The sequence below is a fragment of the Mastigoproctus giganteus genome, chromosome 9 (genome assembly GCF_048544385.1).
Source record: "Mastigoproctus giganteus isolate SK-2022 chromosome 9, ASM4854438v1, whole genome shotgun sequence".
Classification (NCBI taxonomy): Eukaryota; Metazoa; Arthropoda; class Arachnida; order Uropygi; family Thelyphonidae; genus Mastigoproctus; species Mastigoproctus giganteus.
The window spans coordinates 117709185-117821835 of NC_143583.1; the positions used below are offsets into that span (position 1 = coordinate 117709185).

Below are 112651 nucleotides of genomic sequence, written 5' to 3' on the forward strand. Positions count from 1 at the left end.
CCCTAGAGAGGAAAAACAAGAGTATATAGAAAACCTGTGCCTGGGACAATATATGCATTATAATATATAGCACACACACACACCAACAATCATAAGAACAGTATTATTAGGGACTTTCTGGATAGGGCTGAGTCCCACTAGTCCTATCCAAAAAGTCCCTAAAGTCCTGAGGATAGAAGGGGAAGAGATCTCCAAAAATTAGGAATAAACATTCAGGAAGTGGAACATGGACGAAGAAGGGCATTCTCCCCCATTGCCATCACATACATTCCCTATTATCCTAGCTTAACAGCAGATCTGAATATCACATACCTGTCAGATATGCGGTGTGCAACTGCCAGAGCAAAGATTGCCAGAGCAAAGGTGAAAGATCCTATACCTATTGAGGGTACAAGTGGGGTCATATGAAATCAAATGCTCAGACTGTGGGAGTGCTATGTTGATAAGACAAAATGCAGGTTCAAATATCGTATGGGGGAGCACACATACAATAAAGACTGCAGACTATGGAAAAGCTGCTGTCTGAATATTTTTGGGAGAACTACCAAATTTCTCCAGGCAGTGCCATCATACTTGATCGCACAGATATTGGATCCGCAAATGGCTTGAGCGCTTGCCAATTTGTTCTGCAGAACAATACCATTAATAGAGATGGGAGTCCATATTCATCTCTTTGAAAAAACAGTAATTCTTGGACGGGATGCTTCCACCTGGCATCCTCCCTAACCGTTTCTGTGCACGTGGAGGATAATGCCCATGCTTCTATGATAACACTTGCTGCAAGCTGTGCTCCTGCTGTTATTTAAGGATGTACTGTGAGTTAAGTCTTGCTGTTGATAAAGGATGCAGTTGCCTCTGAAAGCTACAGTTGTTTTTATCACTTTCAATTCCATATAGTGTAATTACACATTTTATTTTATTTTTATCTGGCATTTTATCACTTTTAATTATACAGTCAGTGTTTTTTATTTGTATGTATTTTTATCTTATATTTTTACAAAATTTGATCTGATAATATTTTAATAAAGTTTCAGTTATAGACGTTGTGTTGCATTGCAGTCATTATGCGTTAGATTGACAAAAGATAGATGCGAGCTTGGTGATGATGTGGACACAGGCTGCCATTTGGATGTAGATGGAATAAACTTGATGTCTTTGTTATGATAGTGTGTGCTGCCATGATCAGTTTGTTGTTGATGAATCACTTTTCTTTCTAGTATATTGGGCAATTTATGTTGTGGATGGAATGGGCATGTTCTATCTTGGCCTTGCAGTTATCCAGACTGGGTTCTGCCTTCTGGCATTCATTAAAGGAATGGTCTTGCCCAGCACTAGCCACAAGTGGACATGGTTTTGGAGCATTTTTGGATTGTTATGCCCAAAGTTAAGGCAGTAGAAACATTTTAGAATAGGAAAATGTTCCCCGAGTCTGTGAAGTCTAACCAATGTAAAGCCTGGCTTGGGTTGAGATGATTTTCCAGACAGGTGGGAAGAGTTCAATTCAGTTCACGTTATTTGAAATAATAGGTGTTGAATGTTCAGGTGTAAATCCTAGGGTTCCATTCCAGGAGAGTTTTGCTGAGATTACACTCATGGACTCCATCAATGAGTTAGTCTTTTGGCACATTAAGGATAATAATCGATGTACTTTTGACTTTTAGAGTTTCCATTCATTGGCCAAGATTTGAACAGCAGAATTTTGGAGTGCTTGGTCATCTGCTTTGGGGGTTTCCATGATTTATTCCAATGTTTCTGGTTTTTTGTATGAAGTTGACCCTAATGTTTTTCATATTTACTTGAATGTGTTTTGTCATGGTTTCTTTGATAGCCTCACTAGTGGTTTCAGGTGAGGCATCTGCTGGTTTAAAGGCCCAAAGTTTTTGAAGGTAACTTTGTTTTGGGAAGTTGCTGGAACTGCTGATGCTCTAAGGGGAGGGAGAAATATCTGTTTTATCCATTGCTACTAAAAATATAAATAGTAATCTTTAAAAATTTATTTAAAAACAAAAATATAAATTTTGCAATGAAACTTGAATGTTTCTTACTAAAGTACAGTGTGTTAGATAAAGAGATCCAACAAATTAGATTAATGCGTGCAAATGCTGCATTTTGATTCACCATGAGCTGTATGCTAGAACTGGTTCTATGAACCGTGAGTCTGAAGTCTGATTCAGTTCTGTACAGTCGATGTGGCATTATCATATAGTCTTCTGGAGAACGAGCGTTCCAGTACTATTATTTTTTAGCAATACACTTCTGAGCACAGGAGCAAGAGTGCTGTGGCATTTGTTTTTTTTGTTTTGTAGTTTGTGCTTCCAGCCTGGCATTGATTATTTTGGATGTGGAGATCAAGAGGATTCTTTCTATGGTCATCCAAATTTATATTGTGACATCAGAAATGCTGTTAGATTGGAGGGCCAGGAATTTAGTTGGTGATAGTGGTGGCAACCATTGGTGACAATGGTATTGAGGGTTTTGTTGTAGGTGATTTCCCCTCAGAGTCATTTTCCCGGTCACTTTGTGGTGGCTGATAACAGAAGTGGGAGACTGCCAGAGCAAGCAAATATGCTGCTCTTTTTTTTCTGAAGCTAGGAGGCACAACAGTCAGTAATTTCCTCATCCGTCACTGTAGATTGGATCTACAGTGACGGACAAAAAAATTGCATCACCTCAAAAAAAAATTAACATTTATAGTGAAATGTATAAATATTGTTTGATCATGGTCATTTTGTTGCAAAGCAAAGGTGTCAGATAACGCTTCTATTGCATCAGACAGTAATTGCAAGGTATTGTATCAGCCATTTTTATAAATACGGCATTGGAAGGGTACGCACACTCATTATTATCCTGTTTTGCGGGAGGTAAAGTGTTTGTTGTCTAATGGCCCCCAGGGGTTTCCCCATCTCTGTTTTGTGTACTCTGTGAAACAACACTGAAGGCCAGAGATTTTAAAAAGTGCAAGGTACATGTTCATGTTGTGTAGTGTCATGCGTTGTTCCTCTGACCTTTTAGCTGTTGGGCCCCTAGTGGGACCCCCCGTTGCCCACACTTAGCTCCGAGGAGGCAGGTCAGGCATAGAGGGATCACATTAGAAGTAAGTACTCTGCCAGGCACTACCACCTAATTTCCTAAGATTTCAGTGGCAAGGGCTTAAAAAAAAAAAAAAAACATGTTCAGTTAGAGTGGGATAAAGACTGAAGAAGGGGGGGGGACAGATAGAAATATGGGGATGAGAGGGAAGGCAACCCCAGAAAGGTCAGTTGGGACCCCACCACCAGAAGAAAAAGGAGGTGGGAGGGAGAGGAGACAAACCCATCCCCTACCAGGGGAGGGGGTTTAAAGTGAACCGAGTTAGGGTACCCAGTTCAGAATGCCAGTTGGCCAAGAAAAGCAGTTGACATCTAGTGGCACACCGGTGGCGTCAGCCTTCATCTAGGAGATTGTCTTATTGGTCACATCCACAAGAGTCAAGTTAGCAGTAGTAGTATACAAACGTTTTGTCTTTCTTAGATTGTCTTAATTTGTTGGTTGTCTCTATTCAAAGGTTCTTCACTTGGTAGTTATCTTTGGTGGGTGACATCTTTGGAGAATGTATGGTAATTCACACCAATGATGGTAATGCTGGTCAAGTTTTGCTGCCTTGTTCCAGTACCATCAAGGTTCTTGGGTTCATTTAGTAGAGGGTTATGTTGGTTCGATTTGTCTTCTCCTCAAGAAAAGCTGCTGTGCGTAGTTGGTGAGAGCTTGATACTTTCCCTTAGTATCCAGTAGGTGGTTTTCTTTGCCTTTTGTATACAAGTCAACTTTGTGATAAGCTGGCAACGGAGGTCATTGTAGAGGGAGCACTCGTGCACGAGGTGATCCCAGCCCTCATTTCCTCCACAGGAGCATGTTGGGTCCTCTTTTAGGCCAAAGGTTAGTTTTGCCTTTATTGCACCATGGATAAACTGCTAATATCTGGGATGAATCTCCTGGTGATTTCCCCCATGGTTGAATTTGTCCAGCAGTCCTGCCACACCTGCTGCATGTGTGATTGAAGTCTCCTCTATTTTTTGATTGTTGGTAAGATTCAGTTCAAATCCCAAGCAGGTCTGAGACGCCCTTAGAAAGATGATACAACATTCCAGTTCTCACCACCTCTAGGTCGAAGGGGGGCCCCTTCGACCTGGAGGGCATGAGTACTCACAGTGCAGCAGGCACAAGAGATGGAGAGCAGGACCGTGCATTGAGTGGAATCCAGGATTCGTCTGTTTACTGCTGTCGTAGCCTTGCCAAACCAAACTCCGGCTGCATACATAATCACAGGAATGAAGATAGCCTTGTAATACAATGAGAGGGTTTGCTTGTTGAGACCCCAGTACCGACGGGAGATCCTAGCAACCATGGCAGTATTGTTTCTTACTTTGGTTCTGATGTATTTGAGATGAGCTTGGAAGGAGAGTTTTCTGTCTAGTACTATGCCAAGATATGTCAGTTGTTCCGACAACTTTATGGTCTTGTTTTCAGTTTTAATCTGTTGCAGTCTTGTAATACAGAGAGTTCCTTTAAGAAGCAGAGAGTTTGTTTTTGATGGTGATATGGTCAGGCAGTGTGTTTTTGCCCAGTCCTGGAGGATTTGGAGTGCGTGGTTTGCCAAGGTCTCAAGTTGGGCCCTGGAATTTGCAGCCACTGTCAGGATGAGGTCATCAGCGAAGGCTTGTGAAGGAACCTCCCTGAGGTCAAGATATAGAAATTGCAGAGGTGTAAGCATGGCTTCATATGTTCAGTTGACACCAAGGAAAAAAAAGTAGCTGTTTTCTCCCAGGAAGAGCTTTCTACTCGTGCTATCACTGATAAAATAGGCTGTCAACAGTATGCCATGCGCTGAAATTAAAGCGTGAAACCAGTGATGTGATGTGAAGAGAGAGAAGAGTGAATGCAGAAATCACTGCTATCTGGAGGGAGTGCCTGAAACCCGTTATTAGAGATCACACGGGTCCAAAAACACATTTTTCAACAGGTCTCAGCACCTGTTGGTAAGTTTTATGCTATTTAGATTTAATAATTTCATCTTGTCTCACAAGGCTTAAAACATACACCAATGTTTTCCCTTGTTTTTCTCCCTCAAAGGCAGGCATACCTCAGAAATGCTGGCAGGCATTACAGTGTTGGATTGGTCTAGCAACAGTACAGAATTGAAGCCTATTGAAAATTGCTGGTGTATATAATGTCTAAAATTGCTCAGAAGCCAACAAGTAAGATTCAGCTGCAGGAGAGCATTGTTAAGGGTGTGGTACCCCGAAATTGGGCAACCGTATATCCAGAAGTTGATGAATTCTATGCCAGATCGTTGCAAGGCTGTAATTGTAGTTGAGGATATTTTGCTGATTTACAGTACATAATACTATTACATTAACTTTTCATTTCAGTTTGTACACATAAATGCAGTAAAATGTATGTTTGGTTGTCATAATTGCCATTTGCATGATTACCTAATTGCCATATTTATGGCAGTTAGGTATATCAGGTGGAATTTTTTTATTGGATTTCATTCACAGAGATACATATCCCATCTAACAAATGCATTTCGAACATTTCTGCAACCCACAATGCAGCACAAAACACATTATTTGCAAAATTCACAAGTGATGCAGTTTTTTTGTCCGCCACTGTACACTGCTTTACAAAATTAACAGAACTTAGAAAACGTGGTGTTACTCATGCAGCTTGCAATGAAATGGGGCAAAATTTGGTATGGTGATATACCATAGAATAATGATGAAATAGGAGCGAGAAACCAGACAGGTAGGACATATAATTTACCAAAAAAATACCATTACGGAAGTCAATACAAGATGCTTGAAAATATGGGTACATGACTGACATTAGTCAGTTGCAGGATGTATGAGGGGTTTCTGAAAAGTAAGGTAATATAGACGTATCTTCTGTACAGAGGCTCCAGGAACATAAGTTCATCTCCACCATGTTACTCTATGATGATAGAAAATTCTGTAGAGTGGCCAGAAACGTGTAGTGTTATGTTTGTGTATATTATGTGTTGTTTAGATTTTTCTGGCCTCTTTGCCACTGTGCAGGCGATCTGGAAAGCGTGCATGATGCCCGTCTACACCATGAGGAGGTGGGCCACAACTAGATATGTCCTTAGCCAAGTGGAGATAGACCATTACGATCTTTGTCTGCCCTGAAGAGGGAAAAGTCCCACACCCACTGGAGATAGTGCTATACCGGTGGGTGCCAGCAAATACCGTACCCACAGCTACTGAAACTAACTGTACCAGCATACAGAAAAAATAAATAAAATCATAATTAAAAAAATAATAAATTAAAAAAAAGGAAAATAAAATAAACTAAGATAAAAATTTAAAAAAATAAAACAGTATTGAAAAAAATAAAAAGTAAAATAAAAAAATATATATTTTATTTACATACATCGCCAAGGAGCCTGGAGTGTTCGATGACAAATGCCAATGATGTCACCTGGCCGGAGAAACGATCCAACACATCACCATGAGATGCAAAGTGATCACTCAGACTGAGTACACTCATAGACACGACCAGGCAGCCAGGATAATACATTGGAAGCCACCAAGGAAATACCAGTTGATCGAAGAAAGTGTACCCTACTACAAGTACGAACCCCAGGCAGTACGAGTGACCCCAACCCACAAGCTGTACTGGGAACACGCCATAATGATGGATAGAACAATCCCGCACATAATCCTTGTGGACAAGAAGGAAAAGGCTACCTATCTATTGATATATCGATTGATATAGCAGTACCCAACACTGGCAACCTGCAAAAAACACATGGGAAAAATCAGGAAGTACAAGAACCTAAGACAGGAGATCAAAGAGATGTGGCATATGTAACGAGTAATGACATCCCGATCATTGTGTCAACCACGGGTATGGTGCCAAAGACCCTACATAACAGCCTAGCAGCAATAGGTTTCCCAGCGAATACTTACAAGGATGTCCAGAAAGTCGCAACCCCGAACACCTATAGGATAGTCAGAGAGTTCCTCGACCAACAGTAACACCAGACATAACAACAACCACCCTGCGTACTTGGTAGCAATACCCGTCACGTGGTGGAAACCAATCAGGGAGAATTAATATAAGAGCAATAATAATAACAATAATATGGAGTAGTATGGCCGAAGTTGCAGATAAGCCTAAAACCATACAACAATAATTCATTTCCCTCAGCAATATCTGTAAGTAGATGTTACATTAGTTGGATTACCATATTAATTTAGGATTGCCGTTGCCCCCCTACACAGGCAGAAAAGACCTGATTTCGAATGCCTTCGATGAAGTGTGGAATTTTTATGGGTTCGTTTGACAATGTGGCTGAGTTCGTTGGTCTCAGGCGAGTGTAGCATGGTTTTCTGTCAGAAACGCGCGGTTGTCATGCAGCAAACAGAATATTGACCTCAGAACACGCAATTTGCAAAAAATATACACGGAGCAACATGGCGGCTTTAGTTGCCGATGCTTCTAAAACCCAACGACAACAACAACCATATTAACTTCTTATACTTTTAATTTTTGTTCTGTTTGTAATTAATCTTCCTTTTATAGGTGCGACATAGACCCTATTGCTCTATACACACTGAGTGATTACTCAGGCATGACCACTATCTGCTTCTGTGTAAGGCCACCGTTCACACGGATAGAACCAAGAATTTTGTGGCTGATAGTGTGAATCTGGGTATTTTTTAGCTCCTAGAATTCCTTTTCAAACTTCGGATTTTCGAGATATATTTCTGAAAATCAGATATAATGAAAGAGGGTCTGTGTGGGTAGCAGTGGTATCGTCACCGTCCTCCCACACCGGGTGGAAAAGGCCCGGGTTCGAATCCCGTCGATGACGTGAGGAACTTTAATGGGCTTTTTCCCCTCCGTGGCTGAGTTAGTCGGTCTCAGGCGTAGATAGCAAGGTTTTCCCCAAGAAACAGATTTTTTCGTCCAGTAAAACAGGCAAATCGACCAGAGAGCACACACAATTTACAGACAAAATACATATGTGGGTATATAATAATTAATTAATAATTAATTAATACACCATAGTTATCCCATAAATTTGAACTACATAAGTAATATAGAAGGCATCCTTTTAATTGTATCTCATATTGTGGTTGCCTTTACAACGAGATAGCAGTATTTCACTACTTCAAATAAATATTTCTCTAGTAGAGAAGACTACTGTTATTTATTTTCAGAGGATACCACCACTCACACGATCGTTTTGAAGCTATTGGGCTTCATCATCAGTGAGTGGGCAGGTACCCTGGTAATGCAACATGCCATCACAGTTGCAAAGTTATATCCACAATATGAGAGACCAAAGGGTGTTGGTAAAAATGTAATTTGAAAATGAAATGCACATGGCATAATTCTTATGGGTTTTGGTATTTAACTACATAATATTGGTGTAAATACACCATAGTTAACCCATAAATTTGAACTACATAAGTAGTATAGAAGGCATCGTTTTAATTGTATCTCATATTGTGGTTGCCTTCACAATGAGATAGCTGTATTGCACCACTTCAAATAAATAACGCTTCTATAGTAGAGAAGACTACTGTTATTTATTTTCAAATTACATTTTTACCAATACTCTTTGGCATCTCTCATATTGTGGATATAACTTTGCAACTGTGATGGCATGTTGCATTACCAGGGTACCTGCCCGCCCACTGGTCATTAAGCCCAATAGCTTCGAAACGGTCGTCTGGGTGGTGGTATCCTCTGAAAATAAATAACAGTAGTCTTCTCTATTAGAGAAGTGTAATTTATTTGAAGTAGTGCAATACCGCTATCTCGTGAAAGCAATCACAATATGAGATACAATTAAAACGATACCTTCTATACTACTTATGTAGTTCAAATTTATGGGTTAACTATGGTGTATTTATAAGAATTATTATGCCTTGTGCATTTCATTTTCAAATTAGAAATAATGGATGACCCTAATATAATAATTTGATTTTCTTTGTATAATCAAAGACATGCACTATAATCAGTGCATGTCTTTGAGCACCAATGATATGTTTTGTCTTTATCGATTAAGGGATTAAAGAGTACAGTAGACTCTCGATTTTCCGGGATAGGTGGTAAAAAGAAATTCCCGGATAATCCATTTCCTGGTTAATCCAAAAATACAGCAAGTCCCCGATATACGTAAGAGATACGTTCCAGGAGTTATTACGTAAGTGGAATTTTAACTCGGGAATGACTAATAAAATATTGCTCTTTATCCCTGATATGTGTTCGCCGCCTCAAAACTAGCGCCACCTATTTCTTAAATTATTATACCGAACTTCATTGCGTTAGTAATTCTTTTTATATATATCTTATTTTGATTTGAATTGTGTTAAGTAATCTTTTCTGGTTACCAATATCAGTTAGCAGAAGAATAACCAATATTAGAACTCATGGGAATATAACTTTAAAATGTTGTTATCAGAGAAAGCTAAGAATGAGATGAAGTTTCATTTTGAAACTCGTATTGCACCTGATGATTCTATCATTGCTCTTATAAAATAGAGTTAAAAAGGAATATTATATAAAGAAAGTTACATAAGAGGAATTACATTATTTCTTCTGCTTTTGTGCAGTATTTTCGTGTGGGCAACTGCCCTTGAAACAATCGTGACGCGACTTTAATAAATAAAAACAAACTACGTTGTAAAGATATTAGGTAATTATCTGTAATTACGACCACATTGACAATTATAGTATTGCATCATAATTTCGAAAACTTAAACAATACAAGGTTATCAAATAATTATTCTTTATAATTACTCTTCTTTATGAAATTATTCGTCTTCGAAGCAAACCCGGATGCTGAATTAACATAAAAAGCACATAAACAAGTGCTGTCAATAAGAAACAGCGCAGCCTATTGCCAGCCGTTGTTGTGCAGGTGTGAAAAAATATTTTCATTTTTCAGCTCTTTCGCTTACTTTCAAGAAGTATTTTCGCCTCATAGTGCCGAATATTTTTTTTTGTGACCTGTACAACTAAATTATATAACGATAGCGTCACTTGAGTTTAAGCTTTTACTTTCGAATTCAAACACCCCAGGAGTGCGGTCGCCGTAATGCTACACTCGTGACGTCACCTGTTCTTTGGTGTAACTCCGTGCATGGTACAGTATCCATTTAATTCTTTCCCCCCCCATAGTTGACTCGTGAGAATAACACATTCTTAGGGAACGCAGTTGAGGGGAAGCGGAGGATATATTTTGAAAGGGGACACAGACACACACAGTTAACTTTGAGCAAGACATGACGGAAGGAAAGAGTAGTGATAGTTTTGGCCGATTTTTTGTCATTATGTGAAGAAGAGGTAAATTAATAATTACTATGGAAAAGATAAGAAAAGAATCGTATTGATGTCTGATACAGATTTCCCCCCCCCCACCGAGGCGGTGCAGAATATTTTTCGGGTAAGTCAACTCTTATTGTTTAATAACAAACTGTATTAGATCACCCAAATGTCGAACCTATTACCTGCATACGTTGTAATGCATTTATAAGACATCTTTCCTCATATATATATATAAATATACCCTGACAATTGTATCATTTTTCTTAGAACTCAGTTTTAATAGATAATGCAACTTATTAATTTAATTGTCAAATATTAATTACACTATTAAGTAATATAATTCCCTGTTCTAGTGTTTGAACAAGGGTATGTTATGACAAACCCAAAGAATTTTGTACTTGATAGAGAATTAGTGTGTAAAAGTCACATGAAGAACATTACAAAATTATAATATTGCTAAAGCAAGATACTGCTTGTATCCAGTTAGTTTACTTAACAATTACATAAAAATTAATCTAACTTATGTACCAATTACATTGTACTCATTATATACATATATGTTAAATAAACCTTTTTTTGTTTGTTAATATTTTTGTCAAGACCATTTTTTTCTAGATACACACAATTCACTTAACAATCTTTTTTTAAAAAAGAATCATTAATTGCGGTCATTTAGGGGGCCCCTTATCTAAGAGGGACCTCTGGATGAAAATCACAACGCGTCTAGATGTTGCCATTTGCTCTTTACTTCTCAGAGTAAATGTAGAACACTAGATATATTTGTCCTAACTTAAACTGCTAGAGAGATCACTTAAAACCAGGACTTCTGGAATCACATAATATTGTGCGGTCTTGCTGTAGCGAGTGGTTCACGAGTACATTGATAGGCAAGCGCATAATATAACGGAAAAGCCTGTGGAACACTGGTTGCTAATCGTGACCAGGATGAAATGTGCTTTTGCGGGATGAAAAACCTCTTTTTTTTATATGAAAGCTTGTGACTTATGAGGATTACTGTAAACTGAAGAGCAAAGCAAAACAAGAGTAACTAGTGAATAGAAGACAAATAAAGGGATTAATGTGGTAATAGAATAAAAGGGAAACGTCTAACACTAGTGATTTTGTGTGTATACAGAGAATGGTTAGAGACATTTTATTAATTTTTTTTCTTTTTCAGCAATACAAATAACATAGTCCTCAAGTACATACATAGTAGTAACACATAACAACTAGAAGCATCTAGGAGTAGTTAATTGATTAGTCAAAACAAATAATGATAATAAATTAAAAAAAAAAAAACTCTAGTTGCTATATGTGTTAGAAACTCATTTTGTTTTTTTTAGCATTGCTCAGTACTAACAGTTCTATTTCAGCTACGTAAAGGTAAGTACACTGTTTTGGAGGGACCTTCCCACCCCAAATTTTACTCAAATATTAATAGTCATCTAATTTAACTTAAACACTTATAAATCCAATATGGAAGAACAAATTCCACAAACTTCAACCGACCTTTCTGCTGCATTGTTTGATATGCAACAAACACAATCCCCTCCTGAATCAGGCAGGCCGCATGTGGCTAATATCGCAGGTTACCTAAGTTTGGTGCCTACCTTTTTTGGTACGGATGAAGGCCCATCTGTCCAATATTTTTTTGAAACTTTAGAAAGTGTAGGGAAATTAGCGGCTTGGCAGAGCTCAGAAATGATCGCCATTTCAAGATCTAAATTTCGTTCTTTAGCAGCTGAATTTCTAGCACAATCCACTGAATTGCGTAAGGAAGAAAATTATAATGTGTTCAAAAATGCTTTCTTAGCTCACTTTGAAAAAACGGAACCCATAGTCACTTGTTTAAGTGAATTCGCTAATACTGTGCAAAAACCTGATGAAAATGTCGCCAGCTTTGGAGCCCGAATTCAAAACCTGGCAAGAAAGGCGTTTAAGATACAAAATGAAACCCCCGAAGCAAATTCGGTTTTAGATCAGGCAATGTTAGCCCAGTTTCTTAGGGGTGTTTCCAATAAAATTAAAAGGATAGTCTTGTCACAAAACCCCCTCACTTTCCATCAAGCAATTGTTATTTCGAAACGAGAGGAGACAAATGAACTTCTTACAGAAACAAAACACAGACCAATTAATGCCATGTATTGTCAATCTAATAATGAAGCAGTCGGTAGCCAGCAGGAAAATTATTTCGAAAAACTTATTAAACCTTTACAAGATGAAATACTGGACTTAAAATAATCACTTAAAGCATTAGCTGTAAGTAACGCAACTTGTAATAATTTACAAACGCCAGTTAACGAAATGAAACAACGTCAAAATTATGATACTGCAGCTTATCCATTTTTTCCTTCCTACAATAACAGAGTGCGCAGTTTTACGTATTCACGGTCTGACGAACGAAGAGACGCTATGCCCTCAGGCGTCAGTAGCAATGAACTCGCCCGAAGCGAGAGACGCGATTTTACTCCGTGCTATGCTGGGAAGCGTGTATACTGTAACCCTACGTACGAAGCAAGACAGTCAGGAGGATGCTATGTGCTTGGCGGTCGCTATGCCAGCTCCCGACCGACGCCAAATTATCCTAACCGCCCGTGCACGAGTCGCGGAGCGCGCGAGTACACTGCCTTACCAAAATATTGGACGCCTTATGTTAATACACAAAGTGGTAATTTTAATGGAAATGGAGTTAGAAATGCAAACAAAATGTATTATAATAATCGAAATAGGACAGATATGAACTCTTACACAGGGGCAACAAAAGAAATACCTAGAAATAAGTTTAATCAGGTACAAACTCACCCTAAAGCGATTTTTGGTAGGCAAATTAACCAGGTAGATGATGTAAGTTACAGACAAGGTAGAGATAGGTATTTCTGACATAAACGGATGTCTGAAGGAAATAGAAGGGACTATTAGCGTCATAGAAATGTGTTACCAGGTCAAAATTATTATAGAGGAGCTAAATCGTATGCCAACCACAAAAATGTGCAACATGGAGTTTATATTTTAGATAACGATTCTCAATTGCCGTTGATCATGGGATCAGTTCAAAATGTGGAGGCTAAATTTTTGGTAGATTCAGGCGCTAGCGTAACTTTAATTAATACAGACTTATTTAATAAAATTAAACATGATAAATCTCTAAATCCAAGAACTCCAAACTTGACGGTAACGGGTGTTTCAGGTTATGTAGTACCCATCCATACTGAAATTACAGTAAACATTAAACTGGACAATGCATGTTTTCAAGATAATGTTTTGGTAGCTAATGGAAATTTCACCGGACAATATAACGTTATATTAGGATTGAATGTTTTGAGACGTTTTTCGTTCATAATTGACTTAAGTAAAAAAATGGTTCGCTCAATCCCATTGAATATTTGTTTAAGAGAAGTAGGTGTTAGGGAACAAGTCATGAGTTCTAAACCTGTGGTAGCTAAGCTCACATGCAAACATGTGCTACCAGGATATTCCGAAAGGGTAGTGACAGCATATTGTAACCAGCTTGCTGTTTCCACAGAACAACTTGTGTTAACAGAGCCTAATTATAACCTTGGTCATGAAGACAGCTGGCCGTTGTTCAGTGGACAAAGTACAGGCCGATGGATTAGTGTCAGTCCTGGTGGCAAATTTGTCAACTGAGCCTTTATATCTTTCAAAGGGGATGGGTATTTCTAGTTTGGAAAGGGTTGAAATTAATCCAGTTACTTTTGCAGGTAAGGAAGTAGAAGAAAATAAGACATCTCCTGTGACTTTAAAAGATTTTAATCTTGATCATTTGACTGGTGATCAGAAACGTAAACTATCAGACTTGTTGTATGAATATAGAGACATTTTTGCCAAGTCTCCAGCTCAGCTAGGAAATTCAAAGGTATATAAACATAGAATTAAATTGACGGACAGTATACCGGTTAAGCAGTCAGTTTATAGAGTTCCTTTCTTGTTGAAAGATGAAGTTCGGAGGCAGGTGAATGAACTTTTGGAATCCAACATCATACAACCAAGCCATTCCCCATATGCAGCGCCAATTGTTTTAGTCAAGAAACGAGATGCTAGTTATAAACTCTGTGTGGATTTTCGAAAATTAAATTCTAAAACTCTCTCTGATAATTATTCTCTCCCTAATGTGAGTGAGGTACTTCAAAATCTGGCACAAGCACGTTATTTTACTTCACTTGATTTGCGAAGCGGATTCCATCAAATTCAGGTGCACCCAGCTGATTGTCACAAAACCGCCTTCACTACTGGAGAAGCCTTATTTGAGTTTTCTCGAATGCCACATGGATTAAAAAATGGATTTTCGTCACTCTTGAAAGCCTTATCATTGGTGCTTCATGGACTAGGGGAAGAATCGATTTTCGCTTACCTTGAATATATAATTATTGCATCGCCCAACCTTGATTTACATCTCTTGAGGTTGCGTAAGGTTTTCCAGCGTCTGAGAGAATACGACCTTAAGCTAAAACCTAAGAAATGTGAGTTCCTGAAAGAACAGTTAAAATATGTTGGGCATTTAGCCAGTTCTGAAGGCATTCGTCCTGATCCCGAAAACTTAGTCGCCGTTCGAGACGCACGCCCGCCCGGAACGTAAGACAATTACGATCTTTCCTAGGAATGGCGGGATTCTACAGAAAATTCATTCCAAATTTTGCTGAGATAGCAAGACCCCTTACTTTGCTAACAAAAAAAGAAACACCTTTTGTTTGGGACTGTTCCACGCAGCAAGCTTTCGGTCAACTGAAAACTGCCTTGACAACTGAACCTCTGTTGGTTTTTCCTGACTTCACAAGATCATTTGTCTTATCAACGGATGCCTTAGCGTACTGCGTAGGGGCCTGTCTCGAGCTTCAGGTAGATGAAGATACAAGACAGCCAGTTGCCTATGCTTCTAGGCTATTAAAGAAGTCAGAATTGAATTATAGTACGACAGAGAAAGAAGCTTTGGCTATTGTTTTCGCAGTCACAAAGTTCAGACCTTTTTTAGTGTCCAATCATTTCACCCTGATAACGGATCACCAACCCTTGAGTTATTTGCTCAATCTGAAGAATCCTTCCCCCCGCTTAGCAAGATTGAGCATACTTTTACAAGAATACGACTTCCAAATTCAGTACCGTCCTGGTAAAGTACATTCAAATGCAGATTTTCTTTCAAGGCCAGTGTTAGAAGAGGATGAAAAGAAAAAAAGGCCAAGGAAGCCTAAAACAACTGAGTTAGTAGCTCCCATATCAGCTGATTTAACCATCGAATCATTGGTGATGCCCCAGCAACAAACCAGAAATTTAATTAAAACCCTGCAAAGAGAAGATCCAATTTTGCAAAACTTAATTGAACAATTGGAAGGAATACCCCAGGCATCAGCAAAAATCCCAGATTCCTTCTATTTATCTAAAGAGGGAATACTATATCACTACACTTTATCTGATCCTGGAGCGACAAGAGAAGAGCCAACAGAACAATTAGTGGTCCCCGTGGGCTTGAAGACAGAGGTATTGAAGGCATGCCACGACAACGGAGGCCATTGGTCTCTACAGAAGACATTAGAGAATGTAAAAAAGAATTTTTTCTGGATTGGGATGTTTTCAGAAGTAAAGAATTATATTGAGTCATGTCCATCATGTATGGAACGTAGAGGTTACAATCCTAAAGCTAAAGCAGCTCTGATGAGAGTTCCCAGTGAAAATTCACCTTGGGTGCGAGTATCATTAGATATCCTAGGACCTCTTCCTATGTCCTTGAGAGGACACAAATATTTATTGTTAGCAGTAGATAATTTCACTCGTTATGTTGAAGCAATTCCACTTCACACTCAGAAGGCAGACGAAGTAGCCACAGCATTTATAAACAACATGATAGCGAGACATGGAATTCCTAAATACATACTCACCGATCAGGGTACAAATTTCATGTCCTCATTGTTGCGACAAGTGTGTGAGAAGTTGAACATTCATAAACTTCATACATCTAGCTTTCACGCCCAGTGCAATGCAAAAGTCGAACGTATAAATCGTACCTTAGCGAACATATTATCTCATGTCGTAAATCAGACCCAGTGAGATTGGGATGAGATGGTTCCACTGGCTGTGGCTGTATATCATGCTGCAACTCACAGTTCTACTCAAGAAACACCCAACTTTTTAATCTATGGCAGAGATTTAGTGTTACCTTCAGATTTATGGCATGCAAAATTAAGGCCAAGTTACGCATCCTTAGAGAACTATTCAGAAGAAATGTGTGCACGACTCCGTAGAGCTTATGAAATGGTTTCTGAACATTTGGAGGAAGCAGTGCAGAAGCAAGAACAACGTAGAGCAGCAGTGGCTGTGGATAAGAATATTCGAGTAGGAAGTCTTGTTTACCTTTTCACTCCTAAGGTGAAAGCCGGTACCACGAGGAAACTGGCTCGATTGAGTACAGGACCTTACAGGGTGATCAATCAGACCTCTCCAGTCAATTTTGAAATACAGAATTTATACGTCCCAAAGGACAGACAGTTAGTGCATGTTGACAGATTGACAAAGGTAGTAAATAGAAAAGTGTTTCCTGAACTTAGAGTAGAAGAGTCAGAAGAATCAGAAGATGGTGAAATACAAGACCAATCTGGTACAGAGACAGTGCCAAAAGAAACATGGATCTTTTATGACCCCATAATAGAAGAATGTGATTTAATCCCACCCATAGACCCCCAACCTGTGTATTTGCAGCCAACCAGAATGGCACCTATTCTAGAACCTTTGACGACATCTTCAAATGAGAACCAAAATAGGCCGTCAGTGATAAAACAGTCCGAAGAGACAATTGAATCTACCCATAGGCCAGCACAGACACATGACTATAATTTGCGCAGTCGTAGTCGTGTAACTCACACACCACATGTGGTAACCCTCAATCCACCGTCACAAAATGAAGTGAGAATTCCCGAATCAGTTTCTGACAGTAGAAGGGGAACAGAACATGGAAGCTCCTCTCATGAAACAGAGATGCAGAGAGGCGAACCTTCAGATCAAAATACAGAAGAACATGGAAGTGCTGATCACGCTGATCAACCCAGTGGATTAGATAGGACTATTCAGTGGATGTTGGGAGGTCCACTTACCGCAAGGTTAAATACATCAAATAATGACAAAGGCCTTGATTTGGCAGGTCTTATCAGAGATGCATGGAGAGATTAAAAGTAAAAAAAATGGTAAAGTTGGAATTTTGAGGAAGAGAAAACAGTATGAGGACAGTTTTGTTATTGTGTTTCCCCCATCTTTAAAGAAAAGAAGTCAGTTCTGGGAAAGGGAAAGTTATACAAGAATGATGATTCCAGTATCATGCTAAATTGATGCATAGTGTCATGAGATGAATATTGCGTTCGGTTGAAGATGATTTGATTATAAGCTAAGAGATACATTGAAAGAAGCTTCTGATTAATTAGAGTATCAGACCCATGAAATTTTACTTATAAAGGGAACAGAAGGTTAGTTTTCATCAAACTCTATCATTGTGTTTATCAGCAGTTTTGTTATGGGTGATGCAGTGAGCACAGAGGATTAAAGGATGAAGGTGAAAACATGGAAAGAGAATCTTGATTTCAAATAAAAACAAGAGTTATTTTCAGGAGAGTTGTTTTAAAAAAAAAAGTAAAAGAAGATAAGTACTAGAACTCTTATTCAAATTTGACCATGGAAGAAATATTTTCTTATGGAACCTATATTATCATCCTCTTTCCACAAAAACATGTTGCAATTGTATAGGCCAATTTTGAGAGGAAGGTTGCAGTGGATACTAGGGCCTTATGGGCGCGCCCCCTAGTTTCTTTTGTTTTCTCTCTCTCTCATTGCATGACTGAAATTTCACTACAAGAGAAAAGATTCTGGAAAAAAATATAAATATGTCTATATATATATTTAGGCTTTTCTTTTGAAGATCGGATGAAATAAGTGGACTGAGGACGGCTGGTTCCGCCCAGTCACTGCTTGTTTTGTCGTTCCTCCGAAGAGAAGAGTAGAGTGTATTAAATAGTAACACCTGTGTTTCTAGCTGAAAATAAGAGGATCTTTCCTTGTACCATTTTAAAAGAATACTCAGCCTCATCCTGAGTTAAAGTTGAAACAATATAAATCAGAGTAGTAGTTCCATAAATAATTATTTTTTGAAAAGGAGTATATCCACTAATTACAGTTGTATCACATATGACATTAGAAGGGTAAGTGATATGGTATTAAAGTAAAAAGGGTTTAGACAGTACCCATATTGATGTATATCAACTGCAATAATGAAAAGAAAACAGAAAGCAAACCGTTGAAATATCACTCTTGTGCTCTTGCCTTTGATAATCCAAATAGCTGATAATTAAAATAGTGCACTGATTGAGAAGATCAGAGCTCATTTTCAAGTTGAGATTGGTTACCAATTCCTTTTATGGGAATCTTGTTAATCTGTCATGAGTAACTTGTGTGTTTCTGTTTTGAAAATAAAGAGAAAAATCCATTTTTGAAAAGAAATGAAAGGAAATAAGGAGGTGACAGTTTTGGAATGTGATCAAGTACAAGAAAAGTGAGTGGCAAGTGTATAGATGAAGGGTAAATGGCATGAGACCTCACCCCTCTCGATGAATAAAGATTGTGAACATGACATTTGAACATGTTGAACAAAAAAAAAAGGGAAAGAAAGAAAGAGAAATGAGATCCACTTAACATTTTACCCTCTTCTTGCTCAGTTGCTTCGAGGAGATTTTTCAGGATGTCTTAGTTCTTTATGTGCACAACAGATGACTTTCCTCTGAAGGCATGCAAAAAGTTCTATTATTCAGAACTGTAGTGAACATTTAGTCTTTCTCATGCTCTGACATGGTGTTCCAGTTAATAGTGAAGGACTATCTCTATGAAATCACTCAAGGAATATTAGGCTGTCTTCACAGCCGACAAGTGTACTTAGTGGCCTTAAACTTTAAGGATTTGTGGACCCAAGAACTCTCTCTATGTCTGGAGAGTTAATGAGATATTCCCCACAGATGATGGTTGCACCATCAGAAGGTGCTGAACAGTTAAACTATGTAATTGGTCAGTTGATAACTGCCTAAATTTTTACAGTTCAATTTGTAGTCTTATAACATTGCAAGTATAAGTTGGTACTTGCAGCCATATTTATTCAATGTATTCTTTGATTTTTTGTTCTTTTTGCAAATAGTATATAGAATTTGCAATTATATTTGAGAACTTATATTATTATGTAGTTATTAATGTTTAATGCTTACTATGTTTTCCTTTTTTAAAAAAAATAAATAAATAAGATAGAATAAGAAAAAAAATGTTCACCTGTTAGAAGAATATTTTTTTTTTTGCTGTTTGCTTGATATATTTTTAAATACATTCATTATAAAAGGATGTCATATGTATTGAATATTTGTGTTGTCTCAGTTGTTAATTGTCATAATGAATAGTGTATCTAGTGTCATATTATACAAATTATGTTAAAAGGAATAGATACTGATTCTTTGATTTTTTTTTTGCATGTAATACTATTGTGTTGAGCAATGGTGATATAAGGGAAATGTGACCAAAGAATTCTTTGAGAAGAAGTTCCAGTATTTTTTTCCTGACCAATAATGAACAATCCTATCAGTATTCCAGTGCTTCAATTGTCTAGTTCCAGAGAACATCCAGTACAACGATATTTAAACAATATGTTAAAAAGAAAAAAAAGAAAAAAAAAAGAGAAATAATTGAATAAAATAAACATTGCTGCAATATAGACATTGCATATATGATAAACACCTCTTAACTCTTGTGAAAATAGACTTTCTTGTATGTGATTTGTTTAAGGTCTGTGGAGACCAAGTTGTGGCTCAACCAAGGTAGGATTGTTGGATGTGAAAATTTACATGAAATTATCGTTGTTTGTTATTAGAGGACTCAGAAGATTTTGAAAATTGTATGTAGACACATTATTTCTTTTGTTTGGGGTACCATTTATCATAGTGGAGAACAATCCGAATTCTGTAAGAGGAAAGATGTCTGTCACTTCATTTTTTTTTTTCACACTGGTAGATTTCATGTTACACGTTTTTTTTTAAAAAAAAGAAACTTGAGAAATTTTGAGCTTGTGAAATTCCCAGCGCTCAAGAATTTCTTGTCCGTAGGGGGAAGGTGTGTGAAAAATATTTTCATTTTTCAGCTCTTTCGCTTACTTTCAAGAAGTATTTTCGCCTCATAGTGCCGAATATTTTTTTTTGTGACCTGTACAACTAAATTATATAATGATAGCGTCACTTGAGCTAAGCTTTTACTTTCGAATTCAAACACCCCAGGAGTGCGGTCGCCGTAATGCTACACTCGTGACGTCACCTGTTCTTTGGTGTAACTCCGTGCATGGTACAGTATCCATTTAATTCTTCCCCCCCCATAGTTGACTCGTGAGAATAACACATTCTTAGGGAGCGCAGTTGAAGGGAAGCAGAGGATATATTTTGAAAGGGGACACAGACACACACACACAGTTAACTTTGAGCAAGACATGACGGAAGGAAAGAGTAGTGATAGTTTTCGCCGATTTTTTGTCATTATGTGAAGAAGAGGTAAATTAATAATTACTATGGAAAAGATAAGAAAAGAATCGTATTGATGTCTGATACAGATTTCCCCCCCCCCACCGAGGCGGTGCAGAATATTTTTCGGGTAAGTCAACTCTTATTGTTTAATAACAAACTGTATTAGATCACCCAAATGTCGAACCTATTACCTGCATACGTTGTAATGCATTTATAAGACATCTTTCCTCATATATATATATAAATATACCCTGACAATTGTATCATTTTTCTTAGAACTCAGTTTTAATAGATAATGCAACTTATTAATTTAATTGTCAAATATTAATTACACTATTAAGTAATATAATTCCCTGTTCTAGTGTTTGAACAAGGGTATGTTATGACAAACCCAAAGAATTTTGTACTTGATAGAGAATTAGTGTGTAAAAGTCACATGAAGAACATTACAAAATTATAATATTGATAAAGCAAGATACTGCTTGTATTCAGTTAGTTTACTGAACAATTACATACAAATTAATCTAACTTATGTACCAATTACATTGTACTCATTGTATACATATATGTTAAATAAACCTTTTTTTGTTTGTTAATATTTTTGTCAAGACCATTTTTTTCTAGATACACACAATTCACTTAACAATCTTTTTTAAAAAAGAATCATTAATTGCGGTCATTTAGGGGGCCCCTTATCTAAGAGTGACCTCTGGATGAAAATCACAACACGTCTAGATGTTGCCATTTGCTCTTTACTTCTCAGAGTAAATGTAGAACACTAGATATATTTGTCCTAACTTAAACTGCTAGAGAGATCACTTAAAACCAGGACTTCTGGAATCACATAATATTGTGCGGTCTTGCTGTAGCGAGTGGTTCACGAGTACATTGATAGGCAAGCGCATAATATAACGGAAAAGCCTGTGGAACACAGGTGTTTCAGTAAGGAGTAGAGAAGGAAATAGTTTTTTATAAACACACTGATTCTAGAGATGCGTAGAACGATGTGGGAGACTCATAAAGATTTTAGAAGCAGAACACTTATATAGACCAGACATAGCTCCGCCTACCACTAGCTGTTATTGCGCAGGTGTTCAGTAAGGAGGGGAGAGAGAACTAGTTTCTTGGATACACATTTATTCAAAAAATGCATGGGACGATGTGGGAGAGTCATAACAGAATGTTGAAAGCAAAGCAAAAGTAGTGTCTATGGATTAGAATCAGCTCCACCTATCAGTGACCATTTGGGAGCAGATGTTCTATCAAGGAGTGAAGAGAGAATGCGTAGGATGATGTGGAGAAATAAGACCATCGGACGATAAGCAGTGTCTACAGTCTCGAATCAGCTCCACCTACCGGTTTATTTTAATTGCCACAAGAAAAGCATAAATGTTTGAGCAAGCTCTTTTGTTAGTGAGTTTTTACGAGAGGAGTCAGTCAGTCGTTTTTCTTGAAGAGGAGAAGCAGAGGAAGTTGCAGCGGAGGTAAGAAGCCTCGGGCTGAATTCCCCCTTTTTCTAAAATACGGTATGCTATCGCAAAAGAGTGTTTGATAACTTTAACATGGTAAAAGTAAATCTCTGAATATGCGTTTAGTAGGCGCTTAAGTTTTTCTAAGCTATTACCGAACCCTGAACACCAGAAGAGAGCATAACGACTTCAGACCGACATTTCGTCTATTTGGGTAAGTTTCTCTACTAAGTGTTTAGTTATGTTTCACTATTGACTCTAGCCTATATACCGGACCCCTTTTCTTTCGGCCTGTGGTTATACCAAAGTATCTTGAACATTCTAATAATCTTAAGGAACGAGACTTAAAAGAAGAATTTATAAAACTGACTAAAGGAACTTGAAAGACGAAAATCGATAATTAAAAGTATCTTATGAAGTGTAATAAGCAAAACTTAGAATATGAAGCGTTAACATAAGGAATGAGATTTAAAAGAAGTTATAAAGCTGACTAAAGCAACTTAAAAGACGAAATTCTATATTTGAAAGTATATTATGAATTGTAACAAATGGAACTTAGACCACGAAACGTTAATATTGAAAGCGTATTGTAAAATTGCATGAATGGAACTTTAAGGGGTAAGAGTCTAGCTAGAGCCCTCAGAAACCTTAATGAATGAAATTTAAAACGAAAACTATATTTATCTGATCACTGACGCCATTCTTGAGTTCTCAGCATTTTTGATTAGGTTATCCTCATTTTGAAAACAATTTAATGTTTGAATTCATAAGAGTAAGGATAGGGACCTAATTACCTTATCACGTGTAGTAGAAAAGGGAAATTAGCGACCCTCATTGATTCAGTGGACTAAAACAAGCCAAATGAATGTAAATGGAACTAATTCTATACTAGTTGTCTAGAGGTCCACATTGATAAAATCATTTGCTAGAATGTTACTTTTAATGATATATTTGTATCAATTATGAGCCATTGCCTTGTCATTTTGTATTTATTTTCTTGATCTATTAAATATGTTACATTTATAGTTACAATATTGTTTCTTTCTCTCATTTAACTACCTATGTGAGTTTTACTTTAAATGAAACCAGGAAGGTCTATGTTTCTAGACCTTAGAATTATCTGGATTAATTGCGGGCTTTATTCCCACATTAGGTCAACTTTTGAAGGAATAAAGTAATAAACACAGCGCACCTATAGGTCTGTCTTTGCAAGGACCGGGTGCCCCCGATCTGATAGAAAGCGGATCTGTTCTAAACTCATTACGAGTTATAATCACTATCCCCCATTGTCACAGGTTCATTTTCCCTCGTTTAATAACACCACCTTACCATAATAGGAAAACAATAAATAAATAAGAATCCTGATCTCCCAAACCTGCAGGACAATATATGCCGAAATTACAAAAACCACATAATATCATCAGAAGAATGAAGAAAGTTATATATTTTTAATTAGCTCAATTAAAAACTTTATATGGGTACAGTGGTGAAGTAGCCAGAGTAGCACATAAGAAAAGAAAACAAAAGGAAGAAAAAACGCATGTTATTGTACTGTAAAAATGTATACGTATTTTGTAGCCTTGGTTATTATAGTTGACTTGATTGGTGCCGATTGCTACACTGCTTTTCATATTCTTCATTCTCCTTTATTGTATTCAGTGTTGCCACTGACAAATCTGAATTCCGTGCGATATTTGTTGATGTTTGGCCATTTTCATACATCCTTATTTTAATTTTCTGATCCAACTCGATCGCTTTCCTTTTATTGATAGATTTACTAGTACCGCTGTCACTTATTCTCTTAGTTGGCACCATGATAAAAATGTAAAATAACATTTTCTGGAAAGAACTTCACAGGGTTAAGGCGAAAACTCACTGTTATCACTCCACACAAACTCATATTTTACTAAAGCTCATTTCCGGAGGGCACTGCCATAAAACAATAAAAACAGTTTGCACTTTCCGGATTATTGGGCTTTCTTGTTAGTGCATTTCATTAAAAAACTTATCACGCACTACTTTCTGGTAAGTTTCTGGTTTTTTTTTTTTTTTTAATTTGGAGTCTTGAAGTGTCCGGTTAATCCGATTCCAACAAATCGAGAGTCTGCTGTAATTTTGAGTTATTTTTGTAAATTTATGGCATACAACTGTATTGTGCCCATAGACTTTGCATAAGCATAGCAGTCTATATATTTTTAGGCTTGTATCGCAAATTGCTTCCCCTTCATTGAGTAGGGAGAATTCCTTGCGTATGTGTCGTTTGATGAGCTCTCCACTGATGTAGTAATAATAGTAGTAGTAGTGGAGGCATGTGATGAAAGCGTACGAGCTTATATAGCATCAGTAAAAAAAAAAAAAAAAAAAACAATTTCACACATCCATTCCCTCTAAAAGTTTGGCCAGTTCCTTCTTGAATTTATTTAAGCTATCAACTTCCACAACGACAGATGGAAGTTTGTTCCAACAATTAACCAACCGCTGGCTAAAACAAATTTCCGCACATCTATTCTACAACTGGCTTTCCTCAATTTGAATTTTCCCTCCCTTAGATTCGTAATCTGAGCAATCAGAAGAATCCCATCAGAATTCAGTGTGCTCAACCCATTCAAGGCCTTGTACACCTCAATCAGATCATTTTGTAGGTGCCTAGTCTCCCGCCATGCAATTTGCAGAACTTGTCTTTCTTGACAAGTGGACCCCTTCGTTCCCCTCACCAATCTTGTTGCCCTTCTCTATACACGCTCAAGCAACTCTACATCCTTCCTAAAATGAGGCCTCCAGATCTGTACGCAATACTCAAGGAGTGGCCTGACCATTGCCTTATACAAATGGACAATCACCTCCTTTTCTCTACTAGCAAAATTCCTGTATATCATTGATAATATCCCGTGACCTGCTCTGGCAGCCTCTCTGCATTGCTCAGAAAACTTCATATCTGACTGCACAATTACCTCCAGAACTTTTTTATTTTCTTCTACCCTTAGTGTAGTACCACACAGTTGGTACGTTTCTCTGGGGCTATTTCAACCCATATGCAGTACTTTGCATCTCTCAATTTTAAACTTCAGTTGCCACTTCTCAGCCCATCTGCCTAAATTTTCTAAATCCTGTTGCAGTAGCACGTTACCATTACTGTCATTAACAATTCTGCCAACCTTTTTTTTTATCACCTGCAAACTTTCGACATTAAGCCTGATATACCTTCATCAATATCATTGATAACTATACAAAACAACAGTGGGCCCAACATCGAACCCTGCGGGACTCCACTAATAACATTAATCCACGAAGAGCAGCGTCCATTGATTACCACTCTGTGTCTTCTGCCATTCAAACTCCCTTTTATCTATCGTAGCAACTTACCCTTAATGCCGTACTGCTTCAGTTTGTATAGTAGGCTTCCATGTGCAACAACGTCAAAAGCTTTCCTGAAATCCAAGTGTCTTCTTCTTTGTCTTGGCCATTTCCCACGTTCTATGGGGTCGGCATTCAATGTTCCCAATTCACACTTTACATCCTCTTCTTTTCCTCTGGTTGGATTAACTTCTTAACTGGAATACATCTATTGGTTTGTCATAGTTTTTACGACCGGATGCCCTTCCTGACGTCAACCCTCACCATTTATCCGGGCTTGGAATTTAAGCTGCCGATCTACTAAACGTGCCGCAGCCATATAAATGGAGTAGCTCTTATTTAGAGATGAAGCTTCCTCGTGATGTCACAATTTAATAATTTTACGCAATTTTTGTCGAATTTCTGGTCACCACTGAACAAGCAGGTGGCACTGCTGTTCTTTTATCTCCTGGAAACATCCAAATGGCTGACACGGTAGAAAAGTCCCAGTGGTCTTCTGCGTTCTGTGCCAGCACGTCTTAAAACTCTTCTTCAGGTGGTTCTCTTCTAGTTGCTGAAGACTTCTAATTATTCTTTTTCCCGAGAGTCCTAACTTGTGTATGATTTGGAATTCCAATGACAGTCCATAGGTAACAAAATGTAGTTCATATCTATATGGTCACAGATCTAGATGTCACTTAAGACCACACAAGGTATAAGTCCAAAAGTTTCAGAAGAAGTTATGCTCGTAAACTATGTTTCCATCTAGTTCCTTAGTTTTTAATTTCATGTATCATGCCCCAGAATCAATCAACATTCTTATGAGAATCCTGTTAACACCCGAGGGTCCCTGTATGTCCTCCCATTAGAGTTCTATCGAAGCATCCGATCTGCGACTTCCAACCAGCTGAGAACCGGGGAAGACTACTGGAACTGACTTCTTTCTTGAATGAAATCAAGCTGGACAGTTGAACTTGTGACTTCGTTTAAAAATAAGAAAAGGTACTGAGAATAATTGAGCTGTGGTGAAAAAGACTAAGACTAGGAAATCATGTATATATATATGTTAATATAATTGTTACAATTGTTTTGCCAAAATTAGTTTTCTCCTAAGAACAGGAGTGTTTGATCGAAAAAATATTCAGACCATAAAGTATATAACTACTAGTTTTTTTTTTTTTTTTTTGCTGGCTCTCCGGTAAGGGAAATCTGGGAGCGGGATTGCAGACACTCGTCATTGCACTCCCTCTGGCGGGTGCGATTATTTCGGTGGTAATAACACCGGTACAGGAAGACTGTTGACCCAGGCCCAGTGCTAGGGATGGGCACAAGGCAGCAGCTGCCCATACGTTGGCTGCACCCTGGTGGCATAATAGCCTGACACACACAAAACAACACATACACTGGCACTTTTCAGGCCCATTATGCAGAGTTTCTGTACCATAACAGAGTACAAAGCTGGAGATGGGCTAAGGCCTAGGAGCCACCCCGATATAAGAACACACATGCAAACACACACACAGTACCTTGATTACCATTATATAGAATGGATATATATATTTATATATATATATGATAATGTCTATAAAACTGGATATAATCTTGTATATAAATTGTTTATATCATGAGAATGTACATAAAATTGCGTGTTAATAAATTGAAAAAAAAAATGGAAATGGTCTGCAAAAGTAGCCTGTCGGGACTGCAGATGGGCTACTCTTGTAATGAACTTAAGTATTAAATATTTAATTTTTAATTGCGTTAGATTGATTTTTAATTGTGTTCAATTGATTTTTAATTGTGTTCAATTGATTTTTAATTATTTGTTACTGTAATGTAAGATTTTCGAATTTTTCGTTTTAATTGGTAGACAGTATCATACGGAAGTATTCTATGTATTATATTGAGCTAAATTTCTCTTTTAGTTGTTTCTAATATATTCAATGTACTGCCTGTTAATGGAGATGAATTTTGTGTTTATGAGATTGCTAGTTATTATATTTAATTTGGTTTCCATTATTTTGCTAGATGTTTTGTTGTAGCTGTTCCTGCATGTGGTGACGAAGCTTTTCCCTGTTGTTGGGTCTTTGGAATTTGGGAATCCAGTAAATGTATGGGTATTGGGTGTTATCCATTTTAAATTTAATTTTCTTGTGTAATGCTATTAGTTTTTTAGTAATTGCATTAGGAGTGGAGTTGATAAACCTATAAGTGTCACTATGGTCCAATTCCTGTTTAAGGTTATCTATATAGAATCTCTTACAAATGATGCTGAAGTTGTTATTAGCTTTGTCTGACTGTATTGGTGATAACGAAGTTATTGTGTAGGTTTTGATTTTTTCTTTAATACTTTTTAAATTGTATATCTTGTGATCATATTCCTGTATCTTGATGTCTCTGAATCTAGTTAAGATAAGATTTGTGGTAATATTAATCCATCTTTGAAACGCTTCCACTAGGGTGTTGTATTTGTATGCTATTTTGTAAGCGAATTGCAATAGATTCATATTAGTGGAGTTGTGTATGCTTTTTAAGCAAATTTTAGAGTTGGGTCTGAATTTTGTTCCCATGCTCATCACTTCTTGTAGGGTATTGTCTTCAGTAATTTTAAGATCGCCTGTAAATATTTACATAATTTTTGTATTTTTCTTCATGACAGAAACAGGGTTGATCTTCAGTGCCCATATTGGCTACTGTGTTTTTATAGTTATAGATAGTCATCCCTATGGGTTTGTCATAGGTATGTCTGATTTCTATACTGATATTATTTATTCGAAGTTATGTTTTAGTTTTATACATGATATTTCTGAGATTAACGTAGTCGTAGACCGATTTAGAAATTTTATTATGCAATACCCTTTGGTTGTATTTTCAGAGTATGCTGATCCTATTCTGAATTTAATGATATCTCCTAAAGTGTGTTTAAGATGTATATTTTTACTGGAAATTTTATGGTATAACTTGTTTAGGGCTTTTAACTTACTATGTTTTAGTATGCTTTTTACGTTAATGGGATCTGTATCCCATTCCGTGAGAGTTTTCAAAATTGTTAATATCTTGGGATCTTTTCCTATTGTAGCTATTGTATTCTTGATTAATTTTATAATTTCTCAATCCGTTACTGTGTATGTTTTTTGTTAATTGAAAAATTTCATATGTGCATTGTTTATAACTGGAGTAGCTGAAGTTTGTATTGTACTGAAGAATAAAAAGATCTTCTAGTACTTCCCTTTTGTTGGTGTTTTCAGTGATGGCTAATGTGGCTATGGAGATATTAGTAAAATTGTGCATTTGGAAGTGTCTTAGCTTTATTTTATTGGCGTATTTGTCTGTATCTGTTGTTACATCTGTCTTTGGGGGAATTTTCCCCGTATTTATTTATTTGTGATCGGTGCAGATTTAGTCTTATGTGTAGTGCAGTACTGGTTTGTCCTATTTATTGGATGCCACATTATTTACATGTGATAAGGTATATTATTATTATTAGCATTTGGTGCAAGGAAGCCTGAGGCTTATGCTGCACCAGCCAAAAAAAAAAAAAAAAAAAAAAATTCTGAATTACCCTGTGTGTGTGTGTGTGTGTGTGTGTGTGTGTGTGTGTGTGTGTGTGTGTGTGTGTGTGTGTGTGTGAGAGAGAGAGAGAGTCAAGTAGAAAGGAATCACCAAAAAGAGAAGAATGATGATATCCAGCTCAGGACTCTGGGTGTGCCAAGCCCGTACTCACCAGATGTGAGCCCTTGTATTACTCCTTTTGTGTGGCAAAATATCGGTGAATTTTCTGTTATGGCAGTGCTGACTATGCATGTATGGACACGTTTTACATAATTTACTGTTACATTTATTAAACGTTAGTAGACTTTGTAGGTGTAGACTGTCCATATAGTCTTAAATATATGGAATGTGTTTATGTCATTGTTTCCTTGGTGTTTCAATGTATTCACATGAGATGTCGCGGAATTGCATGCTATGCGACCGTGTTCAGAAAAATTCGGGTCCTGCGTGGTTATGTCTAAGCCCGGGGTGCAATTTATGCTGTGATACCTGTACAGCATTTTCCTGTTTCGTTGTAGTATTCATAGTGCTGACTTAATTATAAGAAATATAAGCTATGGTCCGTGCTGATGCTTAATACTTCTGTAATTTTTAATTTATACTGTAGTATGATGTAATTTTTAATTTATACTGTAGTCCCTGTAGCTGATAAGCAATCCAGTGTACCATCAGTGGCAATAATATTGGAATTATGTCTGATGTCAATTAGATTTAAATATTAAATTTTTAAATAGCGTAAATGAGGGTATAATACACTCTTCTAGTGTGACTGTATGTCTGCTCAAAGCCCCTGAGGAAGTAGCAGATGTATGGCCATGAGGTAGAATGTTAATTTTTGCCAACTTTCGCTATTTTTCTCCAATTTCTCCAGTATTCTTAGATTTTCTACAATTTTCTCTAAATGTCTCTAATCTGTAAATTTTACATTAGTTTTGTTGTTTTTATATTTATGCAGGGTGTTTCAAAAGTGATGGTCATTAATTTAAAGATGAACTGTACAGACTACAATATGCAAAAAAATTTTAGTAGACATGGGTCCTTAAGTGAATCGTTTTCGAGATATTGCACATTTCTAGTTGGCATCCACCACTGACAAGATGAACTGTAGAGTTGGGATTCACCACTGACTTGTTTGTTTAAGTCAGATTATGCTCATTCTCTCTCTTTCTCCTTTCTCAATGCTCTGAGACGTAGCAGACATACTAGTACTTGTCAAAGAGTAGTCAATATGGAAAGAGGTTACAGCAACGAAGAGTATGCGGACATGGACTCCATGTATGGAAAGCCAACGGCAGTTCACTCGAGGCTGCACGTTTGTACCAAGAAGCATTTCCCCGCTGAAGGCAGCCCAACAGGCGCACATTCATCAGGGTACATCAACGCCTTACAGAACATGGGCGCTTCGCACATGGAATACAATGATGTAGGCCCAGAAGCATAACACCTGATGTTGAGGAAAGGGTGTTAGAAAGAACAGAACAAAATCCAGGAATTTAGACAAGGAGGGTTGCTCTGCAAGAGCGTGTACTGAGTTATAGCAGTGTGTGACGAATTTTACATCACCAATTACTGTACCCTTACCATATCCAGCGTGTACAAGATCTCAGCAATACAGACTACCCTCCCAGTGTGCCCCCATAGTCAGTGGCGGATCTTAATAGAAAATGTGCATTATCTCGAAAACTGTTAATTTGCGGCCCAATGTTCACAGGGACTTTTTTGCTTATTTAATTTGTACTTTTCACCTTTAAATTATTGACCATAATTTTTGAAATATCCAGTATGTATCTACGATATATATGTATCTATGGTATATTAGGCTATCCATACACTGCTAGATTTATATATAACTAGCGGTTTGGTTGGGGTCGCTACAAACCTGATGCTCCCAAGTAGTACCAAAATTAATTATAAAAAGTAATAATATATAAATAAGTAAAGTACATATATAACCCATGCACGTATAATGTCTAATTGTCACTGTAACGTATATATATTTATTTTTTTATATACAGCTTTCTCCCACACAGAGAACACAGTACCTACCAATACAAAACAGTAACAATCAATTTAAAACTAGAATTAAAATATATACAAAATTTAGATTAAGAAAACGGAGTAAGGAGCAAATTCTTATATATACGAGTAGATGGATTAAGTGTAAAATCAATGTTGTAATTATTCAATGGATATCACCATTCTTCTCTTTCTTGGTGATTCCCTTCTCTCTCTCTCTCTCTCTCTCTCTCTCTCTCTCTCTCTCTCTCTCTCTCTCTCAGGGTAACTTGGGAATTTTTTTGTGGCTGGTGTAGCATAAGCCTCAGGCTTCCTTGCACTATAGGGCTAATAATAATAATAATAATAATAATAATAATAATAATAATAATACAATACAATACAATTTTATTTTATCAAGAGAATTTGTTTACAATAAAATAACTTGTTAAGAAAAGTGAATCTCTTGACAACAAGTTGTAATTCAACATTAACAACAGTTTTTGCATACAGATTTGTTAACTAACAGAAAAGACAATGAAGTCATTACACATAGTACATTCCACACTGCAAACAGAGAAAGTAATTGATCCGCATATCAGGTTTAATCTACTGTATCATTGAGTCTCAAAAATCTTCTTATTAAGAATTTTAATTTTGAGATAGAATAACTTCTCCTGAGCCTGAAATCAACACTAGCCAACAAGTCATTTATTATGTTCATTGTGTGCCTATCTCCAAATCTATTTAGTACTCTAGGGTGAGGCAAAACAATTGCTTTTGGATTCATAAAGTTATGTGATACATTCCTTTGAAGATTCGACTCTCATAAATAGTGTTAAGATTCTTCAAGAATAAATTTAATTTCAGTTTTTGAATTGGATAAAGTATTTTATATTTCAACAAAAATTGCCATCTCTTCTTCAGATCCTTCCAAGAGTTTGTCCCCATTAAAAGTTTCAGAATCCTGTTAAGTAAGTTGTTTATTACCCTTATTTCAGTTATATTTTCTCGTGCTTTTACTAAATTTATTAAGTTTTAAACTAAATAAATTTTCGTAAATTTTATTTTTCGTATATTTTTCGTAAATTTTTCGTATATTTAATTAGTCAATCTATAACCCAAGGTAACAGTGATTTGAAACTTCTTCCACTGTTAGACATTTGCAATTCTGAAAATCCTGAACGTGTAGGCATTTATGTTGATTTAATTTAATAGAGGGATGAATATCCATGGTTTGATGAGGATGTCTAATTACCAAAAATTTTATTTTTTTCAAAGCTGAGTGCTAATTTATTGTCATGCAACCAATTTTGTAAATTTATTACATCCTGCTGTAAATCTTTTGCCATTTTTGTCAGGTTCTTTCCAAATGTATATAAGATTATATCATCTGCATAAATTTTTAAAAAGGAGTTCTTTATTTCTTCGAATATGTCGTTTATATAGATAATAATAATAATAATAATAATAATAATAATAATAATAATAATAATAATAATAAAATTAATAATAATACACTACAATACAATTTTATTTTATCAAGAGAATTTGTTTACAATAAAAGAACTTGTTAAGAAAAGTGAATTTCTTGACAACAAGTTGTAATTCACCATTAAAAACAGTTTTTGCATACAGATTTGTTAACTAACAGAAAAGACAATGAAGTCATTACACATAGTACATTCCACACTGCAAACAGAGAAAGTAATTGATCTGCATATCAGGTCTAATCTACAAAGGGTACTAGGAAAGTTTTGCAATACAGCTTTGTTTATTTAATTTTTTCAAAGTAATTTCCTCTACATTCAATACACCTCTCCATCCTCCGAAACCAATCTTTAAACCAGTTTTGCCAAGTTTCACTAGGGAGTAAAGCACACTCGTTGTCCCAAGCCCGTAGAAGGTCCTCATCACTGGCAAACCGCCTCCCTTTTAGCTTCATTTTCACATGCGGGAACAGTGCAAAGTCGCAGGGAGCAAGGTCTGGACTGTAGGGAGGGTGCTCGAGAAGTTTCAGTCCTGTCGTGGTCAAATATTCGGTGCAGGCTTTGGCGCGGTGAGCTGGAGCATTATCGTGATGGAGGTACCAGGTGTCCATTCTTGACTTTGGCCGCAGGTTCTTCATAGATCCAATGACTTTAGGCAGGCATTGTTCAGTATACCACTTAGCTGTGACTGTCTTCTGCGTGTCCAAAACGACACGTTCCACAATTCCACTCGATTTGAAAAATACAGCTATCATTTTCTTCTTTACAGATCGGGGTTTTCTGACAATTACGGGTGTGTCGTCATCATCAAAGACCCAAACTTTGTTTTGAGCCTTGGTCGGCAGATCGTAATAGTACAGCCAAGTCTCGTCACCTGTCACGATGTTGTTCACATACCGAGATTGTCCCTTATCAAACTTTTTTAACATCTCCCGGCACCAAGTCACACGTCGTGTCATCCGCTCTTCAGTCAGTTGATGCGGCACCCAGAGAGAACAAAGTTTCTTCACGTGCAAATGATCTTGCAGAATCGAACGAATTGCTGGTGCATTTAGGCCCAAAGTATCCTCTATCTGTTGGTAGGTCACTCGCCTGTTTTCGTCAAGCATTTTCCTCACAGCAGTAACGTCTTCCTCCGTAACTGACGTTCGTGGTCTTCCCGGCCTCTCAGAATCCTCCAGAGTGAAATTTCCCCTTTGGAATTCTCTATACCACCTGAATATCGTTGTACGATGTGGACAATCATCATTTAGTGCAAGAGTCATTTCTTCTAAGCACTGGTCTATGGTTAAACCACGCACGAAATTATACCGCAAAACTGTCCTTATCTCATTTCGTGACCACGATGCCATCGCAAGCACTTTACACTCTCACTACTAATGAATAACTGAGCCCATCGACTTGGCGCGGCGGCTACTATGCACGTATGAACATAGTCTCAACATGCAGCAACAAGCAGCTTCCTGTGATTCATTGTTGCGTCATATTGCAAAACTTTCCTAGTACCCTTTGTATAAAAGCGGACCCAATGGTGAGCCTTGAGGAACACCTTGCGAAACACCCAGAAATCGATTTAACGAAGTCCAGTCTATGTGCCTAAAGCTAAAAAAGTATCTGTCAAAGGAAGCTTCAAAAATAAAAGAAAGGAAATCGACGACAATAGGGAAGTGATCGTAACGGATGAAATTATCACCTTTAGAAATTAAGAAGAGAGTTGATTCATGGGTAAAAACTAAATCGAGGTAGGAGGAGTTCCTATGTTTAATCTAAAATAAAATATGTATGCATATATATATTTATTATAAAATATGTATATATATACAACCCCAGGGGCTCATCTGAGTGAAGATAATGTGAATATCGAGTATGGGTTTGGCAAACTTAGGGTCCTGAGCTGGATATCATCATTCTTCTCTTTCTTGGTGATTCTTTTCTACTTCTCTCTCTCTCTCTCTCTCTCTCTCTCTCTCTCTCTCAGGGTAACTCGGGAATTTTTTTTTTGGCTGGTGCAACATAAGTCTCAGAGTTCCTTGCACCATATGGCTAATAATAATAATAATAATAATAATAATAATAATAATATATATATATTAAGAAAATATTAAATCGTGAAGTAATAAATCATTCGAAATTAATTTATTTGCTGTGATTGGTATTTTCAAATATAGGCGGCAGGAGTCGAATTATTTGTAAGGTGATGCCCAAAATAATAAGATATCTTTACTATTCTGTGATATGAAGGTAATCACGGTGTATTGGTCGGTATCTTACTACTGGTAATGATGTTGTAATGAGTAATTTAAAAATGAAACAACCTGTGTTTTAAATCTTGACGAAGAAAAGTGTTGCAGGATTTATCTAAATATGGCTGTACAGATGTTTGTGTTGACTCCGAGGTGAGTGTATGTATGTGTTGATTTTATTAATTTGCGGAGATGGGGGAAACGCCTGGTGCCGATGATTCACAAATTAATAAAGTGTAAACACACTTTACACTTTATTAATTTGTGAATCATCGCATTGTAGTGTTAATATTCCCGGTTCAACTAGTCACGCGTCCCACTTTGTTTTCGCAATGGCACTTTTTTGACTACATTTTTTATTTTCTCCATTCTGCTGTCCAATTCACTGGACAGCAGAATGGAGAAAATAAATGGATCCAATTCATTGGACAGCAGAGTCCTGACCGACGAAATAGTCGTCCTCGTTCAGAAGCTTTATTTATTTATTCATGTTTAAATACTGTGAGCTACATGTGTCGTAACGCTATTTATAAGCAGCAGAAAGTACAGGCTTCGCCCCTTTAAAAGCTCGGTAAACCGAAGGCGGAAGGTTAATTGAAATGCAATAAAATTAAACAAGTGCTTAACTATTTGGTAAAAATGCAGTTACTAGAGCGTTTCGGACGACTAAACGTGAAACTACGTGACTTACATTTGGCAAAGGCGAGGAGGAGTGGCACAAGCATTGATTGGCAGAAACAGGCAACATCCCACACACAGATACAGCATGAGTTTGTTAAGGGAAAGTCTTGTCTGACAAATTTGATTGGATATTATGATGTGGTTACAAAGGAACTGGATGCAAAAAATAATTTTGATAACATATACTTGGATTTCAGGAAAGCTTTTGACACTGTTGCGCATGGAAGACTACTGTACAAATTGGAGCACAATGGTATTAAGGGTAAGTTGCTACAATGGATGAAAAGATGGTTGAGTGGGAGAAGACAGAGGGTAGTAATCAATGGGTGCTGCTCTTCATGAACTAATGTTATTAGTGGAGTCCCACAGGGTTCGGTTTTGGGATCACTGTTGTTTTGTATATTTATCAATGATATTAATGAAGGTATATCAGGCTTAGTGTTGAAGTTTGCAGGTGATACAAAGGTTGGCAGGGTTGTTAATGACAGTAATGGCAGTGTGCTACTGCAACAGGATCTAGAAAATTTGGGCAGATGGGCTGAAAAGTGGCAACTGAAGTTTAACATTGACAAATGCAAAACTGTATATGGGTAGAAGTAACCCCAGAGAAACGTACCAACTGTGCGGTACTACACTTAAGGTGGTAGAAAATAAAAAAGACCTGGGAGTAATTGTGCAGTCAGATATGAAGTTTTCTGAGCAATGCAGACAGGCTGCCAGGGCAGGTCATGGGGTTTTGTCAATGATATACAGGAATTTTGCTAGCAGGGAAAAGGTGATTGTCCCTCTGTATAAGTCAGTGGTCAGGCCATGCCTTGAGTACTGCATAGAGGTCTAGAGGCCTCATTTTAGGAAGGTTGTAGATTTGCTTGAGTGTGTACAGAGAAGGGCAACAAGATTGGTGAGGGGAATGAAGGGATCTTCTTACGAAGAGAGGCTTAAGTTCTGCAAATTGCAGTGGCTGGAGACTAGGCACCTGTGAGGTGATCTGATTGAGGTGTATAAGGCCTTGAACACTGAATTCTGATTGGATTCTTCCACTTGTTCAGATTACGAACCTAAGGGGGCATAAATTCAAATTGAGGAAAGACAGATGTGCGGAAATTTGCCTTTAGCCAGCAGGTGGTTAATTGCTGGAACAAACTTCCATCAGTCATTGTGGAAGTTGATAGGTTAAATAAATTTAAGGAGGAACTGGACAAACATTTAGAGGGAATTGTTTGTAACTTTTTTTATTTATTTTTTTTAAATTTATTTTATTATTTATTTATTTTTTTTGGCTGATGCTGCATAAGCTCGTACACTTGCTTTCTTGCATCACATGCCACTACTACTATGCCGCTTTCCTCTTCTCCAAGCTGAAGTCGATCTGGTAAAACTCCAGATCGTCGGTATTAGTCCATATTTCAACAAACGAACAGGAACAAAGCAATGATTTGCAGGTTCCGCTCACTACTTTCCCCGCCCACTGCCCTCCTAGGTTGATATGCCTAGGCTGTTCCCTCCCCCCACTTGCTGCTGCGTTTAAATCAGGAACTCAATTTCTGATTTTAAAACAATGGGATGGGGAGATAAACACGGTAATTCTGCACTTTAGTGTCATGAGTCATGGTCAGCCCACAAGTCAATGCCAGCTCCAACCTGTCGTGAATCGTATTCTGACAGGCAGTTTCGACTTGACAGCATGTGGACACTATGTACTACTATTTTTTTTTTTTTTTTTTTTTGTTTTCAGAAAGAATAAAAAACAATTTCCTGATTACATAAGAACTGGATTATAAAAATAAAAGTAGGTAGTTATAAAAACGATAATAGAAATAGGTAATTATTATTTTCAGGTAATGTATTTTGTTGTTTGGTTTTTAGGAGCATTAGCAACTAAGACCATATTGCTCCGGTGATATGCGGTGGTCATTCCCTGACCTTTCCGCATCCTCCGTATTTGGTGGTCACAGGCTCAAACCCCGGTCTAATCAAGAAGTGTGTGCTACACACTGCTGCTCCTTCCCACCTGGCTACGGAGGCGCCAATATATTTTGTATTGCCTGAAAATAATAATGTGAATATACGGAATAATATACGGTATTTTGTGATTATTTGTAATAATTTGTGAATTAATGTATTACATTTGTGAAAAGGTGAATTAAGTAAAAATACATATACTACTTAATGCTATAGATCCAATGATTTTAACTTTCTATCTATCTATATACATGTATTTTCCCCAATTGATTTAGGAGTATTGTGTTATCAAAACTTATCCAAACACAGAAATAGGTTACGAATTTTTCTTACCCTGCGTGTATTAGTAGCTTCTTGTTGAAAGGTCCTCAAGTAAACTCAAATTGATTAAAACTCACCTTAGATCAACAACTGGACAAGAACGACTAACCAATATGTGAATTGTATCCATCAAAACTCAAGTTGCACAAAACATAAATTAGGATAAATTTATTGATGATTTTGTGTCGGCAAAAGGGAGAAAAATTCAATTAAAATAATACATCTTCATTGCACATGTTCAGTTTATTTTTACTTGAAATGGCTTTTAACGAATGTACTACCATACTTTTTGGAAAGTTTAATTCTATATGTGCGCGCGCGCGTGTGTGTGTGTGTGTGTGTGTGTGTGTGTATATATATATATATATAGATAGATAGAAAGTTAAAATCATTGGATCTATAGCATTAAGTACTATATGAATTTTTATTTAATTCACCTTTTCACAAGTGTAATAATTCACAAATTATTACAAATATATATGAATAATCACAAAATATTATTTTCAGGCAATACAAAATATACAGGAGACTCTCGATTAACCGGGATCGGATTAAGACTCTAAATTAAAAAAAAAAAAAAAAAAAAATTCAAGTAATAACTAGAAGAGGTATAAACAGATATTTTGCAAGTCGTAAATAAACGATAAACGGAATTATAACTCGTCATTGGGAGATTAGTGTACCTATTATCTTGCAATCCCCGTTGTTTTCACATCCGCCGCTCAAAAAAAAAAAAAAAAAAAAGAGAGAGAGAGACCAATTGTGTAGTTTGATTTGGTGCGTCACGTTGATTGTTGTATTCCGTTGCGGTGCAAAAGGACAAATCATGTTTCGTTATTTATATTAAGGATGTCGGAATTTTTTTTTCATAGTAAATTTTTTTTTGTTTAGAAATTGCGAAAATGATGGGTAAATGCAAAAGAGTTGCGTTTTCAGTTAAACAAAAACTTGAAATTATTCAAAAGTTTGTAAACGGTGCATCTGTTAAATCTCTAAGGAATCATTATAATAAGGATGTATCAAAATGGCCAAACAGTAACAAGTATCATGCTGGATTCAGATTTGTCAATAATAATATAGTAGCAATATGTTTTAGTCATTCCCGAGTTATGTAAAACTCGATGAAGTAAGAAGTCCTGGAGCGTATCTCTTACGTATGTCGGGGACTTTTGTATTTTTGGATTAACCAGGAAATCGATTATTCAGGATTTGTCTTTTACCACTATCCGGAAAATCGAGAGGCTACTGTATTACCTGAAAATAATAATTGCCTATTTCCATTATCGTTTTTATAACTATCTACTTTTATTTTTATTATCAAATTCTTATGTAGTCAGGAAATCGTTTTTCTTTCTGAAAACGAAAAAAAAAAAAAAAAAATTACTGCGAGTATGTAGTAAATTGTCAGTATAGATATTGGCAGATACAGAGTGTCGTGCATGCTCCGTGACAATTCCCAACACGGAGACCAGCAGATATAGTGAGTGTCGTGCATGCTCAGTCAAGTCGGAAATGCTCCGTTAGAATATGTGGACCCACAGATATGGAGAGGATCGCACATGATCCGTGACAATTCCCAGCACATAGACTGGCAGATCCAGCAGCAACTGGCAGATAGAGTGAGTGTCGCGCATGCTCAGCAAGTCAGAACTGCCTGTCAGGATATGATTCATGACTTGTTGGAGCTGGTGGTGACTTACTGGCTGACCGTGACTTATGACACTAAATTGCAGTTATCATAAACACCCTATCTAAGCTAAACACCCCCACCTTGACGACAAAACAATCAGAAAGAAAATGCTTTCCAAATAATCGTACGATCACTCCCTTCTATGACCACACCCCTGACGGAGACAAGTGGTACCCAAATAATGGAGTTTAGTGCCCTCCTAGGTTGACATGCATAGGGTGTTTTTCCCCACTTGCCTGTTTTTAAATCGAGAACTCATTTTCTGATTTTAAAACAATGGGATGGGCGGATAAACACTCTATTTAAGCTAAGCACCCCACCCTCAATGACACAAAACAATCAGAAAGAAAATGCCTTCACAATCATCTCAATAGTGTACACCTCCCAGAATGGGGCACTTCAATGAAAGTGAGGAAGGTGGCGGTGATTGACAGGTGGATGTCACATGGTTGTTTGAGATTGTAGCGGTAAATGAGAAATTATAATTTTCTTGATTTTGGCATTGTTGTTTGTGACTGTTTGGTTTGCTGCTAGATTTATCTAACAATGGAATTCTTGAATGCAATTCGGAAAGTATACCCACCTTGAAGCCAGAACTGAAGAAGTGAGTTTTCTTTGTTTTCATTTAGTTTTTGAGAAAAAAGGGGTTAGGTTTCATTTAGTTTTTAGTGAAAAAAGATTAGGTTTTTACGTGACTTTGGGAGGGATTCAAGCAAAAAACTAGTTGTTGCCTGTGGCTAGGACTCACGAGGTGATTTTTGTTTGTGTGGCCAAATTCAGGGCAGATTCAAGCAAAAGAAGTGTGTTTTTTGTTTTTTTTTTCGGGTTAGTTTAGTTAGGTTGAAAGGGAACGGATTGAAGCAGGAGAAGCGATTTTATCGCCAAAGTAAGGAGGGGTCATCAGATTCTGGAGTTTCATCAAAAAGCATTTTTTTTGGACATTTTGTGCATGTACAAAGAGTAATTTCATTGTAAATGAACGTGCCATCATCTGGTAATGGTTCGTTGCAAAAATGGAGGTTTGGGGGCAGCAGTCCTGAATATTTTACTTCACAAGGTATTTATTTAGACATTTTGTGGATTGAGAAAGAGCTATTTCGTTGGTAGTGCATATGGAATCGTTTTGTTTTTTTTGTTTGTTTTTGTGAATTTTCAGTTCCGACATAACGATATGTCATGTGACATCCGCATGTAATGTGAAGGAGAAGGGGAACTCAGTGAGTGGGCAGAGTCACAACTTGTCAGTCACTGCTTTCCCACTCTTCTGCTTGCCTCCATTTTGGAGGGTGCACACTGTTCTGGAGTATTACTGTTAATTGCTCATGTACGTCAAAAGAAATTACTTTTTTTTTTTTTTTTTTTCTGGGGCTGCTGCCCCATGGCCCAGCTGCTAAAAAGAAAAAAAATCAAATCATCAAGAAACAGCTTAAACAACAAGAAACAACAAAATGCATGTTCTAGAGATCAGCCTTTTTGTTCATCACTTGACCTTTCCCTGTAACATACGGTGAGGAAAAAAAGGGGAAAGCAGTGAATGGGAGGAGTCTCCACCAGTCAATCACTGCCTTCTTCCTTTACTTCTTGCTGATAGTCTGGAATACACAAACAGCAAATCACGTAGTTTCGTGTTTAGTCGTCTGAACGCCCCAGCATTTTAGCCAAACCATTTTTGGCCAAATATGACCTTGCATACACAAGAACGTGATATGGCATGTCTGATTTAATTTAAACCTCAAGCTCTGTAATTTGAATTTGCCCTTAGTTCTGTAATTCTTTAGAACAGTGAGAATTCCCCCTTCATTCATTTTACTAATCCCTCTCGGAGCCTTATAATCTCTATCGGGTCACCTATGAGGTGCCTGGTTTCTAAACTTTGTAGCCCATATAATCAGAATCTTTCCTCATACAGTCATCCTACTTACTGCCGATCTCTTTTTTTTAAGTTGCGCATCTTTGGATCCTTTCAAGAAGCTCACTGGCTTTTTTTTATGAGATCTCCATACCTGAACATGGCATTCCAAGTGTGCTCTTGAAATTGCCTTATATGGTGTTATGACCTCCCTGTCTCTACAGGATAGTGTTCGATAAATCATTGATAGGACACCATGGGCTTTCCTGGCCGTCTGTTTATACTGTTCAGAAAACTTCCAACATCAGTACGTTGTGATCACTGTCACCCAGTGGTTCCTTTATCTGCAAATTCTTAATGCATGAATAATCACTGCTGATAATCTGATCAAGAGTATTACTCCCTCTGGTTGCCTCTCGAACATGTTGCTGTAGAAAACAGTCATCCAATAAATCCACAAAAGTTTTGCTAGTGTGCAAGTGACCAATCCCCAAGTTCCAGTCAATATCTCTAAAGTTAAAATCCCCCATTATAAGACATTCTGGTTTACTGGCCCACTCTATTTCTCTGCACAATTGCTCATTATACTCATTAGATTCATTAGGCCTATAACCCACATCTATTCTCATTTTTCCTTTCCCAGTGCTTATGTCAAACCAAACAGACTCAACATTGCATTGTCTACCAACATCAATTGGATGCACTTCCTTAGATTTTGTTTCTTAACTAGCAGCATAATACCTTCTCCCTTCCTGTCCTGTCTATCCTTTCTGTACACATTGTACACCCCAAATTCCAGTTCTGCATTCCTTATATCTGTGTGACATCATGTCTCTGATATCCCAACAGTATCTGTCTTTGATGTTTTGAGCAATACCTCAAATTCATCAAATTTATTTACCAAACTCCTAGCATTAGTGTATACGCAAGTTTACATGCACCTGTTCCTATTCTTAGCTACTCTGACACAACCCATGTGTTTACTTGTACCGCAATGACTCCCAGCAGTCTCTGAAATCCCCTGCATGCTGTTTTCCAGGCTGCTGTTCATTTCAGTAGAAGCAGTGCAAGAATCACTTTCACCTCTGCCAGTGGCTACTGTTAATCTATTAGTTCTTGTATCCCCCCAAGCTAGCAGTTTTCCAACCCACCTAACACTGCCTCGATTTCATTATTCCCTAAATCCAGCCTTTGAGTAACTGTGTCAAAATAGCCTACTAAGTTAGTTAAGCCTGATTTACCCATAACGAAGCCATATTGTGTGTCCTTCAGAATGCTATTTATCTATCTAAATGTCCCTGGATTACACTTTTAATCACTGCCTTAAAGATTTTTCCTAATACTGAAGTCAGTAGTTATCTGAGGCGCCTCCGTAGCCAGGTGGGAAGCAGCAGTGCGTAGTACACGCTTCTTGATTAGACCGGGGTTCGAGCCCGTCACCACCAAATACGGAGGATGCAGAAAGGTCAGGGAATGACCACCGCATATCCCCGGAGCAATATGGCCTTAGTTGCTAATGCTCCTAAAAACCAAATAAATAAAAAATAAAATAAAGTAGTTATCTGCTTACCTGGTCTGTAGTTATCAACTTCATGCTTATAACCGGTTTTATGTATTGACAATACATTGATGCTTCTACAATCCATAGGAATCTCCACTGAGTTGAAAAATGCCCTCATTATTAACCTCAGTGGTTCAATACACTCCTTGCACTCTCCCTCAAAACATGGTATATCCCTCTCTAACGATACTGATATCACCAGTGGAGTGGAGTAATTTTTCATATACCCAGCAGGGTCTGTAATGTGGACTGCATTGGCGAGCCAATCCCTTGTCTCGATCATTGAAAGAAGACCATTGCAGTGTAATTTCGAATGCTGATTTCTCCCAATCAGCAGTACAATTATTGGCAAGAAGGAAATATGCCAAGTGTTGCCTGCATAATAGATTATGCTTGCAGCATTAAGATCCACTGCTGGTTAGCATCTGCATACATCAGTACCACTCAAGCTTCAATTAATAGGGACTGTGGTACTTGCATGCATCCTATTTTTTAACCTTTGACATTACATGAGGTAAGCAGATTCCACCCCCCCCCCCATCATTTTCCATTCCTTGATTTCCTCTTCTCTCCTACCACCAATCTTAATTCTAGTACAGTCTATTACTTCTCTCTTCCCTTCCCATCCTCCATGCTTGCTCGTACCTTATATTTAAATCAATGTTGGCTGCTCATATTTTAATTGATAAAGGCTGTCTACAGTAGCCACAAGCCACTGTGAGCAGTAATATATATATATATATATATATATATATATATATATATGTGTGTGTGTGTGTGTGTGTGTGTGTGTATATATATATATATGTATATATATATACTGCCTATTGTATTCAATAGGTATATTCAATAGGTATATTGTATTTTTAGTTTCTTTACGTATATTGTTAATTCCTTTAACCAGTGTATTTTAATTGCTTTTATTCAACATAGTCTATTTAATTTTGAGTTTTAATTGGATATTTTATAATCTTTTATTTTATAATAAACTTTATTTTGAATTGGTTGAATAGAGAGAGACAAAAGAAAAAATTACATTTATTCAAACTGTGAAAATTACATAGTGCTGACATTTCTAGAACAATAAGGATACTGACCATTTGACATATTCCAGATGTGTAAAATAGGTAACTTCATTTGGGCAAAGAATTAAAAAAAAAAAAAAAAAAAAATTGGAGAAAGGGCTGTTGTTATTTGGTTTTTTAGGAGCATCAGCAACTAAGGCCATATTGCTCCGGGGATATGCGGTGGTCATTCCCTGACCTTTCCGCATCCTCCGTATTTGGTGGTGACGGGCTCGAACCCCGGTCTAATCAAAACGCGTGTGCTACGCACTACTGCTCCTTCCCACCTGGCTGTGAAGGCGCCTGGAGGAGAAAAGGCAGTTTTTACTAATGACTGCTTGTTTTCTGTATAGTAAGCATTTTTTTGTTTGCCTGTGGAGCTATAGTATAGTGACATTTAAATTTACTACAGTACATTTGCATACAGTAGATCATAGTGTGCTTCATTGTTTTATTTAAAATGCTTCTTGATTTTAAGTTAAGTTTTGTGTTCTGAGATTACACTTTAAAGTTAAAAATAAATGACTTTACTAAATGCTTAGAATTTTTTACAGTATCCTACCAGTATTGTAATTCAAATAAAATTAAATAAATTCCCTTTACTGTGATTTTTGATTATTTAATGCCTTTTCATTCAATATCATGGATTATATACATTTCATGATACTGTACATAGATAGTGCTATATTTTATGTGCTAGTAACTGCTTAAATAGGGTGATAACAAAATATGGCCAGATTTTGATGTTTGGGAATGAATTACGTATTTATAAGAAATTTGTTTATAGAAAAATAACCTTTGAGTTGTCCAGCCCCCATGGAACCAATTAAGGACATAAATTGAGGGATGCTTTTATATGTTATACGACTGGTCTTTGATTTGTATGTTATATGCTATTCCTTCTAGGCTTGAAGAAGCAGTTAGTCAGATTAACCAGATAGATGATTCAAAGTTTGCACTCTTGTTATCCCACATCCTACAGAAACTTCACGATAAGGTAATTTTTGTAACTTATTTTTATGTTATGAAATATTAGGATGTACAAGATAAATTTTTTTATTGGTCACTTGATTTATAATAGTTATTTCTTAAGGGTATATTATTAACGTCAGTCACCAACCATAGAATCATATGCTTTCAACTGTGCATTTTTACTTTGTGCAGTTATTTGTAGTCTCATATTCTTGATGCAGGCAGTTATTTATTAGGTGACTTAACAGTTGTATTTAAAAGATGTATTACATTTTTTCTATAACTGATGTTGCTCTAATCTTTTCCTTGTACAACATATTAGTAAACACCAAGACAGTTCTTTAACATATGGGATATTAATATTGTTTTTTGTATAAGTATAGTGCGAAAGCATCAATAATACATAGCCAAATCTGAATGAACAGAATATTAGCAAAGCGGCATCGTTTTAAGTTATATCTCATTGTGAATACTTTCACAATGAGTTGCCATGATATTACACTACTTCGAATAAGTAACGCTTCACCTGAGGAGAAGTACTTCAGCTAGGATAGGCTATGAGATGTGTATGAATAAAAATAAATAATTAATTGATGGATTTCAATTTATTCAATTTTAATAAAATGTGGGGTGGCTTTCTTTCTCAAAGACCTTGTGAAAATCTGTTCTCTTCCAGTGGATGGATGGATGTGGTAAAGACAGAGGTGTTTAGGAATATCATATGTAAACATACCTTAAAAAATGCATGGATCATAAAATTTCAAGTTTTGGTTGTGAGGTAAATAATATCAGAACAAAGAGAAAAACAAAAGCTTATTGTACAGCTTCAACTGTGGTGCAGGAGCCGCTATTACTTGTAGCACATAATTTTATTTAATAATGACCAATAAAGTATGAATATCTTGCAAAGAAAAATGTAAGGAAAGAAATAAATGGGATGGTTTCTTAACTAGCAGTATAGGTGAATAAATTAAGTATGCCCCCAAATGCCTAGAGGTAAAAAGAAAAAGCCTACAAGAAAAAATAATGGTCTGTTTAGCTAAATTGAAATCTCTAAGTTTGAAATGATCTTTTTGTGAAATTCAGGAGTCTGTGTATATTTTTCTTAACTGTACATGTTATACAAGACAGTTTCTGAATGAAATTGAAAAAAATGATTTATTGTAGATTATGATAGATGTAGGTAAGTTTGAACCATTTTTCTGAACTGGTGAATAAAATAATTTTAAGGAAAAGGTAAAATGAATAAGAATGGGTTGTTAGTGAAGATGTACCTGCTTTTAGTGCTAGTAGGCAGTAATTGCAAAATGTAACAGGTTAAATGGCCAACAGTTCCTTTTAGAATTTTGTAGTAAAGTATTAATTTGTTGATTTTAGGCTTGCAGTCTCCCTTGCAGCCAACAAAAAAAAGTATTGCTTTCCTCAAATACCCAGTGAAGATTTAAATGTTTGATGGTTTGCAACTTCTGCTAGGAAAGTTTTCAAGGTATAATTGTCTTGCTTCAATTATACAAAGAGATGCGAGCGTGCTTCTACAGGGATGGGATGCACTTAAATAGAAAGGGTGCAAGAATATTTGCTGATGCTATCGAGGCAGTGTTAGGTGGGTTGAAAAACTGCTAGCTTGGGGGGGGATACACAGACTAAAAGGTAAACAGTAGCCGCAGGCAGAAGCAAGAGTGATTCTTGCACTGCTTCTATTAGAATGAACGGCAGCCTGGAAAGCAAGGCAATGGAGATTTCCAGGACTGCTGAGAGTCATAGTGGGACAAATAAATACATAGGTTGTGTTAGGGTAAAGAGTAGAAACAGGTGCATGTATACTTGCATGTACACCAATGCTAGGAGTATAGTTAATAAATTTGATGAGCTTGAAGTGCTAGACATCAAGACATCAAAGGCAGATATTGTTGGGATATCAGAGACGTGGTGACACACAGACATAAGCAGTGCAGAATTGGAATTTGGGGAATACAATGTATACAGAAAGGATAAACAGGACAGCAAGGGAGAAGGGGTTATGCTGTTAGTTAAGAAACACAAAATCTAAGGAAGTGCACCCAATCGATGTTGGTGGACAATGCAATGTTGAGTCTGTTTGGTGCAACACAAGCACTGGGAAAGGAAAAATGAGAGTAGATGTGTGTTAATGAATCTGATGAGTATAATGAGCAATTGTGCAGAGAAATAGTGGGCCAGTAAATCAGAATGTCTTATAATGGGGGATTTTAACTTTAGAGATATTGACTGAAACTTGGGGATTGGTCACTTGCACACTAGCAAAACTTTTGTGGATTTATTGGATGACATGTTTTCTACAGCAACATGTTCGAGAGGCAGTAATATTCTTGATCTGATTATCAGCAGTGATTATTCGTGCATTAAGAATTTGCAGATAAAGGAACCACTGGGTGACAGTGATCACAATGTACTGATGTGGGAATTACTTTAAAAAAAACTACCATCAAGGTTAAAAGGAAGGGCTGTTGGTTTCGTAAAGGTGACTACAGGGATCCCAGACAGTTTTTAAATTCTATACAGTGGGATCTACTGATGACGCTACCAATGTTGAATTCTCTAGATTTTTCATTCCAACTAAGAAATACTGTTCAAAGTTTAGACCTAAATGGATGTCAGATGAATTAATAAGGCTTGTGGCAGAGAAGAAAAATGTATGGGATGCATATAAAGTATGTGACACAGAAGCCTGTGGCAGCTATAAACTAGTCTGTAATCAAGTCACAAAGGAGGTTAGGCAGGCGATGGCAGATTACGAGAAATCCGTGGCAAAGGATGCAAAGAAAAATAGCAGAGTTCTTTACTTATGTAAACTCTAGAAGGAAAGGGATGAATCTGATTGGACCACTTAACATAGGTGGGTTGACTATTGATGATCATGCTCAGGAAGCTGATAAACTGAAAGTGTATTTTGCATCAACATCACATGAGGAGTTATTCAATGATGGGAGTGCCAGAAGTTTATCAAACTGTAACAGGGAGCTAAGTGATTTTATAATAACTGAGAGCAAAGTGGTGGAGAAATTGTTGAAGTTAAACATAAAAAAGTCACCTGGGGTGGACAGGATCAATCCAGTTATATTAAAGGAGGTAGCAAAGGAAGTAAGCAAACCCTTAGCCATAATTATGGGAGCTTTTTTGGACTCAGGGGAGGTCACCATGGACTGGATATGTGCAAATGTATCACCAATTCACAAAGAGGGTTCAAAAGGTGACACAGGTAACTATAGACCTGTTAGTTTAACTTATGTTCCATGGAAAATAATGGAATTGCCGGTTAAAGAAGCATTGCAGGATCATCTAGACAAATCTGCAGTAATAGTTAAGACAGAATGGGTTTGTTAGAAGGAGGTCTTGTGTGACCAATTTGATTGGATACTATGATGTGATCACAAAGTAACTGAATGCCAAAAATAATTTTGATATCATATACTTGGATTTCAGGAAAGCTTTTGATACTGTTGTACATGGGAGACTGCTGTACAAATTGGAGAGGTATGGCATTAAGGGTAAATTGCTACAATGGATAAAGGGATGGTTGAGTGGGAGATGACAGAGTGGCAATCAATGGACACTGCTCTTCGTGGACAAATGTTATTAGTGGAGTTTCCCAGGGTTTGGTGTTGAGCCCATTGTTGTTTTGTATATTTATCAATGATGTTGATCAGGTTTAATGTCAGTTGGCAGATGATACAAAGGTTGGTAGGGTTGTTAACGACAGTAAAGACAGTATGCTACTCCAACTGGATCTAGATAAGTTGGGTAAATGGGCTGAAAAGTCGCAACTGAAGTTTAACAGTGACAAATGCAAAGTACTGCATATGGGTAGTAATAACTGAAGAGAAACATACCAACTGTGTGGTGCTACACTCAGGGAAGTGGAAAGTGAAAAAGACCTGGGGGTAATTGTGCAGTCAAATATTAAGTCTGCTGAGCAGTGCAGAGGGGCTGCCAGAGCAGGTCATGGAGTCTTTTTAATGATATATAGGAATTTTGCTAGCAGGGACAGGGAGATAATTATCCTGTTATACAAGGCAATGGTTAGTCTACACCTAGCATACTGTGTACAGGTCTGAAGGCCTCATTTTAGGAATGATGTTGAGTTGCTAGAACAAGTTCAAAGAAGGGCAACAAGATTGGTGAGGGGTACAAATGGGTGCTCTTACCAAGAAAGTCTTTTTTTAAGTTCTGCAAATTGCAGCACTTGTGAGGTGATCTGATTGAAGTGTATAAGGCCAGTAAGGCCACTGGCTTTTTTTAAAAGCCAGTGGTTTTATGGACTGGGAAGCTACATTGGCCAGTCGACAGTCCATGTTTATTGTGTGCACCACATGCTTTAAATTCTTAAAGTAAATTTTGATAGGTTCCCTCCCATCATTTAAGAAATGAAAATGCCTTACTTTGCATAGCTTTGTTTTAACTAAATTTAATTTGCATGTTTTAATTATAAATAAAATAGCATATTTTGAAATACTTTTTACCTATCCATTGCAAAATGGGTAGGTAAAAAGCATTTGCTGTGTTCTGACTATATTCAACTTCCAGTATGTTTTAGTTAAACAGTTAAATATATTATCTAATAGGATGCAGAAATATTTACTGAAGAAGAAGAAGAAAGACTTCAGACTTCTCTTTCACTTGAGAGTCATCAACTTAAATCTGTAATTGACACTTTAGCATTTTTCTTTGAACAGGTAAGGAATTTTGTTACTATTATTTAAAATTTTACCATTATGTGATATATCCTAATGTATACTAGTTTAAGATTTTTATTTTTTGTTTTAGCATTAGCAAGGGCACATGATGAAAGAAAGCAAGCTTATATAGCATCAGCCAAACCCTCCCCCACTTCTCATTTCACCCATCCACTCGCTCCAAATGTTTGTCTAGTTCTGCCTTGAATCTGTTTAAGCTGTCAACTTCTACAATGACAGATGGAAGTTTGTTACAGCAATCATCCACCTGCTGGCTAAAGGCAAACTTCCACACATCTATCCTACAACTGTCTTTCCTCAATTTGAATTTATGCCATCTCAGGCGATTATTCTGAGCAAGAATCCCATCAGCATTGAGTATGCTCAAACCATTCAAGGTTTTATACACCTCAATCAGATCACCTTGCAGGTGCCTAGTCTCTAGACACTTTTTTTTTTTTTTTTTTTTTATGAAAACCCCAAACACAAAAGGTATCAAAATCTATAGTACTTAGTACCGTGCATGGGTTGAAGGAGTAGTATGGGGGGAGGGGAATGCAGGAAACTTTGCTCTAAAGACTAAACATGGGTTTCACCACTTCAAGCCTCCAATAAGCAAAGTGGTGCTATAATTTGCAAAACTTAAGCCTTTCTTCGTAAGAGCAACCCTTTGTTCCGTTCACTAATCTTGTTACCCTACTCTGTACTCGTTCCAACAGCTCAACATCCTTCTTAAAATGAGGCTTCCAGACTTGTATACAGTACCAAGGTATACACTGTATACTTGTATACAGTGTATGCATTGCCTTATGCAAGGGGATAATCACCTCCTTATTCCTGCTAGAAAAAGTCCTGTATATCATTGACAAGACACCATGAGCTACTCTTGCAGACTGTCTGCACTGCTCAGAAAACTTCATATCTGTTTGCACAATTACCCTCAGGTCCTTTTCACTCTCTACCACTGTCAGTGTAGTACCACACAGTTGATACGTTAATCTGGAGTTACTGCTTCCCATATGCAGTACTTTGCATTTGTCAATGTTAAACTTCAATTGCCACCTCTCAGCCCATCTGCTGAACTTTTCTAGATCCTGTTGCAGCAGCGTACTGTCATTAGTGTCATTAACAACCCTGCCAACTTTCGTATCGTCTGCAAACTTGGACATTAAGCCTAATATACCATCACCAATATCATTAATGAATACAGAAAACAACAATGGACCCAACATTGAACCCTGGGGGACTCCACCAATAACATTAGTCCATGAAGAGTCCATTGATCACCACTCTGTCTTCTTCCACTCAACTATTCCTTTATCCATAGCAGCAGCTTGCCTCCAATACCACACTGCTTCATTTTGTGTAGCAGTCTTCCAAGTGCAACAGTATCAAAAGCCTTTCTAAGATCCAAATATATGATATTAAAATTATTCTTTGCATCCAGTTCCTGCACGACTACATCATAGTATCCAATCAAATTGGTTAGACAAGACTTCCCCTTAACAAACCCATGCTGTGTCCGAGCTATAACTGAAGTCTTGTCTAGATGATCCTGCTATGCTTCTTTAACTAGTGTCTCCATTAATTTCCTGGAACAGAAGTTAAACTAACAGGTCTGTAATTACCTGTGTCTTTCTGTGATCCTCCTTTGTGGATAGGGGTCGCATTTGCACATCTCCAGTCCATGGATACCTCCTCTGAGTTCAAAGAAGCTCTCATAATTATGGCTAAGGGTTTGCTTACTTCCTTTTCTGTCTCCTTTAATGTAACTGGATAGATTCCATCCACACCAGGTACCTTTCTTATGTTTATCTACAGTTTCTCCTCCACTTTACTCTCAGTTATTACAAGATTATCTAGCTTAATGCCAGAGTTTAATACACCTCTGGCATTCCCCTCCCTGAGTAACTCCTCGTGTGAATGTAGATGCAGAATATTCATTTAGTTTGTTAGCTACCTGAGCAGGATCATCAAGAGTTGAACCATCAATATCAAGTGGACCAATCTGATTCATCCCTTTCCTTCTAGAGTTTACATAAGTAAAGAGCTCTGCTGTTTTTCTTTGCATCCTTTGCCAAAGATTTCTCTTAATCGGCCTTTGCCTGCCCAACCTCCTTTGTGACTTGGTTACACACCAGCTTATATCTATCATAGGCTTCTGTGTCACATGTTAATTTATATGTATCCCATGCATTTTTCTACTCTGCCACATGCCTAATTAGTTCATCTGACATCCATTTAGGCCTGAATCTTGAACAATATTTTTTAGTTGGTATGAAAAGCCTAGTAGCTTCCAACATTATTTCTTTGAATGCTTCCCATTTTGAATTTGCTGTTGGTAACATCAGCAGTTGGTCCCACCGTATAGAATTTAAATACTCTGTTAGACCACCATAGTAACGTTTATGAAAGCAAAAACCCTTCCCTTTACACCTGACGGTAGTTACCTCTTTGAGTAAATCCCACTTCAGCGCACTGTGATCACTGCCACCTAGTGGTTCCTTTATCTACAGAGTCTTAATGTATGTAGAATCACACTGATAATCAGATCAAGGGTATTACTTCCTCTAGTTGCCTCACGAACATGCTGCTGCTGTAGAAAACAATCATCAAATAAATACACAAAAGCCTTGCTAGTGTGCGAGTGACCAACCCATAAATTCCAGTCAATCTCTGGGAAATTAAAATCCCCCATTATAAGACTCTGATTTACTGGCCCACTCTATTTCTCTGTAAAATTGCTAATTATACTAATCAGATTCATTAGGCATATTACAACACACCTACTCATTTTTCCTTTCCCAGTGCTTATGTCACACCAAACAAATTCAACATTGCATTGTCCATTAACATCAATTGGATGCACTTCTTTAGATTTTGTGTTTCTTAACTAACAGCATAACCCCTCCTTCCTTTCCTGTGCTGTGTATCCTTTCTGTACACATTGTACTCCCCAAATTCCAAATTTGCACTGCTTATGTCTGTGTGACACCATGTCTCTGATATCCTAATAATATCTGCCTTTGATTTCTTGACTAGCACTTCAAGCTCATCAAATATATTAACTATACTCCTGGCATTGGTGTACATGCAAGTATACATGCACCCGTTTCTATTCTTAGTTACCCTAACACAGCCCATGTATTTACTACCCATTGTTCCAGTATGACTCCCTGCAGTCCTGGAAATCCCATTGCCTTGATTTCCAGGCTGCTGCTCAATTGCATTTCAGTAGAAGCAGTGCAAGAATCACTTTCACCTCTGCCAGCGGCTACTGTTAATCTATTATTCCATGTATTTCCCCCGGGCTAGCAGTTTTCTGACCCACCTAACTCTGTCTCAATAGCATCAGCAAATATTTTTGTACCCTTTGTATTTAAGTGTATCCCATCCTTGTAGAAGCAGTCTCTCCTGTTAACAAGCACAGACAAGGCTGTGAAAAATTCTACCCCTTGAACCTTGCACAATCTCTCCAGGGCTGAATTGATCGACAAGGCTCTCGTTATATACACGCTCCTATCATATCTGGACAGAATTGCAGACACTTTCAAATTCAACCCTAACTCACGGCTTTTTTTTCAACATTGACCTGTACTTGTTAAGTAATTCTGCCGGTCTCCTCCTCTTAATATCATTAGTGCCAACGTGTACAACAATATCACCCTTTGTGTCCTTAAAAGGTGATATCTGCTCTACAACGTCATCAACCTTTGCCCCTGGCAGACGTACCCTGGTTCTGTTCCACCTATCCTTTTTGCACAATATGTTCTCCGTTTCCCTGACAAATAGTCACCTACAACAACAACTAGTTCCTTTGGGACCAGCGCATTCTGCCTTGGGGTTTGCCATTGCATTGCATGATGTTCAAGTGCAAGCTCTGGCATTGATATGGGCAGCTGAGAGCTTGATGGGCCCCTCAATTTATATCCTTCGAGGGGATCCACCCTGTCCTTAAAGCTCTCGTATAGGCCCATAGCGACGCTGAGTTGACGACTGATTTCCTCACACTCCTTACATCGCGCGCATGCACACACACACACACAAAGACATTCCCCTTGGCAATGTCCTGTTCCTAATTGCTCCACAAACATTAAACAAGCAGTGCATTTCAAAAGGCTTGTATTCAGAGGACAACCGCCCCTTCAGTTCTCCCCTGAGCCACAGCACTCCCATTAGTTTGAGCCTTTTGCTTTGCTGCTCTGTTCTGAGTCATGATTTCTATTCAGTTTCAAATAAAATTCCAATACAAAATATAACCCTAAACTTATATCCCTATGGAGTTATAACACTATATATATCTATTTCAGTATCAAATGTTATCTCCGAGTTACGTTATATGACTTTCTTATCATCTGTCAAGTTATGTATTAATTTATAATGTTACGTTTCTAAAAACTAGGTTGCTATATGTATTTAGTTAAAAAAAAAGTACAATTTAATTGACAATGAAATTTAACAAGATTAGTAAATTTTACTGATTAATTGATACTACTATACTCGCTATCTAGTTTTCCATTAAACCTTACGCTATCTAGTTCAGAGTACACGTTGTATGGTATAACAATGGCAGCAAGTTACGAACGGTAAATCTACAGACACAAGGTATTAATTACTTTCAAAATCACACTATCTAAATTCACAATAAACCACGGAGCTTGACTAGGTCTATAAGCTAATTATAGAAACTAATTTAATTTAGGTATCAAAAGTCAATAAACCAGCTAAATATAATTAAAAACTTAGAATTTGCGGGAGCTGCAAAACTTGTCCAACACGTTGATTAGATACCCTTTCTGATACTAAATAATAACCTACAAAATCCCTATCTAAGTTCGAATTAAGCTGAAGTTTTATTACTAGGAATGTAAAGCAACTCTAGAAAATAAATTAATATGCCAGTTTAAGTCAATAAAAAAGCAAAAATTTAAGAAAACTTCTCTACTAGCTGGAGTTGTAAAAACTTCACCTGTTCACGTGTACTCTCGTACCCCTTTTTCTTGAATCTTAAAGTTTATGTAAACTATTTCTTGCATAAATTGCAATAAATGAATGAGTTGATGTGTGAATCCCTCAGAAATGGATGTTAGTATTATTTGGTGCTGTCACAGAATGGGAGAGCATCTTATTTTGAAGCCTTGTATGCCATGTTAGTTAGCTTCAGCTGGTAATTAATGCTAAAAGGTTTACAGGTTGCTTCATTACCTTAGAGTTACCGAATATCAGAATAAGCAATTCTGAAGAAATTTTTTTAAGAAAAACTCTTTCTACTTTTGTTTAATGTGTCATGTGAAATAAGCACTTTGATTTTATAACCAGTCTTTGATTTAATAACACATGCCTACATTAGTTTAGGGAACTGGCTAATTATATGTGTCCTTTAATAATTTGCATTTGCTGAATAAAAAAAGTAACATCTGTACTTCTCTATCATATACATTTTATGCAAAACAGCATACTCTTATTTAATAGTTTTGAATAAAATATGCAGAAATGATCTTGCATTTTTTTATTATTATAAAAATAAAGTATTGTTTTATTATTATCCTTATAATAATACAAAAATGGCATTAATTTTTCAGGTGAAATTCAGAATTCAGACACTTTCACATTGAAGTCAGACTCATTACTTTTTTCTCAACATCACCTATTAATGCTGAACTACGAGGGGGGAGGGGTATCAAAAAGTTCATACCCTAGATAAAACATCAGTAGGAAGATGCTGTTTTTAATATAAGTTGTCTTTAATGTAAGTAGTCAATAACTAACACGTGAAATTTCATTCCCGTAGGTCTGGCGTGTCAAACTGGCAGCCCGCAACAAAATTTTTGTGGCCCGCGATGCCCAAAAATAAAATTTAAAGTAAACAATTAAAAAGTACCTATTTATAATTCTAGAATATAAGGATTAAAAAACCTCTGTAATAAATAAAAAAATAACATTTTAATTGATAATAATTAAAAAAAAAAAAAGACTGGATCGATGGAGCCTTGATTAGAAAGAACTAAAAATATAAATAGTAATTTCAAATGAATGAAAATCAAAATTATTATCTTTATATAACATTGTAACTTTTTAGTTTATTTCTTTAAAAATAAAAGTTACATTTTATATTTCTAAATATTTTTTAAATGGAGAAATCGTAATCTAAATTTCTTTTACATTTAAACTAATATTGCAAATGCAGTGTTTTTTATAATTTTATCGAAAAGATACTTCATTCGTACTAGTTTCTTTGTCGGGATCTGTTCTGTGCGTTGTGTTTGCTAACTATAATTTAACAAATACCTAAGTAATCGTTTTTTTAATTTTATAATTTTAATTTCAACTATAGAATTTATATAGAAAATGTCGCTTTCAACACCAGTCAAGAAAAGAAAAATTGATAACGAGGGAAGAAAATTCCAAGAAAAGTGGAGCTGAACTATTTTTGCATGGAAGTGAACAGTAAAATTACATGCTTAATTTGTAAGGAAAATATTAGTGTTGCTAAAGAATACAACATTAAGCGGCATTATAACTCTAATCGTAAGGAACAATATTTGGGCTTTGAAGGAAAAATAAGAGAAGAAAAATTAAAAACAATGAAGAAAACACTTCATAGTCAACAAGTATTCACAAAATTCATGAAAACTAATGAATCAGTAGTAAAAGCAAGTTACGAAATAAGCTCTTTGTTAGCAAAACGTTCAAAATCGTTCACGGATGGTTCGTTAATTAAAAAAGTATGATAAGAGCAGCTGAAATCGTATGTCCTGAAAAAGTGCAATCATTTCGCGATATTTCATTATCGAGAAATACAGTGGTAGAGAGAATTAGCGAAATGGCAGATAACATTAGTTCACAGCTACAGGATATATCTACAGAAGTCTTGTTCTTTTCAATTGCAATTGATGAAAGTACAGAGATATTGCTCAAGTTGCTGTATTTTTCCATGGTTGCGATAATAACATGAGGATCACCGAAGAATTGTTGGAAGTTATCCCTCTTCTTGAAATTACGACTGGCGAAGATATTTTTGCTGCTGTGTGGAGCATTTTAGAAAAGTGTAAGCTTCCACTTTACAGACTTGTGTCTGTAACAACTGATGGTGCTAAATTAATGACAGGTGAAAATTGAGGATTTGTGTCAAAATTGATTAGAAAATTACAAGCTGCGTACCCAGATAAACCGAAAACCACGGCAGTCCACTGCCTTATTCATCAACAAGTTCTGTGTTTAAAAATATTAAAAATGGACGATGTATTTAAAACAGTAACAAAAACAATCAACTTTATTCGAGCGAGAGCACTCAACCATCGGCAGTTTACTTCTCTTCTTAAAGATTTAGAATCCGAGTTCAACGATCTTCCTTATTATACAGAAGTTCAATGGTTATCATGCCACAAAGTTTTAAACAGATTTTATATGCTTTTGGAGGAAATAATAGTTTTTTTTTAAATGAAAAACGAAAATGTATCAGTTATAAAAAATCCTTTGTGGATTAAGGATTTGGCATTTTTAATTGATATTACAAGCCACCTCAATAATCTTAACATTTCATTGCAAGTGGATTAAGGATTTGGCATTTTTAATTGATATTACAAGCCACCTCAATAATCTTAACATTTCATTGCAAGGTAAAAATAAGTTAATAACGAACATGTACAACGCAATAGCAAGTTTTGTACAAAAACTAACGTTGTTTAAAAATCATTTAAAAAAAGATGTTTTGAACCATTTTCCCTACTTGTGAGCAGTTAAAAACACAAAATCAAAATTGCTCTTTCTCACAATATTGTGACAAAATTGAGGAAATCAAAAACAAATTCGATAAGCATTTTAATGATTTTAAAGAGTTAGAAGATATGTTTTCTCTTTTTGTTGGACCTTTTTCATTTGAAATCGAAAAAGCTCCCACTTTGATTCAACTGGAATTAATTGGTTTCCAAAATGATTTATTTTTGAAAGACAAATGTCAAGAAGTAGGAATTCCAAAAATATATTCTTACTTAGGTGAAAAATACCCGGAAATTAAAAAATTTGCTGCGCAAATTATGTGCTACTTGGGAGTATATACTTATGTGAGCAATTATTTTCATGTATAGATCATGTATAGATAAAATGGCGTATAGATCGAGATTGACAAATAAACATCTTTCCGACATAATGAAAATTGTATGTTCCCAGTCTTTGACTCCTGATGTTGAAAAACTAGTAGGGGTAAACGCTGGCAGGTTTCCAGGAAAACAAATTAATTATTTTCATAAATATATTGAATATTTAATTTTTAAATAAAATTAATAATATAACAATTATATCTACTAAAACCAAAGGAGCACAAGGCAGCCAAAGTAACACACCTCTATTAGTTACAATTTATTAGGAAACGTTTCGGAAATTGTTATTGTTACAAAATCCATCTTCAGTCTTTGTAGCAATTTCCGAAACGGTTCCTAATAAATTGTAACTAATAGAAGTGTGTTACTTTGGCTGACTTGCGCTCCTTTGGTTACCAGTTCATCAACAGCCATTTTACTCCCATTTCTTCACTATACATACTAAATTCTAAATTACTTGTATTCTGTAGATCTGAATAAAAATTTAAATGTTAATTACATATGTGTTTTCATTATGCTACTGAATCCTGAATCAACATATAATATTTAAGAAAATTTTATGCTTCCTGCAAAAATCATACCATCACACAAAATGGCCGGCGACAGAAATGAGTTTGACGCACCTGCCGTAGGTGATCGTATACCAGAGGTGCAACCTGGAATCTAAGGAAGGATGCTATGGTTGACAAAGTGGAGTATCGAGCATTGATCAAGTTCTTGAATTTGTAGGGCAAGAAAGCTTAGGAAATTGATGAAGAAATGTGAAGGCTGTTTATGGGCAGAATTGTCCATCCTATGACACCGTAAAAAAATGGAAACTGGAGTTCCAGTGCGGTCGTACAAGTGTCTTTGAGCCAAGAGAAGAAAGGACATCCACAGACAGTGAGATGGTTGCACAGGTTGAGCAGCTGGTGCTGAGTGACAGACGTGTGACAATTAATTTCATCACAAATGCAGTGGGAATTAGTTATGGCCCACACCATTTTACGTGACCATCTGCACATGTCAAAGTCTCCGCACAATGGGTTCCAAGATTGCTGATGCCTTTGCAAAAGCAATGTCTATTGCAGTGTTTTCGCCAACTGTTGGATTTGTTGAGAACATTTTTGATCGGTTGGTGACAAATAATGAATCCTGGGTGTACCAGTGTGATCTGGAGATTAAAGACATTAGTCTTTATGATTAGTCAGTATGATCCGAAGACTAAAGACATCTTAAGTCATCACATTTGTTTGTTGTGCTCCCTGCATTGATGTATGAGCAAGTATGTTTGTGAGCTGTGCAGTGGTTTGGGGTTAATGCAATACAAACCACTGACTTCTTTGGGTAGAGGCCACTTGAGTTGAGCCTTCTTAACACAGTCCGTTTGTAAATATTTTCACTTGTGGCCACAGCAACCTCAAGAGACAGTTGATGATAGGACATCATAGGGTTCTGTTTTGCTGTTAGAGCCAGATAGTGGTCTGTTCTGGTTGATTTATCCCTCAGACTACCTTGGGCAGCTCTACTTGTAAAGAGTTCTGTCTCCTGAAACTGCTTCCATACTGCTGAGATGACACTGCACGACACATTAAGCCACTGTGCCACCTTTGCCTTTAGCCACTAGGTGGTTGATTGGTGGAACAGACTTCCATCTTTTGTTGTCTAAGTTGATAGCCTAAATAAATTTATGGCTGAGCTGGACAGGCATTTGGAATGAATGGAGGGGTGAAATGGGGGGATTTTTTTTTTTTTTTTTTGGCTGATGCTGCATAAGCTTGATTTCTTGCATTGTATGCCTCTACTAATGCTAATGCTAACATGTCAAAGCAGTGGAAGCACACCTCCTCACCACCTCCCCAAAAAGTCAAAGACCACTCCATCTGTGAAGTAGGTGATGTTGTCCATGTTTTGGGTTATCCTGATAGAACCTACCTCGTCTGTCCACACGTACCGTAGAATACTACAGAAATCTTTTGAAAGAGTTACGTGATGCTTTGAAGGTGAAAAGGCGTGGAATGTTAACCAAAGGCTTCCTTCCGTCTTCTGTCAGACAATGCACTGGCTCACACAGCCGTTGCCACCACCTACTTTGTTGCCCAGTGTGGCTTCGAACTACTGATGCACCAACCCTATTCTCCTGACCTAGCACTGTCAGACTTCTTGTTTTGAGAACTGAAGAAACCATTGTGTGGACACCGCTTTGATTCATTTCAGGACGTCATCAATGAAGTGGAATCATGGTTTCAGGCAAAAAGTGCAGACTTCTATGATCAAGGCATTAAACAACTGAACAAATATGCATGGAGAGTACATAGAAAAGGATTAAAATTCCTGTGAAGTTTCACTTTTCTAGGGCTATTATTTCTAGGTAAGGGTATGAACTTTTTGATACCCTCTCTATAAGATCACAGATTTCCCATGTTTAATACTACACTAACAAATTTAAACTTAATTTTTTTTCATTATAAAATAGATCTGAATACTGATATGACACTAATTTTGCTATCATGTCTAGTTTTGAGAAAATTAACATTTCTGTTTTACTAGTTTATTAAGCAGCAGCAGTAGTAGTAGTGGCAAATGATGCAAGAAAGCAAGCTTATATAGAATCAGCCAAAAAAAAAAAAAAAATGACACCTCCCTCCTTTACCCATCCTTACCTTTCAGGAATTTGTCTAGTTCTTCCATTAATTTATTCAAACCATCAACTTCCACAACAACAGATGGAAGCCTGTTCGTACAATCAATCACTTGCTGGCTGAAGGCAAACTTCTTCACAAACTGCCTTGCAGCCATCCTTCCTCAACTTAAATTTATGCCCCCTCATGTGTCTAGTCTCAGCAAGAGGAAGAATGCCATTCACACCCAGCGTACTCAATCCATTCAAGGCCTTAAACACCTCAAACAAATCACCTCGTGGGTGCCTAACTTTCAGATGCTGCAGTTTGCAGAACTGAATCCTTTCTAGGTAAGAGCACCCTTTTGTTCCCTTCACCAATCTGGTTGCTCTTCTCTGCACTCTTTCTAGCAGGTCTACATCCTTCCTAAATTCAGGCCTCCAGACCTTTATACAATACTCTAGATGAGGCCTAAGGCCTTGTACAAAGGGATAATCACGTCCTTATCCCTAGAAGCAAAGAAGCAATTCTGTATATCACTGACAAAAGCCAACGAGCTGTCCTGACAGCACGTCTGCACTGCTCAGAGAATTTCATATCTGACTGCACAATTACCACAAAGTCTTTTTGATTTTCTACTACCATGAGTGTAGTTCCATACAGTTGATAAGTTACTCTAGGGTCTACTGCTACCCATATGCAGTACTTTGCATTTGTTGAACTTCAGTTGCCACTTCTCAGACCATCTGCCCAACTTTTCTAGATCTGTTGCAGTAGTGTACTGTCATTACTGTTGTTAACAACCCTGCCAACCTTTGTATCATCTGCAAACTTTGACATTAAGCCTGGTATACCTTCACCAATATCATTAATAATTATTGGAAACAACAATGGGCCCAGCACTTAACCCAGGAGAACTCCACTGATAACATTAGTCCATCAAGAGCAATGCCCATTGATAACCACTCTCTATCTTCCTTCACTTAACCATCTCTTTATCCATAGCAGTAGCTTGCCCTTAATGTCACATTGCTCCAGTTTATACAGTAGTCTTTTATGTGCAACAGTATCAAACATATTCCTGAAATTCAAGTATATGATATCAAAATTATTTTTTACATCAAGTTCCTTGGTTACTGCTTCATAGTAACCTATCAGATTTGTTAGATAAGACTGCCTCTTAACAAATCCATGCTGTGACTGCAGTATAATTACATTCCTTTTTAGATGGTCCTGCATTATTTCTTTAACCAGTGACTCATTATTTTCCCTGGAACAGGTTTAAACTGACAGGTCTGTTAGTACTCATGTCATCTTTATTGTATCCTCAATTCATAATGGTCCCCCTTTATGAATTGGGGATACATTCACACATCTCAGTCCATAGGGACCTCCCCTGAATCCAAGGATGCTCTCATAATTATGGCTGAGTGTGCTCACCTCCTGTGATGTCTCTCTTAATATGTCATTGCATCTCAACTTTCATTTAAATCAGACCTATAGAAAGCTAACAATTATTATTTCTTTGTCTGCCCATTCACATATAATAACTCGATTTCCAGTGAGTGGTTTTTTATGAAATTTTTTATTTGGCTGTTTCAGAATGATATGTTGAACATTCCAAATTTCATTAATACTGCTTACAGGCTTGGATGCCCCATTTTAGGAAGGATGTAGTTCTATTAGAACAGATATAGAGAAGAGCAACAAGATTAGTCAGAAACACAAATGGATACTTTTACTAAGAAAGACTTTAGTTCTGCAAATTGCAGCACTTGGAAATCAGGCATCTGTGGGAGACCTGATTGAAGTGTTTAAGGCTTTAAGCAGAACGAGTAAGCTAAATGCTGATGGTATCCTCAATCTTTATCAGACAGTGCACATAATGGAACAACTTTCAGTTCAGAAGAATGCTTGGAGGATTGGTGCAAAAATATTTGCTTTCATCAAGTTGGAACTTGACTGTTGGAACAAACTACCATATAGCATTGTGGAAGTGGGTAAGGTGGTTTGAATAAATTTAAGGACGAATTAATCAAATTATTGGAGCTGATGTATACAAGAGGTGGATAGTTTTTTTTTTTTTGGCTGATTCTGTATAAGCTTAATTCCTTGCATCATTTACCACTACTAGTATCAATAAATATGTAGGCCAGAGGTCGCATGGCACTGGTGTGCTATGTGTGCAGGAAAGTACTCTAAAGCAGGGGTCCCCAACTCACGGCCCGCCGGGTGATTTCATCCGGCCCGAAAGACTATTTCATCCACCTCGTGAAATTTATTCTATAAAAATTTTTTTTTGTGGTTGCTACATATCGTATATAAGGATATTTTTAATCAAAATATAATGTAAATGCGTCCAAATATAATTTTGTAATATTGTTGCAACTCTGTGCACTTCTACTTGGCAGCAGTGTTTCTTGCGATGTCGGAAATCCCAACAGTGCGAGTGCCCAAGACTATAAGTTTATAGCCTCGAGTATTTCTGGCGAACACGAGTTGTCAAAGTGAAATAGTAAAGTTAAAATAAGCGACTATTAAAACAATTGCTAAACACTAATCTAAATATTAATCAAGTAAGTATTAGTGAAAGAATTGTATGCAATGCGTTCTTTGCAGTTTGCAACGTAAAGATGAGTACGTGTACTAATCTTTCTCCTGGTCACCTATTCTCATTCAGACCGTAGTCGTCGGGCCACTGCACCGATTATCATGCGCAACAATTTATTAGTGCTGTTTGTATAAATGCATATTATTTTTAATTTTATTTAACTTTGAATTTTTAATTTTAATTTTAGGAAATCAAGATGTCAAGGAAACAAGAAATTGATTCCGAATGTCGTGTCTTCAATGAACTTTGGTCGATTAATTATTTTTTTATAAGGGACAATAACTGATGTACCTGCCTTATATGTAAGGAAGCAGTTTCTGTGTTGAAAGAATATAATTTGAAACGGCATTATACGACAAAACATGCCTCAACTTACGATAAACTTCAAGGAGAGTTGCGAAACAAGAAATTACAAGAGCTGAGCTTTGATTTCAAGAGGCAACAACAACAGATGACATGTTTCACTAATCAGAATTTAAATTTAATTAGAGCTAGTTTGCGAAAATCTCAAATCATTGCTGAAGAAGGTAGGGCTTTTACTGATGGCAGGTTTGTGAAAAGGGTGTGCCTATCAATTGCAGAAGAAATATGTCCTGATCAAGTTAAGCACTTTGCTGCTATAAGTTTATCAGCGGCAACTTTAGCAAGAAGAATCAAAGACTTGTCTGCTAATGTTAAAGATCAGCTGAAACGAAAAGTTACAGATTTTATAAATTTTTCGATTGCAATTGATGAAAGTGACTTCAAAATCAAAATTCAAAATCTGTGACTTCAAAATCAAAATTTTGAAGTCACAGAAGAACTAGCTGCACTTGAAAGCTTGAAGAATAGAACCTCTGGTGAAAACCTATTTTATAGTGTATCAAAAATGTTTGAAGACCTGCAGCTTGTTTGGGAATTGTTGACAGCAATTACGACTGACGGTGCAAAGAATATGGTTGGAAAAAATATTGGTTTCATCGACCATGTTAATAAATATTTTGATTCCAAAAACATCTAAAGACCTGTGCAATTTCATTGTGTTATTCACCAGCAATCGTTGTGCTTTAAATTTTTGTCTTCGAACTCAATCATGTCGACTATAATTACATTTGTGAATTTTATACGCAGAAATGGCCTGAACCATCGTCAGTTTAAAATTTTCTTGGAGGAAATCGAAAGCGAATATGGTGATTTGTTGTATCATACGGAGGTGCAATGGTTGAGTTGCAGTAATGTGTTAAAAAGATTTTTTCAACTCAGAACCGAAATAGACATACAGTCTGTCCTCGTATAGCACGATAGTTGCGTTCCTAGAAACCCTCGTGCAATGCAAAATCGTGCAATATAAACAACAGCCCCTATGGGAAAAGTAGGGTTAGGTGCCGACCACCCAAGATTGAACACACATTTGGAACCAAAACATTACCAAACACAATAAATAATCGGGTAATTTTAATCGTTATAAAATACTTACGTATTTTATAACGATTAAAATACTTAATAAAAATAATATTATATTATAATAAAGTATTTTTAGTATTTTTTAATACTAAAAAGTATTTTCTACGGTTAAAATACATATTTTATTCGTAAAAAATTTATTATATTAAATAAAATAGTCGTAATAAAATACTTACGTATTTTATAATACGTAAGTATAAATTATAATATGTAAGTCGTAATAAAATATTGCTAATGATTTTGCTTCTATCGTAAGCAAACTTGCTTTTTGTTTGATTTTCTATCCAAAGAGATGACAGCCGTTCCATCTCTTCCAATTCTTTGTGTCTTAATCTAATGGATTTTAATTACACTTTGAGTTGTTCCCGCTATGAAAGTTGTTTTTATTTTCTCTGCATTCTTTGTAATTCTCCGCGTTGCCTCATTTAGGTCTGTAGCACGTGCAATATCACATGGTCTTTCATTTCGCTCAAAGCGTTTCACAATTTCATATTTTTTCTCTATCGACAGAAGCAGACTGGCCATAAGCCTTAGGGGGGAAACCACGGTGGGCCGGAGGCCGGAGGCCGGTGTGATTTTGGCCATAAACCGTAGTATGAGGCCACTACAAATTTTCCCGGGTAAGAATTTTTGACCCAGTCCGCCTCTGTTTATCGATATTGCTTCTTTTTTTTTTTCTCTCTGAATCTGCAGTGTCTTAGCCAGGACGCTTCCTTTTCACACCTTTTAAGTATTTTACTCATTTTTAGGGAATAAAGCACAATTACAAAACGAGGAGGCACGCTTGATACACATAAACAAAGCTGCGCGCGTGTAGCAACTGAATAAACAACACCGTAAAGGCCGAGATACACTATTAACACCTCACATTTTACTAAAGCACATTTCTGGGGGTTACTACCATAAAACAATAAAAACAATTTCCAGTTGCGTGTCTGCTAGTGGAATCTGTTATAAACTGGTAGTAAACTCCATCTAATTGCATTTGCGATTATATCGATAGCTGGAATTGTGTTGGTTTTTACGTTATTATGATGAAATGTGTTTCCCCTTCACTGATATAAAACACATAAATACATTTTCAGAATCTTCTTCGTTCCTATCGTGTTGCGTTCAGTTGGGGTCATTCCGCATTCGACTGCCATTTCTTGTAAACACAAAGGCGAATCGTGTATAAGCGAATTCGGTTCGTGTTATATAAGATAACGTTCCCCTATTTATAAATCGTGTATGATCGAATTCGTGTAATGCAAACACGTGTTATACGAGGACCGACTGTATTCATGAACGAAAAATTAAAACCAATCCCAGAATTAACAGACTCTAAATGATTATGGGAACTTGGGTTATTTACATTATTTCAGAATCCATTTGATGTAAATGTTTCACAAATAGATAAAGATCTACAATTAGAAATCATAGATCTTCAAAGTAACGATAACCTGAAAACATTATTGAAAAATGAAACATTAATTAACTTTTATAAAACTTTGACAGAAAATGAATTTCCAGAATTAAAAAAATTAGCAAGAAGAATAATTTCTATTTTTGGTACCACTTGCCTATGTGAACAAACATTCAAAAATGAAATATATAAAATCCAAACATCGATCAAGAATGACAGATGAACATTTGCAAGACTTTTTAAGATTGGGAACTTCTACTATTAAACCTAACATTTCAATTATTGCTAAATCAAAACAACTACAAACATCTCATTGATTTATTATTTCTGTAATATCAAATGTGATTATAATAATAAAAAATTGTGATTTTTAATATGACTACGTCTTTATTTACAATAAATATCCTTTGTTTATAACTTTTTTATAGTTTTTCTATCTTGTACACCCCATTTGACCCGGTGAAGTCGCTAAAATTGCGTTTTTTTGATTTACAGTGTTTTTAGTCGTCAAAATTGCACCAACTCCAGCCCGCCATTTGTTATGAATTTTCTATGTGGCCCTCCGATGAAAAAGGTTGGGGACCCCTGCTCTAAAGCCATGTAACTTGACTAGTGCCTAAATCAGTTCACCGGCAATGGCAAATGGATTGGATATCACACCTTCCAAAGAAGTATGATTGTTAGTGTGTTTAGCAGGTGCTACATTAGTGAGGGTAGTTTGCTTGTTGAGTGTTCATAAGCATTGTTTTTGAACACTCAACATTTGAAGTTTAAAAAGCAGAAAACACCCAAAAAACATCATCTGCGGAAAAAAAGAAACACATTGCATTGCACTGTACATACATAATTTAACTAGTTTAATAAAAATTACCTTAAACCATACATTTCAGAAGTCTCTGCCTTCTTCTGTGTTTAAAAAATTGCAACAGATTAATAATGTAATATTGGCATGCCATTACATTTTTGTCCTAGATGGCACAAAGAATTGGAAACAGAGTGGGATATGGAATCCTGGGAAGCCAGGTCACTTAGTAGAATTGGAGTTTATTTCTATTTTAATGGCTACTGCTTAATGTTGTATGGTTTGTAGTCTACGTCTAGCTGCCATCTGTTCCAACTGTCTGCATGGGCAAGGAGAAGACCCTGGGAGACCTCTTCCACTCTTCTGCATTTGCTTGGTGAGTGATCTTGCTTGTCATTACTTACCAGTGTCATTCTCTGCTATGCCTCTTTGTGCATTTCTGTTAGTGTTGAGTAAGGGCTAGCCTTTATGATATATGGTGGAGCTGGTTGATTTTTTTTTTTTTTTTTTCAGAATAGGGTGAACCTAGTTGGGGTGGGAGAATGGTCACCCTTCTGATGTTCAAGTTGGCTATATTTTTAAAGTTTTCCTGAATGTGAGAAGGCTCCATAAAGTCAGTTTTTTGTGGTGGGTTATGTTTGAGAACTCTGGTTTTGTAATTGAAGCCATTCTCTGTTACTTTGTTGCATGCTTTCTCTTTTGGTGTGGTGGATGTGATTCTGTTCCCTTTTGTAGTTTGCACAGCATCTAGCCTATATAGTACAAAAGGAAATAGAATTACATCCACTACACTGAAAGAGAAAGGATTATTGAGAGTAATCATTGCCAAACAATAGAACAGTTAATCTATGCATTTAATGTGGGAGCATCACAAGGTATCATGCCTATACTATGCAAGGAACTTGCTTATACTATGAAAAGAAAACACTATAGGAGCTTTAAACTTTCATCCATGAAAGTTACTGATCTTGGACACCAACTGGAAAGTTGGCTGTTTTGTAGCTTGGAATGCAATGGATTTGTGTAGAAGGACTGAAGGCAATTCGTGTTCTTTTTGGCACCAGTGTGAAGAGTGCATGTATGTAGAAACTGCACGAGGTACTAGAGCCATCCTGTTGTCTGCTGTGGTACAGGCTGATGGAGGAAGTGTAATGGTGTGGGGCATGTTTTTGCGACAAAACCAGAGCTTAACTGAACATTGTCATGGATCAGGTATCCCCCTCTTCCCAGCAGTGTTGCGTGTTTAATCTGTGGACAAGAATACTTTTAAGATGACATATAAACCATTCATTGTACCAAGTGTGTGTAAGAGTGGTTTAGAACACAAAGAAAATTTAAAGCATCTGTCCTGACCAACCTAATACCCATATTTCAATCCCAGTGACGTCTGTGGCTTGATTTGGAAAGGCATGTTTACTAACACATTATCAGCTCGCATCATGTTAGGAATTGAGAAGTTTTATTATGTGAATGGTTCAATATTCCTTGACACTGTGCAGAATCCATGCCATGTCATGCCAGAGGAACAGTTCAAGCTAAAGGTGGTCCAGCATTAGCTTGTGGTCCCATTAAAGTATACAGGATATATAGTTTTTGGTTACTTATTTTTATAAATTTTGTATATAATATCTTAGCTTTATAAAAAAAGATTTAATTTCTTGCATGAATATCTTTTTGTAATTTGTATACTTTGTTATATTCAAAAAGTGAATTTACTAAATTGACACTATATTTGTAATTTAATTTAGGCAAGTTATCATATTGCAAAGCCCGAAATGCTGAATCAGCAGTTGATGCAATTGAAACTAACCGAAGAAAAGGTATTTTGAATATATATATATATATATATATATACACACACACACACACACACACACACACACACACACACACACACACACACACAAACATACTCAGTGGAATCTCTGTAAGTCGAACTTTGAGGGAAATGTAAAAATATTTGAGTTATAGAAAATTTTAATTATGGAAATACAGTCAAACTTGGTTATAACAAGCATCAAGGGACCGACAAGATTTCCTCGTTATAACCATTACTCATATCAGTGATGAGTTAAATCTCCCTCATATTTTTTTTAATTCTCAATAACTGGATAAAAAGATAGATAAAAAAAAATATTTGAGAGAAAAAAAAAAAAATCAGTATACACAGATGAGCCAAAACATGACCAGCAAGTCGTTATGTAAATAGAAGCAACTGCAGGTGAACTACGGCATGGACACAGTATGGAATGCTGGACACAGTATAAAAAACACTTGATACTGAGCTCCGTTAATCAGTGTTACTCTTGTTCTTCGTATGGGAAATGCAGCGGACTTGAGCAAGTTTGACAAAGGCCAAATTGTAATGGCCAAATGACCCGGTCAGAGCATATCCGAAACAGCATGGATGGTGGGATGCTCACGGTCAGCCGTGGTTAGTACCTACCGAAAGTGGTCCGAGGAGTGGAAACCCACGAACCGCAGGCAAGGTGTTGAACAACCATGGCTCATCAATGCTCTCCCGGATGGTACGTGGCAACAGAAGGGTGACTGTGGTGCAACTCGCTGGTAATTGGAATGCTGGTGATGGGAGTAATGTGTCACAACACAGTACATCAAACCCTGCTGAAAATGGGGCTGCATAGCTGCAGGCTGCTCTGAGTGCCCATGCTAACCACAGTTCACTGGTGGCAGCACCTACAATGGGCATGCGAGCATCTAAACTGGACCTTGAGTGATTGGAAGGAAGTAGTCTGGTTGGTCTGATGAATCACGTTTCCGGTTGCACCATGTGGATGGCTGGGTACGTGTACATCATTTACTTGGGGAAGTGATGGCACCTAGATGCACCATGGGATGAAAACAAGCCGGTGGCGGCGGTGTCATGCTTTGGGTGGTGTTCTGTTGGGATACCCTGGGTCCAATCATCCGTGTGGATAGGTGGTCATAATGTTTTGGCTCATCGGTGTATACCTACATATTATTTGTATTAATATGCTTGTATAAACTACAATACACTTAATATTAAACACAATATTAATTAATACTAATTTATGAATCTTAAAATTGATGTTTGTTTTAAAGATTTCACTGTGATATTTCTCAAGTTTCTCCTTAAAACACTCAATGCATTAAGTCTAATTATTTGCCTCAGTTCCTTCAAAAAAAAATTGACTAATGTGTTCACTGCACCTTAAGCTTGGAAGATTGTTGGCACTGATATCAATTCACTTTCACTTGTCATATCATCATCACAATCATTGTCTTTGTTGAGCATCCATGTTTGTAACCTTGCACTTTCTAATCCCCCCCACCCCCCCCGGTTATATTCTTTTCCATTGCCGACATGTAAACATGTTTATACTTCTGCAATGTCGATACTGTTGAAGAGGACAAAGAAAACGTTTTACACACTTCAACGTTTTTTGCACCACATTCTAACTTGCGAATAATTTTGACTTTTTTGCGAATCAAGAGACACCTTCATTTGTTAGTAGACATTTTTCCGAGGGAAGGGTTTGTTTCTAACTGATTTTACTTTAAAATGACAGTCAAGTGATCTGCATACAAACAATTATCATTTACAAAATTCTTAGAAGTCGTGAAATAAATTTATCATTCAGTGAATACAAGACAATCTGTAAACATAATGCGACCATAGAAATTACAAGCGGAATGCCAATGCACTACGCTCCTCCGTAGCCAGGTGGGAAGGAGCAGCAGTGCGTAGCACACGCTTCTTGGTTAGACCGGGGTTCGAGCCCGTCACCACCAAATACGGAGGATGCGGAAAGGTCAGGGAATGACCACCGCATATTCCTGGAGCAATATGGCCTTAGTTGCTAATGCTCCTAAAAACCAAATAACAACAACAGCCAATGCACTACAAAGGACAAAGTTAGTCATAAACTGGCTTCTAATCCAATGTGGGTGGTCATAAAAGCTAAGTTGCCCCCTTTCATTTTTGTCTATTCCAAGAATTGGGTAATTTTGACTACCTGAGCAATTAAGAACGTTTGCATAGTTACCAAAATTTGTATATATCCATGTAGTACACTCGTTATAACAGTGAGTGAATGTATAGGGATACACGTAAATTAAAATCATAATGGCTTTTTTTCTCATTACAGCCATGATCTCGTTATTTCTGTTCTGTTTATAACCAAGTTTGACTGTACATATTTGATTTTCTTTTAGTTGAATTTATATCAGATTTGTGTTCTTTAGCAAAAAAAATTCGTTTATTCAAGTATATACTATAACAGTAATAAAATCAAGAACAGTATTTTTATGAATTATTTCACGTGTTTATAATGAGCTGGTAATTATATGGTTAAGTTTAAGGCAAAAGCCTCAAGCTGGTAATTACATTAATTAATTTTACAGGTCACTTTAAATTACTCAAAAGAGTAATGCCATTGTACATGAAGGGCATAGCCTCATTCTCTGTGTAGTGTTGAGCAAACTAAGTTTGCTTTGCTACTTAGCACATTGATCTCATAGGCGCCTCCATAGCCAGGTGGGAAGGAGTAGCAGTGCGTAGCACACGTTTCTTGATTAGACCGGAGTTCGAGCCAGTCACCACCAAATATGGAGGATGCGGAAAGGTCAGGGAATGACCACCGCATATCCCGGAGCAATATGCCCTTAGTTGCTAATGCTCCTAAAAAAAAAAAAACAAATAACAGCATCGATCTCATGTTGCAGAGGCACTCCACCAAGAGTTGACTGTATTGTACTATTCTAAATAAAACCCATTGCTGTAGTGGAGAAGTATAATGCTATTTTATTTAAAGTGTGTACCACTACTTAGTCCCAGGTTTCAAATCATTTTGAGATCTCATTGGTGGACAGGTAGGCACAGTGAATCACTTGAATAACCCAGTGATGAGAAATATCCAAAATATGTGCAATGCAAAAAAGTAAATATAATGAAGAAATTGAGTTTATAGCCTTATGTATAAGAGCTGTATAATGTCATTGTGTGTGAAGAGCATAGTCTCATTCTGTATTTAGGGTTGAGCAAACTAAGGTTGGTACTTAGTGCATAAATCATGTAATATTTTAGAGTAATGAAATATCATGAGTTGCCTTAGTATTTACACTACTTTAAAGTAGTGTAAATACCTTTTAAAGTTTTTAAAAACTGGATTTTTAACAGCAATATACTTATTTACTGGAGCAGTGCATTTTTATTTATAGTGCAGTACCAAGGCAACATGTGGAGTTCCTCCATAATGTATGGGTTGATGCATTGAGTTTGCTACTTAATGCATTAGTTTTTGTAACATAAGGCTTTTGCCATAAACCCTGCAAACTACTGAAGTATAAAGGTGCCTCTTATGCAGACTTTAGTTTATAATTAGTCAGATTAATTTCTGTTTTTTTTTTTTTTTTTTTTTCAAATTTAAACCATGAAATTTATATTTCCAAATATTTTCTTAAACAAATTAGGTAATGTTTGCAATGCATTAAATTTAGGCAATTTCGTTTTTTTTTTCCCTCTGATTAATAGCATACTTTTACATAAATTTTTTTACATAACTAATTATCTTGTTACCAGTTAATTATAATTAATTAGCTAATATGTAAAAAATAATTGTTTTCACTTCAGTGCACATACCTTGCTGTAATATTCACTCAGTATTTTGTAATGCTTGTATCCTCCTGGATTTTTAATAAAAATTGAAATGCAGTGCATATTTCACAGATCTTCTGTGATTCAATAAAATAAATAGCAAGACTTACCTCAGACCATAGTTTACACCCAATGTTTTTGTAATATAGAAATCTTTATTGCAGTAATAATAATAATACAATGGTTACATGGCAGTGTGTAATGTATCCATTGCCAGGGGTTAACAGTAATATTACAATATGTAAGAAAAAGAAATTAATAAATTAAATATAAAAAAATGCATATGTGAACGAATAAAAGTACAGTAAACCCACGCTATTTGCGGTATCTGTATTCGCGGTTTCACATATTCGCGGTCGCTGAGTTAATATAAAATGAAAAAATGTGAATTTTAAAGCGCTGTGAACATTTTCTGCCATAAAAAAACATGGGCGTGGCTAAAATTATCTTTCCCAGTCAAAACAGCGCCCAGTGGGTGGGGGGAGGGGTTGTGACAAAATCACGAGCGTGGATGTTTCTTGCTTTTTTTTTTTTTTTTTTTTGGTAGTTGTTGGCGCATCGGCTTCTGTGGCCATAGTGCACCTCCCAAGGTTTTTGCAGTACTTTGATCCAAGCCCGAGGCGGGATTCGAACCCGCGACCTTTGGGTTGCCAGGGAGGCACTTTACCCACCTGGCTAGCCCGGTCGGCTGTTGTTTCTTGCTAATCCTTGTTCAGTATGTGTTATGCGCTTGTCATGGAAGGTTTCTTCGTTTGCTTTTAATTTATATGCTTATAGATTGAATAAATTTATCAATTTATATATCAATTTATAAATTTATATGCTTACAAAAGTGATAAATCTACCGTTTTGCAGTGTAAAACAAACTTTCGAGGGTGTTAACGGAACAAAGTGACTTTATTGTGGACAAGTTCTTTCTAACCTGTACAAAAATATGGCTACGAATAACAAGGGAAATGTGAAAAGATCAAAGAAGGTGATGACATTAGCGAATAAAATTGAGTTATTAGACAAAATTTCTAATGGTGAAAGTGTCTCCTCAGTGGCAAAACATTATAAAATCAATGAGTCAACGGTACGTTCAATCAAGAAATCGGAAGGAAAAATCCGCCGTAGTGTCCGTGAAAATGCACTAATTGCTTCAAAAATTCTCTGTCACTCGTGATGTTAAATTAGAAAAAATGGAAAAAGCTTTAAATCTGTGGATAGAAGACCGAACTCAAAATAAAATTCCATTAAGTTCACTCATCATTCGTAAAAAGGCAAAACTTTATCAACACTTTAGTGAAACTGGTGATAGCACTGGGTTGATAAGTTTTTTAGCTAGCAAAGACGCTGGTTTGAAAGATTTGTTTGAAATTTCTAATAAATATTACATTTAATATTAAATTGTTTCTTATTTTCATTTTAGCATTAGCATTAGTAGAGGCATTTGATGCAAGAAAGCAAGCTTATGCAGCATCAGCCAGAAAAAAAAAAAAAAAAAAAAAAAAAACAAACCACTTCCACTTCACCCCTCTGTTCGTTCGAAATACTTGTCCAGCTGAGCCTTAAACTTATTTAGGCTATCAACTTCCATGACGACAAGGGATGGAAGTCTGTTCCACCAACCAACCACCCGCTGGTCAAAGGCAAATTTCCGCACGTCTATCCTACATCTGTCTTTCCTCAATTTGAATTTATGCCCTCTCAGGTGATTATTCTGAGCGAGAGGAAGAATCCCATCAGCACTGAGCATGCTCAAACCATTCAAGGCTTTATACACCTCTATCAGATCACCTCGCTGGTGCCTAGTCTCCAGACACTGTAATTTGCAAAACTTAAGCCTTTCTTCGTAAGAGCACCCGTTTGTTCCATTCACTAATCTTGTTGCCTTTCTCTGTACTCGTTCCAGCAGCTCTACATCCTTCTTGAAATGAGGCCTCCAGACCTGTATACAGTACTCCAGGTGTGGCCTGACCATTGCCTTATACAAGGGAATAATCACCTCCTTATCCCTGCTAGAAAAATTCCTATATATCATTGACAATACACCATGAGCTACTCTTGCAGCCCATCTGCAGTGCTCAGAGAACTTCATATCTGCCTGCACAACCAACCCCAGGTCCCTTTCATTCTCTACCACTGTCAGTGTAGTACCACAGAGTTGATACATTGCTCTGGGGTTGCTGTTTCCCATGTGTAGTACTTTACATTTGTCAATGTTAAACTTCATTTGCCACCTCTCAGCCCATCTGCTCAACCTTTCCAGATCCTGTTGCAGCAGCATAGTGTCAGTAGTGTCCTTGACAACCCTGCCTACCTTTGTATCGTCTGCAAACTTCGACATTAAGCTTGATATACCATCATCAATATCATTTATAAATACAGAAAACAATAATGGACCCAACACTGAGCCCTGAGGGACTCCACTAATAACATTAGTCCATGACGAGCAGTGTCCATTGATTACTACTATCTGTCTTCTCCCCCTCAGCCACCCCTTTATCCACAGCAGCAATTTGCCTCCAGTGTCACACTGCTCCAATTTGTGCAGCAGTCTTCCATGTGCAACAGTATCAAAAGCCTTTCTAAGATCCAAGTATATAATATCAAAGTTATTCCCTGCATCCAGTTCCTTTGTGACTGCATCATAGTATCCAATCAGATTGGTCAGGCAAGACTTCCCCTTAACAAAACCATGCTGTGTCCGAGCTATAACTGAAGTCTTGTCTAGATGATCCTGCAGTGCTTCTTTAACCATTGCCTCCATTAATTTACCTGGAACAGAAGTTAAACTAACAGGTCTATAATTACTTGTGTCAGCCTTTGATCCTCCTTTGTGAATTGGGGTTACATTTGCACATCTCCAGTCTATGGGTACCTCCCCTGAGTCCAAAGAAGCTCTCATAATTATGGCTAGGGGTTTTCTTACTTCCTCTGCTGCCTCCTTTAATATAATTGGATAGATCCCATCCACCCCGGGTGCCTTTCTTGTGTTTATCTTCAACAGTTTCTCCTCCACTTTACTCCCAGTTATTTCAAGATTCTGTAGCTTACTGCTAGAGTTGAATACACCTCTGGCATTCCCCTCGCTGAATAACTCCTCATGTGTGAATGTCGATGCAAAATATTCATTTAGTTTGTTAGCTACCTGAGCAGGATCATCAACAGTTGACCCATCGATATCAAGTGGACCAATCTGATTCATCCCCTTCCTTCTAGAGTTTACATAAGTAAAGAACTCTTTGCTGTTTTTCTTTGCATCCCTTGCCAAAGATTTCTCATAATCTGTCTAACCTCCTTTGTAACTTGGTTACAGATCAACTTGTATCTATCATAGGCTTCTGTGTCATGTGTTAATTTGTATGTATCCCATGCATGTTTCTTCTCTGCCATATGCCTCATTAGTTCATCTGACATCCATTTAGGCCTAAAACTTGAACAATATTTCTTAGTTGGTATGTAAAGCCCAGTAGCTTCCAAGATAAGTTATTTGAATGCTTCCCATTTTTCATTTGCTGTTGGTAACATCATCAGTTGGTCCCACTGTATAGAATTTAAATACTGTCTCAGTCCATCGTTGTCGCCTTTACGAAAGCAATAACCCTTCCCTTTACCCCTAATGGTAGTTACCTCTTTGAGTAAATCCCACTTCAGCACACTGTGATCACTGCCACCTAGTGATTCATTTATCTGCCGATTCTTAATGCATGAAGAATTACTGCTGATAATCAATTCAAGAGTATTCCTCCCTCTAGTTGCCTCCCGAACATGCTGATGTAGAAAACAATCATCCAATAAATCCACAAAAGCCTTGCTAGTGTTTGAGTGACCAGCCCCCAAATTCCAGTCAATATCTGGGAAATTAAAATCTCCCATTATAAGACTCTCTGATTTACTGGCCCACTCTATTTCCCTGTACAGTTTCTTATTATACTCATCAGAGTCATTAGGCCTATAGCACACTCCTACTCTCAATTTTGATCTCCCAATGCTTATGTTACACCAAACTGACTCGACACTGCACTGTCCAGCGATGTCCACTGGCTTCACTTCCTTGGATTTTATGTATTTCTTAACTAATAGCATAACCCCTCCTCCCTTCCTATCCAGTCTGTCCTTTCTGTAGATGTTGGACTCTCCAAATTCCAGTTCTGCATTCCTTATATCTGTGTGACACTACGTCTCTGATATCCCAACAATATCTGCCTTTGATGTTTTGGGCAATACCTCAAATTCATCAAATTTATTTACTAAACTCCTAGCATTGGTGTACACGCAAGTATACATGCACCCATTTCTATTCTTAGCTACCCTAACACAACCCATGTGTTTACTTGTACCGCAATGACTCCCAGCAGTCTCTGAAATATCCTTCATCTTGTTTTTCAGGCTTCTGCTCATTTCAATAGAAGCAGTGCAAGAATTTCTTTCACCTCTGCCAGTGGCTACTGTTAATCTATTAGTCTTTGTCTCCCCCCAAGCTAGCAGTTTTCCGACCCACCTAACACTGCCTCGATAGCATCAGCAAATATTCTTGCACCCTTTCTATTTAAGTGTATCCCATCCCTGTAGAAGCAATCTCTCCTGTTAACAAGTACAGTCCAGGCTGAAAAAAATTCGACCCCTTGAGCCTTGCACAATCTTTCCAGGGCCGAATTGATCGACAAGGCTCTCATCATATAATCGCTCCTATCGTGTCTGGGCAGAATTGCAGACACTTTCAAATTCAACCCTATTTCACGGCTTTTTTTCAACAGTGACCTGTACTTGTTAAGCAATTCTTCCGGTCTCCTGCTCTTGATATCATTAGTGCCAAATTTCGATGCCTTATGCTTGCATTTCACTATGTATTGTCTGTGTACATATAATACATACATAGACAAAATTTTAGACTAGTTTTTCTTATATATTTCATACTTTGGAACGGAACCCCTTTATTACTATGGGAGCCATAACTCGGTTATTCGCGGCATTTCTCAGGAACGTAACTCCCGCGAATAGCGGGATTTACTGTATATACAGCTCAACACTCAAAGTATAATACAATTATAAACATCACAATGTACAAAGAATTTATAGGTGTAAAACTGCAAGGTTGGTTAGTAAACCATCTTCATGTCATATTTCTGGCTTGCAGCTTCGAGGTGAGTTTCAAGGAGAAGGATCGAATAAAAGTAAAACAACTCAACACTCAAAGTAATAATACAATTATAAACATCACAATGTACAAAGAATATATAGGTGGAAAACTGCAAGGTTGTTTGGTAAGCCATCTTCATGTCATATTGCTGGCTTGCGGCATTAAAGTGAGCCTCAAGGAGAAGGATCAGGGACAGCAAAGTACAATTTAAGGATGCGGCGTCTGTACTCCCGATCACAAGTAAACTTATTTAGGTCAGCATCCAAAGACTGGGCACATGAAATTAGCTGATATGGCAGAAACCTATCGGATAGGTGGAGACGGCTGAGATGTGGGCACAGAGTTGGAGTCTCTCTGAGGGACTCTCCGAGAGCACAGGTCCCAGAATGATGGTGCCGAAATCTTACCAGTGATCATTTTTACATTTGTGGTAAGGCATTTCACTCTAATCAGTGTGGAAAGCCTGTGAATTTTTATCAAACTGGCCATTTCAGTTGTCCTTAACTGTGGAGGAAGTTTGTTTGTTTATGGCCCATTTTAAGAGCCAAAACTCAGTAGAAAAGAGTGGTAGAATTTTGCTAGGGGCAGCAGCAGATGTCCATACTTCTGCAGCATATAGAAGCGGAGAGTATACTGTGCTTTTTATATATCTTTTGGTGGTCGTTACTTCATTAATATAATGCAAATGCTGTTTGGCCATCCATCAGAGTCGAGCTGCCTAGGTAAGCAGCTTTTCCATGTGGTTACCAAAGCAGAGCTTAGGATCAAATATACTTTATTTTTTCTTCCTGGATTTTAATGATTGAAATATAACACATTATTTCACATTTATGCTTGATTAATATAATAAGAAAATAGTAATAATTCATTATTTATATATTTAGTAAAATGAGAACAAAAAACAAGTGCCTCAAATTTCAAATACATGACCTGAGAACATTTCATTTTTATGCATCCACCATATTCTCATTCATTCCTCCACTTTGTGCATGATAACAAATACAGTATCCAGTCATTCAGAGGTAACTTATATACTGGTATAAAGTTTATTATAAACTTTAATTAAAAGCATGTGCATATTGTTTCAGAGACATGAATTAATATCAGTATGGGGAGGGTCCTCGGTTTATGCTGGGATTTGGTTCCTGGAAATGCTGGTGTATATTGAATCAGCATAAATGAAACCTGAATTATGTGTTTCAGTGGGATGCTTTCCAGGTATACAAAAATTTACTCTCTTTCATAAAATATTACAAAAATTTTAATATTCAATTTAACATAAACATTGAAATTGACATACATTCATTTAAATCACATTTATTCTATAATAAAATATAAATAAGTAGACTTTACTGATGAGAGGAAGGCCCTGGTTGTGGATCATCAGGGTTCACTGAATCTTCTGCTGTCTTTAGATCAGTTGGAGGCTCTTCAAATTTCTTTTTCAAATAAGAAAGGAGGGTTGTTGCATTGCTTGATGCCTTCTCTCCTGCAGAACATGGTACTAAAGCTGCAACACTGCATTGATTCCTCTTCTAATAGAACGTTTCTGTTCCTAGTCAGGATCATATTGTTTAACCTCTGCAGGTACCTATCAATCCCAGCCAGAATTTCCTGCAAGTCATGGGTTTTTATAGACCTTAAAATGGGCTCTTTGGGCTCTTCTTGTTCTTGCTGCTGCTATTCCTGAGTCAACTGTACAGCCAAAACTTCCAGTTCTTCATTTGTAAGAAGCTTGAGAATGGCTCTCCAACAACTCAGTCACATATCAGTCTCAACATTGTCAAGCACTACCTCTTGAGTAATTGCAGTGATTTCATTTGCAATTTGTGGCACTTCCTCAAATCCCCCTGAAATCACATAGTACACACTCAGGTCACACTTTTTGCAATGCTCCATTCATACAAGTTGATGTGACTGCTTTCCAAGTAACATAGATGTTAATGCTCTTTAGGATTCAATTCAACCTTTATATCTTGAGTCATCCTTATCTCTCCAGTGTTTGGTGGATGTCCTGGGGCATTACCCAACAACAGCAGTGCCCTCCTTGGATAATTATTTTCATTAGAGTAGCGATGTACTGTTGGGCAAAGATTATCTGTATACCACTCTGTGAAGACATCAGATGAAAGTCCTTGAAGGCATCTTCCAAATAAAGGCCAGTCTTATCCACACTCAGGTAGATATTCACCTTCCTATACAAGTGACTTGAAGCGCTCAGGATATGCCCTTCCTGTTTCATCAGCATTGGCAGACTCACCTGTTAATTTGAGTGTGCTGCTTGAAATTAGTGAACTGGCCTTTGCTTGCTATGAAAGTTTCATTGCCGCCTTCCTTTTCTTTCATCTCATTAAACAAACCCTTTGCTTTATCACAAATAACACTGTGTGAGTGAAATGTTTCTTTGATTTTAATTATCAGCTCACAATGAGAGTAACTGTTCCACTTCCATTTTTCCAATTACAGGAACATGTGAATATCTGAGTAGTAGCAGTTTTCTTTTTTGTAGTTTCTATTATCTTTTTAATATCTATGTAATATCGGTGTAGATACACCATAGATAACTCTTAAACTAGGATGGTAGTGTGGTAGGCATCATTTGCTATATCTCATATTGTGCCCTTCCTTCACAATGAGTTGCCATGGTATTGCCTACCTCAAATAAGTAACGCTTCACTAATAGAGAAGACTATTGTTACTTATTCTCAGTGATTACCACCACCCAGACGGCACAGTTTCAAAGTTATTGGCCTATTGTTGGTAGATGGGCAGGTACCCTGGTATTGCAGACATGACAACCCAGTTGTGAAGATAAACATACAATATGACAGATGCCAAAAGGTTTATATGATAATCATCATCCATTTTCAGTCCATTGCAGGATGAAGGCCTCTCCAGCAACTTTCCAGTTCCTTCTGTTTTGTGCAGTGACCATCCATTTACTACCCACAAACTCATGAATTTCATCTATCCATCTCCGCTGTTGTCTATCCAGGTTTTCTTCTAGCTCCTCTTGGGTACCATTCTGTTATTTTCTTAGTCCATCTGTCATCATGTCTTCGAGCTATGTGTCCTGTCCAAGACCATTTTAGTTTTGATAAGAATGTCTTTACTTAAGTTTGCTCCCTAATCCATGTGTTTCTCTTCTTATCCAACAGTCTGATTCCCAATATAATTCGTTCCATTCTTCGCTGTGTAGTTCTCAGCTTCTCTTCCATTCTTTTGGTGAGTGCCCAAGTTTCACTTCCATAAGTCATGGTGGGGAGTATACATTGGTTCATTATTTTTCGTTTCAGACAAACTGGGATATTGCTCTTCAATATGTGACTATATTTCCTGAATGCTGTCCATTCAAAATTTATTCTTCTCTTGACTTCCAGCCATTTATCATTATTACAGCTAATAAATTGTCCCAGATAAGTATATGACTCCACCTTTTCAATTACTGCTCCTTCAATTGTTACTTGTTCTTCATTACTTGTTCATCATTACTTTTGTTTTAGCCATATTCATCTTTAATCCAAAATCCTTACTAAACTCTGCATAACTGATTAAGATTTTCCTGTAATTCCTTGGGATCGTGGCTTATGACCACAATGTCATCTGCAAATCGTAAATGGTTTAGGTACTCTCCATTCACACTGACTCCTTTCTGCGACCAGTCTAATCTTCTGAAAGCTTCTTCAAGGGTAGCAGTAAACAGTTTAGGAGATATTGTCTCCTTGTCGAACTCCTTTCTCGATTTTAAATTTGCTACTGTCTTTATATAGTCTAATAAAGGAGGTAGCATTCTCATATATTTTCTTCAAAATCATAATATATGGGGTACCTTATCTTTCCAGTTGTTGTTTGGTTTTTAGGAGCATTAGCAACTAAGGCCATATTGCACCAGGAATATGTGGTGGTCATTCCCTCACCTTTCCACATCCTCCGTATTTGATGGTGACAGGCTCGAACCCCAGTCAAATCAAGAAGCGTGTGCTACACGCTCTGCTGCTCCTTCCCACCTGGCTACGGAGGTGCCGTCTTTCCAGTTCCCAAAACATTGCCTTATGCTGTATGGAGTCAAATGCCTTTTCATAATCCACAAATGCCAGGCATAATGGTGTTTTAAATTCACTTGCTTTATCCATTAGCTGTGATATTACGTGAAGGTGATCCATAGTTGAGAATCCTGTCCTAAAGCTAGCTTGCTCTTTTGGTTGATTCTCATCAAGTATTCTTTCTAATCTGTTAGTAATGACCCTTGTGAACAACTTCAACTTGTAGATGTGGGATAACAAGCTAATTGGTCTATAATGGGGAGCTAGACATGTTCAAAGCTGCTAAGTGGATTTTCTTATTTATTGATTTGAAATTATTGTTTTTCTAAAACTTTTTGATTTAAATTTAGTAGTATAGCATTATTTTGTGATTTTCTGATTAATCTGGTGTATTTATTCTTTACTCGGACTTGTAATTGCATAAAAGTATCCGTAAGGGTATCAAATCCATGTGTTACAAGTTGCAGCTCCACTGAACGAGAAGTTTTTTAGCCATATTTAGCCGCTTTATTGACCAACTGTTATGTCAAATTATTTTCTATAAGTAGCGTATAGACCTAGTCAGGATCGTTAGTTTATTCTGAATTGAGACAGCAAGATTTGGAAGTTTATTAATATTTAAGTGTCCGTAGATTTACCGTTCGTAACTTGCCTCCATTGTTATATGATACAATGTTATATCCCGAACTAGATAGCGTTAGTATAGTATATAATATAATATTGACAATTAATCAGTAAAATCTATTAATTTTGTTAAACTTTGTTGTCAATTAAATTGTACTTTTAACTAAATACAGTCAGTCCTCGCATAGCACGATAGTTGTGTTCCTAGAAACCCTTGTGCAATATAAACAAATGGGAAAAATAGGGTTAGGTGCCGACCACCCAAGATTGAACACACATTTGTAACCAAAACATTACCAAACACAATAAATAATCGTAAAAAAAAATACGTATTTTATTACGACTATTACGTAATAAAATATTGCTAATGCTTTTGCTTCTATCGTAAGCAAACTTGTTTTTTGTTTGATTTTCTATCCAAAGAGATGATAGCCGTTCCATCTCTTCCAATTCTTTGTGTCTTAATCTAATGGATTTTAATTACACTTTGAGTTGTTCCTGCTATGAAAGTTGTTTTTATTTTCTCTGCATTCTTTGTAATTCTCGGCGTTGCCTCATTTAGGTCTGTAGCATGTGCAATATCACATGGTCTTTCATTTCGCTCAAAGCGTTTCACAATTTCATATTTTTTCTCTATTGGCAGAGGCGGACTGGCCATAAGCCTTACCGGGGAAACCCCGGTGGGCCGGAGGCCGGTGTGATTTTGGCCATAAACCATAGTATGAGGCCACTATAAATTTTCCCTGGTAAGAATTTTTGTCCCAGTCTGCCTCTGTTTATCGATATTGCTTTTCTTTTTCTCTCTGAATCTGCAGTGTCTTCACCAGGACGCTTCCTTTTCACACCTTTTAAGTATTTTACTCATTTTTAGGGAATAAAGCACAATTCCGAGGAGGCACGTTTGATACACATAAACAAAGCTGCGTGCATGTAGCAACTGAATAAACAACACCATAAAGGCAGAGATACACTATTAACACCTCACATTTTACTAAAGCACATTTCTAGGGGTTACTGCCATAAAACAATAAAAACAATTTCCAATTACGTTTCTGCTAGTGGAATCTGTTGTAAACTGGTAGTAAACTCGATCTAATTGCATTTGCGATAATACCGATAGCTGGAATTGTGTGGGTTTTTACCTCATTATGGTGAAATGTGTTTCCCCTTCACTGATATAAAAAACATAAATACATTTTCAGAATCTTCTTTTCATTCCTATCGTGTTCCATTCGACTGCCATTTCTTGTAAACACAAAGGCGAATCGTGCATAAGCGAATTCTGTTTGTGTTATATAAGATATTGTTCCCCTATTTATAAATTGTGTATGATCGAATTCGTGTAATGTAAACACGTGTTATACGAGGACTGACTGTACATATAACGACTTAGATTACAAACGTAACATAATTAATTAATACACAACTTGATATGGAAGTTATATAAACGGAACTCGTAGATAATACTTGATACTATTTGAGCAGGCTCAATTTGCTGAGGTGGATTCTTCCTCCTGCTCAGATTACAAACCTGAGAGAGCATAAATTCTAATCGGGGGAAGACAATTGTAGAATAGATGTGTGGAAGTTTACCTTTGGCCACCGGGTGGTTGATTCTGGAACAGACTTCCATCTGTTGTTGTGGAGGTTGATAGCTTAAATAAATTCAAGGAAGAACGACAAACTTTTGGAGTGAATGGATGGGTGAAATGGAATTATTTATTTATTTATTTTTTTTGGAATAATTTTATTCATTATTTCTAAAGTATTCTTTTTCTTTGCTGTATTATGCATATGCCTCAACTAATGCTAATATCAAAGGTATGTGAAAGCAATTAGAATTGTTTGTCAAAGGACATCTAAGAAAAAAAAAAAAAGTTTGAGACCAGCAAGAAAATGGCAATTTCCATATTGCCTGGTCATTTAGAAGTCCATTATCATTTATTTATTTTTTATACTGTGCAACCAAAAAGACCACACTGAAATGGCCAGCTTACTGGTACAGAGTTCCACAGGTTGTGATTCCATTACAGCATGTGGAACTCTGTATTTCAAAAAAGTATAAATTTAAAAATCACTGTATTATAGTTGTGAACCCAACTGACCTTGTGTGGAAGTCTCAGAGTATAAACAGAAAACTTAAATATTTGTTTAATTTTTTTTTTTTTTTTTTTGATGTATGCAAAATACCATATTTCTTGATGTGTGTGTATATTTCGTTTTGCACTATTATGATTGGTACGGTTAAATTATAAGAATTTTTTTGAACAAAAATATACTATTTCTATTTTTTTCTAATACCTATTAAGCACATTTTGATTGCTTATACCTGATATCTCTCTCTCTCTCTCTCTCTCTCTCTTTGAATTTCAGACTTCTGCCATTGTACATGCATGGATGACTAATGCTTGGAATGTCACAGAAAGAACAAAGAAGAAGTGCATTGCTCCACATCAGGTGATGATTTATTTTTTTTAACTTTGAATAATGCAAAAAAAACAAACTTAACTCTAAGTTAGAAGCTTTGGTATTTAATGTAGCAAAACATACACTGAGTTTTGCATTAGCAACATCCCCTTGTTTAGGAATGGACTGGTTTGTGACACTGATGAAAGCTCAAAGTTGGGAATGTCTGGTATAAGATTGCAGTTTGCATGTGTGTTTGCAAGGAAAGAATGGGTCAACAACAACTTTCTGACTTCAAATGGAATGTTGTGGGTACAAGATGTGCAGATGCCAGTATCTTTACAAAAGCCAATGTGGTTGTGTGCTGTGTTGCCGCTCTGTGGTCTAATGAATCTACCATGACTATCTCAACAGCAGTTGAACAACCAGCCAATAGTCACATGTAGGACAGCCACCTGTGGTGAATATCATGTCTCATCTCCTAAATAAATAACTAACAATAGCAGCAACACAGCAGTGGTTCAGCTAACCACCCAATGCAGTAAGTGTAAGTGTATTTAGGGTCAAGTGGCACCAGGGGTTTCCCCCATCTCTGCGTAGTTTACGTTGTGGTGTGTTACAGTATGCTATAAATGCCAGAGATTTAAAAGCGTGTGGGTCTTGGATCGTTTAGTGTCGCGTTGTTTTTCTGGTCGTTTAGCTGCTGGCCCAGTTGGGGCCCAATGTTGCCCCACTTACACCCCATGGAGACAGACCAGGACCCAGTAGCTTATATATACTCTGGCAGGTCCTGCCACCTAGTTTCCTGAGATTTCGGTTGCTAGGGCCTTAAAACAAAACAAAAAAAAAAAAAAAAAAAAACTCAGGATGAACGCTGGGATTAGAAAAACCAAATGAGGGTTATGCGGTTTAATTTGGACGAAATTAAGTTTTTGCAGTTTGTGGCATATTAGGCAGAGTTGGGGGGGACTGAAGACTGGGGGAAAAGACAGAAGTATGGGGACGATAGAGAAGGTGACCCCAGGATGTTCAGTGAGGCAGGCCCGTGCCCCACCAGAAGGATAAGGGTTGGCGGGGGAGGGAAGGAGATAGGACTGCTTCCCAAACCCCGAGGAAAAGGGAGAGAAGGGTACTGGCAAGGGAGCCCGGTATAGATTGCCATCAGGAATTGGCAGTAGTGACAACGTGCTCATTGTCACTGTTGGTAAAGAGTCCAATTTGGTGTCATTCATGGGACAGAGGTTCTGTCTGAGATAGGTTAATGATCAGGACAGTCTTCAAGTGGGTGGTGGCTGCCAGTCAATTTCAGTGGCAGAATACATTTCAATTCCCAGATCACTTATGTTCTGGGTAGGGTGTTTTGCCTCTGGAATAGGTCCTTTGCAAAGGTGGTGAAGGCTGTGTGTTCTTCAGCTGTGTCAAGCAGGTGGTGCTCCATATTCATGGGGATGTAGTGAATTCTTGTCATAAGAGAGTGCCTAAGGTCCTTGTAAATGTCACAGTGGTAGAGGAGATGCTCCCAGGTCTCTGGGAGCATCTCCTCAGTTTGGGTCTTCCACAATCCTAAACCCGGCCAATTTAGCTTTGAAAGACCTGTGCCCCGTGAGAAGGAAGGTGGTGTGGAGCCCCGGTGAGAACCATGTATGTAGCTTGGGATAGATACTTGAGATTTCAGGGATGAATTTCTTGGTGATGGATCCCTTTGTAGTTTGGTTCCATCTCAGTTGCTATGTCCTTTGAAGGTGAAGGGTGAGTCGTGCTTTTTCCACACTGACACTATTTGCAGGGTCAGTGGTGAAGTTAATGCAGGTAAGAGATCTGCCCTTGGAGAGATAATGTAGTAAACCACATTTGACTACCTCTAGGTCCAGGGTTAGTGCACCAGCCAGCACCTGCATGTGTGCTGACCATGCAGCAAGCTCTTGTGATGGAAAGTAGGATGGTGTGCTAGTTTGATTCTAATTTTCTTGTATTTACTGCAGTTGTCGTTTTGGGAAACCAAGCTCCTGCCACATAAGTGATGATTGGTACAAATACTGCTTTGTAGTAAAGGGTTAGTGTTTGCTGTTTCAAGCCCCAGTCTTGCAGAGAAACTCTGTTAACCATGGCACTATATTTTATTTTTTGGTGGAGATGAATCAGATGCAGGGTGAATGATAAGTTTCTGTCTAGAATTACTCCCAGGTATTTCAGCTCCGTAGATAGTTTTATGGTCATTTGTTGGATTTCAAATTAGGGGAGGTCTGGTGACTTGCAGTGTTCCCTTCAGTAAAATCGAGTTGGTCTTGTCTGGTGAAATCTGCAGGTGGTGTTGTTCAGCCCAACATTGGAGAGTCATAAGGGCTTCGTTTGCTGCGTCTTCTAGTCGTCTATGGGAATTGGCCGCCAGGGTAAGAATCAGATCATCGGCATACACCTGGGTGGAGACGTCTCGCAGATTGGTTGTGCAGGAATTCATCTAAAACAATTTTCCAAAAAAGGGGTCCTAGGACAGAGTCCCTGGGGAACACCCTCTGTGCACTAGTCTGGTCACCTGGCAGTATGGTGTTTTGACTGTTACTTTCCTTTGCGAAAGATAATCCTTAATCCAGCAAAATAGGTTATATGGTAATTTGGCTTCCCTGAGCTTGCCGAGAACGCTTGGCCGCCAAAGTGAGTTAAATGCCCTGGCAAAGTCAATGGAAATGACCGGGAATTATTTTCTATCTGTGTTCCTTTTAGCAATGATGATAGCTTCCAGGGCATCCACAGCTAAGCAGCCTTTCTTGAATCTCAACTGTTTTGGTGACTGTAGGTTCATATTGGAGTAGGTTTTTTAGGAGTATTTTTTTTTTAGATGGTTTTTTTAGGAGTTTCATCTCCTAAATAAATAACTAATAATAGCAGCAACACAGCACAATGGTCCAGCTAACCACCCAATGCAGTGTAGGATTAATAAGACCAATAAGACAAAATCAATAAGACACAATAGCTTGCATAGGTTATGGCAGTTAATGGCCGGTGCACATGCTCATTGTGAGACACAAGAAACCGTGCCTTGCACGGGCACATCACCAACACTGGACCATGTGGAAATCTGTTATTTGGTTTGGTGAATCCTGTTTCCAACTCCATGCTGATGGGCATATCTGCATTTAGAGGAAGCAGCATAAGGCCATGGCATGTGGATGCACTGCTGGTGTTTGGCAGACTGGAAGCAGTGATATTATGGTTTGGGGACTGGGGGTTGTCTAATCCTTTCCCACACCCAGTGCACAAGGGTCTAGTCTAATTCACTTTTTTTCTTCCTTGTATTCACATACATGAAACATTCCTTGTCCCTATTCTTTGCTCTCTTAGACAATGCTTTATTATATGCAGCCTTGGCCTTCCTGGCACCTTATTTCTGGTATTATTATAGATAACTTGTACCTGTTATAGGCTTCAGTACTTTTCATTGCTCTGTAACCCATGCTATCTTTTTTTGCGCTATTTGACCAGCCAGCTCCACAGTCATCCATTTTGGCATCCTCCTCCTGCAATATTTTCATAAAGGTATCTTTAATCCTTTAAAGGTATCAATATTTTCTTAAATGTTTGCATTCATGGCTTCTGTGATTTTTGCTTTTAAAGTATTCCATAATTCAAATGTATCCGCCAACCTTTGGCAATAATCCCCCCAGTTCACAGATGCCATATATCGCCTTAAACTCATCAAAATCCCCTTTACCTTTAACTACTGCAACATCTTTCATCTTCCAGCTGATGATTACATGATCACTTCCTGACAGTGGTTCCTGTTCTTTAAGCCCTGTGATGTCATTTGAATCGTTAGCAATGATGAGATCAGGAATGTTCTCACCCCTAGTGCTTTCTGTAACATGCTGGTACTAATAATAATCAGCTAGTTTATTTAAAAAAAATTTTTCCCATCATGAGTTTCCTTTCCACTAATTCCAATCAATTTTGGGAAGATTAAAGTCACCCATAATGAGACATTCATGCTTGCTTTGCCTAGTCCATCTGCATATTCTGGTCTATAGATTATTCCTACTCTCATTGTCTATGCTGGCAGATGTAACTTCAGATTCAGCAAAAGCTCTTTTCGTGCTTGGGCTGCTTTTGACAAGAAGCATGATTCCCCCCCCCCCCCTCCCATTCTATCTTTCCTAAATACATTACATATACTGTAGTGGAACTCATCACCAATATCACATTTCTGTTAGCCTTATTATATCGGCATTAGTTGTCCTAATCAAGAGTTCAAATTCAGCCATTTTATTGACAGCACTCCTGACATTACTGTGGACACAGTTGAGCAGTGGCTGATTATGCATTTGAGGGGCCCGAGGCATAAACAAAGTTTAGGGGCCACCTAAAATTTTAAAATATCGAAATTTAAATGAGTAGATGCAAGGCATGAATTTTTATTTCTATAAGAAAAATAGAACAAAAATTATAAGTAGACATAAGTATCTAACCTGTGCTGACTTGTCATGTTATTGCCTGTACACACATGCCAGAGCGATATATGGTGTGTGTGTGTGTGCGTATACGCGTGCACAGCTCTAACACTGTGATCACTGTGTCATTTTTGTATAAATAAAACCTTTGTGTGAGTTAAAGCTTAAAATGAAATAATAGTAATTTTTTTGTCGGTTTGGGGGCCCCTGGGCATGTGGGGCCCAAGGTGTATGCCTGTGTGATAATCCGCTACTGCAGTTGAGACTATGTAATTTACTATCTTGACATACTTCTTGAAGTTATGTAGGCTTGTTTCCTTCAGAACATCTTGCAAATATTGACTGTTTTGGTTACTAACAAGAATTCTTGAGATCAGTGCAAGAATTACTTTGACCCATATCATCGGATAAATGCAGATCTATATTACCCTTCTCCCCCCTAACTAGCAGTTTCCCTGAACCTTTAGGATATCCTCAATGATACTGGCAAAAATCCTTGCACCACATTTGTTCAAATGAATACCATCTCTACAAAATAGATTCCTACTGCCTGCAAATGTAGGCCACACTGATAAAAAAAAAAAAAAAAAAAAAAAAAAAATTTCCCCCTAGAGCCTTGCAGATTCCCTCAAGTCTTGAGTTAATTCACAAGGCTTTCAGCATATAGTCCTGCCTATCATGTTTGAGCAGATTTGCAGACAATACACAGTCTGACCTAACTCTTGGCATTTTTCCTCCATAGTCCTATATTTCTCCAACAGATAGTCAGATTTTGTACGCTTAATATTGTTAGTACCCACATGAATAATAAATCTCTCTTTACCTCCCTTAAAATCTGGCAGTCTGTTGGAAACATCATCAATTGTCGCTGGAAAACAAACACTGGTTCTAGACCACGTATCTTTATTACAAAAAATGTTACGCCTTTCCCTGACAATAGCGTCACCCAAAAAAACTAGATCACCCTCCACCAGAGCAGTCTACACTTGACTATTCTTTTCTGTTCCCGAATCAGGGGTGCATCTGGAGATATTTGAGTCCCTGATGAGATCCCAGTTACATTTGTTTCTGGGCAAGCACTTGTTTCCTCAGTTATTCAAATTCTTTTTGTAATGCACCAAGTTATAACTCAAGATTGGTACACTCTTTTCATCTCTTGGGAAGAAAAGAATTGCCAGATGAGCTAGTTCTGTCTATTAAATGAGCCTTAGAATACATTCCACAGGATGTACAAATGATGAAGATGCGACTCACACTGGCATTTCCGTTTGAGTTCCGATGTCCCTGGACTTTGTATTGTAAGTGGATCTTGTAGCAACCATAATTTAAATAAAATTTGAACTTTACAAAGATTACAATATTAAAATTTACAGTATATTACGGAATTTATGTTAACAAAATATCGCAGAAATTAAACTATTGACAAAACTCTAATCACTAAAGAAGTTAAATTTAAGCTACCAAACAAAAGTTACAGAATTCCTGCCAAAATATTGATGACAAAGGCTATCTTAATATTAAGCTGTAGCTTTCCAAATACTTTACAAATTTAAGCTTACAATACAGATACAATACTTACACTACAATACTTTTAATCACTAGTGAAATTAAATTTAAGCTTCCTAACAAAAGTTATGAAGTTCCTGCCAAAATATCAATAGCAAAGGTTATCTGAATATTTAGCTGTAGCTTTCCATATCTAAATTCAAAAATAAAGTAACCTACGTGACTATAGGAATTAAAAATACAGTAGAACCCGGATAAGAAATTCCTGCGTAAGAAGTTTTCCCCTCTACTAGGTTTGGTTTCTTAAGTCCCAATTTCAACTCTATATGTTGTAATGTGTTATTTTCCCGCCTAAGAAGTTTTCTGGGTAAAACAGTAAAAACTTTTTATGCTGCAACATTTACTGTTGCTGCATAAAAAGTTTGTGATAAAGAATACACAGTGTATTATTATAATGATGTTTTCCCACTTAATAAGTTTTTTAAATATAGAAATTCTTTATTTTTAATATTAAACAACATAAAAATTTGGTAATCAGAAAAAACGTTATTGCCAAGCATCATTTTAATTCATACTAATTACACCAGTGAAGTAGGTGAAATGGCATCGTTTTTTACATCTCATTGTGAATGCCTTCACGAGTTGTGAAGGCATTCACAACTTCTCGGTGGATACCATCACCCTGGGTGATGGTGTCCACCTAGAATAAATAGCATTTGTCGCCTCAGTGGTGAAGCGTTACTTATTAGAGGTAGTGCAATATCAGGGCAACTCGTGAAGGCATTTACAAGATCAAATATCACAAAAACGATGCCACCTACTTCTGTGATTTACTACGAATTAAAATTATGCCACGCATTAACTTGTTTGATTAGTCAATTTTCTGTAGTCTGATGCTTCAGCCTTAAAACCTTTTTTAGTATAAAAATTTGGATATAATGGAAGTAAAATATTGCAATTGTTTTCATCGATATCCATAATTGGCAAATGCTTCAACAACGTGAAGCATTTGCCGTTAAGTTCTGATTTTTCTGAATGGTTCTGAATTACTTAGTGGATTGTTCTCTGTCTTATTGTAATTGTAACATTTTAAGATATGTTGAAGCTATGGTATGGTATAGGTTGAAGGTATGGAGCTCATCCTTCCAACTTGGTAGTGAGTATTTCGTAATGAGTTTAAGAATAAAATGTTAAGCAGTTAGAAATCCTCATTTTAAAAATATTTCCCATAGGAAGAGTAAAATATTTATAAATTCTGAAATCGTACTTAAAAATGATCTTTAACTTATGTATGTGTATCTTTTCATTTGTGTAGTTAACATTTCATACCTTTAGGTTATTTTCCCCCCCGTAAGAAATTTTCCCGTGTAAGAAGTTCTAAACCTCCAGTACCTTGGAAAACTTCTTATCTGGGTACTATTTTTAATATTAAACAACTACTGTATATATTAACTACAGTTTAGTATATTAAAATAAAAAAACCCTCAAAATAATTTAAAAAACTAACATGCAATTAAGAGCTTTGGAAATATGTAGCCAAATGCTGTAGCCTCAATCCCAGCACAATCCATGCGCTAGGATTGAGGGGTTCGAGGAGTTGCGCACCAAAACCAATTTCCTTTGGTTTTGTTGGCGAAGGTAAAGAAAGCCTGCACGAGAAAACAACGAGAAACATTGGATAACTTACACAGAAAATTAGTTTTCCGATACGGCACTCTAGCGTTGCTCACTTGGTAAACAGACGGTAGGTGTTATTGGCCTGGAGCAAAGTCGAGAACGATATATTGATTGACAGGTAGGTGTGGCAAACGATGTGCTGATTGGTGCGTGAACACAACACACGATAACATCGGTTTCTCTTCTTCTTCGGTCCTTAGCTGGCAGCTGGGGGAGGCGGTTGGCCACGCAACCAGTATGCTGCTGTAGGTGCCGCAGGGTTTCGGACTTGCTCTGTGATGTTCTTCCATACTTTACGATCCATGGCGTCAGTCCTAGCCTGGTTAAGGTCGAGACATCGGCTCTTCAAGTCATTTTCCACTTGCTTGGCCCACGTTTTCCTAGGCGCGGTCCATTGGATGCTCCATTGGGTGGGTCGTTGTCTCCAAAGGAGTGTGGATGGTATTCTATTCGTGCCCATTCTACATACGTGGCCAAACCATCTAAGCCTTCTCTTCTGGATTTGGTCGGCAATGGTTGGTTGCTGTTGGCATCTGGCACGGATGGTATCATTAGTGATGCGGTCGCGAAGAGAGATGCCCAAGATCTGCCGCAGGCATCGCATTTGGAATACCTCAAGTTTGTTCAAATCTAACTTGAGACAAATCCATGTTTCCGATCCGTAAAGAAGAATGGGCAGGATCAAAGTCCGGAAGAGTCGGATTTTAGTCTTTGTGGAAATGTTGGTCCTCTTCCACAGACACCATTTGAGCGAGGCGAACGCAGTGGCCGCCTGTCCAATTCTGCTGTGGATTTCCATGGTGGATGCAACTTTCTTCTCCTGGACCAGCGACCCAAGGTATTTAAAGTCCTGCACTTGCTCGATCTGGACGCCTTCGAGATAGATGGTGGCTTGCGACCCATCTGTTGTCAGGGCCTTTGTCTTATCAGCATTGATCTTCAAACCGTATGGCCGGGCAATGCGGGCAATGTCGTAGAGGATGTCCGTGGCTTCAGCGTCGTTACTGGCAAGGATAGCACTATCATCAGCAAACATCAGGTCAGTCACATAGTGATCCTTGTCATATTGTATGCCCTGTCTGTTTCTGAATGCTTGCCTCATAATGGCGTCGACCACGATGTTGAAAAGCAACGGGGAGGCTACATCCCCTTGGCGGACTCCAGTAGTTTGGATGGTAAATTCCTCAGATAAATCGTTCTGGATGCGCACCTGGCTGGTTAAACCGTTGTATGCAGTTTGGAGGAGTGTGATGACTTTTCGAGGTACATGTTCAACCTCTAGTAGTTTCCATAAGGCAGGCCGGTGGACACAGTCGAAAGCAGACTTAAAGTCAATGAAAACAATGACTGTTCGCTGTCCACACCGGATCCTCTCCTCCATCAGCTGACGAATGGCAAAGATTTGATCACAGCATCCTCGCCCGGGTCTAAATCCTGCCTGTTCTTCTCGACTGGTTTGCTCGCGATGTTTTTGCAGTCTTGACTGGATGATCTTCATAAAGACCTTTCCGATGATGGAAAGGAGACTGATGCCACGGTAGTTCTTGCAGTCCCGGTTATCACCTTTCTTGTGGATCGGTACGATAATGGCTTTCCTCCATGTTAGCGGAATTTGTTCAGTGCACCAGATGGTTTTGAGGAGTGAGTGTAGTCGGCGATGCAGTACATCTCCCCCGGCTTTGATCGCTTCTGTGGTGACTTGGTCCACTCCTGGTGCCCTGCCATTCTTCAGGGATTGTATGGCTGCTTTCACTTCTTCTACTGTAGGCTCAACATCGACCATGGAGACCTCAGGGGGGTCGATCGAGAGTGCTGTTGCTGGCGGTCCCTGAGGTGGGTCGTGATTATACAAAGCTTTGAAGAATTCACTCCACCGTTGCAGGCGTTCGGATGGTGATCGCACGAAGGTCCCATCAGCATTCTTGATGTTGTCACTAGTCAATTTGGTCTTTCCACTCATACATCTGAAGGTGCGGTATAGAGTGCGGTACTCGTTCTTGGATGCCGCCACTTCAAGATCGTCTGCCACTTGGTTCCAGTATGCTTCTCTTTCTGCTGTCATTCTTTGTCGGACTTCTCGGTTTAGCTGCCGGTACCGTTCAAAGTCGACCAACTTTGCCTGTTTCCGTTTGCCCACGAGGTCGAGGCACTCGTCTGATATCCATGGTTGCGTTCGACGTCGGGCAGGTGGACATAGGGGCTTGGCACATTCCAGGATGGCATCAGAGATCTGCTTTTCTTCTTCATTTATATCCTCGGGCACGGCCAACATCTCGAAGCGGTTGGATAGGGCGATCTGATATGCCTGTTTATTGGCAGCATTCATTAGCTGCCTCCAGTCCAGCTTGGCTGACCGAGATGATCTTTTTGCATGCCGTAATTTGAGATGCACCTTAGCCCGGATGAGGTAGTGATCAGATCCACAATCAGGTCCCCTCATGGCACGAACGTCCATGAGTGATGAGCGAAATTTGGCATTGATCAAAATGTAGTCCAGGATTGCTGAGTCCTTGCCAGATGGATTTTGCCATGTAAGTTGATGTTTTTGAGGGTGCTGGAAATGGCTGTTTCCAATGATCAGGTTGTTAGATGCGGCAAAGGACAACAAACGTAGTCCGTTGTCATTGATCTTCCCATGGCCAAACTTGCCCATTGTTGTTTCCCAACCAGATCTGTCCACGCCAATGTGGGCATTAAAGTCCCCTGCGAGGATGATCACTTCTGTCTGTGGAATTGAATCCAGCGTATGTTGGAGCTGGTTGTAGAAGTCATTCTTGGTCGGGTCCAGGCTAGTCTCAGTTGGCGCATAGGCGGAGATAATATGGGTCTTGATGGTGCCCTTGACAGTAAGGACTGCCAGGTGGTCCGATATTGGTTGGAAAGCGATCACACTACTGGTGGCCTGAGCATCGACCATAAAGCCCACTCCTGCTTCTCGTTTCTCACCACCAGAGTAGAATAGCATAACTGCTTCGTTAGGTGCTGGTGGTTGGATGATCATTGTTCCAGACCCGGTGAGCCTTAATTCGGATAATGCCGCGATTGATATCTTGCACCTAAGTAGTTCTTGGGCAATGATTTCCTTTTGTCCAACGTGGTGCCCTGTTCGAACATTCCATTCGCCAATGTTAATTGTCCTTTTCGGCGTAGTAAGCTTATTGCTGTGGCCAGTGGTCCACTTCACACCAGTACCCTGGGTCCCCAGTGCTGGCGCATCGGCTACCCCGGATGCGGTAACATTGTTATAAAAAACATTGTTATATAACATTGTTATAGCCTCAATCCCAGCACAATCCATGCGCTAGGATTGAGGGGTTCGAGGAGTTGCGCACCAAAACCAATTTCCTTTGGTTTTGTTGGCGAAGGTAAAGAAAGCCTGCACGAGAAAACAACGAGAAACATTGGATAACTTACACAGAAAATTAGTTTTCCGATACGGCACTCTAGCGTTGCTCACTTGGTAAACAGACGGTAGGTGTTATTGGCCTGGAGCAAAGTCGAGAACAATATATTGATTGACAGGTAGGTGTGGCAAACGATGTGCTGATTGGTGCGTGAACACAACACACGATAACATCGGTTTAGTATCACTTTAGAAGCACTAATGGTAACTTGTCCTAATCGCACATGCCGTAACCTTTTTTACCATTACAGTATTTCGTAATGGTGAAAAAAAGGTCAGGTTACCTCGACTTGAATCCCTCCCGAAGTGGAGGGGGTAACCTAACCTTTTTTATTTAGAAATCATGGGTGGACTAGCACATAAATTGTTTATTAACAAAATATTAATTTTTTATTATTGTACTTTTATTTTTAAAGACACTCGTGCGGATACACGCGTATCATAATGTCAATCAGCACCTTAATAGCTGTTCAGTATATGTATATATATATATAAAGAATCTTTCTTTCTTTTCTATTATTTCCCAACCTAATGTTTTAAGTTTAGGTCGCGAAATACAAGGAAACCTTTTCTTTTATTTCCTAACTTACCATTTAAGCTCAGGTTATGAAATACGATGAAAAACAAAGAAACCTTTTCCTTTTTTCGTAACCAAACCTGAATCAATAATACAGTAAAAACACTCAACTCCAAAAATCTGCTTTTAATAATGAGAAAAAAAAAACACAATGAAGAACATAAAAATTAACGGAACGAAACTTTCGCAGAAAATAAAATTCATTAGTACAAATCATACAGTTGGACCTGAATAGCTATTCGCAATTTCAGTAACAATATTGTGGAAAGTATCTTCATTTTTCCCATAAATTTGACGCCACATATATTCATTGATGTGACCCATCAACATATGTTTACAGCTGCCATTTACTCTTTTAGTTACACTTTTTAGTTTCTTCCACTGGGCTTCGATATTATTTGTATGTGGATCTACAAAATGTTCCTTGTGTTTCACTGTTAAATGTTTGTAATTCTTTTTTTCTAAGGCCGTAATACGGCTATATGCACACAATTCATCTGTTATGAAGGTAGTATTTTTCTTCACTACTTTTCTAATAATGTGCAAAAGAGTTTTTGCTTTCCGATTTTTTATCAGTTTCATGAAGGTGAATTTAGATTCTCTTTTGAACACACCAAACACCCATTTCTTCTTAGCAGTTAAATTTCGTCCTCTGTGATGTTTTGATTTTACCAATACAGTTTCGTCTGCTTCTACAATTTTCCCCGATCCACCCAACTTAATGGGTTTTTTTATCAACTGCAATTCGCAGATATCTCTTAGTTTCTTATAAAATTTAATTGCTGTCACTTTCGAAATCTCTAGATGGAATGCTGTCGTAGTTATTGGTGTGCACGTTGACCAAAAGTATATAACGTACATTATCTTTTTCAATGAAAGTTGTATTTTCCATAAAACTGTTTCAATGAAAGTTTTGTATTTTCCATAAAACTGTTTCAATGAAAGTTTTGTATTTTCCATAAAACTGTTTCAATAAAGAAACTCGCAAAGAACATTTTTTTACAACACCACAACTTTCCACATGACTCTGTTCATGATTCAATTAGTTGAAAATAATCATTGCACTTAAAACAGTACAATTTCGGTCTTATCAATTTAGTTTTCATCAAAAAATCAAGCAACGTTTTATTTTCCTTACAAATTTCTTCCATCTTTAAAAGATTCATCGCTACTATTACCTGTTCACCATTCATTACAAAACTATTATGCACCGTTCTTTACTGGTAAATACACATCATAATGCCAACCAATGACTACACAGTAGCTTGTCTACTCTCATGCCCACCACCAATCATTTCATTGCTTGCCATGCCTACCTGTCAATCAATATATCCTTCTCGATTTCTGCTCCATACCAACAACACCTACCATCTGTTTACCGAGCGAGCAGCGCTAGAGTCCGGTGTCGGGAAACTAATTTTCCACGTAAATTATCCAACGTTTCTCGTCGTTTTGTTTTTAATGCTCAACTATATTGCCATTATGTGATTTGCCTGTAAAATGAAGTGTTTTTTTTTTTTTTTTAAATTTTTTATTATTTTTTTAATATATATAGATAATTATTATTTGGCTACAAGATCACGAGCAACATATGTACTTTTTGTTTGGATGCATAGGGGAGGATTTCTTTGACTAGGGTTTTGGTATGATTTATTTTTTCATTTGATACTTGTTTGTGCTTTCCTCCTGTAAGTAGTTATTCTACTCACTTTTATATCTGATTTTTTTTTTTTTGCGAAAATGGCAGGTGATATTTTTCAGAAATGGAAATTTGAGTTACTTTAGAAATAGAAATTAGAGTATGCAAATTTATTTTAATTTCCATCTGTGGGAACTTTGGTTCAACTCTTGTTTGCAGTGTAGTGGAAATCATAAACAACAAATTTACTTGAGCAATTCTGGCATTGTAATTTTAGCCTTAAATTAAAGAAAAAGAAATACACTAACAACTCTTCTCAGGTTTATTACATTCAGTTTGAAATGATAGTAGCTGTCAAGCATAATTACAAACAACCTGTGGGAAATGTATAACACGAAGTTCAGTTATCATCCAGTCATATCTAGATATGTGAGTTTGATTAATATCAGGAAGTGCACTGCTTGGACAAGCAACAATAAAGTTTCCCACAGATATGTGTAACTGAGAAGTTGCCATTTATTTTGCTTTTACCATTTTTGCAACTTTAGAAAAATGCTATAATGATTGAGTAACAGATTTAATCATTGGTCTCTTGGATCTTGTTATAAACTGAGTTTTACTATAGTTATAATTCATAGATAATACCCAAATTTGAGGAGTCATTAAATTTGAATAAGTACTACTGTATTTTTAATTATTTTAACAGCCTAGTTAGTGTAAATGTTGCTGCATTCATTGCAGAAGTGCAATGAATGTGAAAATGGATTATTCGGAATACTTAATATGTAAGGGGTGATCATTTAATTTGCAGACTGGTACAAAATTTTATGTTTACCTTGCAAACTTTCCATAACTGCTGCTAGAGCTGATCGCGTGTGTATGCCAGTACTTGTCGAGCTAGTGTTGTGCAAAGAGTTTTTTTTTTAGCCATCTGTAACTGACGATCATTTTGAAGCAAGTACCATGTTGGACATACTGATTGAACAGCGATATGTGATTCATTATTGTGTTAGACTGGGCTTAAATTCATTGGAAACAGTTAAAACAAATGAATGATGCATATGGTCTTGGTAGGATGGCCATATTTAAATGGCACAAGCGATTTCAGTGTGAAGGCCACGAGTCTGTTGCAGATGACCCAAGACCTGGTCAGCCTTACTCCTCAACTCCTGAGCAAATCACAAAAGCCCAGGAAATCTTGGATGAAGACAGGTGAATTGCACTTTGTGAATTAGCTGTTAGAATGTCCCTTTCATATGATAGTGCTCACAATATCATGAAAGATCACCTGAAAATGTCATGACTCTGTGCCCACTGGATTCCACACAGTTAGAACAAAAATGGCAAAGAGTAGACTAGACTGGTGCAAAGAAATGCTTGATCGTTTTTTGAAAACTTCTTAAATCGAATAGTGACGTGATGAAATTTGGATTTTTCATTATGATCCAGAGATAAAAACAACAGTTAAGTGAGAGGGAACATTGATTCATCAAGAAATTTCGTGCTTCTCATTTGGCTGAAACAAATGCCTTTTTTTTTTGGCATAAAAGGCATTTTTGTTGCACATTATTTTCCTTGTGGAACAACTATGAATAAGGAAGCATGGTCTTGAGGTTCTCAGAGTCAAACTTTGCCATGCCATTCATGAGAAACATCAAGAACTTTCTGGCACGAAGTGGTTTCTCCATGAAGACAATGCCAGTCCCCATACGGCTAATATTGTGTAGCCAGCGATCACTGCCATAGGTGTCGAGGTTCTGCCACATCCCCCTTATTCACTGGACATAGCTCAATGTGATTTCTTCCTATTTCCATGTCTGAAGAATGCTCTGAAAGGCAAGTGTTTTGTGTCTGATAACTATGCTCACAGAGCTGCAATGGAAGCACTTCTCAGTCTTTCGAAAAATGGCTTGCAAGAAGCATTTAATGCATGGGTATGATGGTGGCAAAAGTCTGTATAGTTCAAGGGAGAGTTTTTCGAGAAGGAGAAATCCACAGACAATTCAGATGATGACAAGATCTTGTAGCAGTCCCTGAATTAAAGGATCACCCCTCATACATGATTGTATATTTTGATCTTTTTTATTTAAACATATTCTATTAGTTAGGTGGTGTAAACTGGGATGTTCGACTAGAGATGGCTCAAACTATTTTGTCAAAGTTGAAGCGACCATTAACTACACTTGAATTCCAGTTAAATTCAAGAGATGGTACAGAAATGGTACACCTTCAGTTCACGCATAATCAGTTATATGAATTCTATAATCAAGTAAGTATAGAAAAATGCACATATTTAAATCATTTTTAAACAAAATGTCAGAATTTTGTTTTGCATAACATTTGCATATACAATAAGTGCCAGTTATAGTGATCACGTTTGAATTTTGATTCTAATAAACAGCAATTCTAATAAGTGAAAATCAATGATATTATCCACAGGCTATAAAAATAAAGATATAAAGCACAAATTTACACTTTATTACCAAAAGTTTATTACTAATTAAATGATCCGTGAAAATTGGAAGAATATTATCTACAGGTTATCAAAATAAAAATAAATTTATACTTACATACAAAGCTTAATTGATATACATATTAATTAAACATAATACTTTGTAATATGATTATAATTGTAAATACAGCAATACCTTACACAGTGCAGTTAATGCGTTGGAAAAAACTACCACACTGACTGAAACAGCACTAAACAGGGAGAATATTATCTACAGGTTAGGTAAACTTAGTTTAACTTGTGTACAAAGCTTAATTAATACACATATTAATTAAACATAACACTTTGTAATATTATAATTTTAAATACAGCAATACCTCACACAGTGCGGTTAATGCGTTGAAAAAAACTACTGCACTGATTGAGTCAGCACTAAACAGGGAATAGTTTCAATGAGAAAAATAATGAAATGTGGGTGAAATGGAAAAAAATTTTTATAGTAGAAATAATTATGCATGATTAGAAAAATAATAAATACAAATAGTAACGAGGTAGACTAAGAATGAAATTAATTGATACTTTATTTTGAAAAAATGAAAGAAAATTTTACTAATTAAAGAAAAATCTATATAATCTTAAAGTTGCACCTCTCGAACATTAGTCATTTCCAAAGATTCGAATCCAAGGTTGTGTCCAATTTTGATGAAGTCTTTGGAAACGACCTGAATTTCGGACTCAAAGCCACAAGAATCGCTTGTGCAATGAGGCAAAACTTGCTTCCACACTGCTCTCGTATTACTCTGCCTAACTTCAAGCCACGCTTCGTTTATGTTTTTGATAGCATTTCTGATGTAATGGGCTGAAAAGTGGAAACTGAAATTTAACATTGACAAATGCAAAATACTGCGTAGGGGTAGCAGTATCCCCAGGATAGAGGAAAATGGAAAAGACCTAGAGGTAATTGTGCAGTCAGATGAAGTTTTCACAGCAGTGCAGACAGGCTGCCAGAGAACCTCATGGTGTCATTGTCAATGATATGCAGGAATAAGGTGATTATCCATTTGTACACTGAGTGAACAGAGAAATCATGGGATACCTACCTAGTAATGGGTAGGCCCACCTTTTACCCGGATAAGGGCAGTCACATGGCGAGGCATTGAGTCCACTAGTTCACGAAAGAGTTCCACAGATATTTCCATCCATGCTTGCTGCACCGTTGTCCATAATTCTATTGCATTCTTGGGTGGAGGATTCAAAGCTCGAACGGACCTTTCCACAGCATTCCAAAGGAAGGAGCAGCAATGCGTAGCACACGCTTCTTGAGTAGACCGGGGTTCGAGCCCGTCACCACCAAATACGGAGTATGCGGAAAGGTCAGGGAATGACCACCGCACATTCCCGGAGCAATATGGCCTTAGTTGCTAATGCTCCTAAAAACCAAATAATAATAATAATAATAATAATAATACAGCATCCCAAAGATGCACCACAGGTTAATGTCTGGAGAACAGAGGCTATTCCATGGTGGTAAAATCTGCGAAATGCTCTTTGAACCATGTTCTAGTCATTATTGCTCTGTGGGGAGGCACATTGTCCTGCTGGAAGAGTCCATTGCCTTGTGGGTGCACGATGACTATGAAAGGAGGGTGGACATGTAATATGGACCATTCAGAGATGCGTGTAGATGTACAGAGGTCCCAATGTGTGCCATTCAAGTATGCCTCAGACCATTAGCAACCGTCCACCCGTCTGAACAGTTCCCTGTTGATATGATGGGTGAATAGCTTCATGCAGTTTCTGCCAGATATGCACCCACCCATCCACTCAAAATAACTGGAAACGGACTTATCGGACCAGGAGACCCACTTCAATCATCCAAGGTCCAGTGCCAGTGTTCTTTAGCTCAGTTGAGGTGTAGTCTTGTCTTGTGTTGTGGTGTTAGTAATGGGACTCTGATGGATTGGTGGCTCCCATAACCTATTGCGGCTAATGATCACCTGATGATGTTTCTAGCATCTCCCTCATTGAAGTCGGCAGTGATTTGTGCCACTGTCGCTCTCTGGTTGGCTGAAATAATGCAAGATAGACATCGACGGCCACTTTCATCCACCAACTTTCTCCATCCACAGTGCTTGCCACAATGAGATGTTATTCCGAAAATGGTATATTCCCGCTACACTCTTGATACCGTCAAATGGGGATAGTGACCCATGTGTCGGGCTACCACCATCTTTCCTCTTTCAAAGTCTGTAAACTAATGCCGTTTATCCATACTGACATTGAATTACCATCTACTTGAATGCAGTGTACCTATATACCTGCCAAACAATAGGTTCATCCACTAGCATAAGGGGTGCAGTGTCACATTGCTCTGTCACATTTCTGTCCTTTCAGTGTATAAAGCAGTGGTCAGACTCCACCTTGAGTACTGCTTACAGGTTTGGAGGCCTCATTTTAGGAAGGATGTAGAGCTGCTGGAAAGAGTGCAGAGAAGGCAACGAGATTGGTGAGGGGAACAAAGGGCTGCTCTTACCAAGAAAGGATCAAATTCTGCAAATTGCAGCGTCTGGAGACTAGGCACCTGTGAGGTGATCTGATTAAGGTGTATAAGGCTTTGAATGGTTTGAGGAAGCTCAGTGCTCTTTCTCAAATTATTGGGAGCTAAATGATTGTGTAATAACAGAGAGTAAAGTGGAGGAGAAATTGTTGAAGTTAAACATAAAAAAGGCACCTGGGGTGGATGGAATTTATCCAGTTATATTGAAGGAGGCAGCGAGGGAAGTAAGCAAACCCTTAGCCATAATGAGAGCATCCTTAGATTCAGAGGAGGTCTCCATGGACTGGAGATGTGCAAATGTATCCCCAGTTCACAAGGGGGTTCAAAGGTGACAATAATTATAGACCTGTTAGTTTAACTTATATTCCGGGAAAAATAATGTAGTCACTAGTTAAAGAAGTGGTGCAGGATCACCTAGACAAGACTGCAGTAATAGTTCAGACAGCACAGGTTTCTTAAGGGGAAGTCTTGTCTGACCAATTTTATTGGCTACTTTGATGAGACCTGGATGCTAAAATTCGTTATAATATCACATACTTGGATTTTAGGAAAGCTTTTGATACTGTTGCAAATGGAAATCTACTGTACAAGTTGGAGCAGTATGGCATTAAGGGTAAGTTGTTGCTATCGATAAAGGAATAGTTGAATGGGAGAAGATAAAGTGGTAATCAATGCACACTGCTCTACATGGACTAATGTTATTAGTGGAGTCCCGAGGGTTCGGTGCTGGGCCCATTGTTGTTTTGTGTATTTATTAATGATATCAATGAAGGTTATCAGGCTTAATGTCCAAGTTTGCAGATGATACAAAGGTTGGCAGGGTTGTTAATGACATTAAAGACAGTATGCAAAAGGACTAGAAAAGTTAAGCAGATAGGCTAAGAAGTGGCAATTCTTTCATCATATGTGCCACTGCTAATGCTAAAAAGCGTACTATATTTTTGAATTATAGGATGTAGCTAAAAGAAAGTCCATCTTATGGTCCAAAAACATAACATTTAGGCCAAATGTTATGATACAGGAATACCTCGCATAGCGCAGTTAAATCGTGCCAAAAAAATACCGTGCTATGCGAAACCGCGCTGATCGAGGTATTATTAGTATGTATTTTAATGTAATGCGTTCCGACAACTTGATTATATGGGTCGAGTTGCAAAAATATATAGGTGTTTGTTTACTATAAATTGATGCACACAGAATTCGTGCAAAAAATGAAACTAAAATGATAAAAATGAAAAATACTAGTATCTACAGTACAAATGATTTTTATTGCAATATGTACATACCAAAAAAATATAAGTGACGTATGTACTGTAATTGTATTTTGAAAAATAACTGATCAGCTTAGTTTGCACAGTTTTTTCTTCTTTTTATCTGCATACATCTCTTTATAACATTGAAATTTTGCACGCCTGCCTTATTTTCATACCTCATTCGAAGTCTGGATCTAGAAGAATACTTGGCGCCATTACATTTCTTCTTTCCACTCATAATTGCATATAAAGGTTTAACGTTTTTAAAAAATAATCTTTAATAAAAATACACAGAAAAAATATTTGTACAGCTTACACACAATCAACGACCTTACCACTTGGAATCTAGAGTGTTTACTTATCTATCAAAGCTAGCAGAGTCCGTATATAATGGGAGTTTCGAGAACAGTCAGAATGGCCTTGAATCCATAACGCATTGGCCTACGTGCTGGCATTATAATACATACATACATATCAAATGTATTGGTGCGTAACGCAAGTAATTTTTTTTTCAATTTGTAAACCGTGCTATGCGAGATATTCCAGTATAATATTTCTGGACTTTTGTTGCTTACACACATACAGGAAAATAATTTGAATTGCTACCAATGGACAACATGCAGTTGTCCATTGGTATGGGCAACTGCATGTTGGGTATCTCCTCCAATTGGAGGAGTAGTAGTCCAAACTATCTGAAGGTACAAATACTTTTCAGTACTTCTTTGTTTTTACAATCAGTCAGTCTTCATAGTGCATTCATTTGATGTCGATAGCAGTACAATGTTTAGGCAGTCTAATGTGACACAAAGGAAGGGTTTTTGCTTTTGTAAAGGTGACTACATTGGTCTCAGACAGTTTTTTTTTTTTTAAATTCTATACAGTGGGATCAACTGATGATGTTGCTAATAGCAAATTCTAAATGGGAAACATAAAAGGAATGAAAGCTACTAGGTTTTTCTTATCAATTAAGAAATACTGTTCAAAGTTTAGGCCTAAATGGATGTCACGTGAACTAATGAGACTTGTGGCAGGGGAAAAAAATGCACAGGATGCATATAAATTATCAGGCAACACAGAAGCCTATGGTAGATATAAGCTAGTCTGTTGTTGTGGAAGTCGATAGCTTAAATAAATTTCTGGACTTTTATTTAAGTCCAGAAAGCTCGCAAGTCACAAAGGAGGTTAGGAAGGCGAAGCCAGATTATGAGAAATCTTTGGCAAAGGATTGCTAGGAAAAACAGCAAGAACTTCTTTACTTATATAAACTCTAGAAGGAAGCGGATGAATCAGATTGGTCCACTTGATATTGACGGTTGATGATCCTGCTCAGATATCTGACAAACTGAATGAGTATATTTTGCATCAACATTCACACATGAGGAATTCTTTAGGGAAGTGGAGGACAGAAGCTTATTAAACTCTAACAGGGAGCCTAATGATTTTGTAATAACTGAGAGCAAATAACTGTAATAACTTCCCGAGTCCAAGGACACTCTCATTAAAGGAGGCATCCTTTATGAGAGTGTCCTTGGACTCAGGGGAAGTCCCCAAGGAATGGAGATGTGCAAACGTATCCCAAATTCACAAAGGCAAATCAAATGGTGACACGAGTAACTATGAGCCTGTTAATTTAACTTCTGTCTGGGGAAAAAAGGAGTCACCGGTTAAAGAAGCATTGCAGATCATCTAGACAAGAATGCAATAATATTTCAGACACAGCATAGGTTTGTTAAGGGAAAGCCTTGTCTGACAAATTTGATTAGGTACTATGATGTGGTTACAAAGGAACTGGATGCAAAAATAATTTTGATATCATATATTTGGATTTCAGGAAAGATTTTGATACTGTTGCTCACAGAAGACTACTATACAAATTGGAGCAGTGTGGTATTAAGGGCAATTTGCTGCAATGGATAAAAGGGTGGTTGAGAGGGAGAAGACAGAGTGGTAATCAATGGATGCTGCTCTTCATGGACCAATGTTATTAGTGGAGTCCCCCAGGGTTTGCTGTTAAGCTCACTGTTGTTTCGTATATTTATCACTGATATTGATGAAGGTATATCAGGCTTAATGTCCAAGTATGCAGATGATATAAAGGTTGGCAGCATTGCTAATGACAATAATGGCAGTGTGCTACTGCAACAGGATCTAGAAAAGTTGGGCAGATAGGCTGAGAAGTAGCAACTGAAGTTTAACGTTGACATATGCAAAGTAATGTATAAGTAACCCCAGAGAAACGTACCAACTGTGTGGTAATACACTTAGGTTGGCATAAAATGAACCTTCGAGTAATTGTGCAGTCAGATATGATATGAAGTTTTCTGATCAGTGCAGACAGGCTGCAAGAGCGGGTCATGGGGTATTGTCAATGATTTACAGAAATTTTGCTAGTAGGGAAAAGTTGATTACCCCTTTGTATAAGGCACTGGCTTTGTATAGGCACCTTGAGTACTGTATACAGGTCTGGAGACCTCGTTTTAGGAAGGACGTAGAGTTGCTTTTGCAAGTACAGAGAAGGGCAACAAGATGGTTGATGGGAACGAAGGGGTCCTCTTACCAAGAAAGGCTTAAGTTCTGCAAATTGCTACATCTGGAGACTAGGCACCTGCAAGGTGATCTGATTGAGGTTTATAAAGCCTTGAATTGGTTGAGCAGTCTCAATTTTGAAGGGATTCTTCCTCTTGCTCAGAATGAATTTAAATTGAAGAAAGAGAGTTGTAAGATAGATATGCGTAAATTTGCCTTTCACTGCGGGTAGTTGATTGCTGGAACAAACTTCCATCTGTCGTGGAAGTTGATGGCTTAAATAAATTGAAGGAGGAACTGGCAGGCAGACTTTTAGAGGGAATGGATGTGTGAATTTTTTTTTTTTTTTTTTTTTTTTGGCTGATGCTACACAAACTCATATGCTTGCTTTCTTGCATCACATGCCTTTACTACTACTATTACTGCAAGTACTGGGAAAACAAAAATGAGTGTAGGAGTGTGTTATAGGCTTAATGATGGTGATGTGTATAACAAACAGCTATACAAAGTGCAGGTCTACCATCACTAATCCGGTTCCACCACTAATTCGGACATAATTTTTGTGAACGTAATTTCAAATTTCCCTGGTTGGTGCACTGACCTGTCGCTACTGTTTTGGTGGTGTTGGTTGCAGAATCAGCTGTTGGTGCAAACTCGAAAACACTGGCAAGCCATTCCCACTTATTTTTCTGCATTTATTATTATAACCTGCTCACATTTAGCCCCAGCCATGGTTCCAATGCATAAAGGAAGTTCCTCTTGTGGAGTAAAGCACAAACACCATACATTGTCCATAATAGATAAAGTTGAACTTCTGAAAAAACTCGACAGCGGTGTGTGCCTGTGAGAACTTTAACTCTGCTTAATTGTAAACTCCAGAAATTTCTCTCAGTTCCTCTTATTTTAGTAATTTTCTTTTAGCCATTCCTTTTTTAGATTTTTTTTTTACAACACTTGTACAAACTTGCAGAAAAACACAACACAATATGATGATGTATAATACAGCATGCTAACGAACTTGTTTTCTTAAAATCTCTAACAGTACTGACAAACTTATTGCAACGTTTGACAGTTTATTTTATCGCATTTAGTTTTATTGCAGGGCTCGCAATAAACTAATCGCAAACGACCTGCATATGTATGCTGTAATAGCGTCACACGTATGTGGCCGACACGGCTTCTCAAGAAATAAAGTAACCTACTGGGCCACATATATGAGACATATCAAAAAAAGTGTCTTTTTTTTATTTTAAGCAAAAAACGACAACACTGACATTACAATATTTATTTTAGAATTATCAATCAAATTTTTTGCTAAATATTTTTTGGCCCCTGGGGAATTTTTTTCTTAAACCTTGGCAGTCAATGTGTTAAAGGTAGGATGAGGTGGTTAGCTGCTTGGTAAACTGTATGTGCTAAAATAACCATCGGTGATCCGGCAAACTCACTTGAGGGGGCATAAATTGAAATTGAGGAAGGATGGGTGCAGAAATTTGCCTTTAGCCAGTGAGTGTTTGATTGTTGGAACAAACTTTTATCAAGTTTATAGCTTAAATAAATTCAAGGAAGAAGTAGACAAACTAGTGGAAGGAATGGAGAGGGTGTGTGTGTGTGTGTGTGTGTGTGTGTGTGTGTGTGTGTGTGTGTGTGTGTGTGTGTGTGTGTGTGTGTGTGTGTGTGTGTGTGTGTGGCTGATGGCTTCTTGCATTATACAGGTTGGGTATCCCTAATCCAAAATGCTTGGGGCAGAAAATGTTTCGGATTTTGGAATACATGGCATGATGGAGTTGAAGGTAGAAATAAAATTTAGATTTTATGCAAAAAAAATTTTTTTACCAAAAAAAAAAGCATGATGGTCTCTGATTCCAAAAGAATATAAATTCATATTTCATGTGAAAAAAAATTCCTTTTTATTTACCACCTTGAGAAGGAACATCACAATCTGTTGAGGGACCAGGAACTGAGTCCTTCAGGGAATGAGGAGATATTAGCATTAGTAGAGGCACATGATGCAAGAAAGCAAGCTTATACAGCATCAGCCAAAAAAAACCCCTTCCCATTTCACTGACCATTCGTTCCAAATTGTTTGTCTAGTTCTACCTTGAATTCATTTAAGCTATCAACTTCCACAACAACAGATGGAAGCTTGTTACAGCAATTAACTACCCGCTGGCTAAAGATGTGCCTTCATCAATAATGATAATGCAATAATAAGGCATATCAGGCTTAATGTCTAAATTTGCAAATGACAAAAAGGTTGGCAGGGTGGTTAATGACAATAAGCAGGGTAAGCTGCTTCAACAAGATCTAAATAAATTAGGCTAGTAAATGGCAGTTGAAGTTTTACAATGATAAATGCAATTTACTGCATATGGGTAGCAGTAACCTCAAATTATTGTGCTAAGTGTGTAGTGCTGCACTTATGGCAGTGAAAAATGAAAAAGACCTGGAGGTAATTGTGCAATTAGATATGAAGGTTCCCTGAGCAATACAGACAAGCTACCAGGACTGCTCATGGAGTTTTGTGTGTTATCAGGGATAAGGAGGTGATTATCCCATTATATAAGGCAGTGGTTAGGCCAGTGGTTTTCAACCTTCTTTTAATAACGGCACCCCTAAGTAATTTATTTTATTTTGCGGCACCCCTACTCAATTTTCTGCCTGTTAGATCCGATTCTCTCTCTCTGCATATATATATATATATATATATATATATATATATATATATATATATATATATGATAGTTATTACAATAATATAATTATAAAAATTACATTTCATAATACAAATTATATATACTTTATAATAATTTTATTCTTTATATAGAGGTACTAAGTAAATATCAATTATAGATCACCACAAAATTAAAAAGATACTGTACACCTTTCTATAATGAAATAAACATATAAATTAAAAAAATAATAAGTTTAGTAACTTAAACCCAAATTACATGGCACCCCGGTTGAAAACCACTGGATTAGGCCATATCTTGACTACTGCATATGGGTGTGGAGGATTCGTTTTAGGAAGGATGCTGCTGGAACTGGTGTCTTATCAAGACAAGTTTCATTTCTGCAAATTGTAGTCTTCGGACTAGGCACCTGCAAGGTGATCTGATGGAGAATTTTTAAATCTTTGAATGGATTGAGAAAGCCCAATGCTGATAGCACTCTTCCTCTTGCTCAGACTATTCGCATGAGGGGCATAATTTCAAATTGAAGGATGGTTGCAGTATAGATGTGGAGGTTTGCCTTCAGCGAGCATGTATTTGACTGTTGGAACAATCCTTCATCTGGTGTTGTGGAAGTGGGTAGTGTTTGAATAAATTCAAGGAAGAACTAGACAAATTAGTGGGCAGGTGATGTGTGAGGGAGGTTCTTTATTTTTTTGTTTGGCTGATACTTATAAGCTTGCTTGTTTCCTTTATCATATGCTATGTGATAAAATCAAAATGATGCTAGTGCAAACAGGAAAATTAAAAATACCTTAGTTTACCAGTACTGATATCGGAAAGGAAGGCATTTTTCAGTGGCTGCTGAGTCTGAATTTTAGGTAAATTATGGTGAAAAGCAAAAAAAAACAGAGCAGCCAAATATTTTTACAGCTTTATGCTACAAAATTACACTTCATGTTATTATCTTTGCTCCCCTTCCCCTAAAGTATTAGAAAACTTGTACCTTGTTAATTAAAATATGTTTGCCTTTTCCTCTTGCAGTCATTGTGGGCCCAGTAGACCAGCAGTTTGCAACGTACTGGCACTGTTATCACTCTACACAGTGGTAAATAGAAAAATCTGTAATGCATTAGTCAATTCACATGCCAAAAATTAAACTGTTACAATAGTTTTATTATAGAATAATATTCTAAAAACATTGGTAAATAGGACTGTAGTTGTGTGTGCAAAGTCCTGAAACAACCACCTAATCTTGTTGGGTAGCGCATTTTTTGCTTGGGGGTTTCCTAAATTTAAAGTTTGCCTTGGTGCTGAAATCATTGCTTAATATGCAGCAATAAAGTTCTCTGACTGGTGCAAAAAAAGAACATACAGTGAAGGAGCTAGAAAATGGCTTTATTTTAATTCAAATAATCGCCACGATTGAATTTACTTATTACACCATTCTAAAAGTTTCTGAGAGCCAGCAAAGGTATCCAAAGAGATGATGTTCAGTTCAGCAGTTATGTTTTTCTTTTATGTCCTCAACATTCTGAAATCTCTTTCCTTTGGGAAAGAGAAAGAAGTCTGCTGGTGCTAAATTGGGAGAGGAGGGTGAATGGTCGATCTGTGCACTGTCGTGTTTAGTCAAATGTCTTCACGACAAGTGTGGAATGAAACACCCAACACTCATTGAACATAACTGTAACAGTACCAGCCTGGGAACTTTATTGCTACACCTCGTATTTCTGTGCTCAGATTGTGAATACTGCTAAAACTTTTTTAAAAATTATTAAATAATTTTCAACTTTTTAAATTTTATTTCTTACCAGCTAGAAATCATTCAAGCACAACTGGATGCCTTGAGATAGAAATGCAAGATGCTTCAAGTATTCTTATTATCATTAAGTTTTGATAATTATTTGATTTTGTAAATAACATTTAAATGCAATTTATGTACATGTATTCAAATTTATTAAAAATTAAATTGTAATAATTTTTGTTATTAATTGCAATAAAATTGGCTATTTTAATTTATTTATATCAACAATTTTTATTAGAATAATTGAAGTATGACCTTTTTTAGACCATGATCTTGTTATTAAAACCATGTTTTAATTAGTGGTATTAGTTTAAGTCTGCCACGACACTACAGGGATTCTGTACTTGTCAGGAGAGCACGGTTTTTGAATACTATCGAACACTGGAGGAATTCTTAAAGGGCTTCAGCTGGGGGTTATGTTTAGCTGATCTACAGTTATGGTCAAATTAATTTATAGGCCAAAAATTCTCAAAACAACCAGTTATATTCAATTTGGTCTCATATGACAGATACTGGGAATCACCTGTAGAATCACCTGTAAAATGAAATATACTTGAACTCATTGTTTAAACATTAAAAATTAAATGTTGAAATACAAAATCACTACTTACACCAGATTAATAATTGTATATTCAATGGAAATTCAAATAAATATGCTGAGGTAATATTGCTACATAAGTAGATAAGTAAACTTCCAAAGTAGGAAATCTACTTACTTGAAATAGTAAAAAGCATTTGAGTGAATAATGAATGGGCTTTTGATTATGAACTATGATCATCAGCTATTGAAAATAAAGGTCAATGGGATAGCAGACCACCCACATGTTGCTTTTTCGCTGTTTTAAAAATAGGCAAGGTAGTTTCAGATTAGGGAAAAGTGATGGGTCCACTCGATATCATGCTTCAAAATCAGGCAATCACGCTATATTAGACTTCAAAATATCATAAATATTTTGAAGCCTAATATAACATTGTGCTTGTTTGAGAACATAAAAAAATTGTGACTTTGAAGTGTGCAGTTCGTGACTTTTAAGGTTTTTGTAAGATTATTTTGGTTTTTATTTGACCATTCATAATTTTTTCCAGGTATGTATTACTAAACTTTGTTCTTAAGAACTGTATTGGAATAATTTCTTTGTTGTGAATTAAATTCCAGTCCTAAATTATGCCTAAGAAAAGTACAAAAGCATGCTCAAAAGAAAATTTATTTCTCCAGAATTAAAGGTACAAATTTTGAATTGTCTTAAAAAGGGGGAAAAAGGTATCATATATTGCAAAAAAATTAAATTTAAATGAAGCAACAATCCAGACCATAAAGAAAAATGAACAGAAAATTAGAACTGCTGTTCCTGCAGGATCTTTAATTTCTGCAAATATCACAGTGCCAATAACTGAGAAAATGGAAAAAGTGCTCAGTATTTGGATTAATGATAGCAGTAGAAAATGGATCCCATTAGACAGCAATGTAATTAAACAAAAGGAACTAAACATTTATAACTATTTCAAAGAAAATGGAGAATTTTCTGTTGACCAGTTTATTGCCAGTAAAGGTTGGTTTGAGTGATTTAAAAACCTTT

The 112651-nt window shown here is 37.2% G+C and overlaps 1 protein-coding gene across 1 annotated transcript; it reads left to right on the forward strand.

Moving 5' to 3' along the window:
• The first annotated feature begins 34893 nt into the window (after window positions 1-34893).
• Vlet (COMM domain containing 10 protein valette) lies at window positions 34894-111183 on the forward strand. The gene is made up of 7 exons (XM_090381345.1): window positions 34894-35111; window positions 44993-45083; window positions 49660-49770; window positions 68479-68550; window positions 84534-84617; window positions 99915-100079; window positions 111085-111183. Exons 1-7 carry the CDS (start codon window positions 35080-35082, stop codon window positions 111121-111123), a joined length of 594 nt encoding a protein of 197 aa, XP_090237471.1. The 5' UTR covers window positions 34894-35079; the 3' UTR covers window positions 111124-111183.
• Window positions 111184-112651: the final 1468 nt, after the last annotated feature.

Coding starts and splice junctions, on each gene's coding strand:
- Vlet (XM_090381345.1), top strand. CDS start 35,080: ATGGCTGTACAGATGTTTGTGTTGACTCCGAG. Junction 84,618..99,914: donor AGTGCATTGCTCCACATCAG/GTGATGATTTAT, acceptor ATATTCTATTAG/TTAGGTGGTGTAAACTGGGA. Junction 100,080..111,084: donor TATATGAATTCTATAATCAA/GTAAGTATAGAA, acceptor ATTTCTTACCAG/CTAGAAATCATTCAAGCACA.